This window comes from Pelobates fuscus, chromosome 3, assembly GCF_036172605.1.
Source record: "Pelobates fuscus isolate aPelFus1 chromosome 3, aPelFus1.pri, whole genome shotgun sequence".
In the NCBI taxonomy this organism is placed as follows: Eukaryota; Metazoa; Chordata; class Amphibia; order Anura; family Pelobatidae; genus Pelobates; species Pelobates fuscus.
In genome coordinates this window covers 45,615,679-45,759,857 of record NC_086319.1, presented here as the reverse complement: position 1 = coordinate 45,759,857, position 144,179 = coordinate 45,615,679, and the positions used below count along the sequence as shown (strand labels likewise).

Here is a 144,179-nt window from a genome sequence, read left to right as displayed (position 1 = left end):
TCCCTCCCCAGCGGCAGTGTGATTTGTTGGGAATTGGGAGCCCAGTCTCCATTCCCCAGCGGCAGGCTGAGTTACAGGGGGCAGAGGTAGTTGGTCCTACCCCCCAGCAGCAGAGTGATATGCCGGGAAGGCAGTGTGAAGTGCAGGGAGAGGAGAGCAGCGTCCTCCCTCCCCAGCGGAAGGCTGAGTTACAGGGGGCAGAGGTAGTTGGTCCTACCCCCCAGCAGCAGCGTGATTTTTTGGGAATAGAGAGCCCAGTCTCTATTCCCCAGCAGCAGGACACTGAATTGGGAGGAGAGACAGTCGGTCTCCCTCCACAAAGACTGAAAGTAGGCATGGGAGAGGAGATTGTTACCTCCTCTCCCCAGCGGCAGATCATCAATGGGCAGAGTGTTCTAATGGGAGAGGAGATTGTTACCACCTCTCCCCAGCGGCAGATCATCAATGGGCAGAGTGTTCTAATGGGAGAGGAGCTGGTTACCACCTCTCCCCAGCGGCAGCTTAATGTACCAGGGGGAGACTGTAAGCCCCACACCTGTGCAGATGGGACCGTGGTCTCTGCACTTCCAGCACAGGGGGTAGGGACGGTCGGTCCTGCCCCCCCACAACAGGGCTGTTTAGCCAAAGGGGAGACAGTCGGTCTCCAGCAACCAGGCTCCAACCAGACTACTCCTGTAGTAGTGCTGGCACCAGGGCAGAGTACCGCTGGTCTCTGCCCACTCAGCAACACACCAAAACAGCCTACCAGTCCCCCACACAGCCGGGGTGAGGCACCTGGACCTGGACAAGTTTTTCCATTACTCAGGTGTAGTAACCATTTATTGTGGGTGGGCTGTACTGCTGTTTCTGTTTTGTGGGTGGGCTGCTGGACTAACAAGGGCACTGACCGGCAAGAGGTCAGGTACCCTGTTAGTCTGTTTGGAAAAGGGGAGAAATGTGGCGAAACCAACCTCGCCACTGGGCCCTGGAGAAGCCTGTTTGCTAGCCTCCTACCTACTGACTATGGCCCCTGGGTTATTTGGGGCATATTGTACTGTATATTGCTGCTACTGGCCCTTTTAACAGCATCTATGGACATATTGGGACTTTTGGGACTACTGTCCCTTTAAGATTGTGAAGCATATTCAAGTGTACTGCCTGTAATATTATATATGTATTTATAGATGTGTTAAGTTTATCCTGGGTGATTTGTATGCAGCATTCTGATTGTTCGGTAGAATCACTCCATTCAGTATATTGAGTGAAACTACCGAACAACCAGACCACCCAGGAATGAGTGTGCCTCCAATTACCGTTTGCAACAATGTTGCAAACAGGTAATTGGCAATCAGTGCAGTGTGGTCTTTGTCCTCTGGGTGGCCGCCATTCGGGAAACAAACACGTGGCGGCGGCCATCTTAAACTACCGAACAGCGGTGTTTTGCCGTCGAGTGTCTGGAACTAAAATCGGACACTTGACTAGGCAAACACCGCTGAGACCTCCATACTTCCAGAAATTCGTATGGAAACTACCGAATGACCCGCCGTTCGGTAGAAAGAGCCCCATAAACAAGGGAATTCATTCAAACCCTCTCCAGGCTCTATAACACAGGCAATTCGCCTGTTTTCATTCCCTTGTTTGTGACCGACCGCAGGGCCAAAATGCATGGAACTGTTTTCGGATACTTTACCCATGCGGTCGGTCAAATCTTTGGAACCCCATATCTCACGAACCATTCATCCGAATTACTTGAATTTTGAATATGTTGTCCCCCTGAATAAGGGCTATCCAGCGATGCTGGATTTAAAGGTGTACCCCCGGGTTTTGGGGTACATCCAGAACTTGGCTGAAAAAGTGTACCGGATAATTGGGTTTAATGTTATCTGAGGGGAGGGGATGTGTGGGCTGAACCATGTATGTGATTGGTTATTTTATGCCTCCCCCTGGGTGTGGCCTGTATGTGGATTAGTGTAATAAAAGCCAGGCTGGATGAGCCAGTCCAGAGTTCCTGTTTTACCCTCAAAGTGATGTGTCGTCTCATTATTGGGGGAAGGATTTATTGTATGCTGTTCCAGTTGACTGCTAGGAGTACAAGCCTATTCGTATGGTTCCTATTCAATGGTCTACAGCATTCATACGCTTGGGAGAATTTAAAGGTTTCTCGGATTCGGTGATTATGGTGTCTGCCAGAGTGCTTGGAGTCCTCAGGAAGCACTAGGAGCATCCATTAACGGAGGTACCAAGTCGGGGTGCCAGGTGATCCGTTACACCTATAATAGAAATTAGAGATTTTTTTGCTTGTGCACATGGTATTTTTACATATGTATTATTATTATTATTATTATTACTACTGCTATTTATATAGTGCCAGCATAGTCTGTAGCGCTTTACAATATTATCAAAGGGTGAGATTTAACAATAAATGGGACAATTACAAAAACATACAGGAATGATAGGTTGAAGAGGGGCCTGCTCAAACGAGCTTACAGTCTATAGGAGGAGGGGCATAAAACACAACAGGACAGGAGGTAGCAATCAAACAAGGTAGAGTGAAGCAGAGCAGGAGGAGAGAATAGAGTGCTGCCCTTTAGAAGAGAGCAAGGGACAGGTGTGTGAGGTAGAGGCTACTCTGGGAGGCCATAAGTTTTCCTACAAAGATGGGTTTTGAGGCACTTTTTAAATGATTGAAGACTAGGGGAGAGCTTGATGGTCATAGGCAGGCTATTCCAACGGAAAGGTGCCACCCGCGAGAAGTCCTGCAAGCCTGAGTTGGCCCCACAGGTGCGAGCAGCGGACAGGAGAAGGTCATGGACAAAGAGTGGAGAGAACGAGAAGGGGCATACCTGCGGATCAGTGAAGATATATAGGAGGGGCTAGAATTGGTCAGTGCTTTATGGGTGTGGATTAGTACCTTGAATTGACTCCTATAGGATACAGGAAGCCAATGTAAGGACTGACAAAGGGGAGAGGTGTGAGAGGAGCGACAGGAGAGGAGAATCAGTCTAGCTGCAGCATTCATTACAGACTGTAGCGGGGCAATACGCTCTCGCATGGATTATTGTAACTCTCTATTAGAAGAGAGTTACAATAATCCATGCGAGAGATTACTAGAGCATGGACAAGCTCCTTAGTAGCATCTTGCTTAAGAAAGGGGCAGATGCGGGCTATGTTTTTACGGTGGAATCTAAAGGATTTGGTAACAAACTGGATGTGAGGCTCAAATGTGAGGCCAGAATCAAGTATAACTACAAGACAGCACGCTTTCAAGGATGGACTGATGTGGGTACCACTAACTTGAAGGGAGAGTGAAGGAGGAGGAAAGACAAGGAGTTCAGTTTTAGAGAGATTGAGTATCAAAAAGCGAGAGGACATCCAGTCAGAGATGGAAGAAAGGCAAGCAGTGACACGTTGCAGGACGGCAGGGGGAGAGGTATATCTGAGTGTCATCAGTGTACAGGTGGTATGGGAATCCAAATGATATAATAAGTTTGCCAAGAGAGACAGTATAAAGAGAAAATAGAAGGGGACCAAGTACAGAGGCTTGGGGGACTCCAACAGAAACAGGACGAAGGGAGGAGGTATCATTAGAAAAGGAGACACTGAATTAGCGTTAAGAGAGATAGGAGGAAAACCAAGTGAGGACAGGGCCACAGAGACCGACTGATTGAAGAGTTTGGAGAAGGAGAACATGATCAACAGTGTCAAGGACAGCAGAGAGGTCAAGAAGAATTAGTATGGAGTAGTTTAGGAAATATCCTGGTCATTCATATCTAGATATCAGATGTCAGGAAAACTACTGTGGATCTAGAATACCTACATAATGGGTAGTAATATGTATAGCATTCATTACAGACTGTAGCGGGGCAATACGCTCTCGCATGGATTATTGTAACTCTCTATTAGAAGAGAGTTACAATAATCCATGCGAGAGATTACTAGAGCATGGACAAGCTCCTTAGTAGCATCTTGCTTAAGAAAGGGGCAGATGCGGGCTATGTTTTTAAGGTGGAATCTAAAGGATTTGGTAACAAACTGGATGTGAGGCTCAAATGTGAGGCCAGAATCAAGTATAACTTCAAGACAGCACGCTTTCAAGGATGGACTGATGTGGGTACCACTAACTTGAAGGGAGAGTGAAGGAGGAGGAAAGACAAGGAGTTCAGTTTTAGAGAGATTGAGTATCAAAAAGCGAGAGGACATCCAGTCAGAGATGGAAGAAAGGCAAGCAGTGACACGTTGCAGGACGGCAGGGGGAGAGGTATATCTGAGTGTCATCAGTGTACAGGTGGTATGGGAATCCAAATGATATAATAAGTTTGCCAAGAGAGACAGTATAAAGAGAAAATAGAAGGGGACCAAGTACAGAGGCTTGGGGGACTCCAACAGAAACAGGACGAAGGGAGGAGGTATCATTAGAAAAGGAGACACTGAATTAGCGTTAAGAGAGATAGGAGGAAAACCAAGTGAGGACAGGGCCACAGAGACCGACTGATTGAAGAGTTTGGAGAAGGAGAACATGATCAACAGTGTCAAGGACAGCAGAGAGGTCAAGAAGAATTAGTATGGAGTAGTTTAGGAAATATCCTGGTCATTCATATCTAGATATCAGATGTCAGGAAAACTACTGTGGATCTAGAATACCTACATAATGGGTAGTAATATGTATATCCCTGCACAGCAATGCTAGACACATGTTTTCAAACATGTATGCAGATCATTTATTTCACAACATGGGACTTTAAGAACATTGCATCAATGTTACAATTTAGAAAGAGCACTTCATCAGGAGTATGCTACTGAAATAATAGTCAAACATCATAAGGTGGGAGATTGGAACCATGAATAATGTATTTTTCTGCCCAATGAGTTGGAAAAGAATAAATGTGTCACATCAGCTCCAACACATTCTGGATGTCATAAAAGACAAGGGTTCTTCAAGGGTGTTGCTTATCTGCTGTCTGACTTTTAGGAGCCAGTTGTTGCACACATGTGAATAGTGGACCTGGCAGTCTTGATCATATACGTGGGAAATTAAGGGTCTTTATGTCTTTAATTGTAAATGAAAATGAATAAATAATTAACACACGTCTGCCATTCCTGCAGAAATAATGGTTTGTATATTTTCCATCTGGTGCATCTATATCCAGATGTCTGTATAAACTGGTGCATCTGAACCCACCATCCCTTCAATTCCCAGCACAGCGCCTGTCCCGAGGGCCCATAGAGGGCCTTCCTTATAAAGCAGTATGTTACCCCTTTTTGCTCACAGCTACAGGTCCTCTATTTGGCACATTTCTTTTTAGATAACATTTTTTTTTATTCAGTATCTTTAGTATATAGACAATATAATTTATAGAGAAACATGAAGCATAAGACTTGTTAAATATGCCATATATATCATGATAGGTAGCAGCATCTCTAGCAGAGATGCCAGGTTCCCTTATCCATACAATATGCTACAGTGCACATGGCTTAACCCTGACTTTGCTGAGTGCAGCATAAAGCATATGCCCTTCAACTGTCATGTGTTGGGGGAGGTAGGGGGGTAGGAGTTTACTGTGCACTGTTAACATGTGTGCTATGTGGATTCAAGATTAACACAGTGCCCACTTTATTGCAACAATATACACAGTAACTGTAAAAATGGCCTTACTCACAAGCAACAACAAAAAAACAATAACAAAAATATATTAAATATAACAAAAATGGCGATGGCGCTGTATTATGGCATTTCTACTTAAATAGTTTAAGTTAAATTTTAAGTGATTTCTAAGTGCTGTGTGTTGCGGATCAGCACAATTGAGAAGAAAGTGCCAATTTAACATAAAAGGTGGTTGCTTAAAGGAGCACTCTAAGCAACATAACCACTAGAGCGTGCTACAGTAAGTAGTCAAAACATTTTCAAGCTGTCTGATGTTTTCCTAGGTGCTTGCTGTCCGGTCACCTCTTCAAATATATTTACATCAGAAGTGGTATCAACATTGGACATCTTTAGACAGAATTCACTGGCTATGACCATTCAGCTGACACTTTCAACCAGTAAAGTATAATGAAATATAGGAAAACTTGATATACATTTTAAACAATTTAACAACTGTGAAACAGCATTGGTGGATAAATAGCACCATAAGTACTGAAGCAGGCCCTACTTAGACTGCTACTTCTAGATTTAAATGTCATGTGTTTATGACCTCCTCTATAGCATAACATTTAGCACATCAGAGATAAATCATTTCTCATTCTGTTAAACTCTCAGATTTATTTATAATTTAATTTTCTCAAGCAACTGTTTGGATTGTGCACTACATACATGTATATCTACAAACCCTTTGAAGTACCTAAACATAACCAATTTAATGAAGAATCATTTACCATTAAGCCTGAGACCTCTTTAGGTAGATATTTCTGGTTGCCTAAGTGGTAGGTCCTAAACAGCTTGATCGACACAATGTTAATTTCTGTAACTATAAATATATATTACTATAATACTGTAATATTATTAAGCAATAGAATTCCAAGAACCTAATCAAAGTGTCAAAACATGTTTTTTCAATTGTCAAAATCAAAGTGCAGCATAAGTACATTAAACAAGTAAACTGTCATTGCATTTCATTTCAAAGACAAAGTCAATGATTTTTTTTCCAGGCTCTTGAATGCCAGGGGAATCTGACCTAAGCAGTCTTCTTGCCGGAGAGAGAAAGACTTAGGGCAGACAGTAGGCTAGAAACCAGTATTCATGATTACTTGCAATTCTTATTTTCCCTGAAGCTATGATGAAAACCTTCCTTTCTTGAGGCTCCAGGGAAGGTTAGTCTTCCAACAGTCTATAATGTAATTCAACTCACAAAACTGTCATGCTATGTGGCTATAACATGAGATGCAATTAAATTACTAAATGCATTGCACTGATTTGAGATATTTTGGGATACATTTCATTACATCCGCAAATAAATATGATGCCATTAAAGCTAAATAATAGAGGTTATACTATCAGAATATATCTTCCTTAGTCTCATTGTTCACTTTTTAGAAACCTTGTCATATATGCATTGTGCCATCATAATAAATATTTTAGTGAAAAGGTTTTCAACTATATATTCCTAGTGTTTTTTTTTTTTTTAATTCTTTATTTTATTTGTGCATGAAATGAACATCTGTGTCTGCACTGCCACAACAGCTGGTGCAAGCACATATATAAACATACAACAATACTGATATGGCATTGAGAAAACATTACACATTTTTTTTTCCCCTCAGATTAGGTAACATGTAGGAAAGTAAAGTGGAGCACACTAATAGCTAGGCATGGAGAGCAACCAGTGGTGGCTGACATTTTGCACATGTGCACAGATTAATAGCTTGTAAGTTGTGTCAGTAAACAATCAGTAAACAATCAGTAAACAAAAGTTGTGTCAGTAAACAATTGGTAGTAACCAGTTTAACTGCTTATATGCCTGATGTGCCTGATGTGTGTGGTAAGAGGTAATGCTGGTATAGTAAGCCCCTAAGCTTGAAGTGTTAGCATGCTGGATCTGAATAGTAAGCTGCTTGTGGCATGTCACCCTGGCTGACTAATATGCACGTTCTGGTACAGGCTATGGGAGTCCTCTGTGTGTGTCGGGCGTGATATCTCGCCGATATGGACTGACTTGCTGTTAGCTGATATCCAATAGTATCAGTGTGGCAGGGAACGATTGTCCACCAGGGTAGGGATCCGGGCAAAGTCCATTTGCCGGTTTCTTGTGGGCAAAGGCGCGTTGGACCAAGACGGCCAATTCTGGTCATCAGGAGGATAGGATCTGTCGCTCTAGGAAAGCTTGTTGCCGGTCGCCACATGGAACCCCTCTCTGGGGCTGCTGCGCCGCAGGACTTGTGTACGGTGGGTATGTGGTCGGACCCGCTGTGAGAATACTTTGCTTGGCGGCATAGTCGTAAGTCCCTGGCGGGAGTAGTCGCTGAGTGGTGTTCTGACCGTCTAGTGCCACGGCTGTCGACGGCTCGGCTGTGCCGCGGTTTGCTTGACTCGTTGATGGGACAGGTAAGGGTGGGTTGCTTTGTAGGGTGTTCAGAAGCCTCACTGAGTGCTGTGGGCTCTGTGGGAGAGCAGCCGTTCGCATCTACCCCGGCGCACATGGCGTCCGCCATCTTGTGTGCTGCGCCCGCTCCCCCAATCGGGTCGGTGGGGTCGTTGGGCCTGCTTTGCTTAGCCACTGAGTGAGGACCGGGATCACCCCCACCGGTCCATAGGGGGGCGGGAACAGGGCCGGATCCACCTGGTGTTCGGCCTCTGGCTGGGCGCTGTCAGGCAGGATAGCGGGGCAGCGGCCGTCCGCCCCACTCACCGCCGGCGAGGGCCCCAACTGGGACATCGAAGACCTCACCTCCAGGGGACTGAAACTCGTAGAGCCGGCCTCGCCCTGGATCCAGTGTGCCCTTAGCATTGAGGGCTAGTGCTGTCGGTCCACGGTTGGTTCGGGTTGCATGTTTTTGGGCTTTAGAAGTTGGTGAGTTTCAGGAGCTGCTCAAACTTGCGACCGCTCAGCTCGGCGGTCCGGCCCCGCCCCCCTCCTAGTGGGTTTTTAATGCTAGGCTGTTGGCATTGCAGTAAAGACAACTGGGATATCTCAACAGTCTTGCTAGTCTTAAGGCATTATGCCACTCAGATGACTCCCGAGATCCCCTTACTGATATATATATGTACACAGTTATGGGAAAAAGAAAGTACACCTTCTTTGAATTCTAAGGTTTTAAATATGAAGACATAATAACAATCATCTATTCCTTAGCAGGTCTTAAAATTAGGTAACTACGACCTCAATGAACAACAACACATGACTTATTGTGTCATAATTTATTTCACAAAAATAAAGTCAAAATGGAGAAGCCCTGCGTGAAAAACTAAGTACACCCCTACTACTTCAATAGGAGTTAAGAGACTAAGTAGCATCTGCTAATTAAATGCCCTAGATTAATTGAACATGAGCAAGTGTGACCACCTCTGTAAAAGTCAAAGTTTTAGCAGTTTGCTGGTCTGGAGCATTCAGGTGTGTGTTAACACAATGCCAATGAGGAAAGAAATCAGCAATAATCGTAGAGAATCAATTGTTGCTGCCCATCAAACTGTGAAGTGGTATTTTAAAGTCCACCATTTCTACAGCGAGAAAGATTATTCAAAAGTGGAAAACATTCAAGACAGTTGCCAACCTTCCCAGGAGTGGACGCCCCAGCAAATTCCCCCCCAGGTCAGAACGTGCAATGCTCTGAGCAATGTAAACTGTTAAAGTTCATGACAGTACAATTAGAAAAAGTTTGAACAAGTATGCTTTGTTTGGAAGGGTTGCCATGAGAAATCCTCTTCTCTAAAAAGAACATGGCAGCACGGCTTAGGTTTGCAAAGTTGCATTTGAACAAACATCTGGAACAATGTCGTTTGGATAGACGAGACCAAAGTGGAGATGTTTCACCATAATACATGGCGCCACATTAGAAGAAAACCAGCATATCAGCACAAACACTGTATACCAACTATCAAGCACAATGGTGGAAGGGTGATGATTTGGGCTTGTTTTGTAGCCACAGGACTTGGAAACCTTGCAGTCATTGAGTTGACCTTAAACTCCTTTTTATACCAAAGTTTTCTAGAGTCAAGTGTGAGGCCATCTGTCTGACAGCTTAAGCTTGACCTATATTGGGTCATGCAACAGGACCATGATTCCAAGTTCACTAGCAAATCTAAAACAGAATGGCTGAAAAAGAAAATCAAGGTGTTGCAATGGTCCAGTCTAAGTCCAGACCTAAACCCAACTGAAATTATGTCACGGGACCTTAACCCCTTAAGGACACATGACATGTCTGACATGTCATGATTCCCTTTTATTCCAAAAGTTTGGTCCTTAAGGGGTTAAAAGAGCTGTGTATAAACAAATGCCAGCAAACCTTAATCAACTAAAGCAACATTGTAAAGAAGAGTGGAGCACAATTCTTCCATAATGTTGTGAGAAAATGATGAAGTCATACAGAAAACATTTACCTCGGGTTATTGCTGCTAAATGTGGTTCTGCAAAGCTATTGAACCATAAGGTGTACGTTATTTTTGTTAAATAAATCATGACACGGTGTGATATGTCATGTGTTGTTCATCTGAGGTTGCATTTACCGAATTTTAAAACTTGCTAAGGAAAAGATGATTGTTATCATGTCCTGATTAGTGATGTCGCGAACATAAAATTTTCAGTTCGCAAACGCGAACTTCCGCAAATGTTCGCGAACCGCCATAGACTTCAATTTAAAACCCACAGGGACTCTTTCTGGCCACAATAGTGATGGAAAAGTTGTTTCAAGGGCACTAACACCTGGACTGTGGCATGCCGGAGGGGGATCCATGGCAAAACTCGCATGGAAAATTACACAGTTGATGCAGAGTCTGGTTTTAATCCATGAAGGGCATAAATCACCTAACATTCCTAAATCACAATGGATATGGATTGACACCTGACATATGACATATTGAGACCTTGACATATGGATTGACACCTGTCCTCAGAGACCCTGATACACACTGACACAGAGCAGAATAGGGACTGTTCCCCCTACATAGGGTCACTTGGCAGATATGTATTGACACCTGTCCTCAGAGACCATGATACACACTGACACAGAGCAGAATAGGGACTGTTCCCCCTACATAGGGTCACTTGGCAGATATGTATTGACACCTGTCCTCAGAGACCCTGATACACACTGACACAGAGCAGAATAGGGACTGTTCCCCCTACATAGGGTCACTTGGCAGATATGGATTGACACCTGTCCTCAGGGACCCTGATACACACTGACACAGAGCAGAATAGGGACTGTTCTCCCTACATAGGGTCACTTGGCAGATATAGATTGACACATGTCCTCAGAGACCCTGATACACACTGACACAGAGCAGAATAGGGACTGTTCCCCCTACATAGGGTCACTTGGCAGATATGGATTGACACCTGTCCTCAGGGACCCTGATACACACTGACACAGAGCAGAATAGGGACTGTTCCTCCTACATAGGGTCACTTGGCAGATATGGATTGACACCTGTCTTCAGAGACCCTGATACACACTGACACAGAGCAGGATAGGGAATATTCACTAAATGCCAAACATTGTTATACAGGGGAATATTCAGTAAATAAGGATAAGGGGGGAAGCTACTGTCCTCCCCCCGGCCCCCACCCCTGCGTGGTGGGTGGGGGCCATAAATCACAATGGGGGGACCTACTGTCCTCCCGCCCGCCCCCACCCACTCTCTGTGTTGCCTCTCTCTGCGTTATTATAAGGTGTGTTAAGTAGTACTATTCTTATCAGTTTAATCCCTGTTACGAGTAGAGGACTATTTCCTTGTTTCGCCAATCCCCTTCAAAGATGGAAAAAGCGGTATGAGTGGAAGAAACGAGGAAATGTGGTCAGGTGGTGGTGCCAGCCCCACCGAGGGCTTGTACCCAGGTATGCTAATAAACTGAAAAAAGAAAAAATCTTACAAGAAGGAAACCTAAAACTGGCATAGGAAAAGGTTAGAAAACTATAATAAAGTGATACCTACAAATCCTAGTGAGCATAGGTGTATAATAGAGGGAGAAAGGGAAAGCAGAGTAATGATTCCTAATACCGTGGTTAGTACCCTTTGTTAAATTAAATTGAGTAATGGACAAAAGTCTTTCTTGTATCATTTATAAATAACAAAGGGATACTATACTCATTCCCATATAGTGGCTAATTGTGTAATAATGGTAATACTATTACCTATTATATAATATTGCCAGGGGCAAGGACATTCCCTCTAAATAGATCGGTATAGGCAGAGAGTATGGAGACCGGAGTGATGCTGTCATAAAAAGTGTCAATAAGGTGATATAAAGTTAAATGTATCACAGACACACAGACACCCTTTCTCTTAGCTAGTTTCCAGAAATGCTGGATAGGTAGAAGGGCTATAAAGACTCAGGGAGGTCTAAGAAGAATCCTCTAAACTAGCCCTAATCTCCTTAAAAACCTTCAAGGGTGTTCTAAGCTAAAGCTCAATCTAAACGTTTAGATGACTGCCTGATTTCCCATCACAGATGCTGGCTAGGAATAACACTGTGCAAGACAAAGAGTGGGTCTAAGTGCCCATAGTGCAATAAAGTGTCCCTAGTGAAGTGAAAAAGAGAATAACGAGCTGGCGCCCAAGAGAATAACGAGCTGGCACCCTATCAGGGAACGTGTATATGGCATCGATTTTAGGAACCGGGAGATGGAAAAAGATGCTTGGTCGGTCCTCCTACTTCAAATTTGGGGCACTGCGCGTGCAATCTAATGTGCCACCAGATAGGAGTGGTGTGTTAAGTAGTACTATTCCTATCAGTTTAATCCCTGTTATGTGCCTTTTTGGGTTTGGTTTTTGAAGCCACAGTGCAGCACCAGAGGGCCGAAAAATTAGTCATGTACACATGCCTGAAAAATTAGGTATTGTAGCAGCGGGCAGAAAAATTGATGTTTGTTTCCCAGGCAGAAAGTGCCCTAAAACATTGCGGCTTGAACCCTAGTTGGTGGCGGATAAGTCACGCAAGTCAACCGGCATTCAGAGCAAAAATACAGCAGCATGTGGACCATTTTTAGCCCAAGGAAGCTCATCTCATCAGGCCTTTTTTAGTCGAATGTATCGCCCACTGTCAGTCCCTTCGGGATCCATCCCTCATTCATCTTAATAAAGGTGAGGTAATCTAGACTTTTTTGACCTAGGCGACTTCTCTTCTCAGTGACAATACCTCCTGCTGCACTGAAGGCCCTTTCTGACAGGACACTTGAAGCGGGGCAGGCCAGAAGTTCTATCGCAAATTGGGATAGCTCAGGCCACAGGTCAAGCTTGCACACCCAGTAGTGAAGGGGTTCATCGCTCCTCAGAGTGTCGATATCTGCAGTTAAGGTGAGGTAGTCTGCTACCTGTCGGTCGAGTCGTTCTCTGAGGGTGGATCCTGAAGGGCTGTGGCGATGTGTAGGACTTTAAAAGCTCCGCATGTCCTCCATCAACAACACGTCTGTAAAGCGTCCTGTCCTTGCCGGCGTGGTCATGGGAGGAGGAGGATTACTTTCACTTCTTCCCCTGTTAGATTCCCGCTGTGCTGTGACATCACCCTTATACGCTGTGTAAAACATACTTTTTAATTTATTTTGCAAATGCTGCATCCTTTCCGACTTGTTGTCATTTGGTAACATTTCAGCCACTTTCTGCTTATACTGGGGGTCTAGTAGCGTGGACACCCAGTACAGGTCGTTCTCCTTCAGCCTTTTTATAGGAGGGTCCCTCAAAAGGCACGACAGCATGAAAGACCCCATTTGCACAAGGTTGGATGCCGAGCTACTCATTTCCCGTTCCTCCTCCTCAGTGATCTCAATGAAGGTATGTTCTTCCCCCCAGCCACGTACAACACCACGGATACCAGATAGGTGACAATGAGCACCCTGGGATGCCTGTTGTGATTGGTCTTCCTCCTCCTCCTCAAAGTCACATTCCTCCTCTGACTCCTCTTCCTCACAATCCTCTTCCAGCGTTGCCGCAGGTCCAGCAAGCGATGCTGATAAGGCTGTTTCTGGTAGTGATGGTGACCACAACTCTTCCTCTTCCTCTTCACGCTCATCTACGGCCTGATCCAGCACTCTTCGCAGGGCACGCTCCAGGAAGAAAACAAATGGTATGATGTCGCTGATGGTGCCTTCGGTGCAACTGACTAGGTTTGTCACCTCCTCAAAAGGACGCATGAGCCTACAGGCATTGCGCATGAGCGTCCAGTAACGTGGCAAAAAAATTCCCAGCTCCTCAGAGGCTGTCCTAGCACCCCGGTCATACAAATATTCATTGACGGCTTTTTCTTGTTGGAGCAGGCGGTCGAACATTAGGAGTGTTTAATTCCAACGTGTCGGGCTGTCGCAAATCAAGCGCCTCACTGGCATGTTGTTTCGCCGCTGGATATCTGTAAAGTGCGCCATGGCCGTGTAGGAACGCCTGAAATGGCCACACACCTTCCTGGCCTGCTTCAGGACGTCCTGTAAGCCTGTGTACTTATGCACAAAGAGTTGTACGATCAGATTACACACATGTGCCATGCACGGCATATGTGTCAACTTGCCCAACTTCAATGCCGCCAACAAATGTGTTCCGTTGTCACAAACCACTTTGCCGATCTGCAGTTGCTGCGGAGTCAGCCACTTTTCCACCTGTGCGTTCAGGGCGGACAGGAGTGCTTGTCCGGTGTGACTCTCTGCTTTCAAGCAAGTCAAACCCAAGACAGCGTGACACTGCCGTATCCGGGATGTGGAATAGTACCTGGGGAGCTGGAGGGTGCCGTTGATGTGGAGCAAGACGCAGCAGCAGAAGAGGACTCAGCCGAGGAGGTTATGGAAGAGGATGGAGTAGGAGGAGTAGAGGAGGTGGCAGCAGGCCTGCCTGCAAGTCGTGTGGTGGTGTCACCAACTCCTCTGCAGAGCCACGCATTCCATGCTTGGCAGCCGTCAGCAGGTTTACCCAATGCGCAGTGTAGGTGATATACCTGCCCTGACCATGCTTTGCAGACCAGGTATCAGTGGTGGACCCTTGCCCCAACACTGTGTGCCAGACATGCCATTACTTCCTTTTGCACAATCGAGTACAGGTTGGGGATTGCCTTTTGTGAAAAGAAATTTTGTCCGGGTACCTTCCACTGCGGTGTCCCAATAGCTACAAATTTTTTGAATGCCTCAAACTCCACCAGCTTGTATGGTAAAAGCTGGTGGGCTAATAGTTCAAACAAGCCAGCTGTCAGACGCCGGGCAAGGGGGTGACTTTCTGACATCGGCTTCCTACGCTCAAACATGTCCTTGACAGACACCTGACTGTGGGCAGATGAGCGGGAACTGTTCAAGGCGAGAGACGGAGTGGCGGATGGTTGAGAGGGGGCAAGGAGGACAGCAGTGGTTGATGTGGCTGAAGATGCTGGACCAGGAGGAGGATGGCGGCTTTGAGTTTGTGTGCTGCTTGTACTCATGTGTTGATCCCATAGGCGTTTGTGATGTGAGATCATGTGCCTACGCAAAGCAGTTGTACCTAGGTGGGTGTTGGACTTCCCACGACTCAGTTTCTTTTGGCACAGGTTGCAAATGGCATCGCTGTTGTCAGAGGCAGACACACAAAAAATATTCCACACTGCTGAGCTCTGCAATGACTGCATTCTGGTGGTGGACACAGCATGCGTTGATTGGCGTGCTGTCGGGCTGACCCCGGGTGCCGATGCATGCTGTCTGACTGTGCCACTAGCTCCTTGCGATGACCTACCCCTGCTTCCAACTCGTCTCCTCCTCCTCTCTGTCTCCCCATCTGAACTTTCGCCCTGTTCTTCTTCTTGCCGAGCGGGCACCCACGTGACATCCATGGACGCATCGTCATCATCAACCGCTTCACTTGTATCTGACAACTCAGCAAAGGAAGCAGCAGCGGGTACAACATCATCATCATCACACCGTACGTCCATGTGTGTAATGCTGCCTGACTGAGACATATCCCTGTTATCTACATCCTCTGGCAATAATGGTTGTGCATCACTCATTTCTTCAAACGGATGTGTAAATAACTCCTCTGACAGATAAAGTGAAGCGGCTGTGGTGCTAGTGTTGGTGGTGGCGGCAGGCGGGTGAGGGGTATCTTGAGAGGTGCCCGAAGCTAAGCTGGAGGAGGATGGTGCGTCAAGGTTCCGAGCGGAAGCTGTAGAAGATTGGGTGTCCTGTGTTAGTCAGTCAACTACGTCCTCAGAACTTTTCAACTTCAGGGTACGTGGCCTCTGAAAACTGGGCATTATTCTAGGGCAAAAGGGAATCACAGCACCACGACCACGACGGCCCCTGCGGGGTGGCCTGCCTCTGCCTGTCATTTTTTTGGGATTAGTGGTACTATGCGTGCAAGCTACTGTGAGACCAGATATGAGTGGCACTGTGCACTGGCAGAGGTTGGCAGAGTACACGCTGTAGGCCTGACACACCCGCTTGCAGACAACTAACTGCTATTCAATCTATAACAGTGAAAAAAGTTTTTTTGTTTTTAAATGCACGCTATTGTGACACCAGATATGAGTGGCACTGTGCAGTGGCAGAGGTTGGCAGAGTACACGCTGTAGGCCTGACACACACGCTTGAAGACACCTAACTGCTATTCAATCTATAACAGAGTAAAAAAATGTTTGGGTTTTAAATGCACGCTATTGTGACACCAGATATGAGTGGCAATGTGCACTGGCAGAGGTTGGCAGAGTACACCCTGTAGGCCTGACACCCGCTTGAAGACAACTAACTGCTATTTAATCTATAACAGTGAAAAACGTTTTTGGGTTTGTAAATGCACGCTATTGTGACACCAGATATGAGTGGCACTGTGCACTGGCAGAGGTTGGCAGAGTACACGCTGTAGGCCTGACACACCCGCTTGAAGACAACAAACTGCTATTCAATCTATAACAGTGAAAAAAGTTTTTGGGTTTTTAAATGCACGCTATTGTGACACCAGATATGAGTGGCACTGTGCACTGGCAGAGGTTGGCAGAGTACACGCTGTAGGCCTGAGACCAGCTTGCAGACAACTAACTGCTATTCAATCTATAACAGTGAAAAAAGTTTTTGGGTTTTTAAATGCAATCTATTGCGACACCACATAAGAGTGGCACTGTGCACAGGCAGAGGTTGGCAGAGTACACGCTGTAGGCCTGACACACACTTGAAGGACACTGACCGCTATTATAATACAGTCAAAACTTTTTTTGTTTATAAATGCAAGCTATTGTGACACCAGATATGAGTGGCACTGTGCACTGGCAGAGGTTGGCAGAGTACACGCTGTAGGCCTGACACCCGCTTGAAGGACACTGACTGCTATTAGATTACAGTCAAAAACTTTTTTTTGTTTTTAAATGCAAGCTATTGTGACACCAGATATGAGTGGCACTGTGCACTGGCAGAGGTTGGCAGAGTACACGCTGTAGGCCTGACACACACTTATGAAGGACACTGACTGCTATTATATTACAGTCAAAAACGTTTTTTTTGTTTTTAAATGCAAGCTATTGTGACACCAGATATGAGTGGCACTGTGCACTAGCAGAGGTTGGCAGAGTACACCCTGTAGGCCTGACACCCGCTTGAAGACAACTAACTGCTATTTAATCTATAACAGTGAAAAACGTTTTTGGGTTTGTAAATGCACGCTATTGTGACACCAGATATGAGTGGCACTGTGCACTGGCAGAGGTTGGCAGAATACACGCTGTAGGCCTGACACACCCGCTTGAAGACAACAAACTGCTATTCAATCTATAACAGTGAAAAAAGTTTTTGGGTTTTTAAATGCACGCTATTGTGACACCAGATATGAGTGGCACTGTGCACTGGCAGAGGTTGGCAGAGTACACGCTGTAGGCCTGAGACCAGCTTGCAGACAACTAACTGCTATTCAATCTATAACAGTGAAAAAAGTTTTTGGGTTTTTAAATGCAATCTATTGCGACACCACATAAGAGTGGCACTGTGCACTGGCAGAGGTTGGCAGAGTACACGCTGTAGGCCTGACACACCCGCTTGAAGACAACAAACTGCTATTCAATCTATAACAGTGAAAAAAGTTTTTGGGTTTTTAAATGCACGCTATTGTGACACCAGATATGAGTGGCACTGTGCACTGGCAGAGGTTGGCAGAGTACACGCTGTAGGCCTGAGACCAGCTTGCAGACAACTAACTGCTATTCAATCTATAACAGTGAAAAAAGTTTTTGGGTTTTTAAATGCAATCTATTGCGACACCACATAAGAGTGGCACTGTGCACTGGCAGAGGTTGGCAGAGTACACGCTGTAGGCCTGACACACACTTGAAGGACACTGACCGCTATTATACTACAGTCAAAAACTTTTTTTGTTTATAAATGCAAGCTATTGTGACACCAGATATGAGTGGCACTGTGCACTGGCAGAGGTTGGCAGAGTACACGCTGTAGGCCTGACACCCGCTTGAAGGACACTGACTGCTATTAGATTACAGTCAAAAACTTTTTTTGTTTTTAAATGCAAGCTATTGTGACACCAGATATGAGTGGCACTGTGCACTGGCAGAGGTTGGCAGAGGACACGCTGTATGCCTGACACAAACTTATGAAGGACACTGACTGCTATTATATTACAGTCAAAAAGTTATTTTGTTTTTAAATGCAAGCTATTGTGACACCAGATATGAGTGGCACTGTGCACTGGCAGAGATTGGCTGAGTACACGCTGTAGGCCTGACACACACTTATGAAGGACACTGACTGCTATTATATTACAGTCAAAAAGTGTTTTTGTTTTTAAATGCAAGCTATTGTGACACCAGATATGAGTGGCACTGTGCACTGGCAGAGGTTGGCAGACTACACGCTGTAGGCCTGACACCCGCTTGAAGGACACTGACTGCTATTAGATTACAGTCAAAAACGTTTTTTTGTTTTTAAATGCAAGTATTGTGACACCAGATATGAGTGGCACTGTGCACTAGCAGAGGTTGGCAGAGTACACGCTGTAGGCCTGACACACACTTATGAAGGACACTGACTGCTATTATATTACAGTCAAAAACTTTTTTTGTTTTTAAATGCAAGCTATTGTGACACCAGATATGAGTGGCACTGTGCACTGGCAGAGGTTGGCAGAGTACACGCTGTAGGCCTGAGACCAGCTTGCAGACAACTAACTGCTATTCAATCTATAACAGTGAAAAAAGTTTTTGGGTTTTTAAATGCAATCTATTGCGACACCACATAAGAGTGGCACTGTGCACTGGCAGAGGTTGGCAGAGTACATGCTGTAGGCCTGACACACACTTGAAGGACACTGACCGCTATTATATTACAGTCAAAAACTTTTTTTGTTTATAAATGCAAGCTATTGTGACACCAGATATGAGTGGCACTGTGCACTGGCAGAGGTTGGCAGAGTACACGCTGTAGGCCTGACACCCGCTTGAAGGACACTGACTGCTATTAGATTACAGTCAAAAACTTTTTTTGTTTTTAAATGCAAGCTATTGTGACACCAGATATGAGTGGCACTGTGCACTGGCAGAGGTTGGCAGAGTACACGCTGTAGGCCTGACACACACTTATGAAGGACACTGACTGCTATTATATTACAGTCAAAAAGTTGTTTTGTTTTTAAATGCAAGCTATTGTGACACCAGATATGAGTGGCACTGTGCACTGGCAGAGATTGGCTGAGTACACGCTGTAGGCCTGACACACACTTATGAAGGACACTGACTGCTATTATATTACAGTCAAAAAGTGTTTTTGTTTTTAAATGCAAGCTATTGTGACACCAGATATGAGTGGCACTGTGCACTGGCAGAGGTTGGCAGAGTACACGCTGTAGGCCTGACACCCGCTTGAAGGACACTGACTGCTATTAGATTACAGTCAAAAACGTTTTTTTTGTTTTTAAATGCAAGTATTGTGACACCAGATATGAGTGGCACTGTGCACTAGCAGAGGTTGGCAGAGTACACGCTGTAGGCCTGACACACACTTATGAAGGACACTGACTGCTATTATATTACAGTCAAAAACTTTTTTTGTTTTTAAATGCAAGCTATTGTGATACCAGATATGAATGGCACCGTGCACTGGCAGAGGTTGGCAGAGTACACGCTGTAGGCCTGACACACACTTATGAAGGACACTGACTGCTATTATATTACAGTCAAAAAGTTGTTTTGTTTTTAAATGCAAGCTATTGTGATACCAGATATGAGTGGCACTGTGCACTGGCAGAGGTTGGCAGAGTACACGCTGTAGGCCTGACACCCGCTTGCAGACAACTAACTGCTATTCAATCTATAACAGTGAAAAAAGTTTTTGGGTTTTTAAATGCAATCTATTGCGACACTAGATAAGAGTGGCACTGTGCACTGGCAGAGGTTGGCAAAGTACATGCTGTAGGCCTGACACACACTTATGAAGAACACTGACTGCTATTATATTACAGTCAAAAAGTTTTTTTGTTTTTAAATGCAAGCTATTGTGACACCAGATATGAGTGGCACTGTGCACTGGCAGAGGTTGGCAGAGTACACGCTGTAGGCCTGACACCCGCTTGAAGGACACTGACTGCTATTAGATTACAGTCAAAAACGTTTTTTTTTTTTTTTAAATGCAAGCTATTGTGACACCAGATATGAGTGGCACTGTGCACTGGCAGAGGTTGGCAGAGTACACGCTGTAGGCCTGACACACACTTATGAAGGACACTGACTGCTATTATATTACAGTCAAAAACTTTTTTTGTTTTTAAATGCAAGCTATTGTGATACCAGATATGAGTGGCACTGTGCACTGGCAGAGGTTGGTAGAGTACACGCTGTAGGCCTGACACACACTTATGAAGGACACTGACTGCTATTATATTACAGTCAAAAACTTTTTTGTTTTTAAATGCAAGCTATTGTGACACCAGATATGAGTGGCACTGTGCACTGGCAGAGGTTGGCAGAGTACACGATGTAGGCCTGACACCCGCTTGAAGGACACGGACTGCTATTAGATTACAGTCAAAAACTTTTTTGTTTTTAAATGCAAGCTATTGTGACACCAGATATGAGTGGCACTGTGCACTGGCAGAGGTTGGCAGAGTACACGCTGTAGGCCTGACACCCGCTTGAAGGACACTGACTGCTATTAGATTACAGTCAAAAACGTTTTTTGTTTTTTTTAAATGCAAGCTATTGTGACACCAGATATGAGTGGCACTGTGCACTAGCAGAGGTTGGCAGAGTACACGCTGTAGGCCTGACACACCCGCTTGAAGACAACTAACTGCTATTCAATCTATAACAGTGAAAAAACTTTTTTTGTTTTTAAATGCAAGCTATTGTGACACCAGATATGAGTGGCACTGTGCACTGGCAGAGGTTGGCAGAGTACACGCTGTAGGCCTGACACACAGACGCTTGCAGACAACTAACTGCTATTCAATCTATTACAGTGAAAAAAAAATGTTTTTAAATGCAAGCTATTGTGACACCAGATATGAGTGGTGGCACTGGGCAAGTGGGCACAGTATCCACTGTGAGCCTGACACAGAAGCTGGCAGGCAGGCAACTGCAATTAGATTACACAGGAAAAAAAGCAGACTGATGTTCTAGCCCTAAAAAGGGCAATTTGGGGTGCTGTCCTTACAGCAGAGATCAGATGAGTCCTTCAGGACTGTAGTGGACACTGAATACTCTAGCCTAGCTATCAATTTCCCTATCAAATCAGCAGCAGCTACACTGTCCCTCCTCTCACTAAGAATGCAGCTTCACAATGAATGTAAAATGGATGCTGTACAGGAGGTGGGAGGGTCTGGAAGGGAGGGTCTGCTTTGGCTGATTGGCTGGAATGTGTCTGCTGACTTTGAGGCACAGGGTCAAAGTTTACTCAATGATGACGAATAGGGGGCGGATCGAACCGCGCATATGTTCGCCCGCCGAGGCGAACGCGAACACGCTATGTTTGCCGGGAACTATTCGCCTGCGAACCGTTCGGTACATTACTAGTCCTGATATGTAAAACCATAGAACTCAAAGAGGGTGTACTTTCTTTTTCCCATGACTGTATATACTGTGGCATAATAACTCAAGACTAGCTGTCCAATATATTGCACCCACAATGCAATACTCTGTTGGCTTATGGAATCAAAGTATGAGACTGATGTATTTTTATTTATGCTTTCCTTATGTTATAGTCACAGTGGATGGAGACACAGGCTGTACAATATATAGCACATTCTGACCCTTTGGATACAGAAACCTAGTTGTCTGTTCCACATTTTAGTCGTTATAGTAGCTGCTTTACGGTAAAAGGTGTATTCTCATATTTCTAATGATTTTCGTTCCGAGGCTTCTTTGATAAACACTCTAACTAAAAGAAAAGAAGCATAGAACATCCCAGACGCTTCAGACTACTTATACAATTATTTTTTTTATGACAGCATTCATTTTTTATTGAGGTCACTATGACAGCTTTAATGAGTGGCATTATAGCTTGTCAGCAAAAATACATGTTTTCACAATTTCCATTTAACCTGCAACTCAATCTCATCTCATATCAGGCATGTCTGCTTTGTCTTATCTTTTGGGGCTTTTTTTTTTCATTTTTTTTTACTACGGTTATTCATTGGGTTTTATTCAAGATATTTCAAAGATGTGATAAAAGCATAAAAAGAAGCATTTAGAAGCATTTAGAGCAGGAGCATATTATATAATGTTTAGAAGGAACACCAGACTTTATTGCTTTACATCTGAAGAATGTTTCATAGCCTCCGTGGTTACATAAGGCATGAGTCACATTTACACAGTGTCTGTGGGTTTTCTCTTTTTTTCTGAGCATATTTTTAGCCATAACCATATGTTTAATTCCTTACATGAATTTAAATATGCTACCAAATAAAATACTTGTTTTCACATCTATTTTTAAAACTGACTTCCAACTTTGCTTTTCCAAAGACAGTCAGACAAGCAGGCAAGCAAGTCATTGGCCTTTATCAATAATAACATTCGACCGTGGTTATCAATTAATGATCTCATTAGAAATGTACATTATTTATAAAAAGTTTTAGTTGTAGTAGCATACCAGTATCAGCATTCGCTGGAAGTCATAATGTTTTCTACTAGCTGAAGATAAAGATAAATGAAACTGAATTGCACAGAATTTCAGCCAAACAGCAATATCACCAAATGTGACCATATGTATCCCAAAATAATTATAGGATAATTCCCGAGCTACATTCCATTAAATCAGCAAGCCCAGAGTCTGCCTACGAAAGAACAATTATATTTTAACTGCTGAATAAACGTTTAGTGTAAAGCCATTAAAAAAGTGTACATGAACCTGTTATCCACACGTCGAACATATATACACTGTGATGACAAGATCAGCAGAAAGTGTGTATATTAGCAGGGTTATTCAGTAAAGTGAGAATTCAAAGTGAATTCAAAGTGAATTTCAAATTTAAGGCCAGAGTATCTAAACTGAGAGCACAAGTTGACTTCGAGAATTTCTGCAGTTCAGCCGGTTTGACCTTAAATTTTAAAGTCACCTTGACTTCACCTTGAATTCTTACTTTCGTGAGTAACCCTGTAGAAGTCTTCCCTGAAGTTTACTTTCTCCACACATATCATGGATTCCTGGAGTGGATAGAGAGCCTGAGCATGCATTCACCCTGTCCCTCAATAATATGACTGGCACCCCAACATTTATTTTTTGCAGCTGCTCTGGACCCATACCTTCATACCAACATTGAGAGGTATGAAATCGGGACAAGTGTTAGTAAACTGTATGGAGTCATGCCACCTGTGTCATTGGCAATGTCTATAATGTTTGTACTCACCTGGAAGGGGATAGGACTACCAAAAGAAGGGGCATTTTATTAAGAAACAGGCATCTTCCAATATATAGAGATGGGGTAGGGCAGCGCCAGTGGAAAAGTAAAATAACGTAAAATAGTTCAAAAGAGTTTCACTAGAGCAACAATACTTGATGGGATATAGATGAGTAGTTGTTTCAGTAGGGGTGCGTCCTAGTGTCTCAGGGTATTCACATATGTGAAAGACAGAGATACAGGAACAATGAGTAGTGTGATACGTTTAAAATCCAAAGGGGGTAAAATAGTAGTAGAAGGTAGAAAACTCACATTTAATAGAGCTATGGCCAGCTCTGGTGTGAAGAGTGTACAACGGTATAATCCTCGCTGCTGGGATGTGTAAAGAAAATGCGTCTATCAGGGCCGTCTAGTCATCAAAAGCTCCAGGGGAAATAAAGAGAGGCGACAATAGTGCTCTCAATTTGATAATAGTAAGTAAAAGTAATTCGAATAATAGTTACAGGTATAGAGCAGAAAATACTGCTTTTTAATAAAGCGTTGGTGGTATGATCCCCACCTGGGATTTCTTCTATTGAAGGATTTGAGGGGTCTCCTTCGTTTGGGTTGCTGACTATCTACATATTGTTTGTTAATTAGCTGATTTCCTTTTGTTTTCTGTATATCTTCCAATATATGCTTTTTAAGATACATTCCACTGCATTTGGCATTATAGTCAAATAGTCTATACTGTATTATCACAGAGAAAAAATACATGAAATAATACAGTCAATTATATTTCAAGTACCTCTAAAACAGGTATAAAGCAGTTCATAATACAGATATAAAGAGGTAGATAGTACATGCTGTGATGTAGGGGCATTAATATTTTTGCTGCTAAAAGCTGTCAATATACATACTGTTCTATTTTCTACATTTGCACAGATGTTTGAAGGAAACTCCTTACATTTGGTTGACATCTAAAAATAGGAAAAAGATACAGTAATTCAACATGGCATATAGTATAAATTAGTTTGCTTCCCGAGAGGCTAATGGTGTGTTGAAAGCCCCACTGACAGAAAATGGGGTAACAGATGATATAAGTGACTCACACAATTTGGCATGGGTTAATATTAGAACATAGGCCAACTGCTCATGAGCCGGGGTGAAAACATCAAGATGTTTTTTGAAAGCAACATTAGAGACGGTATTTCTTACACATGACTGTGTTGCCAAATCTAGTAAGACTGGTAAAAGCAGTTTTACAGAAACACGTGTTTTCCAGATAAAACTAAATGACAAATATTAATTTTATATATATATATATATATATATATATATATATATATATATATATATATATATCAGAAGTAAAATATTATATTTGAACTGATTAAACTGAATAACTTTGAACCTCACAATTATCCAGTCAACAGACTGCATGAATCAGAATGTAGTATAGAATTGATAAAATAAATGAAAAAATAGATTGCAGCTATGTACTCTGTATATCTGGGTCAGTCACAAATCATTGATTCGAAAATAATTAGAAGAAAAATGGAGAAGAAAAAATAAAATGTTAACAACTGAGTGAAGTACATTTTAACCCATTAAAGACCAATGGTGGTCTATGGTTGTATAGCAAAGTCAATCTTTAAGGACCCTACAATGCCATAACTTAGTACTGGCTTTATGGAAGGTTAATAGTAAATACATAGGACATTCTATACTTATATAGGAACTTTTGAGGATGAGATTGTTTTGGTGTTAGAGATTGGCGCTTTAGAGGTTAAATGGAAAATCTACTATTAGATGGACACTCCAGACCCCTAAAGCACTTCAGTTTGCATTAAGAGAATTTGTCACTTTTATGAACTAATTTTAGGAACACCCCCTGGCAGTCAAGCTGACAGCCAGGAAGGCTTCCTGACTCACTCTGCTTGAGCAATCTTTCAAGCGGAAGTAGGGAAGCGTTTGTCAGGGCATTTCCAATCAGTCTTGCCTTTCCAATTTGTTAGTTAAATGCATATATCCTGAGCACCATTAATTTTCCCTGTGTTCCCAACAAATGGTCTATGCAGACTTGTTATATCATGGAACCTTCGCTTAACATCGTATCTATTGTCTATCTTACTATAGTGAGATTTACATTATTATTCTAAATTGCTGATATAAATGTGTTTTAAACATTCTTCTTTTAAAATTTCCTTTGACCTCAGGTTTACCTATCTATCTGCTTAAATCCTAACTATCCTGTATTGTAGGTATTGTATTCAGCATTTTCCTACTTAGATCATTGTCCTCCAGACTCCTCTTTTAAATCTACAGCTAATGTTTTAAATGTGACAGCAAATATCTACTCAAAATAATGGACACACTGTCTGCGAAGTCGCTCCATTCAAGTTCAGTTCTTCAAGCACTTAGACTTCCACTTGACCTGTTTCTACCATAAAATAAGTACTACCCACTGTGATATCCACCAAGATATTACCGCCAAGGATTCCCTTCTCAAGCTGTGTAAAATGTATTATGATGATAATGTTGACCTTGCATGACGTCAAATCAAGTAGTCAAGTACTCAAGAGATGTCTTCTAGAAGAATATGTGCTGCAACTATTTTTCCATTCCTCAGACACGTGCAAGAAACATCCATTATCCAGATGAAATACGTAGGCTAGCTGGAAGTGTGGATTGAAGGATAAACCAAAGGATGTAACTAAAGATTGGAATATAAAATAAATGATAATGCAAAGAATAATGTGCAGTGGCCAGTGGAAAGCAGAGTGATGACGTGTGGGTAATCATTTAATACCCATGAGACAATATAATTAATTATATTTAACTAAGAAATTACAGAAAAAAACCAAAAAGTTATTTAATAGGTCTTTAATTTACTTGAAATTTAGATGAAGACTTAAGCACACCATAGTATTTGCCAGTACCAAAGTTGTTAACAGTTTAATGACTTTGCATTGGTAAAATGTCTTACATTCATATAGAAAAAAAAAAAAATGCAATGTAAAGAAGGGGAAATTCTGTGCAACGCACTGAATTGAACCTCCTAATAATATAGAATATATATTTTTAAATTAGATTATTATTATTATTATGTTATTATTTGTATAGCGCCAACAAATTCCGCAGCACTTGGGGTAGATGAACAAACATGTAGTTGTAACCAGACAAGTTGGACACACAGGAACAGAGAGGTTGAGGGCCCTGCTCAATGAGCTTACATGCTAGAGGGAGTGGGGTAAAATGACACAAAAAGGTAAGGATAGTATTAGACTAATGACAGTTGCAAGAGAGGAATCAGTCGGGAACTATTAACAGTTTAATTAATAACATTTATGAAGAAGTTTAATGATTTTTGAAAGAGTGGAGACTGGGTGAGCATCTAACGGAGGAGGGAAGTGAGTTCCACAGGAACGGTGCAGCCCTTGAGAAGTCTTGAAGGCGGGCATGAGAGGTGGGAGTACGGACAGAAGATAGACGTAAGTCTTCAGCACAGCGTAAGGTACTAGAAGGGACATACTTGTGTATTAGTGAGGATAGATAGGTAAGAGCAGCACTATGTAGAGATAAAAAAAAAAAACAAGAACCAGAATTTTAAATTGAGCCATATATATTACAGGAAGCCAATGTAGGGACTGACAGAAGGGTGAGGGCAGGTGAGAGGGAGGTGAGGGCAGACAGGAAGATGAGCCTCGCCGCATTCCAAATGGACTGTAACGGCGCAAGTTGGGAGCACGTAAGACCACTGAGAAGTGGATTACAGTGGTCAAGGCGAGAAAGGACAGTGGAATGGACCAGCACCTTAGTCGCATCTGGCGTTAAGTAAGGTCAGATGCACGCAAAGTTTTTGAAATGGAAACGACAGGATTTGGCGACAGACTTCTTCTATTATCATCTTGGACAAGCATTAATACAGTGTTTCTTTAGCATCATGATAATTGAAGGTGTTCACAATTAAGTGCCTCTGGTAGCTGTCAGAATGATTGCCAGTAGAGGCATCGTCAGTGAAAAATTAAAACACTCAAATGGCAAAGCTTACATTTGGCAGGGTGCAGTGGCAGGTCTATGCACCAAAACTACTACATTACGATATAGTGGTTTTCATGTTTATAGTGTCACTTTAATAACATACAGAGGTTATCGAACAGATTTACTTTACTGAACAAGAGCTGTACCAAGGTGACACGTTCCATCACATATGCATCTATATATAAAACAAACAAGGATATTTAATGATCACAATACATTTTTTTATTTTAAATTGTAAGTTGGTTTTGCAACAATTGTTAAACAGAAGCATGCTGTAAAGATCAGAAATCCTAAAATATAGGAATCAGATACCATTGCACAAATTAAAATACTATTATTTGCAGGAACAAACTTTTTTCAAATGAGAAATGTTAGCGTTATAAAGGTTATATAATTTGCGAAATTAAAGTATAACAAGATTACTTTCATGACATTTCAGTTTCTCTGTCAATATCATATGAAATGTATTACAAAGCAAAAATGACCATTGCCAATGTTGGGGAATATTAGATTAACAATAGTTGGTAGCTCTCTGTTTCTGTCAGGAAACATCTTTTGGGTAACTTGTAAAATATTCATTTAGCAGACCTTTCATGATTGCAAATGTTTTAGCTATCAATACTATCGTGAGTATAAATACAATTCAAACATTCTGCATGTTTATATTTAAAAAGACCTTAATTAAAATATCTATATATAATGAAATACAAAAGACAACAGAATAAAGTTTGCTGTATAACCCATCAAAACACATAAAGAAACAAAAACAACTGAAATACTAACCCAATAACCACTATTTGGCAGTCATCAACACAGCAAGTAATAAAAAATGCATTGTTTTACATTACAAAAAATTTGACAAATCTGGATTAAGTATAAAAATGCATCTATATTCCCCAAGAATTTCTTAAAATATTAACAAAATCTTCATCACTCAAAATTCCAAGACTTAAACCTTCATAGTAGTCTTCAAATTCACAGTACATAACGTCATTAAGATCCCTGCAAGCTTCTATCATGGTTTCCAAAAAAGCGGATTTTATATCGTCCTCCGATGAAATGCCTAGAAAGGGAAAAAGGAACTTTGGACATTGCACGATACAATTTGCAGAACACTTCATTTTCATTTCTCCTGGGTCAGGAAATAGGCTGCTAGGCATCCAAAGCATATGCAAATCTCTACCAATTAACTGTAATTAGTAATGAGTTTATGCAAAATAGAAACATGGGGAGAAACGGTAAAAATCTGGCCTCCATGTTACCCCAGAGAATCGGCGTGACAAAAAAATATATTTGTGTATAGATTGACATGCTTGCTAATGAACATTCACAGGGCTGTTTTGAAGGTACAATAAAGCAGAAATACTTTACGTATAATTCACTGCTAACATGCTGGTATTTTCATTAAAGGTCATGGCAACATATGCGCAATATATCAACAAGTGTTGGTTGAAATGTAAAGAAGAATTATGTTTTATTCTCACTAGAATACACGTGTAATAGAACAAAACACTGGCTCTAATAGAACAGTGCTTGTTTAAACAAAATGTCATTTAATTTCTACTAATGATTGAGGTGTACATTATGTTTCACAAGTACAGATGTGCAATGCTCCCTAAGGACTTGGCTTTGTTTACTTTGCTATATATCATGTAAATTATGCATTAGCTTTTTTTTAAAGGGGAACTGTAAGTTCTCTGGAAGTCACACCATTGAGCAGAACATAGAAAATTGTGTAGAACTTGTTTTACCCATCATTACTGATAAACACCACACTTGAAGTGTTTGGATTATTTTCTTTTCTATTGGAACCTTCTTCAGTTATCTTTTAGATGTATGTGAAAGATTTAACAACTGACATCACAATCCAGCTCAGTTAGTGACTAACAGGTGCGAAGGAAAGAGCTGATTAGATTAACAGGGAGCCGAGATGGAGAAAGCTCAGTTCCAGGGTAGAGGTATATACAGATATGTGAATTTCTATATTTAATTAGATTTTTTCAGACCTCACAAATATCTATTTGTTATTTTAGAGGATAGGACATAATGTTAAATAGTCTCTGTTGCAGTCTCTGGTCAGTATTTGTGTCTCATCAACCCGAGTGAATGTTCGCATAAAAGAAAGGACACTCACTGTGCTCCAGTTATCTACACAAATGAACAGTCAAGCTGTGATTGGCTCTAATCTTACTACTCAGTAATCAGCAGGAAAGCCATTATACATCCAAAAGGCAAAACCTGCCTTGCCCTCTTTAAAATGTATGTTCATCAACCATGTCTCCATTCTGCGTGTCGGGGTAACTGTGCAATTGAACTATTGAGGAGGAGAGCATTTTGGATCTATATATCCGAAGACAAGTCTTAATAGAGAAAAAAATCCTGCACTGTTTTCTGGATGAAAAAGAATATTGACGTGATACAGTTATCGTGGTGTTTTCTGAATTCCCAGAATAGACTTTATCAGTTATTTACTCATGTGAGAATTCAAAGTGAATTGTAAATTTAAGATCACAGTAGCCGAATTGAAAGCATGACTTAGAGTATTAAGAGAAATAACCCTGTGTGTTTGTTAATATTGCTGCATGCTTTTTATTTAATGTTATTTTAGTATAAAACATAATTATGTTTTTTCCTTTGTGCTGCCACGATGTATGTAGAACAGATTAGATGGTTATTACATATCTCCCCTTGGGGTAGCACTGTTCTGACAGGTTTTGATTTCACCTCCTTTCAGCTAATGTATTTTTATATTATTTTGTACTTTTTGGTAGCCAGCAGATTACAGACTATGGAGGCAATGTTTGATCTGTTATGTTTCATATGTATGATGCCCACTAGTATCCCACATTACATAATTTGCATTCTCTGTTCTGCCATGGAGAAATATGTTACATTTGTATCTTATTGTCCAGAGCTATAGTTTCAATTTTGATGTGAGTACATCTGGATTGTATGAGCTACAAAGTATTTTCAGGCTTATTTAATTTATTTCTCAAATGGACACTATAGTCACCAGAACAACTACATAATCTGTCTCTTTGGCAATCTCGCCCAATCCAATGCTTTCCTATGGGTGGCTTTTGATGATGTCAGCCAAGCAGGCAGATCAGGGGCAGAGCCAGCAGCAGCAGACTGGAGTAAAGGTTCTAGACATATTGTAAATATATGAGGTGCTTCTGGAGCAGCCAGGAGTATTTTGGTACCAGTTTACTTTCAGGCATTAATGGCATACTGGACTAAAATTGCTACAGAAACACTCTAAGCACCAAAACCAGTACATGACAATGTAGTGATTTTGGTGCATATATGCAATTCCTTTCTAAGAAACAGAAATGTTTTAATTTGTCAAATAACACTGTCATTCTGACAGCCACTAGAGGAACTTCCCACTCAGCATCTTTGATTTTCACAGGTCTTCACGTTTAGTGTCTTCTCACAGTATGATGACAAGGTGTGAGCGTTTGTGGCTTGAGCGCATCATTTGCCATGCATGCGGTATAGGTCCACAATGCCTTTCTAAGAGATCTTTCTAAACAGAGATCATCAACCCTGATGATCTTACAACAGGCAGATCAGTCTGCTGCAAGAAGACTAAATTCAAACTATCACAGACACAATCTAACATTAAAAAAAATATATGTTTATTTTTGACATTAGTTATATTTGGCTGGAAAAAAAAGCTTTAGGGTTTCTTTGTTACAAAAAAAATAGAAATCTACTTCAGGGAATCTGAAAAACAACTTTGATTCATATTTCAAAGGCTAACATGACATACAGATGATAATCAACTAGTTACCATATGGATCCGTTTTTTTTGAAAGCCCTGTCTTTAATAATAATATAATGCTGGTGATTTAACTTAACTGATTCATACATGCATACACAGTTTACACATAGATATTTATATTATTATTTAGTTAGAAAATGACCTACTGTAAAAATGAAACAAAAATAGTTATAAAAATGACATAAATCAATATCTATGTTCATTTTACTAACCTGCCAATACTTGTGGGTGTTTCTTAGAACAGTAGAATTTTCTCAGTTCTACCATAGACACAATGCCAGACTTATTGGGATCTAGTTTCATAAAAGCCTATTAATGGGAGACAGACATATATCTATGAAAACCACAGTACAGTGACAACATATTTTCAGGAGAAATACCGCATATTCGGAAGTACTACACAGACTATAATACTCCCACTTGCACATAATTTGTTGCCAGTAACTATGTTCTTGTGTTAAACACAGTTATTTGTATTGATGTACTCTCCACTGTAATTACACTCTAAATTGCTAAAAATGTACAATAAATAATAAATTGATCTGGTCTTGATCTTATAATGCACGTGAATTTTCCATACAATTAAATGAAGTAATATAACATCTCCAAAATACAATAGTAGTGTTAAAGGTAAAAAAACACAAACCCATATTAACTGTAAGATAGGAGCACTAATTTAAACAAGGGGTTACACTTACCCCAAATGTAGTCAAAAACTCAATAGATGTATATACAAGTAAAAAAAGAGAGAAATAGCCATATAGTGGGAGAAAATGACGTGACGGAGCATTCCGTCACATCACTTCCAGTTTTCGAAAAGGAGAGGTTTATGCCCTATACTAAGAAGGCGATGCAGGAATTGGAAGGGGTCGCGGCTAGGGACGTCACGTCACTTCCGCACCGATAATGAACTAATAAGTAAAAACAGATGGACTCATTAACCTCCCCTGAATTATGGGGCTGGCGATTGGAAGATAAGAAAGTGAACGGACCAATGAGGAGAAGACCGGGAGTATTTAAAACCAGCTGAGAGAAGCAGGAAATATACACTGATTGAAATAGCCCAGTGATCTGGGTGAAACTAGTCTCGGATTGAAGAGCCTTGTTATGGACAATTCTTTACTGTATGATTTAATGAATTACTTTTGATTTATATATACTTATATACTTTTATATGTGTAATAAATTATTTTTTAGTCCTATTCTGGCTCCATCAAGTACCTGCTTCTCAAATCATATCCCAGTCTTCTTTGTACCAAATCTTAAGTTCTCCTTTAATTACTTGAAACTGTAAAATGCATGCCAACTGATTACTATGTTTTTTATTCATTTATACGTTGCCAAAATAAAGTAAGAATTTAAATCAAGATCAACGACAAGTAAATTCTAGATAAGAATAAACTAATGGCCGCAACCCCCGGTTTGTTACATGCTGACTTCTTGAGAAATAACAGCCAGTTTTTGAAGACTACACCAATTTTATAATTTTTTGAATTTCTCTAAATGTGGAATTTTAGCTGAGCTATTTTTACGCATGCTGAACTGTAGTCTAAATTACTATTCCTTTAATTCTCCACATAGCTCTTGAAAGCTAAATTGTTGTAAAACGTTCACTGAAAACAGATTCAGAAGCATGCTAGTTAAGGAATTTTATATAAACACATTTACTTTTCTATATAGAAAAAAAGGGTGCGCTGTGCCTTTAAGACAAAAAATTGTGCAATATCTCTTTAAAAACCAATGTAAAATATTTGTGCTATAGTAATTCACAATATTAGTATTGTGGGTGTGGTATTAACTTAATACACACGTGAACATACACAAAAGTGCAAATGTGCTGATATCTCTGATATCACAGTGCTTAAGTGCAACACAAAATTGAAAAAAATTGAAGTGGATACAATACCAAGCTGTATGTACCCTCGATCGGGTTGCTTCAAATTATTTGTGCATATGTATGAAAATAAAAAGAAAAGTACATAGCGTAATACAGTAAGGCAAATATAGCATATGGAGACAATCTCTCTATGGGTACACTCACAAGTGGGGAGCAGATAAGCCTGCTCCAACTGTATCCGCTTTGTATATGAAAGATACACAGGACGGCAGCAGCTTGAAAACGAAAAATAACTTTAATATTTAATATTTAATAAAAGTAACATTTACTTTTCTAACAAACGATTTTCTGTATTCATTCATCTCTCCAACCACTGTTCGAATAAATAGCATGTAATCCATTTTTTCCTCATTTGCTTCATCAAACATATGCCAAAATGATTCAAACACCTAAAAACAAACAAAACGTGTATTAGGGGCTTATAGGTATCCTAACATTAGCATGTATATAGAGTTATTTTCTCACATTAACAAAACCGTTGCAGAGATAATAGTCATCTCTCAGTAAGAAGTGAAGAAATATTTTGATTATTCAAAACCAAAAGGTAAAAACAAGAAAATGTACATGTTCGTTTTTCTGCTAATTGTGCCACAGCATTAGTGAAAAAAAGGATTGATTTTAATTTGTTGTCATTTTTTTTTAAATCTATTCCCAACAGAACAAAGCAATACATATTTTTGCAAGGACCAAATTGACAATAACATCTTAAATTAGAGACTTACATTTTCAGACACGTCTAAGTGAAAGGTTTTGAGAGCCTGCTTGATTTCTGTTTTACTTAAAAATCCACAATCTTTCTTGTCAAGTTGTCGAAAGTATTTTCCCAAACCAGTCATGGTCCGAACACCTCTATTTTTCAGTTTCTCTTTCATCACATCTATAAAAAAATTAGTTCACGTGCATATACAGTTTACACTAATGCTTACAATGTGTTAATGCAGTAAGAACAGCACAAATATATAAACAAGCAATTTAAATGTTTATTTAGCAAATCGATATATAAAAGTACAATTTTTTATTAGTTATATTAGCTTAGGTACACTGAAGTATAATATAACACGTATATATTATACAAAACAGCATATACATTTTGAAAATAGCTTGTGCATTTATTTGATAATTCACCAGAGATCTTTTTATCCCCATTACACACTCATAGTGATATCATTTGTGCCATTGTTTAATGTAATACATGGGAAACAATGCACCATTCACCACAAAACATTCCACGACTCCTAATCCCAGGCAAACTGGGAACCTAGTGCAGTGTTAATTTTGTCGACCAACAATTTTAGTAAACTTTTGCAATTTAGTTGACTAAAACAAGACTAAAACTAAAACAATTCAGATGACTAAAAAACGACTAAAACTAGACCAAAACTAAAACAATTCAGATGACTAAAAAACGACTAAAACTAAAATGGCTTTTTAGTCAAATGACTATGACTAAAACTACATTGAAATTTTCCGCCAAAATTAGAATTGACCTAGTGCAAATCAGCCACCATCTTAATTCTGCTTTATCTGCTGCTGTAACATCAAAGGCCACTTCATAACTACTACCCTACCACTTACACTTCCTGTAACATCAGCCCTAACATAAAGAGCAATCCTAGCACTAACCCCAACCTCAACATTACCTTCAAACCTAACACACTAAACCTAGCCTTAACATTACCTTTAACCCTAACACACTAACCCCAACCTCAACATTACCTTCAGCCCTAACACACTAACCCTAGCCTTAACATTACCTTCTACCCTAACACACTAACCCTAGCCTTAACATTTCTTTCAACCCTAACACACTAACCCTAGCCTTTACATTACCTTCAGCTCTAACACACTAACCCTAGCCTTAACGTTACCTTCAATCCTAACCAGGGCCGGATTAACATAGGGGCTGATGGAGCTGCAGCTCCAGGCCCAGGCCCATGGGATAGGCCCATTTAAAAAAAAAAAAAAAAAAAATTTTTTTTTACATTTTTTCTTTTTCACACAATGCTCTTAGGTCACTGTGTATGGAGAGAGGCAGGGATAGGAAGTAACAGCATATCCCTCCCTGCCTTTCTCTACTACTCACTGATCCGCGGGGGAGCAGCTACACAGCACATAGAGTCCACACAGCAGCTCTACAGCTCAAGTAAGTGAGGGATGGGGGAGAGGCAGCATGGAGACATGGGGACACTGAGACACTAGGAGACACAGACACTAGGGGATACTGGGAGACCTGGGGACACTGAGACACTTGGGGACACTGGAAAACACGGGGGACACTGGGAGAAATGGGGACACTGAGACACATGGGGACACTGAGACATAGGGACATTGGGAGACACTAAGACATTGGGACACGGAGACACTAGGGACACAGTGTCCCCTAGTCTCTCAGTGTCCCCTAGTCTCCCAGTGTCCCCTAGTCTCCCAGTGTCTCAGTGTCCCCATGGCTCCCAGTTTCCCCATCTCTCCCAGTGTCCCTAGTGACTCAGTGTCTCCATGTCTCCATGTGTCCCCAAGTGTCTTAGTGCCCCATGTCTCCCAGTGTCTCAGTGTCCCCGGGTCTCTCAGTGACATGGGGACACAGTGAGACATGGGGACACTGGTAGAAATGGGAACACTGAGACACTGGGCAACTAGGGGACTAGGCGACATGGGGAAACTGACACTGTGATACATAGGGACACTGAGAGACTGGTTGACTTGCGAGACTGAGACACTGGAAGACAGGGAGACCCCACTGGGAGCAGTCCATCTATACAGCAGAATCAAACTGTGAGTAGTTTGTTGGTGATTTTACAGAATTGTCTCTTATGTCACTCCTTGTGATTTACATCATGTGATGTCACGCATAACTAATTCATTATACAAATGTATAAGACTGGTATTTTTTTCCAAGATAGGTGGCAACCCTAACTACTCTTCACATACTCTTGCTTAAAGGAACACTATAGGGTCAGGAACACAATCATGTATTTCTAACCTTATTATGTTAAAACCACTATTTAGCCCCCCTGGCCCCCTCTTGCCTCCCTAAATATAGTAAAATCTTACTTGTATTCAAGTCTGCAGCTGCTGGCTCTGTCCCTGTCTGCCTCTGAACTGACTCTGTCTGCTGACATCGATAAAACGTGGTGGTCTGAGCAAATTACAATGCTTCCCATAGGATTGTCTGAGACTGTCCACTAGGGAGATCAGGGGCAGAGCCAGCACAAGTCAAACATAGCCCTGGCCAATCAGCATCTCATCATGAAGATAAATTGATTTGATGCACCTCTATGAGGAAAGTTCTGCATGCAGAGAGTGGAGACACTGAATGGCAGTGCTGCACACTAGGCAGTACTGCCCCAGGAGGCATCTCTAGCAGCCATCTAAGGAGTGGATATCAGAGTTATTTTCTCTGAAAAGACAGTGTTTACTGCAAAAAGCCTGGATGGAATGATTCTACTTACCAGAACAAATACAATAAGCTGTAGTTGTTCTGGTGACTATAGTGTCCCTTTAAATTTGGAAGCTTAAGAGGGATGCATGGGAACAAAACCTGTGTGGACTGGCTGACAGTAAAATTAGTTTAGATAATGCAGACTTTGGTCTCTCTAACGCTGTGGCATGTCCCCTTTCTTCTACACTCACTACATACACATTTTCTCTGTCTCAGACTGTATACCAGGAGCTTCTGCCTGCTAGTAAGATGATAAGGAGACAAGTGGACATGTGAGGGCTAGGGGACAGTCCTTAGAAAGCGTGGAGTAGGCGCATCATTTGATGCATTTATGCCAAGCTCAGGGTGCTGCCTGCATAGTATGCCCTTAGTTGGACAGCCTGCATGATTGGCAGGCAGCCTTACATGCATTCATGCCAGACTGGCCTTCCAATTCTTTGGACAGACATGCCCCCTTTTTGGGCATGTTCACCCCTTTTGGCAGGTCTGGTCGGTGATTCGCGCCAGTGGCACACTCTTTCACCCCGCCCATTGACTTCCTGCTTCACTGGACACTGCTGTTAGGGGTTATAGATTTACTTGAAAGATGAAAGCATAAATTAGAGAGAGATTAGCATAGGGTATGTGTTTTCGTAGATGCATCACCATCTCCATCAGATACATGATGCTTGGGAGGTATGATTGTTTGTGTTTTTGGTCGATAAGATTCTGTAAATAGGCCCATCATAATTGTCAGCACCAGGCTCACTGGACTCTTAATCTGGCCCTGATCCTAACACACTAACCCTAGCCTTAACATTACCTTCAATCCTAACACACTAACCCTAACCTTAACATTACCTTCAACCCTAACACACTAACCCTGGCCTTAACATTACCTTCAACCCTAACACAATAACCCTAACCTTAACATTACATTCAGCCCTAACACACTAACCCTAGCCTTAACATTACCTTCAATCCTAACACACTAACCCTAGCCTTAACATTACCTTCAACCCTAACACACTAACCCAAGCCTTAACATTACCTTCAACCCTAACACACTAACCCTGGCCTTCAACCCTAACATACTAACCCTGGCCATAACATTACCTTCAACCCTAATACACTAACCCCAACCTCAACACTACCTTCAACCCTAACACACTAACCCTAACCTTAACATTACCTTCAACCCTAACACACTAACCCTGGCCATAACATTACCTTCAACCCTAACACACTAACCCCAGCCTTAACATTACCTTCAACCCTAACACACTAACCCCAGCCTTAACATTACCTTCAACCCTAACACACTAACCCCAACCTCAACATTACCTTCAACCCTAACACACTAACCCTAGCCTTAACATTACCTTCTACCCTAACACACTAACCCTAGCCTTAACATTACCTTCAACCCTAACACAATAACCCTAACCTTAACATTACATTCAGCCCTAACACACTAACCCTAGCCTTAACATTACCTTCAATCCTAACACACTAACCCTAGCCTTAACATTACCTTCAACCCTAACACACTAACCCAAGCCTTAACATTACCTTCAACCCTAACACACTAACCCTGGCCTTCAACCCTAACACACTAACCCTGGCCATAACATTACCTTCAACCCTAATACACTAACCCCAACCTCAACACTACCTTCAACCCTAACACACTAACCCTAACCTTAACATTACCTTCAACCCTAACACACTAACCCTGGCCTTAACATTACCTTCAACCCTAACACACTAACCCCAACCTCAACATTACCTTCAACCCTAACACACTAACCCTAGCCTTAACATTACCTTCTATCCTAACACACTAACCCTAGCCTTAACATTACCTTCAACCCTAACACACTAACCCTAGCCTTAACATTATCTTCAACCCTAACACACTAACCCTAGCCTTAACATTACCTTCAACCCTAACACACAAACCCCAACCTCAACATTACCTTTAACCCTAACACACTAACCCCAACCTCAACACTACCTTCAACCCTAACACACTAACCCTAGCCTTAACATTACCGTCAACCCTAACACACTAACCCTAGCCTTAACATCACCTTCAACCCTAACACACTAACCCTAGCCTTAACATTACCTTCAACCCTAACACACTAACCCCAACCTCAACATTACCTTCAACCCTAACACACTAACCCTAGCCTTAACATTACCTTCAACCCTAACACACTAACCCTAACCTTAACATTACCTTCAACCCTAACACACTAACCCTAACCTTAACATTACCTTCAACCCTAACACACTAACCCCAACCTCAACATTACCTTCAACCCTAACACACTAACCCTAGCCTTAACATTACCTTCAGCCCTAACATACTAACCCTAGCCTTAACATTACCTTCAACCCTAACACACTACCCTAGCCTTAACATTACCTTCAGCCCTAACATAGTAACCCTAGCCTTAAAATTACCTTCAACCCTAACACACTAGCCCTAGCATTAAAATTACTTTCAACCCTAACACAATAACCCTAATCTAAAATGATCCTGTTATAAATCAGTCCTGTGGTTTATTATGATGTTTCCAGAACATCTCTATGGCATTAAGTTCCCTCAATTCAAATGTTATTGTACTCTCTGTCGGTTTGACAGTCACCATGCAGAACGAGATTCCTAGTCTAACGGCAGCACTAGGATATACATGTCCCATTCTTCTTACAGTTAGTAGGGGTTATGGTACTGGATGGTAGCTGCTGTCATTTAACTTAATTCTCTCTTGACCTGAATTCATGTGAGCAGCTGCAAATAGAAAAGTATAAATTGACTTAATCTGAATAAAACCTACACATGGGTGGTACTGTTGTATTCATGAGACATTACTGAACACAAGTATGACTGTTTTAGAGCAGTAGAACATATCAGGACAATGATACCATCAGTTAAAGTGATGGGATTTTTTGGAAAAATGCAAAAAACAAATATGAACAGTAACTTTGGCCAGTTTTTGTGGCTACTAAAATAAACTGGACATACCCAATTCGAATACCCTGGGTTTTCTGCTTTTGCAAATGATATGCTATGATAGGGGTAATTTCCTTTCCTGGGCTGCTATACAGTCTCAAAGGCACAATAGGCCGTGCAAACCAATGTGTAAAAAACGAAAACACCTGTACATATGCGGTTCTGTTGTACTCGTGAGACACCAATGAGAGTATTATAGAACAGTAAAACATATAAGGATGGTGAATATTATCAGTGAAAGTACTGTTTTTATTTAGAAAATGTAAAACTCAAATATGAATAATAACTTGGCCAGTGACTAAGTGACTACTAGGAAAGACTGGACATATCCCATTTTAATTCCCCTGGGGTGTCTGCGTTTGAACAAGGTATGCTATGATGGGAGTCATTTTCATTCTTGGGCTGCCAAAATGTCTCAAAGACCCAAAAAATACATTTGTCACATTAGATTGTAAGCTCACCTGCCATGTAAAGGCAAACCTCATAGGTGAGCCCTACAGTAGGCGAGCTTACAATCTAATGGCCATTGGAGTGATAATAAAAACACTCCAGTTATTTAATGATGCATAGAGATTTGGAATAGTGCGCAAGTAACTATTTTCTTTGGGGTGTTTTTGTATGTATTTGGGCTGATTTGTACTATGGTCATTACTGCCACCCACGATTAGTGGGAGTCTGAACGCTAGATAGATAGATAGATAGATAGATGCGTGTATATGTGTGTGGATACACAGATAGACAGACAGACATACATTTGTCAGCGTTGATTTTCTAAGATTAAAATTTAAAGTATAGTTTGTTTTTCCCTATAAGGGCACCATAAACTTCTAATGCATTGTTAGCTAATATGTAACTATGTAAATTAATTCCTTTACTGCAAAATTAAACTTTAAAGTAAGCATGTGGGAGAGGGTTATTCACTTTTCACATACAGTCTGTGTATGCCCAGGACTACAAGGAAAGTGAGGATTACTTCGCACACAGGCAAAGACACGTTATTGCGTTAATTATAGTAAAATTATTACACATGAACAATACAATTTTCTTTGGTAATGCATACTTAGCATGAGCATGACTTCCGCTTATTCCTAAAATGCTTGCAGCAAAGTAACTTGCCTTGTATTGCTGAAAGGATTCCGCTGTCATCATTCCAATGAGCACCAAAGTAAGCTTTGTCTTCTTCACAAATAAACCTATGTTAGGAACATTCATAGAATATTATTAGTATGGCAAACATGCAAACACCTGGCAATGAAAACAAAATGTGCTAAAATCCAGGATCATTGTAATGAATAAAAAACCCAAGAACGAAGTTAAAACAAACTGTATTGCACAAACTGTTAAAACACACTTCAGAGACAGAAAATGGTATTCGAAGCAGCAAGCCTACCTTATCCATTCAGATTAAAAGCATTTGCCGGGTGGTTTCAGAACCACTAATATTGATGCTGTGAAAGTTCGTTTTCTGGGTCAATACGCTATCATTTTTCTGTATAGCAAGGAATACAGTATTTCTCAGTATGGGTATAGATAACTACCTATTATGTATCCTTCTAAAACAGAACTGATATATTTTGTATATTGTGTTAATATTTATTTAATATTTGGGGCCCTTAATACCAAAGGGGGGAGGACCTAGCCATTCGCGGTAGGCCGGGGCACTAATTATAATATTTGGATCGGAGGGGACCTAGTGTCCCCCCCCCCCCAGCACCCACCCATTGCCAGCAAGTGGAGGCTCTAAATAATTAAACAATAGGGCAAGCTGGCTTTAGTAAATACGAGAAATGCCAGTCAGAATTCTGTAATGTTCACCGAATTTTGTAAATCAGGACAAAATCCACCATTTAGTTAATAACCCTGATAGATCCATAGAGAAGAAAGGAAATCATTTGCTTCATGTTTCTTAAATGTATGAGTTTTGTACTACTGCATTGTAGTAAAGTTGTGTAACATTGCAGAACTTTTTCTTTTCCAGGGGATACAGTATAAAGGACCAAGGCATCCTGTAATTGCAAAATCAAGACTCCAAAACATTAGTCGATATGCTTAGTTGATCAATTAGGCCAATGTCAATCTAAGCTCACTGTAGATCATACACTGAAAATTCATCAGCAATTCCGAAATAAACGGTCAGCAGCAAATAGTCATAAACAACCTCTTAAGATAAATAAGAGGGTTTTCTTTTTGTTTTTTTTTTTGTTTTTAACATTGTTAATTTATTTTAAAGGTAGAAAGCAAGTGAGAAAATTAATCTACTAAAATAAATTCTGCAGCCCTTTCCTTTACAGTAAAATAAAACTTTTGCATGTTTTAAACTGTCTAACTTTTGGTCATGGACACTTACAAGAAAGCTACTAAAATGCACAAATAATTTAATGGTTTAGCCACCTTCTCGTCTGTGCTGTTCCACATTCCCTATGTATACATGCACAGCTGAGACCTGCTGTGGGTACACATTTTAAATATATGTGTAGTCTGCTGTTCTCTGCACCTTTATGCTAATATTGAATGTACCAGCAGCAGATATGGATGTTAGGGCTCTAAGGCACACCAGTGGCAAAGATCCTAAGAGGCAGATATGAAGTACTAGGCTAAGATACTAATCTTCAAAGAGCAATACTTCATGTTGGATTCACAATAATAAACTACAAAGCAGTCAAAAACAAAACAAAAAAAACACAGACTAAAAAGAGATCCTGCAAGGAACAGACGAGATAAAAAGGATAGAACTCTGAACCCAAAAGTATGTAACAGCATCGGCAAAAAGAATTTACATCAGAGCCATGAGAAGGCAAACAAATGTTTTATATAATCTGAGTAACAAAAATAACGAAAGAGCATTTTCAATCATTAAAGAATTATTATTACTATAAGCAATTTTCCTTTAATTCTTAGAATTTCTTATGAGTGAGCAACATATTCCTGTACATTTTGCATATTTTATATATAGGAAATTGCTCTAATATTGTAATGAATCATTATCATGTTTTATTGATGAGCTAATTGTCTTTAAGTGTGCTACAATTTCTTAGTCACTAATTTCATTTTTATTTAATGCACGATGTGAAGAGAGCTAAATACACATTAATTTTTTGATCAGTCTAGGCATGATGTTATTTTTAGGCAAGATAATAAAAATGCAAAAACTATATGGCCAGCTACGTGTTAAGCACCAATCTGTTAGTTACTATTGATATTAATACGTTGTAAAGAATACCTTAAGGAGTTCATAGCATCTTCATCGATGGATGTAACCCGTATGGTGACTAGTGGACTTTGCTTTAAACTCTCTGCAAGACTTTGGTGTTCCTTTGTCAAAAATGTAAGGTTTGCTCCCTGCAAAATATATTAAGTATTAAATACTATAAAAGAAAAAATATACTACTAGCAATTTGTTGCAATAACATAATGATACAAAAACATAGGAAATGTATATACTAATTACAGAATTAATGCTTTCTATTACTTCTTGCTGACCTATGATGGTTGTAGAAAAGTAATAAAAAGAGGGGTTAGTGTACACATTAAGGAAAAATAGCGTGAAATAAGGCATGGAGCCATGTAGACTAGGAGAATATCTGATAGAACAAGGATTTGCATTACATAAGAAGTGCTCGACCCTAGGGGTGCAAAGAGTTTTCAGGTAAATGTCACTGAAAACATGGAGGTAGTGCAGAGGTGGGTTGTAACTGATATTGCGAGAATATAAAATATAATAATGTAAAAAAAATGAGTAATGATATAGCGGTAAATAAGAGATAATAAGGAGAGATAGTTTAGAATAAGGAATAATGCCAAGACAGCCAACCTGTGGGGTAGCATTTAGGGCAGCACCTTTGACTAAAGAACTATGGAAGAATTCTGATTGAGGGAGGAAGTTCTATTTTGGAAAGCCTGTGTTTCAAATCATTGGGTGGAGAGATTGCTAAACAAGTAAATTGTAGGTTTATTAGCACCAAGGTGGTATCAGATAAACTTGCATAGGAGAGAAGGAAGGACTGGGGAAAATAGCATAGAGAAATGTGGAGGGCTGGGGAAAATGGCATAGGAAGCCAAGAGGAAATGGGTGAATGATATGAAATGAAGAGGGAGACTGACATAAGAGGAAATGAATGGGGTCAATGGTAACAGCGGAGGCGAGGCACAAATAGGAGCAGGAAATATGAAAAACACAATGAAATGGCAAAGAGGAAACTAATACAGACAACCATTTACACAAGGAAGGATAGAAATGCAGTAGCAATGCAAGAATGAAGGAGGTATAGTTAATATTGGCAACAAGAGTAAAAGAGAAAGTGCTTAGTATTACATAATGGAAAGAAAAAGGAAAAACTATTTTAAATACTCACAGAACAGAGAAAATGAATTTTGTCGCCCATAGAGTCCGTTTTCTCTGAACAATAAGAGAACAGAGACAGATGAAAATAAGGAAAGAATAGCAGAGAAAGTGGTAAGGATTGGAAGACTAGCATAAGGGAAGGTTAAGTAGTATAGCACAGACCACCAATAAGGTTAAGTAGTATAGTACAGGCCACCAATAAGGTTAAGTAGTATAGTACAGACCACCAATAAGGTTAAGTAGTATAGTACAGGCCACCAATAAAGTTAAGTAGTATAGCACAGACCACTAATAAGGTTAAGTAGTATAGCACAGACCACTAATAAGGTTAAGCAGTATAGCACAGACCACCAATAAGGTTAAGTAGTATAGTACAGACCACCAATAAAGTTAAGTAGTATAGTACAGACCACCAATAAAGTTAAGTAGTATAGTACAGACATCCAATAAGGTTAAGTAGTATAGTACAGACCACCAATAAGTATTAAGTAGTATAGTACAGACCACCAATAAGTATTAAGTAGTATAGTACAGACCACCAATAAGGTTAAGTAGTATAGCACAGACCACCAATAAGGTTAAGTAGTATAGCACAGACCACCAATAAGTATTAAGTAGTATAGTACAGACCACCAATAAGGTTAAGTAGTATAGTACAGACCACCAATAAGTATTAAGTAGTATAGTACAGACCACCAATAAGTATTAAGTAGTATAGTACAGACCACCAATAAGGTTAAGTAGTATAGCACAGACCACCAATAAGGTTAAGTAGTATAGCACAGACCACCAATAAGTATTAAGTAGTATAGTACAGACCACCAATAAGGTTAAGTAGTATAGCACAGACCACCAATAAGTATTAAGTAGTATAGTACAGACCACCAGAAAGGCTTTGAAAGGCATGCATGGACAAGCACAGAAAAGCAGAACCATGTGAGAGCAAATGCCTCTGGGCCTCCAGCATGGAAGGGTCTGAAAGGAGGATATGGCCAGCAGCCTCACACAATTTGTCTATGGATTAAAATAGCAGGAGGTCATTGGGATATCTGTTGGAAGAGTACTGCAGGAGTGAGGCAGTATTCAGGAATAGTGTGCAGCTTTGAGCATGGGCTGGTTTATTTCAATCATAATGTTCTCTGGGTCTGACCTAGCCAAGTGGTATATTTCCCAGTGACAAGGCTGTCAAATGATGAGGTTTTTACAAATATCTAAAGTCTCAAATAAATCAGTGCTTGTGACATTCAAAAAACACTTCAGCGTTCAATGGTGGCAATGGAAACATAATCTCTTTGGCATGTAGAGATCTCTGTGAACATTCAGGTATGTCACAGGTCATACTTATGCAGGGGTATATGATGTCACACTTTGCAACTCTAAAAGTGCTTATACATCAAATCTATGTACTGCATGCGCCACATGACTAGTACCTTTGACACTGAGATTTCTCTTGTGGAAATCTCTTTTTGTGCACAAACAAAAGGTAATTGCAGGATTAATGTAAAGCAAATTAAATGGTTTGAAATGTATCCAATGAACATGTAGTCCGGGTAGTAAACAGTAATGGGAAAAAGAATGTACACTCTCTTCTATGGTTTTACATATCAGGACATAATAACAATCACCTGTTCCCTAGCAGGTCTTAAAAGTAGGTAAATACAACCTCAGATGAACAACACATGACATATTACACGGTGTTATGATTTATTTAAAAAAATAAAAATAAAGCCAAAATGGAGCCATGTGTGAAGTCATGTGTGAAAAACGTAGTACACCTTAAGATTCAATAGCATGTAGAACCACCTTTAGTAGCAATGACTTGAGGTAATTGTTTTCTGAATTACTTTATCAGTCTCTTACATCATTGTGGAGGAATATTGGCCCATTCTTCTTTACAACGTTGCTTCAGTTCATCGAGGTGTTTATGCACAGCTCTCTTAAGGTCCCGCCACAGCCTGGTCTGGACTTTGACTGGGCCATTGCAACAACTTGATTTTTTTACTTTTTTTTTGTTGTGCTTGGGATCATTGTCCTGTTGCATGCCCCAGTTGTGGCCAAACCTTAGCTGTTGGACAGGTAGCCTCACATTTGACTCTAGAATGCATTGGTATACATATGAGTTAATGGTTGACTCAATGACTGCAAGGTTCTCTAGTCATGTGACTGCAAAACAAGAGCAAGTTATCACCCCATCACCACTGTCCTTGACAGCTGGTATGAGGTATTTATGCTGATATGGAGTTTGTTTTTTGCCAAACGTGGTGCTGTGCATTATGGCCAAACATCTCCACTTTGGTCTCGTCTGTCCAAAGGACATTGTTCCAGGAGTAATGTGGTTTGTTTAGATCCAACTTTGCAAACCTAAGCCATGCTGCCATGTTCTTTTTAGAGAGAAGAGGCTTTCTCATGGCAACCATTCCAAACAAACCCTACTTGTTAAGTTTTTTTTCTAATTGTTCTGTCATGAACTTTAACATTTAAAATGCTAACTTAGGCCCGTAGAGTATGAGATGTAACTGTGTTTTGCAATTTCTCTAAACTTGGGGTAAATTTGCTGTGACATCCACTCTTGGGAAGACTGGAAAATGTCCTGAATGTTTTCCACTTTTGAATAATCGTTCTCACTGTAAAATGACGGACTTCAAATAGTTTAGAAATGGCCTTCTAACCTTGCCAGTTTGACGGGCAGCAGCAATTTCTTATCCAAGATCATTGCTGATGTCTTTCCTCCTTAGCATTGCATTAACACACACCTGAATGCTCCAGACCAGCAAACTGCTAAATCTTTGGCTTTTATAGAGGTGGTCACATAGAGGTGGTGATGATCAACTAATCAAGGGAATTTGATTACAGCACCTGTCTGAGACTTAACCACTTGATTCCTATGGAAGCAATAAGGGTATACTTTGTTTTTCCACACATGACTTCTCCATTTTGGCTTTATTTTTGTTAAGTAAATCATGACACGGTGTAATATGTCATGTGTTATTGTATTTACATAATTTTAAGACTGGCTAAGGAACATATTATTGCTATTATATCCTGACATGATAACCATAGAATTCAAAAGAGGGTGTACTTTCTTTTTCACATGACTAGTCTGCCAGTACAAGGTAAAACTGCAGTGCTCAAACAAAATGCTGCTTCTCCTATATCTTGGAAAATAAATTAAAAACGATAATCCTCAGACAGCTCTCTCTTCTCCAAACAGTACTGACTGCAGCTAATTGGGTTTGATCATCTTTGTGGCTAGAAATGATATGGCCAACCTGTGCCATCAAGCTATTTTTTACTACAGCTCTTAAAAGTATCTGCTATCCTCACATTTGCTGAGAAATATAGAAACTGAAGTCCAACAGAAGCTAGAGATAAGGGTGAAGACCTCTGTCTATACTTCTTAGTCAATGGAAAGCAAAGTGGGCACTCCAGGCACTCACACAATATGAATACATTTTAACTCTTTGCCCACAAAATTGCCTGTATTTTATATATTATTTTTTTTTATAAATGAATGAATAAATGAATGAAAAAAAAAGGGACCAAATAAGTAACTGCATTATTAAAGGATCACAAACATGTATTCCTGACCCTATAGTGTAAACACCACCATCTAGCCCCGTTGGGCCCCTCATGCCTCCATAAATATAGCAAAATCTTACTGTATTCAAGCCAGAAGCTTTAACTCTTCATGCTGTTAGACTCAGAAAAACAAGCAGTCTGCAGACATCATCAGAAGTGGTAGCCTGAGACAATCACAGTGCTTCTCCATAGGATTGGCTGAGACTGACAAAGAGGCAAATCAGGGGCAGAGCCAGCATGATTCAAACACAGCCCTGGCCAATCAGCATCTCCTCATAGAGATGAATTGAATCAATGAATCTCTATGAGGAAAGTTCAGTGTCTGCATGCAGAGGGTGGATACACTGAATGTTTGGATGCCTTCTAGGCAGCCATGTCCCAGGAAGGATCTCTAACAGCCATCTGAGGAGTGGCCAGTGACGTTATCACTAGGCTGTAGTATAAACACTGCATTTTCACTGAAAAGACAGTGTTTACAGCAAAAAGCTTGAAGGTAATGCTTCTACACACCAGAACAAATTCAATAAGCGGCAGTTGTTCTGGTGACTATAGTGTCCCTTTAAATAAATACTCGAGTTTCAGCATTCTGCATAGTAACCCTGCCTACTTTGTCCCTCCCATCTTCTCCATAATGATATATTTCCTTACTGCTGGTGAGGTCCAAGCTCGTATTCTGTCCCTTCCCATCTGCAGTGTTTCTTCGATAATGCAGTTGATCAGTTGGAATGTTTCTATGGGTTGTAGTACATTTTTCATAACTAATAAGATGATATCTGAGCTACATCTTCCAAAGCCATCTGCTTTGCCCATAAAGCTCACACTTTGAACAGTCCCATAAAATAAGTAATAGAGCGGCCTGACTGGCTGGAATTGCAAACCTGCAATTTGGCTTTGGAATTTATTGCAGTTGCAGCAAATTCGAACGTGAGTTTAATTTGTATCTTTAATTATTTTGAGTGAGTTGTTTTTGCAGATACTGTTTATATGCATTGTCTATACAATGCATTACATTTTTTTTGGTCTGAAATAAAATTAATTAGAAACAAACAGCGGGAAACAAGTCCTATTTTCGATATTTACATAACTCTGGATGGACTGTGGTTGTCTAGAAAAATTGAATGGTTTTCTAAAATAAGCAAAGCTGTACTTTATATGATGGTAAATAAGATATTTTCCTCCAGAGACCATGACATTTATCATAATAAGTCTAGACATAACGCAGTGTCTGAAACATTGAATTAGCCCCTATAAAGACCGTCAGGTAATAACACACTAAAGCATCCCTTGAGAAAAAGATTCTTCAAAACGTTTGGCATGTTTCCTGCAATGCCTGCCTTTTTAGCTTGTCTGGCTGCGTTGACAGGAATGTAACATTTATAACTTCTTTATTAAACTTTTCTATTGATTACATATATGCTAATGACAGCCCTCCTGGCAACTGATCGTACAATATATTTGCAAATATCATAATCAGTATATTTACCTTTATGATGAATTATATTTGCAAAATGCTAGCCCAATACTTTATTTGTGTCTGATTTGCACCATATCTATTATCTTTGATAGATAGATTGTAGAGCTATATAGATATATATTTAGATCTGACAGGTTTCAAAATATCCAAGATTAAACCCAAAACACTATTTGAGGATCCCTCCCTAAAGTCCCACCTCTGTCGAGTTCCTCATGTCATGCCTTGACCCCTGATTCAATCTCAATTGGCCCTTGCTTAGACTCACTTGTTTCCCTTACCCTTACATCCCATGATCCCCAAAGCAATATGTCTGTAAGTGGTTTATATTTACTTTTATTTATTAAAGGCAGCTAAAAAGAAAGGTCATGTATAAATAAATAACCTTCATGCTTGGTCAATAGCTAATGCAACTTCTACATGGAAAGCCATCAATCTTCTCCTACTGTGTCTTACTTCAAGTTCCCAAATTGTTTGCATCTTAACACCCATATATCTCTTCCATGCTACAGTAATGGTATGTGACAGTATAATCGAGTAACTGTTCAGGATTGTAAACAGGGGAGTAACAGAAGTCATTGTGTGTATTCAGCTATCAAACTGAAAATAGAAAGCACGTTTCATCAAGAAGAAAGATCACAACCATGTATATTTTTGCTTTGTTTCATGGCTTTTATCAAGTGAGTGTTTCAGCAATGGTGAATGCAAGTATATACATTGAAGGAAAACACATGTTCCATCATATCCACTGGGATTGATTGACATAAATGTAAAGTATCTGTGAAAGTATCAACACGTCCAAGGGGTAAGTAATATGGGAAAGAGAGTATACCCCATGGGACATGGGGGTCAGGGCCAGCGTTATCATAAGGCAGTACAGGTTGCCGCCTTAGAGCGCACTGGCCCTGGTGGTGAAAGATACAGTTGACTGGCAGGAGGGGAGCACACAGCACAGCGCTCCCTGTCAGCCAGTTATTCCTTGTAGCATGGCCGAGCCTCAGACTGCGTTCGATGAGCTTGTTTCCCTTTACCCGGTTTAACAGGAAGTGCACGCCGGGAGAACTGCTTCCTGTCAGACCAGGGAGAGTGACACAAGCTCCTTTACCGTAGTCTATGGCTTGGCCATGCCACAAAATGGAGATAAGCTGGAACTGGGGGAGAGACCTCAAAGTGGGAGGTGGAGGTGAGATGACAAATAGATGGAAAAAGGAAACAAAGAATGGCTTGGGGGACGGGAGAGACATCCAGAGGGGGCTGGAACATACACAAAAAGACAGATTCAAGAGGGGAGATTACGGGACACACACATCATTTTTTTGAGGAAACGTGGGGGAGCATGCAAAGTGCATATTTTCCTGTTTAGCCAAAATGCCCTGCACCAGCCCTGAGGGGAACTCCGAGTGAAGAGGGTCAGTAACATGGGGAAAGGGTGGATGGGCAATTTTCATAGGTCAAGTGAGACAAGGGAGCCAGAGACATGGAGAGGGGAGTGAACACTGGAGACCAAAACTGAAATTCTGGTCTTTCCTCCCTCCAGTGTTGTTACTCCTGTGTCTGTCTCCCTCCAAGTCAACGGTGCTACCATCAGCTCCACCATGCAGGCTCGCTGCCTAGGTGTTCTCTTTGACTCCGACCTCTCCTTCAAGCCTCATGTTCAATCTATCGCCAAATCCTGTAATTTCCATCTCAAAAACATTGCGCGCATCCGCCCTTACTTAACACCAGATGCGACTAAGGTGTTGGTCCATTCCACTGTCCTTTCTCGCCTTGACTACTGTAATCCGTTTCTCAGTGGCCTTACGTGCTCCCAACTTGCGCCGTTACAGTCCATAATGAATGTGGCGGCTAGGCTCATCTTCCTGTCCGCCCGCACCTCCCATGCCTCACCCTTCTGTCAGTCCCTACATTGGATTCCTATAAAATATAGAGCTCAATTTAAAATTCTGGTTCTTGCTTTCAAATCTCTACATAATGCTGCTCCCACCTATCTATCCTCCCTTATACACAAGTATGTCCCGTCTAGGCTCTTACGATCTTCTGAAGACTATCTTCTGTCCGTACTCCCACCTCTGATGCTCGCCTTAAAGATTTCTCAAGGTCTGCACCGTTCCTGTGGAACTCGCTTCCCTCCTCTGTTAGATGCTCACCCAGTCTCCACTCGTTCAAAAAATCGTTAAAAACCCACTTCTTCATAAAAGCGTATCAATTAAACTGTTAATAGCTCCCAACCGATTCCTCTTCTGCAACTGTCACTAGTCTAATACTATCCTTACCTTTTTGGGTCATTTTACCCCACTCCCTCTAGCATGTAAGCTCATTGAGCAGGGCCCTCAACCCCTCTGTTCCTGTGTGTCCAACTTGTCTGGATACAACTACATGTCTGTTCATCCACCCATTGTAAAGCGCTGCAGAATTTGACGGCGCTCTATAAATATCATAATAATAATAATAATAGAGGAGGGGGGGTTCTAACCAACTGAGCATACAACTGATGTCATATGGCTGCACTGGAATAAGAAGTGTACCTCTCATTTTTCTTGAGAATAACCACTTGTTGTCTCCCCATATTGGGTGATAGTACAGGTGGCTGCAACGATGCACACAGAATATGTTTAGGCATACTTTCATACTATATAAGAGGGTATCTAAGTTGGATCAGTGCAACATATCAAGTTGTTGTGTGAGACAGAAAAACAAATCTTTCTCTAAGATTCCTCAAAGGCTGGCATTAAACTGTGCCCAATTCCCAGTAACTTATATGGCTCAATATGGACTGGCACAGACAGGGCTACTTTCAACATAATTCTTACTAAGTGTCTGAGATGGATATATATTAGAGAAACTATTTGTTATGCATGACGATTTAGTAGATATAGTTATCATATATTCACGGTTAAATACAAAAGTAAAGTTCACCAGCTGTGGCAAAATAGGTGTACTTACTACCTTTGTTCCAGCAATCCAAAACATTTTAATATTAGCCACCTCACAGATCATGATAACTCAATATATTCTAAGAACCTGTGTAGTAAAACAAAACTACATTGTTCTGCTTTGATTTTATTCTTTCCCTGTAGATTTACTTTTTCTTTCTTTCACCCGTTAAACAAGCATATATCAAAACTAATAATTATGCATGATTCAACTAAAATATGAAACCGAAGACTAACCCTTAAACTATGTTCTACGATTTCTATCTGCAAATGAATAGATCATTGAAACCTCCAACAACATGTCTTCACAAAATGGCCCTAGCTTAATAGAAAGAAAAATCATCATGACGTGCCCAATCTATTTATGGTCAATCAAGACATTATCACCCAAAATTAATTTGTCATCTCATGGACATACAGCATTATTTATGTTATTTTATTTAATGGACGGAGCATAAAGGCATGACAACACTCTGGATTCATATAAATTACTATTATTGATGTAGTAATAAACCATAATCCTCTGCATCCAACATCCAAACAGCATCCTTTTTCAAAGATCAGACACCGCTTGCTATTTTATTATGTATGACTGCATGTGGAGATAAAGGAATTACTCTGAGTTTAGCATTTCTAACAATGTTGGTGCCCTGCAGATATGAAATATAAATGGAGAAAGTAAACACTGTACTGGTAGTGAAATGTGTCCAGAATGTAATAAGCCTCATCATTTTCCTCATAGCTTTTATCATAATACATCAACAACTTTATTTATTTTTATATTCATGTTTAATATATTTTTTTCTCTTCAATGAAAAAGACTATTTTCAAAACAGTCCAGGTTTGATAGCGATCTATAAGTGCTTATTAGGAAACATATCAAAAAGTTTTCCGGTTGTGTTTCGCTAATTAGTGGCTTATCGAATAACTGTTATCCTACAGTGAAGAGAGATTCTTTTTTCAAGTAGTTAGCAATGGCGAATGAATAGTTAGAGGAATTAAAAAAACTTTAAGAGTAAAAAATTGTACTGGCACATAAGGACTTACAAAAGCAATAAATAACCAATTAGAAACTTTATTCAAAATGGTATGGCCTACTCATATAAATGTGAATTTCACATATAGGATAGAGCGCCTCATTACAAGGTTGAGGAGGAAGAACAGACCAACGCAAATTTCAGTATTCCTGTTTATGTCCTAAAGGTAATACGTATTAGTTACAAAAACAGCAAATTACAATACACTGACACCACCACCAGTCTACTCTCATTGTAGTAGACATGGATAAGAGAGCATTGTTCTTAATAAGGTTTCATGGTTTAAGTTAATGTTTAAATGTGTTGTTTATTAAAAAAAGTCAACGATATTTCATGTTGTATGTTTTTGTTCTCTTTTATGATATGATTTGAGATTTGACTAATCCATCACTTAAGAATCAAGGCACCATCTACTATTTCCACCAAAGTTTCTTGCAGTGCTCACACATTGAATGTAAATACGTATTGAATTTGCAATGTAGGCATCGTTCAATACACCTGTTAATTTGCATAACAACATTCACACAGATATTTAGTTTAGTTTCGTTATCAAACACATTATAATTTTTCAGACTGGTTTACCTATGTTGTGCACATTTCACAGGTTATGAAAAACTGACCTTTTTACTTTCTCCATTAAAATCATGCTAGTGGTCAAGATAACATTTTGCATCCATCTCTTACAGCTCTCCACATGTTTTAGCCATTTGACAGCAGAAGAACTAATAAAAGAAGAACTAATAAATAAAGGGCTCTGGTACAAGATTTTTATTTCTTTTTTTGTCCCCTGACGCTCCAGGCAAGTAACCTTTAATTAAAAAATATCCCCACTTGCCACTGCCAAATAACCAACTCGATAATTCACCCTCACATTTCCCCAATTTAGGCTGCCACATTTCCCTTACAATTATCTCCCTGCCCAAATTTTTTTTTTTGCCACATTTCCCTGCCTATGAACCCTCTCTGTTCCTAAATTAGATTTGAACATCTGCCTGCCAACTAACCATCTACCTCAGATTGGCACATTCTCCTGCCAATTAACACAATCCCTCCCTCAAATAGGTAGTCACATTCCTCCACCAAGTAATTTATATCTCCTCTTCAAATACATCCTGTTTGGGGGAGATTCTCATTCTCCTTGTTATCCACACACTGCAGGGTGCTTTAGAAGCTCTATCCTGGCTCCTAAAGTACACTCTAAGCAGTTCTGGCACACTCCATACATTTCACAGACACATCACCTTTTTTACATTTTGCAGACAAATTAGATTAATTTGATAAATTAAAGTATTATGGTAGCAAACAGCCCATCCCACCCTTCCCAAGTAGGTGTCAAACCTCAGTCCTCTTCTACTTCTTCTGACAGACATGCCGACTCACTCAGACACCACAAGGGAGAGCCTTTCCTGTGTTACAGTCCCCAGGCTACACCCAGAGCAGGCAGTTGCTACTCCATCATCCACAAGGAAGGCATCATGTATTCTGGAGTAAGAAGTGGTGGGGCTAGATGTAAGCAGCAACTGACACAGTTTTGCTTCCCAAATGGTGAGAAACCAGGGTGTTTTCAACTCAGCTCACCACTGCTCGGGCCCCCACTGCTTTCCTTCCACGGTTGGGTGGCCAAGAGGAGTATTTTCCTAATCATATGTCAGTCAGTAATTCATTGACATGCTGAGCATTGACAGCTGAAGGGACGTGAAAAGTTTTTATGTTTTGTTTTTCTAAATCAACCCATATGGTAACAATTTTAGTAGGAAAATGTATAGATGCAATGTTATGCTCTTTAACATGTGATGATTGTACCATGGCACATACCATGACCAGCCACAAAATTAAAACCGCTGACAGGTTAAGTGAATACCAATTATTATATCGTACAATGGCACCTGTCAAGGGGTGGCGTATATAAGACAGCAACTGAACAGTCAGTTCTTGAATTTAATGTATTGGAAGCACAAAAATAAGCAAGTGAAAAGATCTGAGTGACTTTGATAAGGACCAAAAAGTGATGGCTAGACGACTGAGTGAGAGCAACTCCAAAGCAACAAGTTCTGTGGAGGGTTCTCGGTACACAGTGGTTAGTACCTACCAAAAGTGGTGAAAAGAAGAACAACCAGTGAACTGGCATCAGGGTCACAGGTGTCCTTGGCTCATTGATGCACATGGGGAGTGAAGGCTAGCCTAGTTTGTCAGATTACACAGAAGTGCTACTGTAGCTCAGATTGCTAAAAAAACGTAATGCTGGCCACGATAGAAAGGCGTCACAACACATAGTGTATCGCAGAGTGCCCATGATGACCCTTGTCCACCACCGAAAGCGTGTTCTCAATGGGTATGGGAGCATCAAAATTGGACCATGGAGCAATGGAAGAAGGTTGCCTGCTCTGAAGAATCCCATTTTTTTCGATCAGGTGGATGGCTGGGTGCATGTTTATTGTTTACCTGGGGAAGAGGTGGCAGCAGATTACACAATGGGATGAAGGCCGGCCTGCAGAGGCAGTGTTATGAACCGGGTAGTGCTCTGCTTGGAAACTTTGAGTCCTGGCATTCAAGTGGCATTCCTGTCATTATTTTACATGTACCACTTACCTAGAGATTGTTGAATAGTTTAACAAGAAACAACAAGGTGTTGCCTTGGACTCCAAATAAAAAAAAAATCCAATCCGTGGATCCCCAATCCTTGTGGAATACGTGCAATTGATGCATCAGAGCTGAGGGGGATATTAGGCAGGTGGTTTTAATGTTGTGGATTATCAGTGTACACTTTATGAATGCTTGTGAATGTGTAAGGAGAAGACAAAAATGATCCTACCTTTAATCCATCCTGTGCTTCTCTGACATAGTGTTCTTTTTGTCAGAGAAGCTGTAATTAGAATAATTTAATATGCTCACTGGATGAATGGTACCAGCTCAAGCACAAACAGTGCATTCAGTTTCCATTCAAGCATTAATTTATATTGGGAAAGCTCTGAACATGAACAAGCAGAAGCTCTCTTTGACACAACCTGCTTGAAACACACTTCAGAAGAGGTAGATCAAAGACTTGGAAATCCTAGGTAACAAAGATATTTTAATATGCATACACTGCATAAAATGTAACCCTCTTGGAATCGGTCCTTATAGTGGGACTAGGCGTGGATGAAATTCATCTGATTTTTTTCCTATTTCTTTGTTTCACTGTAATTTCCCATTTTCTCAACTAATGCACCCATATACATTATATATTGTTCTCACCTAATACATACACTATCTATATACAGGCTCACACACACACATGCAATACGTATAACCATACACACTCAATGCAATAAAAGATCCCCTTAAAACTTTCAGCCAGGCAGTTGCAAAAGCTTCTATTTCAGTATTCACTCTCTATCCTTTTGATGTCAGTACTCCTCTCTCTTAAGAAGTAACGCTTTCCTATCATCCATATCAGCCCCCTTTTCTCCTAGTCCTCTTCCTCACCTTAGCTCTTATTTCCACATCAGTCTTCTATGGACTCTCTGCTTATTATTAGTACTGTCATGTTTACATGTGGGTTCTCACCTCAAATTTGCTTCAGCACAGCTGAAAATGCATTAAATATAACTATAAGTAAAGGTATAACTGATTATAATGCAATGGGGCATTTAAGGAACACTATAGTGTTAAGAAAACAAAACCGTATATCTGACACTATAGTGCCCCCAAACTTTACCACTGCCACGATGAAAGTGTTAAAAAAAAATCCTTTCTTTACTTACTTTATTCAAGTGCCTTTTCAGCGTCCTCCAACATCATCACGAGGGAGCACCTAATGCGCATGCGAGGTGAGATGCGACTAATAATTGCCCCTCGGCCTGTCCTTCTTTCAGGGCTTTTCATCTTGTTTCAGGCAGGTATCAACCCCTCTGCCTGTCCTCCTCTTTCCAAGCAGATACCGATCCCTCTGCCTGTCCTCCTCATTCCAGGCAGATACCTATCCCCTTGCCTGTCCTCCTCCTTCCAGGCAGGCACCGATCCCTTTGCCTGTCCTCCTCCTTCCAGGCAGGTACAATCCCTTTGCCTGTTTCCTCCTTCCAGGCAGGATTCGACCCCTCTGCCTGTCCTCTTCTTTCCAAGCGGATACCGATCTCTCTGCCTGTCCTCCTCCTTCCAGGCAGGCACCGACCCTTTGTCTGTCCTCCTCCTTCCAGGCAGGCACCGACCCTTTGTCTGTCCTCCTCCTTCCAGGCAGGTACCGATCCCTCTGCCTGTCCTCCTCCTTCCAGGCAGGTACAATCCCTTTGCCTGTTTCCTCCTCCCAGGCAGGATTCAACCCCTCTGCCTGTCCTCTTCTTTCCAAGCAGATACCAATCTCTCTGCCTGTCCTCCTCCTTCCAGGCAGGTACCGATCCCTCGGCCTGTCCTTCTCCTTCCAGGTGTGCACAGATCCCTCTGCCTGTCCTTCTCCTTCCAGGCATGCACAGATCCCTCTGCCTTTCCTCCTCCTTCCAGTCACATACCTGACCCTCCCCCTGTCCTCCTCCATCCACGAAGGTATCGATCGCGCTGCCTCTTCTTATTTCAGGTCGGTATTAACCTCTCTACCTGACCTCCATCTTCCAGGCAGGTATCAACCCACCTGTCTGACTTCCTTCTTTCAGTCCTGCCCCTCTTCCTGTCCTCCTTTTTCCAAGCAGGTATCTGCCCATCTTCCTGCCCACTGCATGTCCTCCTTCTTCCAGATCGATCACTGTGCCCCTTCTTTTTTCAGGCAGGCATCAACTACTCTGTACTGTCCTTCTTCCAGTCAGGTATTTATGCACCTGCCAGTGCTGCCTTTACAAAGGCACTTCTGGCTACAGGTCTAGCTCTTTGCTTAGAGGTTGCTGTTACCAGGAATACAAGTGCAGCCAGAAAGCAGGCGCTAAAGCTCTGTGTCTTATTCGGGCCTTTCAGGGATTTTAGTAGCACTGTTCCTAATGGTTAATCTTTAGTTTACACACTCAAAATAAAGCAATAACATGTGCAAAAATATGCAAATGTGCAATAAAGTAAACACATGGGCAACAATGTAATCATAAAAGTGAAGTCTGGAGAACATATACCATAAGAATTCAAAACACTCTGTTTTGTCACTACAGTATATGCAAAATATATTCAAACATTGGTGATTGTGAACGTTGAACAGATGGCACTATGACCCACAATGTTCCAGTGGATGATTGTGGTTCCATTACATTGTTTAAACAATAGATGGTGCTGTGCCATCATGTCCCTGTGGATGGATAATTGTGGTTCCAAACAAAAAGGAATTTGGGGCACACCCAGAACATGCATGTCTCAGCCATGGTGCTGCCATAAAGACCAAAAAGTTATACAAAATACAGAATGAGGAACAGTGCACACACTCACACACAAATACAGTTTTATATTTTACAAGGCTACTTAAAACTACCTATCTTAGCAAACAAATATAGAGAGATTCACTTCCACCATATGGCCATATTGTGTTAAGCCCACCGCTACTTAACAGTACCCCAATATTGGTGGATCCTACACTAATTTCAACATGGGAGATACACATGCTTAAACTGCCTCCAGAGACTCTCCTCAAACTGATTCTTTGCCATTCAAAATTGAGGCTGTGCCACCCTTATCCTGTGGATAATTGTGGTTCCGTCACAATAGGATCAAACATAAAACCCACCAAGTCTTGTCTAGTCCACCATTACACTGTCACTGTTTTAGTTATTGACCAATCTGACATCTGACATTTATATCAGGCCACAAGAAAAGATTTTAAAGGGACACTCCTCTGCCCAAAATCAAAATAAATAAAAATTACTGTTTAGTAGATATACCCCAAATTAAAACTACATGCATTTAATTATGCATTGTTTCAATTGAGTTATATTTAAAAACAGCTTGCACAAACTGCAGATCTCTTGTCTGCTGCCTTTGCAAGCCCTCCTCTTCTAACCCCGCCCAGACTTTGACTGTTCAATCACAGACTTCCCAAAGCAGCTCAATGAGAAGTCGTTGCAAGGCAGGTGTGCTAGGCAATTGCTGCCGCTTGAGTTCAGTGCAAATAAGCTAACCAAACCAGGAAGTAACAAGACTTGTTGTCTGCTTGGAAAGCCAGGGGGTGTAACCAGTATTTTTGATATAAGTGTCAACTTCTTTTGAAGTCTGCACTATTTCCAAAGTGAAAGAGAGGACACACTCTTCACACACAAAGCTTTTCAGCAAGCTAAACTGCTTTAGGGGTCCGGAGTGTTCCTTTAAATCACTAACTACTATAGTTTCTGAACATATTAAATACCTCAGAGGAGGTTTTATTACACTAAGACCATGTCTTGATACAAATCAAGTCTGTTCAATGATGGAAGGATTTCACTTATTAGGCTAATATCATTTAGAAAAAATGTATTTAAAATTTAAACAAATCAACATTATCAATCTGTACCAATTTCATGCTACTGAAATAATTCCGCCCACTGTGTTCTGAAAGCAAATGGTAAAGGATGAATTATTCTATGTACAAATTATGCATAAAACATTATTTCAATTCACAGGAGTATCTCAGATATCTTGATGTTTTCTTATATTTGGCAGAAACAGGCTCGCTCTAATGCCCATGTCTACTTCTTCTGACAAAAAAAAATCAAGTTCATAGTTAGAAAAAAAAAGCTTACCTAGTTAACTACAGTGTTTTACACCACATAACATTTAGAATATATCTATATCACAAATAATATACCATAGTATTTTACATATATACAAGATGCTACAGTTTGTAGAAATTTGTACATTTTGAGGAAAATAAATAGCAAAGTCAATCATTTTTGTTTTATAAAGTAAATAGTTTGTAATATTAACAGACACAGTTGGTTTTAAGGGAACCTTGGGGGCTGAAGCTCTAGTTGTGGGATTCCTTAGCCCCATCTCTTTACAGGTAGTGCAGTAGGTTGGAGGGTATTAGTGTTTTTTTTTGTTTTGTTTTTTTATATTTTAGATTTTTACATCAGACATGCGTCTCAAAGCCGGTCTAAAAAGAAATATTGTCATCACAGTGCACCGTATAGCTACAGGCTGAAGGGGTGTCCCCCCCAGATGACTGTCACAAGCGAGTGTTGGAGAATACAACTTTCCTGCACTCCCCTCTATTACTTGAGTAATCTAGCATGATTGTGTTGAATAACTGTCTGGGCAGCATGTGCATATTTCTGCCTGTGTTTTCATTGAGGTTCTGGAGAACATAAGCAGCACACCATTTATGGATAAGTAGGAAGAGACATCGACAAACAGAGGTTTGCCATGACATTTCCACACCTCCGTTACTGTACGTCTTACCAGTTTTACCTTGTGCTTAAGTCCTAGCAGTTTATGAAACTTAGCAACAAACCAGTTAGAGTTCTTTGTTTTTAACCATTTTTATTAAACACTTGGTAAAAACATAGAATAACATTATCCCTAAACCAAGGATCAATAACTTCTGCCATTCGGTACTTATCTAGGTATGTTTAAAACATTAATTTAAAGTTTAATGTTAAATTAATTAACAATAATGTGAACAAAATGAAAGATTTTAATAATAAAAAGTGTTTTTAAGCAGTAAATTATACCATCATTAAAAGTATACTATCATTAAATAGCGGATTTTTAAAGAAACACTATAGGATCAGGAACACAAACATGTATTCCTGACCATATAGTGTTAAAACCATAATCTAGCCCCCCGCCCCTTCTTGCCTTCCTAAATATAGTAAAATCGTACTTGTTTTCAAGTCTGCTGCTGCTGCCTCTGCCCCTGATCTGCCTGCTTTGCTGACATGATCAGAAGTGATTAGGTGAGCCAGTCACAATGTTTTCCCATGGGATTGGCCGAGACTGTCAAGGAGGAAGATCAGGGGCAGAGCCAGCACAAGTCAGACACAGCCCTGGCCAATCAGCATCTCCTCATAGAGATGAATTGAATCAATGCATCTTTATGAGGAAAGTTCCGTGTCTGCATGCAGAGGGTGGAGACACTGAATGGTAATGCTGCATAGTGTGCAGAATTGCCCCAGGAAGCACCTTTAGTAGTCATCTGAGGAGTAGCCAGTGGAGGTATCACTAGGTTGTAATGTAAACACTGCATTTTCTCTGAAAAGTCAGTGTTTACTGAAAAAAAAACCCTGAAGGTAATGATTCTACTCACCAGAACAAATTCAATAAGCTGTAGTTGTTCTGGTGACTATAGTGTCCCTTTAAATGTTTGAATGAGTTAGAGTGACTTATAGTTAGATGCTATGACACTCCCCAAAGGTAAGGAGGCACACTGCTCTAATAATGTAAATAATAAGGACAATAAATAATTGACATGAACAGAACTGTCGAAAATGTAACATGAATGTCAAATTTAAGGTCAATATAGTTGAATTGTAAAAACAAATTCTCCAAGTCAGCTATGTTTCCATTTCACCTATTTTGGCCTTAAATTTGAAATTCACTCTGAATTCCTAATAGCTTATCAATAACCATGACAGAGTAGTCATGCCCAAAAACTTAGAATATCTTAAAGTGAGCTACCTGTTGGGAGATTTTTTTCCCACTTATCATAACTTTTAATGTCATCAACCTACTTAGCAAAACAATTTGTAATATGTACTTACAACATAAAAATCATGAAGTTGATAAAGTTTTCCTTTCTTCACCCCAGATTCATGACTATATATTCCCTTCTGTATGAATGGTAATGCATTTGTCCTTTAAGAATAAAAGAAGAAAAAATACAGAAATAATACTTATTGAAAGCTATTTTCCATATAGTTGTACAAATGCAATAGCCTTTGAAAAGCAGAAAACAGAAGCTGGGAAAATGTGTGAGAGACTAAACAAAAAAATATTGCCACAAGTTGTATTCTGGAAAGAGCACATCTTGTTTATAGAGTGTAGGAAACAAGAATACAAGGATGCTGGAGACAAAATAAAGACTTAGTTGGTAATTCAAACCCCATCTGTGCTTAGGGCAGTTGGGGCTTCGCTATTAATACCTGTATTTATCTTACCTCCACTCTTCTCTCCAGCAGTGGTGCTCTGATTTTCTCCAGAGTACATGACTATTACTTTAATGTATTTATTTTAATAAACTTTGTTGTAATAAAGCTTTTTACATGTTTATAGTGCACCTATTGATCAATCGAGGTTCTATCTCCAATTGACACAATGGCATTAAAAACAGTCTTAATATAATTACCAATATGGAAACCACACTCTTCTGGATCCCAGGGTGCTACTGGGCCTGAGGTTGGCCAATCCTCACAAATTGATTTGCAAAAATGTAATGATGGTCCAGGCACTCAAGTTCAATCCAGTGGGCAGATTTATTGGAGCAAAATCGAAACGTTGTTTTGGCCCACAACAGGGTCTTTGTCAAAAGCCCTGTTGTGGGCTGAAACATTATTTCGATTTAGCTCCAATAAATCTGCCCACTGGATTGAATTTGAGTTCTTGGACCATCATTACTTTTTTGTAAATTACAGTCTTGCCTGGAATCCCGAGATCAGGTGTGAGATATTAGAGATTTTGTATTCAGGAAAGCGGTTGGTTCTCTTTATTTCCACATGCATGGTGTAAGGTCTAATTTTTTTAAAACATTTTTAATCCATTCCAGTTTTTAGTGGCTGGAAAATAATGTATTTATGTGATGCTGCAGAATGGTAGGTGAACTGGCTTTAGAAGAAGATAGTTAAAACTAATACCCAAATTCCTGTTGTGTGATCACTATTAATGCCTTTGTAAAAACCTTTGTTATACGTCAGCTTTAGGGAAGTGTAGATTAGCAACCAGGAGAGCTAATATAACAATGAAACTCTTACTTTTGATAGTCTTGCTGCATCTTCTTTAGGAACCTTATCCCAGACTTTGCACTCATTTTTAAATGGGAACAGGAACCAATATTTTCTTGATACCAAGTATCTTTTTTAGGTTTCTTCATTTTTTCATAGCTAACCTCCTTAGACAACCTCTTTCAGGAGTGTGTTTTGAGACAGTTTCAAACAAGACTATATAAAGCTTCTTTAGTTTTGGTTTGTTTGTTTGTTTTGTCATTTGAAATCCTTGTGAAACATTTTCTGAATTCAACAATTCCACCATCTCATCTACAAGGGTTGCGTGGGAAACGTAGTCTTCCTGCATTAAGCACCAGGACCCTTCAGTGGCACCCACCAAATGGAATAGGAAGATGTTTCTTCCTTTAATTAAATTTTAAGTAACGTAAACGTGCCAGTCTTGTACATTTAAGAAAGCAAATCCCCTTCTTGCAAGAGACATAGCTCATCGTTTTGTCTTGGGTACAGGATATTAAAGACTGAAGCTATGGCAGAGGCATTTTCAGTTAATGAGAGATAGGGGGATAAACTATTTAGGTGTGCTGCCCTAGGGACATAATGGAAATGTGGAGCAAATTTGATGGAGCACACAAATATCCTACAATGATAATTAAGTTATCAACATTGAAAATGAGTAGGTTATGTAAATAGCTTGCTGTACATTTTAAAGGACCACTCTAGGCACCCAGACCACTTCAGCTTAATGAAGTGGTATGGGTGTCAGGTCCAGCTAGGGTTAACTAATTTTTTTATAAACATAGCAGTTTCAGAGAAACTGCTATGTTTATCAATTAGTTAAGCCTTCCCCCTATGTCCTCTAGTGGCTGTCTCATTGACAGCCGCTAGAGGCGCTTGCGTGCATCTCACTGTGATTTTCACAGTGAGAGCACGCCAGCGTCCATAGGAAAGCATTATGAATGCTTTCCTATGTGACCGGCTGAATGCGCGCGCAGCTCTTGCCGCGCGTGCGCATTCAGCCGACGGGGAGGAGAAGAGGAGGATCGGAGGAGGAGAGCAGGAGGAGATCTCTCCGCCCAGCGCTGGAAAAAGGTAAGATTTAACCCCTTTCCCCTTTCCAGAGCCAGGCGGGAGGGGGTCCCTGAGGGTGGGGGCACCCTCAGGGTACTCTAGTGCCAGGAAAACGAGTATGCTTTCCTGGCACTAGAGTGGTCCTTTAACTTTAGCAATAATTGCAATAAAACCTGCTGTTAGAGAGGGATGGTTGTAACATAAATGTGCTATTAATTGTTTACTCTGCTATATTCTACAGGACTGCTCTTAAAACCATATGCATGTGCATCAATGGATTGACAAACCACATATTCCTCTGGCACTTCTCAGTGCTACATATAGAGAGCCACAGAATGATGTAATTGATGGCAATATCCAGGTAAATGTTCACATTAGTTTTCTTATGTTTTATACATTTCAGTTGCTGGAGCCATATACATAAAATATATATGCAGTTCTATCATTCAGATGGAACGGAACATACTTCGGAATTATTTCTGGAAGAGAACAGCACATTGCCAGGAAAAGGCTGCGTGACCGGAATGGTATAGGATAATAAACTGGTATGGTCTGCTTTCTCCTCATTTCATGTACATTTACAATTACATAGAAAGTGTGTGGGGGAAGGAGGTACACATTTAATTAATCATTGTGGATAATGTTTCAACTAGCTTGATTACTTTGGCCTGAAATGTTTTGTTCCCCTGTTATTTCTCCACAACTTCTGGTTTATTGAATCAGTCCCAAGGAGGTTTGGAATATCACATAGTGTGATGTTTATGCAACATTGTCATGCTGGCCGTTGTGTTTTGAACTTTCTAATATAGTCAATACGTAAGCCATACCTGAATATTTTCTAAATGACCTCACACTGAGATGCTGCATATTCAAGATCACAAACCATAAAGGGTTACTCCAGCCATCATAATCAGTACATACCACTGTAGTGATTACAAAGGAAGGAGTACCTTGGGACTGTTCCCCAGTAGTAATGGAGTAAACTGTTTTACAAGAGTTTGCCCTCTTACCAGAGGCGGCTCTAGACTTTATGAGGCCTTAGGCGAAACGCAAACATGAGGCCCCACTAACAAAAAAAAGTGTCACATTTACACATTGATGCACTGTCTACCTGTGTATGTGCCTGAGAGTGTGTCTGACAAAGAGTATCCTTGTGTGTGTGAAAGTATGTCTCTGAACATGTTTGCCTTTTTGTCTGAGACCCTATGTGTATGGGGTAGCTGCTTGAAGTGTGTTGTGTGTATGGGGGGGGGGGGAGAGGCGGGTGATGGTGAGAGGGGGTGATGGTGAGAGGGGGGTTGATGGTGAGAGGGAGAGGGGGAGGTGATGGTGAGAGGGAGGGGGGGTGATGGTGAGAGGGGGGGGTGATGGTGAGAAGGAGGGGGGGTGATGGTGAGAGGGAGAGGGGGGGTGATGGTGAGAGGGAGGGGGTGATGGTGAGAGGGAGAGGGGGTGATGGGGGTGATGGTGAGAGGGAGAGGGGGGGTGATGGTGAGAGGGAGAGGGGGGGTGATGGTGAGAGGGAGAGGGGGGTGATGGTGAGAGGGAGAGGGGGGGTGATGGTGAGAGGGAGAGGGGGTTGATGGTGAGAGGGAGAGGGGGTTGATGGTGAGAGGGAGAGGTGGTTGATGGTGAGAGGGAGAGGGGGTTGATGGTGAGAGGGAGAGGGGGTTGATGGTGAGAGGGAGCGGGGGGTTGATGGTGAGAGGGAGCGAGGGGTTGATGGTGAGAGGGAGCGGGGGGTTGATGGTGAGAGGGAGGGTAATGGTAATGTGAGAGTGAGAGGGGGGGTAATGTGAGAGTGAGAGGGGGGATAATGTGAGAGTGAGAGGGGGGATAATGTGAGAGTGAGAGGGGGATAATGTGAGAGGGGGGTGAGGCTGAGGGTGGTGAGGGGGTGATGCTGAGGGTGGTGGTGGGGGGTGATGCTGAGGGTGGTGGTGGGGGGTGATGCTGAGGGTGGTGGTGGGGGGTGATGCTGAGGGTGGTGGGGTGGTGATGCTGAGGGTGGTGGGGGTGGTGAGGCTGAGGGGGGCTGGGGGTGAGACTGAGGGGGGCTGGGGGTGAGACTGAGGGGGGTGATGCTGAGGGTGGTGGTGAGGGTGGTGGGGGCTAGGGGTGGTGAAGCTGAGGGTGATGATGCTGAGGGGGGGTGGGGGGCGAGGCTGGGGGGGGCTGGGGGTGAGGCTGGGGGGGCTGGGGGTGAGACTGAGGGGGGTGATGCTGAGGGTGGTGGTGAGGGTGGTTGGGGCTAGGGGTGGTGAGGCTGAGGGCGGTGGGGGTGATGGTGATGGTGGTGGGGGGTGAGGCTGAGGGTGGTGGGGGCTAGGGGTAGTGAGGCTGAGGGTGGTGGGGGGTGATGGTGAGGGGGGTGATGCTGAAGGTGGTGGGGGTGAGGCTGAGTGGGGTTATGCTGAGGGTGGTGGGGGCTAGGGGTGGTGGGGGTGATGGTGGGGGTGATGGTGAGGGTGGTGGTGGGGGTGATGGTGAGGGTGGTGGGGGCTAGGGGTAGTGAGGCTGAGGGTGGTGGGAGGTGAGGCTGAGGGTGGTGGGGGGTGAGGCTGAGGGGGGCTGGGGGTGAGACTGAGGGGGGGATGCTGAGGGTGGTGGGGGTAGTGGTGAGGGGAGTGATGCTGAAGGTGGTGCGGGTGAGGCTGAGTGGGGTGATGCTTAGGGTGGTGAGGGTGGTGGGGGCTAGGGGTGGTGGGGGGTGATGGTGAGGGTGGTGGTGAGGCTGGGGGTGGTGGGGGTGATGGTGAGGGTGGTGGGGGGGTGAGGCTGAGGGTGGTGGGAGGTGAGGCTGAGGGTGGTGGGGGGTAAGGCTGAGGGGGGCTGGGGGTGAGACTGAGGGGGGTGATGCTGAGGGTGGTGGGGGTAGTGGTGAGGGTGGTGGGGGCTAGGGGTGGTGGGGGGTGATGGTGAGGGTGGTGGGGGCTAGGGGTGGTGAGGCTGAGGGTGGTGGGGGGTGAGGCTGGGGGGGCTGGGGGTGAGGCTGAGGGTGGTGGGGGTAGTGGTGAGGGTGGTGGGGGCTAGGGGTGGTGGGGGTGATGGCGAGGGTGGTGGGGGCTAGGGGTGGTGAGGCTGAAGCTGAGGGGGGCTGGGGGTGAGACTGAGGGGGGTGATGCTGAGGGTGGTGGGGGTGGTGGTGGGGGGTGATGGTGAGGGTGGTGGGGGCTAGGGGTGGTGAGGCTGAGGGTGGTGGGGGTGATGGTGGTGGGGGGTGGTGAGGCTGAGGGTGGTGGTGGGGGGATGGTGAGGCTGGGGGTAAGGCTGAGTGTGGTGATGGTTACTGGGGGGTGAGGCTGAGTGTGTTGGGGGGTGATGGGGAGGGAGAGCCTACCTTGATTTCCCTGGTGGTCCAGTGGGCTCCCTGGTGGTCCGGTGGCCACTGCTCCCGGTCTGCAGCTCTGCAGAGCTGCAGACCGAGTAGTCTCGCGAGATTTCAGAGCATTGCCGTGGTAACCCGCCACCATCGCAGACACTGCGGAGCTGCAGACCAGTGTCTGCGATGGTGGCTGGGCAGCCAGGAGGGGCCTCGCACCCGGCGGCATACCGGGCAAGCCGCCGGGCCCCCTCCTGGTGTCAGGTCATCGGTCAGTGACCGAGGACCTGACACACTCTGCCAACAGGCAGTTTAGGCGGCCGCGAGGCCCCCGCCAGCGCGAGGCCTTAGGCGGCCGCCTAAACCGCCTAATTAGAGAGCCGCCTCTGCCTCTTACCTGGTACTAGCGACGGTCCCACGATGGCTGTAGAATTGCTCTTAGCCTATGAATGACATCCTGTGAATAGAGTATGGTGCCTGGAGTCTATATGTGTTTGGAAATGCTACATATATAGACTCCAGGCACCATGACCACTTTAAATCACTGAAGAGGTAAAGGTGCTTGGAGTAATTCTTTAGCTTTTATTGCTAAATCAAATTATGTATTGTAAGTAAATTACACTATATAGCGGTAGTTTGACCATACATCTAGGTTAAGCGCCCCCCCCCTATGTTATTTGCGGATGCTATTAATGCCTTAAAGGACCACTCAACATATATAGTACTGAAGTAGTTTATCTGTCTGGAAGCTGTTATATTTGTGACAGTTTATAAAAGTGTTGATTTAAATAGAAATCCGCACCTTTATAATTGGTGGCAGAAAAACCTCTATGGCTGTCAATCAGAAATCCAGCTAGGGTTTCTACCAAGTTTTCGACCGCTTTGCACTCAGCTACAGTGTGTCTGCCTTTCCTCCTTCCCAATGAGCTGTATTACAGCTCACTGAGGAGCAAAGAAAAGCCACGCTGACGTGCACTTGCTTGCGGCTCTCGAAAAGAAACCTCAGATTGAAGTATTCCGACTCACCAGTGGAATCCTGACCGGGTACAACCCTTTGTTCCACGCAGAGCGGAACAGAACCGAGTTGAGGCTACAGCAACATGAGGCAACCAAGTCCCGATAAGGACTCTTTGTTAACCCATTGTTCTCTTTATTTCGTTATGCATTATTATGTTTTTTTTTCCGTTTTTTCTTTTATTGTTAGCTACCACATATAATGCTACCAACTGGAAGAGACACTACACCCCTACCTCCACCGACTGACAGGCATTTCAGCCATGTTCCACCCTCTCCCCCCCGTGCCTGACAGGAGAACGACATAGAACAAGCGACTACACCTGACAAAGCCAGGCGTAACACACACTGCGGGATAGAACAGGACAGGACCCTACTCTGTAGGGAACCTACCCCCTGAACACCACTCACAATAAGGTACGGCCCGCATAGATCCACGCATATACTCTGAACCGATTAGGGACCCACCGCCACGACTGACCTCAGACTAAATAAAGGCTTTACCTGGCCAAGGAACCCAAACGAGATGATGAGTTCCCATCACAGTACCGGGCACATACCCCTAGCCATGAGATACCACGTACTAGGCCGCGACAAAAATATAAAAAGTGCGAGAATTAACAGGCCACACAAATGTCAATGAATATTGTTGTACTACTCTCTGGCACAAGCTGTTGTGGCTGTGCACTACTGTATGTTTCTCTATGCACGGTCAAAATAAAGAATTTAAATAAAAAAAAAAAAGAAAATTAAGACTAAAATGGAATATATTGAATTGCTTGTGAAAATATGTAAGTCAGGGTCTTACTCATGGCACTTAGCTTTTGAATCTGTAAAATATTAAAAGCGATGTTATGACAAAAAAAAGACCATATTAGTCTGCCACTGCACTGTGTTCTGTAAAGGCATATATTATCACCGTGGCCAATACCATATAATACCACAGCACAGCTCCAGGTAAAAATTTTATACAATATATGTAATTATAGAACATAACACACTGGTCAGGATACAAGAAAATACAGTGGTGAGTGTTTACCAAGCCAGAATCTAAATAATGAAAACTTTGATCTTACTATTCTTTCTAAAAAAGAAACAATCTTGTTTTGCACTGTTTTATCTACATACGGTAATAACTACACAAAAACAACTGAAAACTAATTGTGCCACGTGTTCGGCCTGGCGGCAGATATAAAGCAGTAAAACTGAATTTTTTTTTAAAGAGTTATTGTTTGTGATTTTTTACAGTTTTTTTTTATGTCCCTTCACAAACAGTTTTTTGTATTTTTCTATTTATTGAGCACTTATGTTACATGCTTACTCACACATGTTGGTGTATATTGACATAACTGTAATGAATGAATGAATGTAAAAGAATGCCTTGACTTACCTATTTTTTCCAAACTGACGATATTCATAAATTGTTATCGACTTATCATGTGCAAAGAAAAACCCAATAAGTTCTCTACAGGCATCACGTCCATTTCTGGAAAAGGGAAAGATTTTTTTTAAATGACATTATACGTACTACATACTTTATATATTAGGTAAAATACATGCACACATTTCCCCAAGGTTGTCATGTGTGAATCTTTAATGGTATTAATGATTCACACCATTCTCTCCTCATGCCTTTCTTCATTATATCACTAATCCAGGGCTCGTCCAACACATTTTGCTACAAAGGGCCACAAACAAAATGCTGCCCACAACCCAGTGTCCATGCCAAACGCCACAGCGCATAACCATACACAACTAAAACGTACATAACCATCACTCACTAATATGTAGCCAACAAAACACAGACACACCTACTTAGCAACATACATATGTAGGCGCACACACACAGATACCCACTCATTCACACAGGCACACACACAATCACAGATACTTTCATATCTTGAGGGTTCTGCATCTGAATCTGCTGCCTCTTTAATGTTTGAAGCATACTACCCAACATTCCAAATGAACAGAAAGGGGCACTTTAATATTAGTGGTGTGATTGGGGGTGGGCTATTCTGAGAAATTTGTGGTGACTAACTAAAAACAATTTATGTAACTAAAATGTGATTTAAAACAAGAACAATGTATATTATTCACCCAGACTGATTTCTAAACACTTATATTATCGTTTTATATTACTGTGAGTATTATTTGCTGTGGAGCTCTGTTATACACTCAGACACAGCAAGTATATAGAGCTTCTAGAAAAAAGGGACAGGGGATAGAAAAGAGCAATGGATGTATTTGGGCCCAAAATAGGAACTGTCCCTCCAAAATAGGGATACTTGGGAGGTATGCTGAAGTGCTTCCCCATAAAAGTTCAGCCTGAGTCCAATGGACCCAACCAGATCCCTTATTGGATAACACATAAACACCAAATTGTAATGAACTGAAAACCAAATTGCAAAATGTACACTCAAATAGGTTAGCTGTGTGGAACTATGGTTGACTTTGAATGTTTTTCCAAATCATATAAATTTCGCAATTTTGCAATTCGATTTTCAGTACACTACAATTTATTGTTTTATAAATAAACCCATAAGGTACTGGTAATTCATTTTCAAATGTATTTAAATTAATCATGGGTAAAGAGGGGTTTAAGGATTTCATAATATATTCTTAGTTTAACGTAATTACATGGACAAACTGGTAGCGGGGATCTGGGCAACAATTCATCTCAGCAACTGAAATGATTTAGGAATAACCCAATAGTTTTTTTATTGGGTTATATCTCAATTGTTATATAATGTCATTGAAAGGTGATAGAAAAAAAATCTATTCTGTCCTTGATGCAGTGACTCACATGTAAGCAATATAGATTTACATCAACCTTGTACCTAAAGGCAACATTAAACCAACATAAAATGCATTAATGCAGCCTGTACCGCAGTAACAATCGTTGTAAACTATAAAACATATGCATATACACATTTAATGAAGGAATCTAAATCACATATTTCAAAACAGTCTGTATTGCTGGTTAAACTGAGATTATATTGTATAACTGAAACTATTCTGTGATGCTGAAAAACCATGTATGATGGCAGTATATAACGGTAACTCACAGGATATTAAGGATCAATACAATTCTTTTGCCAACATGACCTTCCAGTCTCTAAAGTCCTTTACTCCAGAATGCATCATTTAACTTATTTGCCATTGTTAATGTTATACATTTTAGAACAGGATCCTTAAAGGAGAACCGTCAGCAGTTTTTTTTTTAGGATAGGAATCCTTGCAGCACATAATAAAAATATGTGATATTTTTTATTGAAAATTAAATATATGTAAAAATACCTGAAAAGATGACCCCTACTTTCACAGAACACTACATTCCTCTGCCATATTCATAAACCTTTAGTCAGACTGAGATAGAATCTGACTGTTAGGCTCCTGCTTCACTCCCTGCACAGAGCGATGATGTCATCAGCCATTGCCCTGTGTGGTCTTCCCCACACAGATGTTCAATTGGATTAAGATCTGGGGAATTTGGATGCCAAGGTATCACCTTGAACTATTTGTTATGTTCCTCACACCATTCCTGAACAATTCATGCAGTGTGGCAGGATGTTATATCCTGTTAATATAGGCCAATGTCAACAAGGAGCAGCATTGCCAAGAAGGGGTGTATGTGGTTTTAAACAATCTCTAGGTAGGTGGCATGTGTCAAAGTAAAATCCACATGAATGTCATAAGGTTTCCCATCAAAACATTGTCCAGGGCATGCCTTCTTCCCACACCAGCCATCCACCTGATCGAAATTAAAATGTGATTCATTAAACCAGGCAACCTTCTTCCACTGCTCTATTGTCCAGTTCTGAAACTCATGTTCCCACTGAAGGCACTTTTGGCAGTGGACAGGGGTCATCATGGGCACTCTTGACTAGTCTGCGGCTATGCAGCTCCATATGCAGAAAACTGTAATGCACTGTGAGCACTGACACCTTTCTATCATGGCCAGCATTCAGTTTTCCTGCAATTTGGGCCTCCTCTGTGTGATCAGACCAGCCATACTAGGTCTTCGCATCAATCAGCCTTGGGCACCCATGATCCTCATGCCAGTTTACTGGTTGTCCACTGCTTACCGGAAACCCCCTACAAGACTTGCTGTTTTGGAGATGCTCTGACCCAGTGGCATAGCCATCACCATGTGAACCTTATCAAAGTCACTCAGATATTTTCACTTGCCCATTTTCCTGCTTCCAACACATGATATTCATGAACTGACAGTTCATTTGTTGGCGAATATATCCCACTCCTTGACAGGTGACATTGTAACGATATAATCATTGCTATTCCTTTCACCTGTCAGTGGTTTTAATGTTGTGGCTGATGTTATTTTGCCTGTGATGCATATATTGTGAATGTATGTGTCTTTTGAGTGGGTGACACATTTGTGGATGTGTGTGTGTATTTTCCAGTGTAAATGTGAATTTGTTTAGTGCCAGTATGGGTGAATGCAGGTTTTTCTTGTGTGGGTAATGTCAGTGTGTATATTTACATGCAGTAGTGTAGTACAAGAGAGAGAGAGAGAGTGAGTGTGTGTGTGTGCTACATCTTTATAGACCAGATATATCGGTATACTTGTTAGTAATGTTCGTGTGTGAATGTTATTTTGGCAATGTGACAAAAACTGTGACAAACATTTCACAATGGTTTACCTACATCATGTATCTTCCTGTACCTTGTAATATAACACATTGTGCATAGTTATTACCTGTTTTCTCTTTTTAATATTCTTTAAAAAATTTAGGAATACTGCAAGTTATTAAATCTACAGTCGAAACCAACATAACCAACCCACTGAAGGTCTTCATCTGTTACTCCTAGCAATGTAACTGAGGAAAAAAGCAAGTCTGCAATGCCCCTGAGCTAATCGTATGAATCACTGAGATATGCTAAGGAATTAGTTGTTCCAAATCCTTTTAAGAGGAGTGAGGATGAAATTTGTAGGCGTCTTGTTTAAAAATAAATCACACCTAACCAAAGTCTGCAAAAGATTCTTAAGATCAAATGAGCTTTTTATTGGGTTATATTTCAATCATTTGATAATGTCACAGAAAGGTCATTGAGAAGCAGTTTTTGCCCTTGATGCTGTGACTCACGTGTAAACAGTATAGATTTACATCTTGCTTCTGTATGAAGAACCTTGGCAAGGAGACACCAGGGTATCATGCATCAGCACTGACTACAGCACTATATAATAAACTATGGGAAATCTGTATACTAGATCATGGAAACATAACAGTCAACATCAATCATCTATAATATTAAAACTGTTGTTGTTAAATACTAATAGATTGTCTATTGCCAAGGGATATACATACTAGCCTATTCCACGTTTAACTTCCTCTCCTGCCTGTCCGTTTAGTTAATATGCCTCTTCCGCTTCATTCCCAGTTCATTTATCACCCCTATGTCCCCCAATTAATGCCCCCTGCCAGTGACCCACATTCCCACATTTGATGTAAGGAATACAGACCCCCACCATGCATCTATAGCTTTCCTCACCCATATTCCTACAGCCAGACTTTTCAGAGAAAATGCAGTGTTTACATTACAGCCTAGTGATAATTTCACTGGCCACTCCTCAGATGGCTGTTAGAGATCCTTCCTAGGTCATGGCTGCCTAAAATGCATCCAAACGTTTAGTGTCTCCTCCCTCTGCATGCAGACACTAAACTTTCCTCATAGAGATTCATTGATTCAATCCATCTCTATGAGGAGATGCTGAATGGCCAGGGCTGTGTTTGAATTGTGCTGGCTCTGCCCCTGATCTGCCTCTTTGTCAGTCTCAGCCAATCCTATGGGGAAGCATTGTGATTGGATCAGGCTACCACTTATGCTGATGTCAGCAGGCAGTGGGCAGGTCTAAAAGAAACAGGGACAAAGTAAGCAGCTGCAGACTTGAATACAAGTAAGATTTTACTATATTTAGGGAGGCATGAGGGGACCAGGGTGGCTAGATGGTGGGTTTTTTATACATGTTTGTGTTCCTGACACTATAGTGCTCCTTTAAAAAAAAACTCACCTTATTTCCAGCGCCACGCGGGTGTGCCGGTGCTGGCCCCACCCCGCCCCGCATTTTAATCAATGCATCTCTATGATGAAAATTCAGCGTTCCCATGCAGAGCATGGAGGTGCTGAACAGCAGAGCTGCTTATTGTACAGTGGCCATCTGAGGAGTGGCCAATTGGAGGTGTCCCAAGAGGCAATGTAAACACTGCATTTTCTCTGAAAAGACAGTGTTTGCATGAAAATGCCTGAAGGCAATGATTAAACTCACCTGAACAACTACATTAAGCTGTAAGTTGTCCCTTTAAGGAGCAGAAAGGGTCTGCAAGGAGCACAAAGGTAAATTAGGAGAAGGAGCAGAAAGTAAAAGAAATGAGATGGACTGGTCTGCAAGGAGCAGAAATAATCAGTAGGAGCACAATGGTAAAGTAGGAGAAGGGACAGCAAGTAGCAGAAAGGGGCAGCAAGGAGCACAACGGGACAGAAGGAGCATAAAGGTAAAGGAGCAGAAAGAATCAGAAGGAGCACAAAGGTAAAGTAGGAGAAAAAGCAGAAAGGAGCAGAAAGGGTCAGCAACGAGCTGGAATATGCAGAAGGAGCACAGAGGTAAAGTAGAAGGAGCAGAAGGGAACAGAAATGAGCAGGAAGGGACAGCAATGAGCAGGAAGGGTCAGCAAGGAGCAGGAAGGGACAGAAGGAGCAGGAAGGGACAGCAAGGAGCAAAAAGGGACAGAAGGTGCACAAAGATAAAAAGAGCAGAAAGAATCAGAAGTAGCACACAGGTAAAGTAGGAGAAGGCGCAGAAAGAGTCAGCAGGGAGTTGGAAGGGGCAGAAGGAGCACAAGGGTACACTAGGAGAAGGAGCAGAAAGGAACAGAAAGGAGCAGGAATGGTCTGCAAGTAACAGGAAGGGTGAGCAAGGAGCAGGAAGGGTCATAAGGAGCAAAAGGGATCAGGAAGAGAAAGGAGCAGAAAGGCGCAAAAGAAGCTGAAGAAAGGAGCAGAAGGAGCCAAGGAGAAGACAGTGTCAGAATAAAAAGAAGACTATGCCAAATGAAGGAGAAGAAAAGAAGATTGGAGCAGGAAGGACAAGTGAAGTGATCCCTCCACTTAATTCTGGACACCACATCACAAGGCTTTGGTACCTGGGCCTAGCAGGAAAACTTTGGACCTTCTCATCTCCCCAGGTAAAAAAATATCAGTGTTAATGTGTTCACTTTTATTTACTGAGTGTCAGGAAGCTCAGAGTGCCGCTGGTAGGGGTGCCGCAGATTGGTCAGCTGGCACTCTAAGCCAATCACTAAATCCCCATTCATAAAAAAGTAAAACATTTTTATGAACTGGGAACTAGCGATTGGCTTAGAGCATCAGCTGACCACTCTAGCCAATCTGTGGCACCCATGCCTGACGTCAATCTGCACTTCCTGATACTCTGTGCCCAGGGGCCTCCTGGCATCATAGTATTTTCATTTAGATTAAGTTGTTATGGTAACCAGAATGTTCCTTCAATTTGATTAAAGGAACACTATAGTTCATTTAAGCAAATTAAAGGAACATTCTGGTTACATGTATTCCTGAGACCATAGTTGTGAAAACCATATTTACGTATCCTGTCCCACCCCAATGGGTGTCCTGGTTTTTTATTTCCAAAATCTGGTCACCCTGACTTTATGTGATAATGACTAGGCCCCTCCCCTTCATGATACTGCCAAAAAGGGGCCAAGCATGGATGTCATTACTATTAACCCCCCCCCCCTGTCTGCCCCCCGTAGAGATTCCTGCAAATGCCCATGCTTACAGACACAATCTGAAAACCTTACAAATGTGTTCTTGCAGAGATTAAAATCCTAGCCAGCTCAATCATCTGAGATTTATTTACAAAACAGTGAATGGTAACAAATTAAAAAACTGAATAGCAAAATAAAGGCCAATATAGCTGGACTGGAAAAATCTCCAACTCAGCTATAGTTACAGCTCGGTTTGCATTAGACCTTTTATTCAATACACCCTTATGTGTCCCTGCTCCCTCTTGTTTGCGATATTGTGATCTCTTAGCTATAATTTCTCAATTAGATTTTAAAGCTAATTCCAAGTGCAAACTTGGCCAAACAAAAATATCAAACTTGGCTGCAACTTTCTAGAAGTAAAACCAGCAATTTTTTAGATTTTGATTATTTTCCTTTAATTCCAGGATACAATTTATCATGCCTTCTTGTGTCTATTCTTTGACTATAACCCTTCAAGTGATATTTCATCATTTGCTTAACCTTCATGGAAGGAGAGGCTGATTAACTGTAGTGCCGTTTGGCTTTTCGTTGTATTGACGCCATTTCTTGATGTATAATTACCTGCATATAATTCGGGCATCAAAGCGCATCTTGTTTGACAGCATGTTTTCTGTAAAGGATGAGCTTGTTTTAATCCTGTTAAAATAAAAAAGTACATTTCACATTACGAAATTATTCAAACAGACATAGAAAACGGAGTGAAAATATTTGTTTCAATCAGGTCATGTTCAAGAAATTTCAACTGGGCACATAATTTCCGGTCACTGGGTAAACCAATGTATTATTCAATGTAATTGTGTCAATAAAGCCTATTTGAATCAGTTTAGATGTCCTAAATTATGTCTTGCTGGTTTAAAATAAAAACAATAACTTGGAAAAGGTTTTGGCAACCTTTGCCAGGCAAGAAAAAATGTTGACTACATCTTCCATGCTGCCTTAAGAGCTTTCAGTTCACAACATCTAGCATGGCAGAGGTGATCTATGGCAAACTCAGATTATGTGCCATAAAACATTATGGAATTATGGTTTTGGTTGAAAAGTCATGGGGTTACAAAGCCTAGATGTTTTAAAGCAGTAGGGCTAACCATATCCTCCTTTAGGTCAATTATTAAGATTTAAAGGAACACAACAATTAGATATGCATGCCTCCCAACAATCCTAATTTTGTCGGGACATTTTAGGGTCCTGTTTCATTTTTTGAGACAACAGGGAATTGTTCACAAAAAGTGTAGCATGCTGAAACAGTTCTCTGTGCATGGTCCTCCATAAGTGGGCTGGCATGCTATTACAGATTGCGTCACTGGCCTGCCCTCTCCCACCTGTGTACCGCTTCTTAGTACGCCAATGTTGGGTGGTATGGATATATGTTTATTTTTATAATACTATGTTCTAACCCCCAATATCTGCTTGACAGCTGGGAGGTGTTACCAAGCAGATTTATAAGAGGCAATTTCTCTTGAAATTATTATAATAATATAATCAAAAACAGACATAAGGTTAACACCTAAAGCACTAAAAAAAAATGGAACATCGTAGATTAAGGATTTTATTCCATAAACTCCAGTGCTACTCAATCAGAGTTCTTAGCATTGAAGCGTTTTGCCTGAAACTGCTGACATATGACAAAAAATTATAAATATCATCCATAAAGTGGCACAGGCATTTAAAAGACTTTTCTCTCAATCTGCCACTGACGTCACAATAGTGACTTTCATTACATAGAGTGGACTTCTAATCCCTATATTTAGAAATTAGATACCACAGAGTAGCTGGATTCTCTAAAGTGCTAAAGTGGCCATTAAATTAGATTGTGTTAATTGTGTTACCTGGATAATTGATCGAATAGAAAAAACACATGTAATTTGTCATGTGAGGCACTTTTTACCATTTGAGTCAGTCATTATCTGAATAACAAAATGATTTCCACTCTATGTAGTCACTCAACTGAATATCGCTATGTAGTAAAAATCAATTACTTGGTCTCATGTAAGGTTCTCTTTCGGAAGCGTACAGGTGCAGATGACAAGTCTTGTTGAGGATTAACAAAAACGGATGGACTTTTATTTTGTTCCGGGTCACTAATAACAGCCCTAAAATATAGAAAACATAACATAATTAAATATATGTACATTGTTAATTATAAATGCCTATAATAAATATTATTATTATTAATATTAAACAGCATACAATTTAAATTTATATTTATTGCTCTGAAATTAAAACTCAGTTTAACTTAAGGGAACAATGTGATGGCAGAAGATGAAGTCTGGGAGTAACACTTTAAGGAATACTCTAAGAACCATAACCTCTACAGCTCTTAGTAATGGTTATTGTGCCAGAAGTGCCTTGGCACCTACCCATTGTAAGTAGTCAAACCATTTTAGAATGGTTTGATTTCTTACCCGGGTTCCATGCGCGCCACTCCTGGCTTCCACAACTGAATTCACTTTGAATGTCCGACAATTCTCACTTGAATAAAAAAATAAAAAGACAAAAAAAAAAAAAAGCAAAGAGAGGAAAAATTGACCAGAAAGGGCAAACAAAAAGAGAAAGAAAAAAACAGAAAGAGAATGAAAGAGGGCGAGGGGAAGAAGTCTGTAGAGATTTTTTTGTAGAGTACAATTCTGCACAACATATGTAGGTTCTGTTTAACATCACTGTCTTAAAGCAGCTCTGTCACCCTATACTTACCTTAAATAAAAAAAAAGTATGGACTACCTTGCCTTATGTATTTTTCCTCCGCTTGACAAAAGGTGTCAAGTTTTGTCACTTCTCCCAGCCATCACTAGTGTATCTGACTGATATTAGCAATTACACATGAAACATTAAACGTATATATTTAACCACAGGAATGTACTATACCTAGAAAGGTGGTCTATCATGACTTGCTCTACGACCGTTTGCTTCTTTCTTTCAGCAGCAAGGTCTTCCTGAATAAATAACATCACATGAAGGCTCAATTGAATAAGGTGTGTGAACTCATAAACATTAATTATCTTTCACTTAATAACAATGGCACGATATAGAGATACAGTTTATAGACAGTCTGATATTTTAAAGAAGATTTTTGTTTGTGATATTTCTGAATAATATGCGCACAAAGCTATGCATACCCTGGGGCCAGAATATCACCAGCACATCCAATTAAAATATACATTTCTTCCCCAAAATAAAAAAAGATAAGAAAATCTTTCAATGATTAAAGACTGGTCATTGCCTAGAAATCTGTCGACAGATTCTCCTACTAGAGGCAAATGTTTAATGTTTTTAACCCCTTAAGGACACATGACATGTGTGACATGTCATGATTCCCTTTTATTCCAGAAGTTTGGTCCTTAAGGGGTTAATGTCAAAATGCAGATATAGCAATATTTTTCCTAGGTGTAATGCTCACACAAAATTAATATGCCGCAAAACAATGCAAAGTGCATATTTATTCAATACTATGGCCACAGTTAATACTTTTGGATAAGCTTTTCAAATGATTTCTGCCTATCAATCATCTCAGCACTCATGGTACGGGATATCTGTTCCCCCTTCTATAATTTTAGGCAGTGCTCTTGACATCATTTGGAAATGCAGGTACTAGAGAGAGACTTCACATTATTATCATCTTCCTGTCCGCCACGCACCTCCCACGTCTCCCCCTTTTGTCAGTCCCTACAGTTTCTATCAAACTTACTTCCCTGTTCTGTTAGACTCTCATCCAGTCTCCATTACTTCCCCCCAAAAAATGTAAAACTCACTTCTTCATAAATCATATCAATTAGACTGTTAATAACTTTCCCTCCCTGCACCTTGGTAACCCACCTTCATTTCCTGCAATTGTCATTCAAAAATAAATAAATAAAATAAGCCTTGATTGAAAATTATTCTAGCAACCTACTTTTTTCTGTGTATGAAAAATAGCTGACCCTTAACCCCTTGTGTCACTTTACCCCACTCCCTCAAGAATGTAAGCTAGTTTGAGCAGGACCCTCAATATTGTATGTTCCTGTGCATCCCATGCGTCTTGTTACAAATACTTGTCTGCAATTCCACCCATACAGCGCTGCAAAAATTGTTGGTGCTTTAGTAATAGTAATAATAATAATCTCGGCATATCCAATATCAGTGCTACTTTGAAGGCTTTATGCCAGTTTGTTTTTAATATGCTTGTGTTGTACATTTACACTACTTTCTAATAACGTGAATCAGATCAGTAAATCTCACAAATATTTAAAAAGAAAAACTGGCATGATACCACTAGCATCTAGCATTGAAACATCGCCTGCTATTCTCTATGGGAGAAATTAAAACTTTAGTTAGTCAAGAATAATAACAATTCGTAAGATTTTGCAGTATGGAAACAGTCGGTGTTCACTAACGTTAGTGACACACATTTAAGGTAGCAGCTTGTCAGTGCCACTCAGTGACAACATTTGTAACAATTCTCAAATGTTTTAGCTAGCCTCTCACCCTTTCTCTCTTTTAAATCTTTGGTGATTGTGATTCGTCTCTGCAGATACTAATGTCAAAATGTCATTTTTGCTGCATATGATTTTCTTTCTTTCTTTCATTTTTTTTTTTTTTAAATTGGTTATCTTTTGTTAAATTTAAAGGGAGACTCCACTGCCCAAATGAAAAAATAAAATAGATCACTATTTAGTAGGTATACCATAATGAAAACATTCATGCATTTAATTATGATTTTTTTCATTGAGGTATTACAAAAACAGTTTGCAAAAGATACAAATCTCTAGCTGTAGCCTTTGCAAGCCGCCCCTTCTTTACCAGCCCAGACTTTCTGTGGATGTCCAATTAAAGGACCACTATAGGCACCCAGACCACTTCAGCTCAATGAAGTGGTCTGGGTGCCAGGTCCATTTAGGGTTAACCCTGCAGCTGAAAACATAGCAGTTTACAATAGGGTTAATCCAGCCTCTAGTGGCTGTCTCACTGATTTTCACAGTGAGAAGACGCCAGTGTCCATAGGAAAGCATTGAGAAATGCTTCCTATGGACTGACTGAATGCGCGCGCAGATGCCGCGCATGTGCATTCGTCGGAAGAGGGAGGAGAGTCCCCAGCGCCGAGCTCCCTCGGCGCTGGAGAAAGGTAAGTGTTTAACCCCTTCCTCCCCCTAGAGCCCGACGGGAGGGGGGCCATGAGGGTGGGGGGGACCTATTAACACTATAGTGCCAGGAAAACAAGTTTGTTTTCCTGGCACTATAGTGGTCCTTTAAGCAAGCTAAAGTACTCTAGGTGTTTTGTGTGTTCCTTTGATATAGACCTGCCTCATATAATAATCTGATCGACACATATTGTATATTGCTAAGATTATCTAGGCAGCATTAGGCACATCTAATCAGAATGTTAACTAGCTTTGTAATGCAACTATAAAAAGAATGCTTCTTACAATAACTCAACAAGGATACAAAAAAATGTTTGACATTTATTAGCCATATTAAGGATTATGCATAGCTCATATGGAAAACATCAGTTTAATAAGGTTAACAACTGTGACACATTGAAAGACCTTTTATGTACTGATGATTTGACTAAAATAATTAACAAGTTAACATCAATTTTAAAGTCAATTTGTCTATAAAAACCATGTTTGCATGTTTGTTCAAACAGGTAATGCTTCAATTAATCGAGAAAAACCTGAAGATAAATGTACCAGTGGTGAGAGATGGTAAATAAACAGTCTACCTTCAAAAATATACATATATTTATTTTTAAGCTGGATTTGTTCCTTACTAGTTATAGATTCAAGTCCACCTTTGTTACCGAAGAAGATTAAACGTACATGTAATCCAGTGCAAGGACAGTCTCCTCGCTGCAGCCTATCCACCCACGATGAGATCCTTCACAGAGAAGCATTATGGACCGATGGTGCGTGCATGGTAATTGTCAATCTCCACCAAACCAATGCTTCTCATAGACAAGCATTTATTTCAATGACTCTCTATCAGAAGCATTAGGCGTATTAGGCATCACTATGTTGAGAGTGAGGATGCTAAAAATGAAAGGTCTTAAGCAGGAAGTATCTCTAGTAGATGTCAATCTGATAGCCACTATAGGCGTGTTTTTTTTTTTTTTTCAAATGTAAACATTTCAAAAAAGTTCCAAATAATGAATACTAGCATTAGGCTAGCAACCAATTCTTAGAAAGGAAAAATCAGTCTCAGTTACCCATTTTTCCAGTGTAATATGCAATATAGTGTTATTATAATGATAAGATACATTTATTAGATTCTTCCCAATGTAAAAGTGATCTCCAAAAATGCAGTTACACTGCAAAAACTATTTATTTATAAACTATTTAACTATTTATTAAAGGGTTGATAAATATATGTCAGTTCCAACCACTAACGACTCACTCAAGTGGCAAAGGGCACGAAATTGTCTGTAGTAATGCAGAGGTTAAGAACCATTGCCTCATGTCAAATAGTCTTAATGTAGTTCAATAACACAAAGAAAGTCTATATTCTGTGTTAGCCCGTCTACACTTAAAGAAACAGTTATTAAAAGGATTTGAAGGTACCCGGCTATAGTAAACCATTTTCAATCCATTATTGAGATAACTCAATAAAATAAAGGAAAAAAAAAAGGTATCCTAGTGTGATGTAATTCCAGTAAAATACAAGTTTAGCAGGCTAAGATTGCCACAAGGCATATGTATGTATATGTGTTTGTAGTATCAGTTAGTTAATTACACGTAGCTAAGATACTGTTATCACTGTACTGACCAGGTGCAGGAATGTAAGAACTGGAATTACGCGTCCCTCTCCTTTGTATCAGATGAGCCACGTGGTTAGACCGGATGGATGAGTTTAGACTCTATTTATTAAATAGGTTAAGGGTATGTGTGGGTGTAGTTAATTGTGGGAGGAGCTACAGTGCTATATAAGGAATGTACTCTATGTATTCAGTACTCAGACTTTGCTGTATTTTGGTGACGCTAGTCCCTCTGAGTCCCGATCGGTGATCCAATAAAGAATCTCTTCCTTCCTGAAGAAACCTGTGTCCATCTCTCTGTGCTTGGCTTCCGTCAGTTTCTCCGGTATCATTTGGTGCATTGGCCGGGAAGCTCATCGTTCAACGGTAGCTGAGAGGCAGAGGCGTGAGACGGTCTATCTTTGCCCACGTTCTCTACGGCTGCACCCCTGAACTTCTGCGTGGACCTCCCTTCGTCTCGGCGCCACTGGTCTGTTGTCCAGGAGATCATCGGCCTCTACGTGAGAAGTGCTGGGGTGTCCCCGTCGATGAGTGTGAACTCAGGTTCAGGAACGAGGAGGTAAGACAACTGCTGTTTTAGACGGCAGGACCCACTAGGGGTATACCGATTGTGCGGTAGGCCCAAAGGGGTTTTGAATCTGTGTATCTGCCCCCTCTGTCGGAGGGAAGGAGCGAAGGCGCACCGCTCGATCGAACGCTCTTTAGTCAGACCGTTTGATTTGGTTAGTCAGGCGGGGTCCTGGTGTAAATAGCCCTAGCCGGACACCGGTGTCTTGTCTAGACTAGCGTTCTAGGGTGTATATTACGTTCGCTAGGTCGGAGGGACCGGGAGACTAAGCGGCGCCTGTGTAAATTCGGTTCGCTAGTTCTCATCCTATCTGGGCTAAGTGGGAAGGCGTGTAAATTTGGAACCCACTAGACTTTTGATAGTGCGACTAAGAGGCGCCTGTGTAAATTCGGTTCTCTAGCTCGCTATATATGTGGTGATTGGGCAGTGTGGCTAACCAAAACGGGTGTATATAGTTTTAGGTAGTCCATTCAAGGTACTGGCCAATAGTTTAGTTGGGAATTGTAAATGTGTTAACGATTGTTTTAGTAAAGTGTATATCTTGTTAGATAGCGCGAGCTCAGCCGTCTAGCGAGAGTGTTAATAGTGTGTTGCTGTATTATAGTGCACGGTACCATAACCCTGTATATTTACTGACATTGTATAATAAGTACTAATCATTGTCGTCCATTGCATGTTTAACACCATAACCACTAATAATTGTATTGTGACCTTAACTTGTGCTTTGACCTATGCTAACCGTACTGTAACCGCTATTTGTAAAAGACGATGTTACTGGGGTGTGTTATAGACGGGTAATTCGTATATAGAGAATTATAGCGTGGGTGACTGTATAGTTACGCCAAAGGGCATAATATTGATTATATAGTGACTGGTGTAACAGCTGTGTGTGTACGGGAATTCCCTGAGTGTTTATTGTTATTGTGTACGTTTCACTTGGTAACCGTACCACGTGGTGCTGTTGCCAGAGGAAACGGGTGTGACTGTTGAATAGTACGCGTGTATAGTATTCGTTGTCGACGACGTTCCATTGTTAAGTATGGGTGCGTCGCAGTCAACGATTCCGGATCCCTTAGGATGTATGGTTAAGAATTTTAAAAAGGGATTCAAAGTTTGTGATTTTGGGGTAAAGATGTCTCCTGTACGTTTGGTCACTTTGTGTACTAGGGAGTGGCCTACTTTGGTTGCGGCATGGCCGCCACGTGGCAGTTTGGATCCAACTCTGGTACAGCGCTTACACGTGGCTGTATCGGGTAGGCCTGAACTTTACGGCCAGTTTCCTTATATTGACTGTTGGAGACAGGCCGTAAATGACTCGCCAAAATGGCTCCAGACATGCCACGAGGAGCAGTGTCGCCTCATGGTAGCTAGGACTTGCTCGTCCACTAGGACTGGTGTTAGGCCCATTTTGGACACGCCCCCTGAGTCCGAGATCCCTTTGCCGCCCCCTTACTTTCCGTTAAGAAGAAGTGACGCAAACGCAGGAAGTCCTGCACCCCTCCCCTCATTACCCTCATCCACTTCCGCTTCCTCCTCCAGTACAGGATCCACCCCCCCTCGTACTAAATCTCCCCTTCCGGAACCAGAATCCACCCCCATTAGAAACGAATATCCTGATTTGGCGCCACTTCAGACTTCCGGTCAAGCTTCATCTAGCTCGGCTCGAAGTGTTTTATTTACGACCTTTTCCCAAAACCGACCTCCCACATCCCCATACCCTATCTCTCCCCGACCGGAACCCATGACTGACGCCTCTCTACGTAGCCCCATCCAAACCCGACAGTTGACTGGTGCCCAACAATTAAAGCACTATCAGATGCCTCTTCGTCTGAATCCCGGGTCAGCTTATATCGATGCCGCAGGTCAAATGGCACACGCTGACCCAGTCTTCGTATATGTCCCATTTACCACAACCGATCTTTTAAACTGGAAGACCCATAATTCCTCGTATACTGAGAAACCACAAGCTATGACTGATCTGTTCACCTCAATAGTACAGACGCATAATCCGACATGGGCTGATTGCCAGCAGTTACTAATGACTTTATTTAACAATGAGGAAAGGACAAGAATAAATCAAGCAGCCATTAAAGCATTAGAGGATAGAGCCCGTGCTTTGAACCAAGCCAATCCAGCAGCATGGGCCGCGACACACTATCCCAACACCGATCCCGATTGGAACGTAAATGGTGCTGATATGGTTCAACTCAGAGCCTATAGAGACGCTATAATTGCTGGCATGAAAGCCGGAGGAAAGAAAGCCATTAACATGTCGAAGACAGTTGAGGTGATCCAGAAAAGCGATGAAGCGCCCAGTGTCTTTTATGACCGATTATTGGAGGCATACCGCTTGTATACCCCCTTTAATCCGGAAGACGCAGACAATTCCCGAATGGTTAACTCCGCCTTTGTCAGCCAAGCATACGGAGATATTAAGCGCAAGCTACAAAAGTTAGAAGGGTTTGCAGGTATGTCCATCACCCAACTAATGGAGGTAGCAAATAAGGTCTATATGAACAGGGATACAGAAAGTAAGAAAGAGGAAGAGCGCAAGATGCGTAAAAAGGTTGATATGCTAGCGGTAGCGATCGCAGGCGTAGATAAACGGGGCCCAGATAGAGGCAATAATAGATGGAGTAGGGAGCCTTTGAGTAGGGATCAATGCGCGTATTGCAAGGAAGAAGGGCATTGGAGGAACGAATGTCCGCAAAGAGAGCAGTACGAGAGAGACCAACCCAGGGCAGGCTACGGAAACTTTAGAGGTAGAGCGAGAGGTAGAGGAGGCCCCGGAGGGAGTAATGGTTATAGAGGGAGTAATGGGAACAGAGGAAGTGTTAGGGAAGACAGGTATATTCCAGCAGCGCAAAGGTCCCGCGATAGAGAAGGTAGGGACTTTGTAGGATTGGCTGACACTGTCATGGAGGACTATTGATACCGACCGGGCTCCATCCCCCTTGGTCGAGCGGAGCCTATGGTCGATGTATCAATAGGGGGGAAAAGGAGTGCGTTCATGATCGACACTGGTGCTGAACATTCAGTGGTGACTAATCTAGTTGCTCCTCCATCTGGAAGGACTATTACTGTGATAGGAGCAACTGGAAGAAGTGCTGAAAAACCGGTTCTTAAAAGTCGACTCTGTACATTGGGAGGCCACGTAGTAAAACACCAATTCCTTTATATGCCTGAATGTCCAGTCCAATTGCTGGGACGTGATATGCTATCAAAATTACAAGCGCAGATTACGTTCCTACCAAATGGAACAACATCCTTAAAGTTTAATGGACCTTCAGGTATTATGACTTTATCCGTACCAAAGGAAGAAGAGTGGCGACTTTATACAGTGTTGACTAGCCAAAACCCTAGGAGTGATGAGACATTGTTTAACATACCAGGAGTTTGGGCAGAGAACAACCCACCAGGACTGGCCCGCAATATTCCACCAATAAAAATTGAACTGAAACATGGGGTTTATCCAGTGAGCCTAAGACAATATCACATTCCGCAGAAGGCTAAGAAGAACATCCAATCCTATCTGGATAAGTTCATACGGTATGGTATCCTAAAATTCTGTACTTCCCCCTGGAACACCCCATTGCTGCCTGTTCAAAAGCCCGGTACAGATGAGTATCGACCTGTACAGGACTTAAGAGCAGTCAATGATGCGGTTGTTAGCATACATCCAGTTGTACCCAATCCATATAACCTGCTTGCTTTAATTCCGGGCGGGGCTACTTACTTCACAGTCTTAGATCTCAAAGATGCCTTATTTTGCCTCCGAATTGCCGCAGAAAGCCAATGTATTTTCGCTTTCCAATGGGAGAACGCTGTAACGGGCTCAAAACGCCAAATGACTTGGACAAGACTGCCCCAAGGGTTTAAAAATTCACCTACCCTATTTGGTTCAGCTCTAAGTCAAGATCTACTGGATTTCGAGTCTATCCCAGGAGAATGTGTATTGTTACAATATGTAGATGACTTGTTGATAGCAGCAGTTACAAAAGAAAAATGTCAGCAAGCAACGCACGATCTACTACATATTCTCTGGAAGGCAGGATACAAGGTGTCCAGGAAGAAGGCTCAGTTGTGTTTGCCAACTGTCAAGTATCTGGGATTCCATATCTCTGAAGGTCAAAGGATTATGGGGCCAGAGAGAAAAGAAGCTGTCTGCCAAATACCAATACCCAAGAATAGAAGACAAGTGCGAGAATTCTTGGGGGCAGCAGGCTTCTGTAGGATATGGATTCCCAGCTATGCGATACTGGCAAAACCTCTGTACGCAGCCATCAAAGGTACAGAGCACGACCCCTTCTTATGGACCCAAGAACAGCAAACGGCATTTGAAGATGTGAAGAAGGCTTTGATGAGTGCCCCAGCATTAGGTCTACCTGATCACACACGACCATTCTACTTATATGTACACGAGCAAAGAAGAATGGCTGTGGGAGTATTGACACAGTACTTGGGATCATGGCAAAGACCTGTTGCCTACATGTCTAAGCAACTGGATGCAGTGGCCAGCGGACTTCCACCTTGTCTAAGAGCCGTAGCTGCAGCCGCCCTGCTAGTAGCTGAAGCCGATAAACTCACTCTGGGTCAAGAACTTTATGTACGAGTCCCACATGCAGTACAGACGTTGTTGGATTACAAAGGAAATCATTGGTTTAGTAACAGCCGTATGACCAAGTATCAAGCAATGTTGTGTGAAAACCCAAGAGTGCATTTAGAGACTGTAAACACCTTAAATCCAGCTACCCTTTTGCCACAACCTACTGAAAGTCAACATGATTGTTTGGAAGTAATGGATGAAGTATTTTCAAGTAGACCAGATCTTCGTGATTTTCCCATCCAGAACCCCGATGTTCAATATTACACCGACGGCAGTAGTTATGTGAAAGAAGGGATCCGCTATGCAGGATATGCAGTGACAACAATAGACAAGGTGATAGAAGCTCGGCCACTGGCGAAAGGAACATCAGCACAAAAGGCAGAATTAATAGCACTAACACGAGCGTTACAATTGGCTGAAGGTTTAAGAGTGAATATCTATACGGACTCTAAGTATGCGTTTTTAACCACTCATGCCCACGGAGCTTTGTATAAAGAAAGAGGACTACTGAATTCAGAAGGCAAAGAAATCAAGTACGCAGCTGAAATCCTACAACTATTGGAAGCAGTGTGGGAGCCGAAAGAAGTCGGTATCATACATTGTCGAGCGCATCTGAGAGGAGATGGTGATGTAACCAAGGGAAATCGGATGGCAGATAGTGCAGCTAAGCGTGCTGCTGAATCAGGAAGACAGGAGTATGTGGGGCATATAGCTGCTCTTATACCAACTCCACTGTCCCAATGGACTCCAGTTTATACAGCTCAAGAAGAGGAGTGGTTAAAGACTGAACCGGGAAAGTATTTGGAGAACAAGTGGTATCAGCTAGAAGATGGAAGAATAGTCATACCAGCATCACTAGCGGTAGAAATTGTCCAAAATTATCACAACGGGACACATTCTGGGAGAGACAGTACTGAAGAATCTCTCAGGAAACATTTCTACATACCAAGATTGTCCAACTTGACTCAGGCCATTGTACGCAGATGTGTAACGTGTGCTAAGAATAATGCAAGACAAGGACCAGTAAAGCCACCAGGAGTCCAGTTTATGGGGGGACTCCCCATGTCCGATCTACAAATAGACTTTACAGTAATGCCTAAATCGGGTGGACATCGTTACCTGTTGGTAATTGTGTGCACCTATTCAGGCTGGGTAGAAGCATGTCCTACTCGTACAGAGAAAGCAGGAGAAGTTGTAAGATTCCTGCTACGAGAAATAATACCCCGATATGGACTACCCTGTTCTATAGGATCGGACAATGGTCCAGCTTTTGTTCATCAGTGCCTACAACAACTGACTCATATGCTTGGTATAAAGTGGAGGCTTCATACTGCATATAGACCCCAGAGTTCTGGTAAGGTAGAGAGAATGAATAGAACTATAAAGAACCAGTTGGCTAAAATGTGTCAGGAAACCCAACTTAAGTGGAACGTTCTCTTACCCATAGCTTTATTGCGAATCCGCAGTACCCCTACCAGAAGGATGGGCCTCTCTCCTTTTGAAATCATGTATGGGCGACCACCTCCCGTACTTGGTAACTTAAGGGGGGACTTGAGTCAGTTGGGAGAAGGAATTACCCGGCAGCAGGTTGTAGAGTTGGGTAAGACTATGGAGGAGGTACAGAAATGGGTACAAGATAGATTACCTGTGAATATTTATCCCCCTGTTCATAGTTATCATCCAGGAGACCAAGTGTGGATTAAAGAGTGGAATAATGTACCGTTAGGGCCCAAGTGGAGAGGTCCTTATGTTGTTCTTTTGTCTACCCCTACAGCGATAAAAGTAGCCGAAGTAACTCCGTGGATACATCACTCCAGGGTTAAACCAGCAGCAGTCGATTCTTGGCAAATTACAGCAGATCCAGAGAATCCCTGCAAGATCCGGTTGAAACGCACTACTCAGTCGGAGTAACGAGGAATTATTGTGGATTACAAATTTTATTGTTACAGGTGTGAGTGAGAAGGCCATAATAAAGCCTGTCCGCTTACCAACACATAGTGTATAAGCCAGGAAAGTCTCGAAGGGACACCTGTGAAGACGAGCAGAACTCCATTCCCTGCAGCCCTCACATCCTGGAAGCTGAGGTTCCATCGCACGGACGAAGACTGAGGATGACGGCGAAAGATGTGCTTTTGATTGTGTTTATTTACATGTGTTTTTATATTCAGGAAGGTAGAGGTACCGACACTCCTAGCTGTGAGGTATGCATTAAGACTACGAGAACAGGTAACCATATTTCCCAAACCCTAATTTGGCATTCACAATACGAATGTAAAGGAGAGGTATCAAGATGTAGATACCTAAATATAGACTATAGTGTGTGCCATTTAGGAGTAGGAGAACCTAAGTGCTTCAGTCCAGAGTATCAACCTCGTACAATTTGGTTGACTCTCAGGAATGGAGATCCTCAGGGGACCCTAATTAATAAGACGGTGTTAGAATCCGTACATTCTTCGGGTGTTCTGCTATTTGATGCATGTAAGGCGATATCAAGTGGTAGAAAACCGTGGAATGTATGTGGGGATCTTAGATGGGAGAGGACGTATGGGTCTAATGATAAATATATTTGTCCCAGTAGTAAAAATAAATATGTGAGTCCTAGATGCCCAAATAAAGACTATAACTTTTGTCCATATTGGTCTTGTGTGGGGTGGGCGACTTGGGGACAGACAGTAGATAAAGACATGATAGTGACTAAGTTGCCGACTAGCCCTTATTGTAAGTCTATGGAATGCAACCCAGTCCATATACTTATTAATAACCCCGACAAGTTCCTAGATAAGTATGGAAATTTATTTGGGTTTCAGATATACGGGACGGGTTTAGATCCTGGGACATTATTGTTTATAGGAATAGAGACTGATACGGTATCCTCCCAGACTCATCAAGTATACCATTCCTTTTATGAAGAGATGAGTATAGATAATAAGATCCCCCATAACGCTAAAAACCTGTTCATTGACCTAGCTGAAAGTATTGCCGGTAGTCTTAATGTTACCAACTGCTATGTGTGTGGAGGTACTAACATGGGAGACCAATGGCCTTGGGAAGCAAAGGAGGTAATGTCCGGTTCTGAGGCAGTTGACCAACTAATATCTACACAAGCCGATTATCATTTGAGTGTTAGAGGTAAATCTGAGTGGAGATTAAAGACCTCCATCATAGGTTATGTTTGCATAGCAAGGAAAGGAATAATGTATAATACTTCTGTAGGAGAATTAACTTGTCTAGGGCAAAAAGCTTATGATGATGATACTAAAAATACAACTTGGTGGTCGGCTTCAAATGTCTCAGAACCATCTAACCCGTTTGCTAGATATGCCAGTTTAAAGGATGTGTGGTTTGATTTATCCATCACATCTACCTGGAGAGCCCCAGCAAATTTGTACTGGATCTGTGGTAAGAAAGCCTATTCGGAGTTGCCACAGGACTGGGAAGGGGCATGTGTGTTGGGTATGCTCAAACCATCCTTCTTCTTGTTACCGATTGAAACAGGTGAGACTTTAGGTGTTAAAGTGTATGATGTGAATCATAGGAAGAAAAGGGGACCCTTAGAGATAGGCACCTGGGAAGATAATGAATGGCCTCCCCAGCGTATCATAGATTATTATGGGCCAGCCACGTGGGCAGAAGATGGTACCTTTGGTTATAGAACCCCAATTTATATGCTCAACCGTATTATAAGATTACAGGCGGTGGTTGAGATTATTACTAATGAGACCTCACAAGCACTCAATCTTCTAGCGAAGCATAATACCAGGATGAGGACAGCAGTGTACCAAAATAGATTAGCCTTGGATTACCTTTTGGCAGTAGAGGGAGGTGTATGTGGGAAGTTTAACCTGAGCAATTGCTGTCTTCAAATAGATGACGAAGGGCAAGCAATAGCTGAGCTTACTAGCCATATGGTTAAACTAGTGCATGTGCCTACTCAGGTATGGAAAGGGTACAATCCAAGTAGTTGGTTTGGTAACTGGTATGAGTGGTTTGGAGGGCTTAAGGCAGTGGTAGGTGGAGTCCTACTGATTTTACTGTTGTGTCTACTCCTACCGTGTCTTATACCCTTAGTAGTTAGGTCTGTGCAAAGCCTGATAGGAAGTATAGCAGAGAGGAAGGCTGCTGCACAGATAATGGCGATATATAAGTATAAGGCTCTAGATCAAGGAGAACCAATGCAGGAAGATGAGTGTTAAAAGATTCACATCATAAGATAAGTCTGGTCTGGTTCATGGTAACCTGAGGTATATGCAAACCAAGGTTAAGTGATGCCTCAAGTAATTGTGAAATATCAGAGGCATCAAAGGGGGGAATGTGATGTAATTCCAGTAAAATACAAGTTTAGCAGGCTAAGATTGCCACAAGGCATATGTATGTATATGTGTTTGTAGTATCAGTTAGTTAATTACACGTAGCTAAGATACTGTTATCACTGTACTGACCAGGTGCAGGAATGTAAGAACTGGAATTACGCGTCCCTCTCCTTTGTATCAGATGAGCCACGTGGTTAGACCGGATGGATGAGTTTAGACTCTATTTATTAAATAGGTTAAGGGTATGTGTGGGTGTAGTTAATTGTGGGAGGAGCTACAGTGCTATATAAGGAATGTACTCTATGTATTCAGTACTCAGACTTTGCTGTATTTTGGTGACGCTAGTCCCTCTGAGTCCCGATCGGTGATCCAATAAAGAATCTCTTCCTTCCTGAAGAAACCTGTGTCCATCTCTCTGTGCTTGGCTTCCGTCAGTTTCTCCGGTATCACTAGGAGAGCTGCTCGCAACATAATATATTCAAATAGCATCGGCTACTGGCCTGGCACGTCATTTTAAAGGAATGCTTTTTCTGGCATGCACTTAAGCAACAGTAATTCAGTTAAGAAGGAGGGCAAGAATTTTAATGTTATCAACTAGTAGTAAATATTATGGCATTGCATTCAAAGTGGTGTTAACCCATTATGGACATTAGGACGAGCCATTACGCACTAACTATATTGGGCTTTACTGCTTTTAGTGCGTAATGACACATCTGAGCAGGGTTAAATGCCTGCTCACACCAGGATATCCAGGTATCAATAGAAACTTGGTGCTCCCCTCTGTTAGCTGGGGTCATTTTTAGAGGCCTCGGACTTTTTGATGAGCCACATGCAGTGCTGGAAGTTGACACAACATGTAGCTCATTCTATAGGCATTTAAATACGTCTAGCTATAACTTGGTGTGAGCAGTGTTAAATCCCTTCTCACACCAGGAGACTCAGGTATCAATGGATACCTAGGGCTTCATTTTGTCAGCTGGGGCAATTTTTGGTGGCCCCATACTTTTTGATGAGCTGAAAGCAGTGCTGAAATACAGCACTGCATACAGCCATTTAACTCCATGGAGAACACAGCAAATGAGTGATCAAGCTCAGCTGCTGTGATTCTCTTACTGGATCTGGTGATTGGGAGACCCCAGAGTCTGAACAGACCCTGGAGGGTCTCCCTCAATGCCCCAATGTCATTTTGATCAGTACTGGGCTCTGTCAGTTGTCCACCACCAATCTCAATGAATTAGGCATATTATATACAATTAAAAAGATAGATAGCTCTCATACTGAAAATAGTCAGTAGATGGCAGCAACATGCCACCCTGTTTCAGCTTAGATTTGTCTTTGCTAATATCAGTATTGATATTAGCAGATGGAAACCTTTGGGATTAGGATTAATTAGGGGACTAAGATTATAGATTAAGAGTAGGTTTAGAATAAATATTGGATTTAGAATTAGGTTTGTATTTAAAATGGTTATCCAAAATAGTGTTTCGCTTCAAAGTGACTGTAATAATAAATCCACAAGTGCTTTCTAGTGCATCCAACATAACATAACATGCTTAATAGAGTACAATGATGTCTTACATAAGTGGAAGATACAGTGATTCTTAAAACCTTAAAAGTGTTTAAAACTTCACAAAAGTGCTAAAATATTGTGCAAATGAACACTTAGCAGAAGTTAGTTTTCATGGGAGTTGCAGTGACCTCAAAGACAAAAAATAAGATAGCACGATAATATGCAGTATGCAATATATCAAAATAAGGTGTTATGGTATATCAAAGAACGTTTCCAAAGTTTTCAATCACGTGTACTAGAGTTTCTATTTTGGCTCTATTGTCACATTTCAGAGTGTTATCTACCTCGGAGATAAGAAATGTAAAGGAGCAATATATAGTGTAGTATTTCAATAAACACTATAATATTAACCCCTTAAGGACCAAACTTCTAGAATAAAAGGGAATCATGACATGTCACACACGTCATGTGTCCTTAAGGGGTTAAAAGGAAATAATAGAACCCCTCACATGTACAGGAGCCAAAAATTCCGTCTCTCTTCAAGCGCTGTGGGTCTCTGAATAAGGGGTACGCCTCCCTAAGAATTCTGGGGGATTTACTCAAAATCGAGTCTGGGCACTCCCAGTATAGGTGAAGAAACCAGCTTCTAGACAGGGTGCGCCAGATAATGAATATATTTATTTAGCATATGAATATTGGGATTAGATTCAGATTAGGGTTCAGATTAGAATATGGATTAGGGCCAGCAAGAATATCTCTCTGCTGAAATCCACATCAGCAGAGGAAATCTTTCTAACACTATTTATAGGGTTTGGATTGAGATTAGGATTGAAGTTATAATGAGGATTAATTAAGGCATGGGTTAGGGCTAAAGTTAGGTTTATTATTAGATTTAGGGTAAAATTTGGGATTAGGATTTGTTTCACAATTAAGATTTGGCAGATTTAGACTGGATTAAGATTAAAATTGTTACTTTAAAGAGGTATACAAATGGGGTATCGTTGTACTCAGGAGATGTTACTAAGTATAGTTAAGATCATTTTATTACAGTAGGACACATGAAATAAAAAATAAAAAAATACAATGCGTATGTAAAAACTGAAAATAAAAATTAATACCAAAAACTTTGAAAAAAAAATAAAAAAATGGCACCTTAAAAAAGCTAAAATTATATCATGTGATAGTCCCCTAGGTGTCCACTTTTGCAAATGGCATGCATTTATGGAGTAATTTAAATATATTTGAGCCACTAAAATGCCTCAAAATGCACCATAAACCTATCTTCAATTTGCCATAAAAAAAAAATGTAAAGCTGCAGTTAGTAGGTTATACATTCAGCTCTATATTTTCACAAAGAACTTGACCAGGTTATAACAAGGGGGTACTCAGGAGGTATAGTTGAGCACAATTTAGCGATTTATATTACAGTAGCACATATCAAGTTTACAAACTATACCACTAAATTGCAATGTGCATGTAAGGAAAAATATAAAATAATACCATAAACTTTGGTGCTAAAATGGCTTTATAATAATGCTCAAAATATACCACATGACATACCCCGGATGTCTACTTTCAAAGATGGTATGCATATGTGAGGTAATTTTAATTGTCAAACTGCTACAATGCCCCAAAATGTGGAATAGGCCAATCAAATTCATCTATCAAAACTCTAACTGTAAAAATTGAAATAGTCAGGTCTCTTATATGGCACTGTAACTTCACAGGATAGTGCCAAAGGCATACATTAGGGGTATTGTTTTATTCAGAAAAGTTTATTGAGCATAATTTGGGGAGTTTGATCACAGTGGCAAATACCAGCCTTGAAAAATGCATTTTAAAAAATGCAAACAAATATATAGTTTTACCACAAACTTTGACATAAACTGGTGAAACAAATGGTAACATGTTAAAGCACAATATACACCATATGAGATACCTTGAAGAATCCAATTTTACAAACAGTATGCCTTTGTGGGTAATTTGAACAATCAAACTGCACTAACACCCCCAAAACAAGCCATAAACCCATCAAATTTGTCTCTTAAATTTGAACTGTAAAAACTGAAATGGTCGAGTCTCTTATAGGACGTAGTAGCTTCCCAGGATAGTGACAAATACATACATTGGGGTATTGTTGCGCTTAGAAGATGTAACCTAACACATTATGGGGTTTTACACATTAAATACGCATTAAAAAATTGCTATATTTGTTAAAAATCTGGAAAAACAGAAAAACACCTTAGGTTTACTCCAATATTTAGCAGAGATTGGCAGTTAAAAGGCTACATAATAAGTATCAAATACCCTTAGGTAAATATCCCGTGGTGTCTACTATATATAAATATATACTTTTGTGTGGCAATTTGCTTTAAATTCACTTTAGTGAATAACCCTTTTAGTGTTCGTACTCTTACAGCATAACAATTGACTCAATAAATGTAATGTGATGTGCAAGGTATCTGGGGCCCCAAATGAACAGTTCCTTTATTACAGTATACTCTTCCAATAATACTATGCTTCTAAGATTAAGTATAGACAACTTACAGCATCCAGTTTCCTCAAGCTGTGCTGTGCGGTGTATGGTTTGCTTGTGTAGCATTGCTGGAGTTGAGCTTTTTCATCCAGAGGTGTTCTCTCAGCAAAACCTTCCTCACTTTTATGGTCCTTTTTCTGAACCTTTTTTTGAACATTAAAGGACATTAAAACATTGTAGCACACAGAATCGGAATATATATAAAATGTCATGAAATGTCCATTTGTAAAAATGGAGCAATCACTAGAAACATCTAATTGGTTTCCATGGTGACTGCCCCACTTTTAAAACGTTGTTCTACAAATTATTTTTATAAATAACTAGCAGAGCATGGAAAAAATAATCTGTTTTAAAGCATGTTTTTTCCCCATTTATCAATGTTTCTCGATAAGCAGAAACAGTACAATTATATGCAAAACTCCAGCTTGGTCATACAAATAAGATATATCCTGTGGGTGTGAAATGACAGTCTGATGAAAAAAATATATATATATCCAACTGCTGTGAACAATAGAATGATAATTTAGGACATTTGTCTCTGCAATGACAAATGCTTTCTTTTGGAAATTATATATTTATAGGAAGATCAAAAGGTCATGTGTCATTATCAACTATAATTATAATGTCATTGCTGTCCAAACAATAAAGGGATTTTATTGCACTCAACATGCCGCATCTGAAGCAGCTTGTTTACATTAGATCATAAAACTTGGAAAATGTTTGCAAATGTATTATTAGCACATCAAGACTGAGAATGTACGACAAAATAATAGGTGAGTCCATTATGATTATTTTTTGGAAGAAATGGGACAATCCTCAAATTGTTTCAATAGGTGCCCCAGGATCTTTTACACAAGCAATGGCAAATGTCTTTAATACTGGTAATTTAGCCATGATTAATGCAGGTATGGCAAATAGTAGATCTCCAGCTGTTAAAAGAACTACAGCTTCCACGATGCCTTGCCATATATAACCCCTTAAGGACACATGACGTGTGTGACACGTCATGATTCCCTTTTATTCCAGAAGTCTGGTCCTTAAGGGGTTAAAGCGGCACTGTCATGCCGAATCCCGTTTTTTTTTTAACCCCCCTCCCGCCTCCACTACATCCAATTGACCCCCTAGTCACCCCCAAATGCCCCTAAGCCCCCCAGATTACCTATTTTTAAATCTGTATTTTCTGCCCTGATCTTTATTCAGGGCGCCGCCATCTTTGTGTGGGTAGGTGAAGTCCCTGTGGGACACGTCATCTGCCCACACTAGACAGACTGTGAGATTCCCGCACATGCCCAGTGAAACACCTGGACATGCGAACGGGAATTTCATCTATTCATTCATTCATCAGACAGACGAATGAATGAATAGAAAAAATCAGATGAACAAACTAACACTGTGTATCAGTGTTCGTTTGTTCGTTCAGTTTATTACAAGGAGGGAGCTACCGGCGTGCAGCTCCCTCCTTGTAATATGTAAAGACAGAAGCGGTGGGGAGCTGTGCTCCCCACCACTTCATAAGCCCCCCAGATCCCCCCTCACTCTATTGGGGTCAATATGACCCCCATAATAGCACAAGGGAGATTAAAATCTCCCCAATGCCCCTACTCGCTATACCGCGAGTAGGGGCATTTCCACTAAACAGTGAGCAGCCTGTGGACAGTGAGCAGACTGTCCTCCCCCCTGGCCCCCCTGGCCCCCACCCCTGCGCGGTGGGTGGGGGCCCTAATAAAACAATAAGGGGGGGGACCTACTGTCCTCCCCCCCCGGCCCCCACCCCTGCGCGGTGGGTGGGGGCCCTAATAAAATAATAAGGGGGGGGCCTACTGTCCTCCCCCCTGGCCCCCACCCCTGCGCGGTGGGTGGGGGCCCTAATAAAATAATAAGGGGGGGGGGACCTACTGTCCTCCCCCCTGGCCCCCACCCCTGAGCGGTGGGTGGGGGCCCTAAATAAAGATAGGGGGGGGGACCTACTGTCCTCCCCCCCTGGCCCCCACCCCTGCGCGGTGGGTGGGGGCCCTAATAAAACAATAGGGGGGGGGACCTACTGTCCTCCCCCCCTGGCCCCCACCCCTGAGCGGTGGGTGGGGGCCCTAAATGACCCCCCCCCATCAAGGTGACTAGGGGTCCCAAGCCCCTAGTCACCCCCCCCACCCCAAAACATTCTAACCCCTACCTACCCCCCTCACCCTAAAAATAGTGAGGGGGGAATAAAATAACTAACCTGTAAAAAAAAATTAAACTTACCATTTGACGTCTTCTTTTTTCTAAATTCTTCTTTCTTCAGCCCCCAAAAAGGCCAAATAAAAATCCATCATACCCGTCGCACTTTAAAAAAAAAAAAAAAAAAAAAACGAGCGCAAAAATTTTTTTATCCATGTTCACCCATGGAGGGCACGCCGCGTACTGAGCTCCGCAGGGCGGGTCAAGGCTTATAAAGCCTTGCCCTGCCCTGCAATTAGGCTTAGAACACACTGATTGGTTGGTTTAAGCCAATCAGAGTGCTCTGTGTCATTTTACACAGAGTGTGAAAATTCAAAAGAACTTTCCCACGCTGTGTAAAATGACAGATCACTGTGATTGGATGGTTTTCAAGCCATCCAATCACAGTGCTCTGTGTCATTTTACAAGCTTGGGAAAGTTCTTTGGAATTTTCCCACGCTTGTAAAATGACACAGAGCACTGTGATTGGATGGCTTGAAATCCATCCAATCACAGTGCTCTGTGTCATTTTACAAGCGTGGGAAAGTTCTTTGGAATTTTCCCACGCTTGTAAAATGACACAGAGCACTGTGATTGGATGGCTTGAAAACCATCCAATCACAGTGATCTGTCATTTTACACAGCGTGGGAAAGTTCTTTTGAATTTTCCCACGCTGTGTAAAATGACACAGAGCACTCTGATTGGCTTAAACCAACCAATCAGTGTGTTCTAAGCCTAATTGCAGGGCGGGGCAAGGCTATATAAGCCTTGACCCGCCCTGCGGAGCTCAGTACGCAGCGTGCCCTCCATGGTTGAACATGGATTAATTTTTTTTGCGCTCGTTTTTTTTTTTTTTTTTTTAAAGTGCGACGGGTATGATGGATTTTTGTTTGGCTTTTTTGGGGGCTGAAGAAAGAAGAATTTAGAAAAAAGAAGACGTCAAATGGTACTTTTATTTTTATTTTTTACAGGTTAGTTATTTTATTCCCCCCTCACTATTTTTAGGGGGAGGGGGGTAGGTAGGGGATAGAATGTTTTGGGTGGGGGGGGGTGACTAGGGGCTTGGGACCCCTAGTCACCTTGATGGGGGGGGGTCATTTAGGGCCCCCACCCACCGCGCAGGGGTGGGGGCCAGGGGGGGAGGACAGTAGGTCCCCCCCCTTATTATTTTATTAGGGCCCCCACCCACAGCGCAGGGGTGGGGGCCAGGGGGGGAGGACAGTAGGTCCCCCCCTTATTATTTTATTAGGGCCCCCACCCACCGCGCAGGGGTGGGGGCCAGGGGGGAGGACAGTAGGTCCCCCCCATATTATTTTATTAGGGCCTCCACCCACCGCGCAGGGGTGGGGGCCAGGGGGGGAGGACAGTAGGTCCCCCCCCTTATTATTTTATTAGGGCCCCCACCCACAGCGCAGGGGTGGGGGCCAGGGGGGGAGGACAGTAGGTCCCCCCCTTATTATTTTATTAGGGCCCCCACCCACTGCGCAGGGGTGGGGGCCAGGGGGGGAGGACAGTAGGTCCCCCCCCTTATTATTTTATTAGGGCCCCCACCCACCGCGCAGGGGTGGGGGCCAGGGGGGGAGGACAGTAGGTCCCCCCCCTTATTATTTTATTAGGGGCCCCTCCCACCACGCAGGGGTGGGGGCCGAGGGGAGGACAGTAGGTGTCCCCCCCCTTTATTGTTTTATTAGGGCCCCCACCCACCGCGCAGGGGTGGGGGCCAGGGGGGGAGGACAGTAGGTCCCCCCCCTTATTATTTTATTAGGGCCCCCACCCACCGCGCAGGGGTGGGGGCCAGGGGGGGAGGACAGTAGGTCCCCCCCCCTTATTATTTTATTAGGGCCCCCTCCCACCACGCAGGGGTGGGGGCCGGGGGGAGGACAGTAGGTGTCCCCCCCCTTTATTGTTTTATTAGGGCCCCCACCCACCGCGCAGGGGTGGGGGCCATGGGGGAGGACAGTAGGTCCCCCCCATCTTTAACCCCCGCGCGGGGGGGGGGGGGGTTATTAGGTGTTTTTTTGTTTGTTTTTTTACAGTGTTTGTTTGTTTTTTTACAGTGAGCAGCCACAGCCACAGGCTGCTCACTGCTTACTAGACATGTCCCTACTCGCGGTATAGCGAGTAGGGGCATATTATTTACTAATACTAAGTAATCTTTACTTAGTATTAGTACATTTGGCTGAAAGACCAATTCAGGTCTTTCAGCCTTTTAGTAGATAGCTCCCTGATACCGTGGGAATTAGGGAGTTATCTACTAAGCGGCTGCAAGATGCAGCCACAGCAATGAATAGAATCGGAGTTTCATTCATTAGAATGAAATTCTGATACGAACAAAGTACCGAATTGCATCCTAACACCAATGGAGAAACTCTTCTCATTCTGTTAGGATGCAATTCGGCAGTTTTGCCGGCGTTCTGTCTAAGTGACAGGACTTTCGGCAATACTGACAGAAAGTATTGTGGGAACAGGGAGGAAAGCTAGGGATCATGGGAAAATTGCTCTGACCAGCGGAAATGAAGCACACTTTGCTCCTCCGCTGGTCAGAGCTGGTCAAGCGGAGGAATCCTCCATAAGGCAAAGAGTCCCTACTTTGTCTTATAATTTTAACGAAAACTAAAGAAGAATGGAAGAAAAGAAGAACAGATCCCGAGAGAGGGGGAGAAGAGGAAGAGATTGAGGAAAGGTAAGTTTGGCATGACAGTGCCGCTTTAAGAGACACAGTAAGCAACAAATCCACTACAGCTCAGTGTAATAGTTATGTTGCCAATAGTGACATCTCCTGCTTCTTTGTGAAATGGTTTAGTAACAGTTTGTTAAAAACAGTACTCACTCTGGGACCCAGAGACCACTCCCTCTTTTGCCACTTTTAAAAGGCAGAATTTACTCTTCCAAATTATCATAGTAAATAACAAATTGGCCTGTGGATTTGCGTTGAAGATAGGATTTGAGAGCTAATCCATAATTGATGTAACATACCTCTTATAGTACAGTAAAAACATATGGGAACTTCCCATACTGAAGAAGACTGCAGATGGGAGTCGAAACGCGTTTTTTTTTTTAGATTGTTAACACTGGATGGGACTCTTTTTATGTAGTATTAATTTACGTTTGGTCTCTTATTTTATTGTATATTTTGTGCAATAAAGTTTTTTGTAAACATTTCAACTCCTTAGTCCTGCATTGGATACTACACCTGAATCCAGTGGCGTACATACCAGGGTCGCAGGGGTCGCGGCTGCGACCGGGTCCGGCCCACCAGGGGGCCCGGCCGCCCCTGCGACCCGGTATGTACCCACAGGGCCAGCCTCTTCTGCTGGGGGGCCCAGGAGCCGGCCACCTCCGTGCCCCCCGAGGCTGGCCCTGCTGTCACCCGGCTGGCGGGCGCGCAAGGGAGCACTGTCCCCTGAGTGCTCCCTCTTCAGCTCTCTCGCGCACCGCACTGAAACCGGAGCCGGAAGATGACGTCATCTTCCAGCTCCGGTATCAGTACGCGACGTGCGAGGGAGCTGAAGAGGGAGCACCCAGGGGACAGTGCTCCCTCGCGCGCCCGCCAGCCGGGTGACAGCAGGGCCAGCAACACCACTGGACCCCAAGGAATCCCCCCAGCTCTCCCACAGGTAAGGAGGCTGGGGGGATTAAATTTAAAAAAAAACAGAAAAAACGTGTGTGTGTGTTTAGTGAGTGTGTTAGTGAGTGTGTGTGAGTGTGTGTTAGTGAGTGTGTTAGTGTTAGCGAGTGTGTTAGTGAGTGTGTGTGTGTTAGTGTTAGTGAGTGTGTTAGTGAGAGTGGTAGTGAGTGAGTGTGTTAGTGAGAGTGTTAGTGAGTGTGTTAATGTGAGTGTGTTAGTGAGTGTGTTAGTGTTAGTGAGTGTGTTAGTGTTAGTGAGTGTGTTAGTGAGAGTGTGAGTGAGTGTGTTAATGTGAGTGTGTTAGTGTTAGTGAGTGTGTTAGTGAGTGTGTTAGTGTTAGTGAGTGTGTTAATGTGAGTGTGTTAGTGAGTGTGTGAGTGTTAGTGAGTGAGTGAGTGTGTGTGTTAGTGAGTGTGTTAATGTGAGTGTGTAAGTGTTAGTGAGTGTGTTAGTGTTAGTGAGTGTGTTAGTGTTAGTTTGTGTTAGTGTGTGTGTGTTAGTGAGAGAGTGTGTTAGTGAGTGTGTTAGTGTTAGTGTGAGTGTGTTAGTGTGAGTGTGTTAGTGTGAGTGTGTTAGTGTGTTAGTGTGTGTGTTAGTGTGAGTGATTGTGTTAGTGAGTGTGTTAGTGTGAGTGATTGTGTTAGTGATTGTGTTAGTGAGTGTGTTAGTGAGTGTGTTAGTGTTAGTGAGTGTGTTAGTGTGTGTTAGTGTTAGTTTGTGTGTGTGTTAGTGAGTGAGTGTGAGTGAGTGTGTGTTAGTGAGTGTGTGTTAGTGAGTGTGTGTTAGTGTGAGTGATTGTGTTAGTGAGTGTGTTAGTTTTAGAGTGTGTTAGTGTTAGTGTGTGTGTCTGTTACTGAGTATGTTTGTGTGCGTCTGTCACTGAGTGTGTGTCTGTCAGTAAATGTGTGCGTCTGTTCATGAGAGTGTGTGTGTGTGTGTGTCTAAAGCACTTACCTTTCTCCAGCGCCGGGCTCCCTTGGCGCTGGGGATCTCTCCGTCCCGATCCTCCTCTCAGCTCCGAATGCACATGCGTGGCAAGAGCCACGCGCGCATTCAAACCGCCCATATAGAAAGCATTACTCAATGCTTTCCTATGGACGTTCAGCGTCTTCTCACTGTGATTTTCACAGTGAGAATCGCAGAAAATCCTCTAGTGGCTGTCAATGAGACAGCCACTAGAGATGGATTAACCCTCAGTGAAACATAGCAGTTTCTCTGAAACTGCTATGTTTTCAGCTGCAGGGTTAAAACTAGAGAGACCTGGCACCCAGACCACTTCATTGAGCTGATTTGATCTGGGTGTCTGTAGTGGTCCTTTAACCCCTTAAGGACCAAACTTCTAGAATAAAAGGGAATCATGACATGTCACACATGTCATGTGTCCTTAAGGGGCGACCAGGTGCCCGCCCGCCATGTGTTGCGGCCCCAGCCCGCGCAGAGTAAGCGCGGGGGGGGGGGGGCCACAGATCAGTTTTTGCACCGGGGCCCCATGGGTTGTGTGTACGCCACTGCCTGAATCGGTTATTATTCGCAGCCTGTATAGCCACTTTGGAGCTCATATTATAGAACCTGGGATGGCTCTAAATATGTGTATTTGTTGTTTTATCTCTCTTATATTGTGTATACACATCATGATACCAACATGTAGCTAGATTTTGTGTGTTTACTAGCGTGTAACACTTGTTTTTATTGTAATTATTTGATTTTATGGTGAAAGGGGATACATCTTGTGTTACACCTTTTATATCCTCCTGTATACAAGAAACACCAATACACCTCCTGTTTCTTTTTGTCCGAGTACAGAGAATTAATTTGGCAGTGATAAATTGATGTTTGAGGCAGAGACTAAGATAATGTGAAAACACACAAAACACAGGTAAAATAGAGATACAAAACAGAAATAGGCAGATACGGGAAATATTTAGGGAGACCCATAATAAGGAGAAAGACAAGCAGACACATAGATGGGAAGAAACATAAAGAATCAGAGATAAGATGGTGAAAAGAAAACGGAAATATTTATATATATATATATATATATCAGTATACATATTTACCCCAAAACTCATATAGTGATCAGAGATTCAAGCCCTCCATAACATGTGAGATTCAAACTCCTTATCTAAATAGAATTCTTTGACCGTGTTCTAAATTACACTGGATTCAGGAATTGAACAGTTACAGCAAAAGATGAATTAGGTATTTCAGAATACCTCCTGTCTATTGATATGATGTCTGGCAGATCTCTGTGTTTCTGGTTTATTCCTTTCTGCAGATCTCATTGTGTTCTGCTTATAATTCTGCTTCATCTCCTCCTCATACTGCTGGTACTTTAATTTGAATTTGTCAGATGGGGGTGGAAGATTCTCAGGAATAGTTTTCATAACACCTAAACGTAGCTGGAAAATAAAATTATATATATATATATTTTTTTCTTTGAAGCAGGTTATATATCAGAACTAGTACTATAAAACATACATTACTTAACTCTTGACAAGAAAGGGTTAAGAACATGCTTGTAGGCGGAAAATTTTAATATTATTTTGGACTGGAATTTTCGTTTACTTACCTCAGCTCTGACTGGATTAGGTTTTTGCACTGCCTGAACAAGAAAAACGGAATAAACTGGTCAGATCAGAACCGTCTGGAATTCGGTAAATGTAAGTTAAAAGAGCACTGTGAGCACCATCACCAACAGAACCCTCTGTAATGGTTATGGAGCCAGGAGTCCCTTGGTGCCATCCCATTTTGAAATGGCTTGACATTTATATGGTAGTAATACAATTTGCTAAGGACCTCTTGTCGAAATAAACAGATATTCACAAAAACATTTTTTTGCAAGTTTTAACCGATCACTGCTATCTCGGCATTGTAGGATACAGCGTTTGTTAAATAGTTATTTTGCATCATTCTGGATAGGCCTCAGTGTGAAACTTGCACAATGTATTATTTGTATTAGATTAAGGAACACTATAGGGTCAGGAACACAAATGTGTGCAGCACTGACCCAGGAATCACATCTAGTGGCCGTATGAGAAGTGGCCACTAGAGGTGTTCCTAGGATGTAATGTAAAGACTATCTTTTCTCTGAAAAGGCAGTGTTTACAGAAAAAAAGCATGCAGTGACATTAAGCTGTAGTTGTTCTGGTGACTATGGTGTCCCTTTAAATAATAATTTAAACTTTAAACTTGATCACTCTAGAACATGATTCTCTTTTACAAAAAAAAAAAAAAACAGTTTCATGCTATGAGGGTTGCCACTTGGCTAGTATTTTACTGGCACAGTTGGTACCTGAGGCTGTCTCTGTATTGCAAAAATACCAGCCAGTATTTCAAAAATTCCAGCCGGTATTGCAAAAATACCAGTAATGCAAAGGCCAGTGTTATTCTCTGACTAGTTTATGGGACAGTGGTGGCCAGAATATCCATCTCCATTATACATAGCAGGTACACACATTACTATATACACACACAATGACAAATACGGGCCCCCCACACACACACACACTCACAATATACACACACTCTCAGACACACACTGATATACAAAGTTAGGCAAAGTATACACAAAATTACACATTGTTTTACACACACACCCAGCCACAGTATACACACCCTCAATTAGTAAACACACAATGACACTATTACACTCATACCAGGGCCAGATTAAGAGCCAATTGGGCCTGGTGCTGACAATTATGATGAATCTAATTACAGAATCTTATTAACAGAAAACACTAAAACAGTTATACCTACCAAATGTCATGTATCTGGCGGAGGTGGTCCTGGAGGGAAACTCACGGGATATAGCTATAAGAAAACACATACCCTATGCAAATCTCCCACTTTCATCTTTGATGTAAATCCATACCCCCTAACAGCAGTGTCCGGTGAAGCAGGATATAGGTGGGCAGGGTAAAAGGGTGGGCCACTGACTCATCATATAACCAGAACCGCCCAAAGGGGCGAACATGCCAAAAAAGGAGCAGGTTTGCCCAAAGAACTGGAAGGCCAGCCTGGTGTGAATGCTTGTCAGGCTACTTACCAATCATGCAGGCTGGCAAGACAGCACCCTGAGCTTGGCATAAATGCATCTAATGATGAGCTTGCTCCAGGCTTTCTAAGGAATGTCCCATAGCACTACCATTGTCCACTCCTTTTCTTATAGTTTCTTACTGTTATACACTCTGGTAGTGAGTATAGATGAAAGGGAACATGCCACAGTTTTAGAGAGATTGAAGCAGCAAGAGCATCTGCATAGTGCGCAGTCAGCTTTACCTTATCTAAATTTCATGCATGCGCTCTAACCCTGCTAGAGGAGTGGGAAAGGAGGAAGGGAGAGAGGGACGAGGAATGGCGGGGAGAAAAAATATTAAATAGGGAAGAGAGGTAAACTCTGGATTTGCACTGTTTCAAGCTGAAACACCGCACATTCAGACTCCTATCACCATGACCACTTCAAAAAGCAGAAGCGATAATGGTAATTGGAGTAACCCCTTAATGTACCGTAAGTAGAAGATATAACTACTTTCTATACTAAACTGAGAAAACCTAAAAAATATATCAATATAGAAATAAATATAGAAATATTAAAATATTTTTCACAATATTGAATCATTTGAAAAATGTATAAAAAAAATATAAAATCGAGGACCAAGTCTAGTTATTGAGTCAAGTAATGTTTCTTTAATAACACTGGTGAGATTTTCAAGCATCAAGCATTGAAAGTGGAGTTAAAAGTGGAAAACTCACAAAGCAAACCAACTGAATCAGCAGAAACATTTAGTTTGTAGTTTAGCAGACCATTCATCTCCTTTGGAGCATTTACCTGTGGTTTCTGGAAATGCTGTGCATAGGGAGTATGGAGGGGTGACCCCCAGCTAACAGTTGAAGATGAATCTGGAGGGCCGAGCCTAGGGTATCCTTTACTTAGAGGATTGTAGGTTTCCTGAAACGAACATTGAAGATAATTAATGTAATGTAACACTGATGAATTCTAAAGCAACAAACATAAAACTCAGTCAGATAGGGATTATAAACCTGGATATCTTTGCAAATGTAATGATATAAATATACCTTACACAATTTTCTTTTTATTTATATATTTCCTAGCAAACATGTAGGGTATAATATAACTAAAAACAACGTAATCCATGCTCTATAACAGTTACTATGTGTTGGTACCTGTAACAGTCTACGAGCCACAGAAGTAGGAAGTTGTTAGCGACCAGGAGTCCACACAAAGAGATACTCGAAGTACCTAAACAACATTTTGGTGTATAAATCATGCCCCTGCAGTCTCACTGCATAGTTCTCTGCCGTTTAGGAGTTAAATCCCTTTTGTTTCTGTTTATGCAGCCCTAACCACACCTCCCTTGGTAGTGTTTGATAAAGTCTACATGAAAGAATGGTTTAATTTCCAAACAAACCTTAAAGCACAGTGTGTTTACTTTACAAGTTCTTATCTCCTGATCCATTCTGCTCTGTTAATTGAACTTTAATCACACATGTGAGGCTCCTGCAGACTCTTAAAAAAGCAGGAGATAAGAAATTCTAAAATAAACACACTGTGCAATAAAGGAAGTTTAAAAGCTAGATATCTTTTTACAGGAAGTGTGTATGGAGGCTGTGTAAGGGCAGCATAAACAAATGTATTTACCTCCTAAATGGCAGATAACTGCTTTGGTGCTTAGAGTGTCCTTATAAATAGAGGTCCAGACCATGATTTCAACCCCAATGAGTCCAATCAATCCACAAATCATCAAATGCTGACCTTAATCATAATTAGGTTCAATATATGAAGATGTTATTGTTTTTGTGCACCTTTTGATAAAAACATTTCCAGGTAATATTGCACAGTATTACCTGCATTCTGTATACATTGGGACTACGAAACACAGAGTATAAGTTTATAATAAAATATATACATAAAATACTGTTGGTACCTCGTCATCTGAATCTCCGAGCTTCCCAAGGTCAAGGTAGGGCACTCTGCAAAGTAAACATTGTTCTCATGACAATTTAATTTAAAAAGAAATAAAAACAAATACTGAAAGACAGTTTACTGTGAAGAATAGCATAACTTGTTCTTGGCAAATATGTGATTCAATCATCTAAGTTTTTAAAACAATTAACTGTTTCCATTTGTTTTATTTTTATTTTAAAACCCATTGAAAACATAAGTATACACATATAAAAACAATAGTGAATATTTTTAGTATTTGGGGAATACAACAGATCATCAAGCCCAATGTTAAAACAGTAACTAGTAGAGATGTTGTTTGCTTTATCCTTGCCTGCCTTTCTCCAAGTCCGCTATTGATCCATGTGCTGAGCCAGGCCTGCCTCAAACTATAAAACTGTTTAACCTTTACCTGTCCAAAACACCCTAAATAGTCTGTGATCCAGCCTGTATGGCTACATCATTGCCTTCTCTCACATTGCAAACTTCAGTGTTCCAAGTGCAGTAATCTCAAGTGTGCCAAGCATCTCGAGTCAAGTTATCGATTTTGTGATTATTCTCATCTAGTTAGTTGGCAGCATTCCAGTCAAGTTCAGCATTGTTGTATTGTCAAACAGGAACTATTTTAAGTTTACAGCTATGGCACAGCAGAGCTGGCAGTCAAGAAAATAACTAGTGTACCACTCTTAGGCTAATAAGATATATTAAAACGCCTGTTGGTTGGGTAAAGAAAAGAGAAAGCAGTGAGAGAGGGGGAGAGAGAGAGAGAGAGAGGAAGGGAACTGAAAAGAATGAATACAAATAACAATAATGTTCCAGAATCCCACATTTATTCCAAATGTGTAAAAGTGTCTTGAAATTGTAAAGGTGTTACCCTATGCAAGTAATTAATGGGGCTGTTCCCTTCCAATGCTTTAGAGTGCCCTGTAATAGCTGGGAAGGGAGTAAAAACCTTGGCTGCATTTTAAGTAGTGTGGGAGGAGAGGTGATTATAGGGGTTTCAGGAAGCTGGGGGGGGTGCAGTGTTCATCTGCAAAACGATTTTAGTAGAACTCTACAGATAAGTTACTATATTTATTAAAACATTAATCTCATGAGAAATCGTGCCCATTTTTTCCTGCATCAATAACAAAGGTCCGATTCTGTATTTTTATTAATTATTTTTTTCAACCGAGCAACAAAACTATTTAACGAGAAAGAACAAACTGGTAGAAATGGAAGGGCCTAAAATGGCTAACATTGGTACTGCTGGTGTTTATGAATTATTTTCCTTTAATGCTCAGCTAGTCTTAATGCTAACTGAGCATCATGGGAAATCTAGTTCAGACACATAACTGGCTTACAGCATGCATGGTGCATGGATTAACTACTAAAGGAGTCTTGTTTTCAGCCACAGAAATGTTTAATATGGTTTCAAGCACTGAAACAGCTTTCTTCTTTATTAGTACAGACCTACACAGTAACACTGTTTCAGAGTTGCACAGATGACGATGTTCTGTTTTCTGTCACTAGACTGTGGGATATTACTGCATTGGCAGATGATGAGTATTTTATTGTTTGCCATACACCGTGTTACAATAAAACAGAGACAAACAAAAATTGACTTCAGACACCAAAGAACCATGCTGTCACACATTGCAGGCGTTCAGTCGGAAAAAATATTTTTAGTGGCGTAATTTTGACATGAAAAAGAAAGATTTACAGTTTAATAAACATTGGTATTTTTAATATTATGATATAAAGCACTTACTCATCTGGCCGTGGTTCAGCAGATCGTGACTGCTGTCGCCATCCCTGAAGTGTAAAAATAAAAGAAAAAAACACACAAAAACTCAATAATAATATAAAAGCCCCAAATCATAATGACTTAGAAAGCAACTTATAGGTATTGTATAATAGCATTATAAATGAGAACAGTGCTTTGTGTTCCCACTGTTACATAATAATAATATTTTGGTAGAATGCTGCGCTGAGTGGATGTCATAGACAAATGTAGTAGTCAGCAAAGTAGACAGTAGTTGTAGCAGAACTATAAAACTATAGATTCAGTTACAATTCCTCCGTTTCACACCTCCTAACTGTCCACAATAAAGACAACCTTATCCTGCCCCCCCCCCCCCCCCTCCCAAAGATAAAAATAAATCAAATGGCGGTAGGGTCTCCTTTTGTACATTTTGTGTTAAATATCATGTCACTAAAAATAAATATGGTATTCAAAAATAGTTTAATACATACTTAAATCATTATGGAAATTGTTAGTAGGTCCAATAATCTCTAACAAGACACGATGTTCATAATTAAAGGGACAGTCCAGGTTGGAGATATCTATGTCTTTTTATTAGGATATCATATAGGCAATACATTGAAACATGCCCATATAAGATTTTGTGTTTGCTGCTTTTCTTTACCCTGCAGTGCGCTGTAATGGCTATGGTGCCAGGAGTGCTGGGTATCCCTCAATTCTAAGTAGTCAATGGCTTGACGTCTTTCTGGGGTCTGCAAGGCACTGCTCTTACCCTCCACTTTCTTAGCCAAGGAGCCGTACGTTTTTCCGTAGGAACTTAGATTCTGTTAGCTCTCCTGAACTAAGCATGGCTAGCTCATTAGCGGATAGTATCACATGACCACTTTCAGGCTATGAGCTAAGCTCTGCTTTGTGGAGCTTAGCTCAGACAGAGCGCTTCGGCCTCTGAGATATTGGAGGGACCACAGTAAAATAATCAAACCATTTTAAAAACAGTTTTGACTACTTACAGGGGGATGTTCCAAAGGACTCCTGGCACCATAACCACTACAGCTCACTTGGAGCATTCTTTTAATCTGTGTAATAAGCTATATCCTTTGAATGTTTCTGTTTATCTTCTTTACGTGCAGTGCTTGCTCTGGCTTTGTCTGGCCTGTAGTAGATTATGATGTCATTTAAAGTTTTAATATAAATTTAAAGAAAATGGAGTGTAGTCTGTGGTGTGAGCATCAGGTTAGCTATAAATGAAGGCGGGGCAACAGCATTCCGCATCAGAAACAACAACTAAAGTGCGTAGAGGGATGCGGTTAGGTTAACAGAAGTTAAAAGATGATTTTCAATGTTTTATCAAACGGTATAAATTCCAGATAAATGACAGTTCTCCTCTAATGAAGTTATTTGTGCAAAGTAATTAAATCTGGAAATGCTTCATTCTGTTTTTATGAAAGAATGGAGCCATGACACTGCCCTGTAAAAGTGTTTCTATAGCCATTTAGGATAGCAGCGATAGAGATGATGACATCACATACGGTTGCATTATTTGGGGGAGATCAAGATAAAAAAAAAAAGCTTAGCAACATAACATTTTATTGAAAAGTAAAGTTAATTCAAAATCAATAGTTAAAAAAAATTAATATAATCTACAAAGTGTACAAAATGTGTGGATGCATATTGTTCCTTTGATTCTGATTCATAATCAATTAATTAATAATCAATTTAAATTTCCTATTCATTTATCATTTTCTATCAAACCATTTTGGAGCTCTTTGATGAAATCTGCTGACACATAAATTCTGTCCCCTCTGCAGACACTCAGGTAATGCAGAAGATTCACTTGCACTGTATTTGTGGAAAGCCTTCCAACCATGGACAGCAATGAAAGATTTGGAGCTGGGAGCCTAATACCTCCCTGGATAGCACTGTTTTTTGTCAAGCCATTCCAAAATGGCTTGACAAAAATGTGGAGAATGCATGCACAGACTCGTTGCATCAACACTAAAATTCGCAATAGTGGTTATTGTACTAAGAGTGCACCAGCACTGGATTAAGAGCCCATTGGGCCTGGTGCTGGCAAATATGATGGGTAAAATTACAGAATCTCATTGACAGAAAACACTAAAATAGCCATAAGAGTAATAATGTTTTTGATGGAGGAAACTCACAGGATGCATTTATAAGAAACATATACCCTATGTCAGTGGTAGGCAACCTTCAGCACTCCAGATGTTGTGGACTACATCACCCATGACGTTTTGCTAGCATTATGACTGTAAGAGCATTATGAGAAATGTATTCCACAACATGTGGAGTGGCGAAGGGCATATGCTAATTTCCTGCTTTCATTTCTCAACAAAATTCATAGACCCCCAAAATTGGCATTCTGTGAAGCGGGATGCCAGTGGGCAGGGAAAAGGGAGGTGGGCCAGTAATGTGAATCACGTCACTGGCACTGCCCGAGGGGGCAGCCCCTCCCGGAAAGTGGGCAGGTCTGCTCTATAAATTGGAAGTTCAGCCTACCGTGAATGTATACACAGCGCTGTTTCAGCACCCTAAACTTGGCATGAACATGTCTAACAGTTCCCTGGTTTCCCTCAGCACTCACTTGTCCACTCCTCGCCTTCCCTACTTGTTAGCAAGAGGCTCCTGGTATGCAGCCTGGGACAGAGAATAAGGTGAATGTAATGAGTGTAGAATTAAGAGGTCATGCCATAGTGAATGTAAAACAGAATGTATTAATGTATTTGTTTCTTCTCAATTGTTACATCAAAGACTTTCCTTCAAAGAAAAAGAGAAGAAAATCCCAACAGTACCCCATCGGGCAATAATGATCAATTCCAGGGTACAATGTAACATCTATACAATTGTTATTCATTTTTGAAATACAAAAAGTAAACACAAACACACATACACCAAACAAAATGTAATGCATTTGTTTCTTTTACATCAATAGGCCTATTCAACAGGCATGGTCCTGGAGCTTGAGCTCCATTAGCCCCTATGTTAATAAGGCTCTAAAGAGTTTAACTGCCTAATTAACTGTACATATAAAATCTGCAAAACCACACAAACCTATTTTAGTATTTAAGAAAAATAATTGTATTTTATTGACTCTTAGGAAGTAGTATAACAAAGTAATAAAATACATAAATACATTTCACATGAATGTAGGCAGTACACTAGTCAGGGTTCAAAATTTCAAATCCTACGCTACTAGACAGATCTAAAAGTTATTTGCCACTGCAAGCCTGGAGGGTCCATGGCCCACTAATCAGGGTGGTATATTTACTTGTAAGTGCTAGTGGAGCATGCAGATTTTGAGCCCTGCATAAGATACAAACATTACGTAGGAGGGTCATGATTCAACAACAGAGCAACAAATTCCATCTATACGTACTAGCAAGTGTATAGATTGGGAGAAATACCAATTTAAAAATAGGCATTTCTAACACCTGTCAATCTATTCTTTGGCATAGACTCCATGCTGTAAAATTGATTGAGAAAGGACAGCAATATAGACCACCAACATCTGCTATCCATGCATAGAAACCACAGTGCAAGTGCTGTAGTTGTTTTGGTAACTGCCAAGCCAGCAATCCCAGCGTCACTCCATTCAGACGTAGGCATGCTGGCAATGAAGTCAGAGTCATGGAGCATCTTCAAGCAGGGCAAACCAGAAACGACTACGGGAGGAGCAAGGGAGGACCGGAGGTGGGACAATATGGCACGGAAGCGGAGGGTAGAGTAACTGTGTGAAAGGCTTGGTTTAAATTATTAACAATGTTTAAAAAAAAAATGACTTGGCATTCTAATGTTTTTCTCTTACTCCTTGGTTTAGTGTACATATTGCAGTGACATCTACTAAATACCTGTACATTTATTCCAGCTTTCACAAATTAGGTTAATTAGATAAAAAGGTTCTTCTGTAGAAAGCAAAGTAAAGGGAATTGTTTCCTGGCCATAAAAATTGTATATTCTTGCATGTATGGAAGGCTCAAAATCATAAAACTTTTAATATATAATGTAACAGTAAAAAAGACATAATTTTAGCTCAATATATAAAAGTTGTAAACAACAGATTTATTACTAAATACTTATAGTTAAAACAAGTATTTATATATATATATATATATATATACACATATACATATATATATATATATATATATATATACATACATACACACACACAATGCTTGTGCCACACAACACAGATCCACCAGTGAAAAGGAACAGACACAGAAGGGATAAAAAATGATAAAAAATAATAAAATTACCCTTTGCTTCCTTCAATGTAGATAAACATAAGATTCCTCTAAATCTTCTTAAAATATATATACACAAGAATGTCTACAACAAGAAAAGACTAGAATAGTGTAATAAAGTCAAGTGAGTACTTAGAGGGTATTCAATGTTGCACTCACAGAAAAATTAATGGTAAAAGGCCTTAAGCTCATTTAAATATGGTATTTCTTCTCATGATGAATACAGACGGATAATTGTGCCCCTGAGGAAGTCCATGCATATGGAAGAAACGCGTAGGGCTTAATACTGTATAATATATCAATTGATTCTATATTTTATATTTAATTTTTTGTTTTTTATTAAAGGACCATTATAGTCCCAGGAAAACAAACTCGTTTTCCTGGCACTATAGTGCCCTGAGGGTGCCCACACCCTCAGGGTCCCACTCCCGTGGCGCTGAAGGGGGAGGAAGGGGTAAATCCCTTACCTCTTTTCCAGCGCCAGGCTCCCTCAGGCGCTGGGACTCTCCTCCCTCTTCTTCCGTCATCGGCTGAATGCGAATGCGCGCAAGAGCCACGCGTGCATTCAGCCAGTCTCATAGGAAAGCATTCCCAATGCTTTCCTATGGACGCTGGCGTCTTCTCACTGTGAAAATCACAGTGAGAAGCGCCTCTAGCGGCTGTCAATGAGACAGCCACTAGAGGCTGGATTAACCCATATGTAAACATAGCAGTTTCTCTGAAACTGCTATGTTTACAGCAGAAAGGGTTAACCCTAGATGGACCAGGCACCCAGACCACTTCATTAAGCTGAAGTGGTCTGGGTGCCTATAGTGGTCCTTTAAGTATTTTTAAGTACTTGTATAGATCGCCTGTTTTATTTGTATGCTGTTGTTCCTGACCTTCTGACCTTGTCCTGGAGGACCTTGTCCTGGAGGAGGATTCAGTGGTTATGGTGATATGCCTATTCTTTTATCTAGCTTGTAAGTAGATTCAATAAATTGTTAATTTTCGATATAAGAAGATCTACTCTATGTGTCCATTCTTCTCTCTCCCTATGTATACTTTTGACTTGGAGTAAGAAAAAGAGAGAAGAAATACCATGTTTGAAGGAGCTTAAGGCCTTTTACCATTCATTTTTCTGTGAGTTCCACATTGAATAGCCTCTAAATACTCTCTTGACTTTAGTACACTATTCTAGTCTTTTCTTGTTGTAGATATTCTTGTGTATATTTATTAATAACAAGACTGTTATTAATAACAGACAAAATACACTATTAGTGTGTATTTGAAAACAACAGTTACAATATTACTATAGATAGGGTTTATTTGATCTAAATCTGTCACCTCAGAAATAATGGCACATATTTAGATGTGTTTATTTTTTAACAGGCAAATGTATCCTTTGCAAAATTGTCACTGAAACAAATTAACATTCAACACAAATCAATTAATTCCCATAATGAGCGCACAGGCATAAAGGCATCATAAAAAAGATGATGGATAATTCATCCATTCGTGGGTGGGTCCAAAACACCAACAACAATTTTGTATTTATTTTTTTAAATATACAACCTTCCAAAAGCTTTTTTATTTTGGCCCATAAAAAAATATTTAGGAAAATAGGAGTGGAGTAGTGAGTTCTCATGCCTACATTGTTTATGGTGGACTTTGGAAGGCATGATGAACTCAAAACTCATTGTGGTCATGTCCCATACTCCACAGTGCTAGCCTCCGACAATTATTACAAAGTAAAATGACAAACTCTCACATTTTATATATAAATGAAAAACTTTGGGACAGCTAAGGGATGAATTGACTTAAATCTGAATCTCAAAGCATGTGATGCTTTACCTTAGTAGCAGGATTACTAGATGATTGCTGTGTTTGACCTCTTGGAGTCGCAGCTATTCCTTTTATTTGTAAATTCATAATAGAATTTTCTAAAAATAAATAGATAAATAAATACAAATGTTTATTTTAAGTGAAAAGCAACATTTTTAGAAAGATTTGTGGGTTGGTCATTTAGAAGACTCAACTCTAATTAAAAGCAACTGATCCCGGAACTGTTGTAAAACTGACGTGCACAATTCATTCATGTGACAAATGCACAAAGTCTTGTAGGTCTTAATAAAAGTCTGACACTATCAACCTACCTTGGCCAAAACATTTAAAAAAACATTACTTTTCTAGTATTCTTTCCCTTTAACTAAACTGTAAAAATGTCTGCAGAATTGGTTATAATAGTGATGGTTTCTATAACATAAGGAGTATGTAAGTATAAATACAGTTGATACAGTATTACCAGAGAATCTGTTCAAGTGTGATTTATCAAATTCAAAGTCAATAGACTTCATTTTTATTAAATGCAGCAAGGAGGCATGTTATATGCATGTAAAAACAATTGTGAACACAGCACTGAAGATTCATCTATGAAATATATCCAGTGAGGTTCTGTGGCATGATATCTTCAACATTAGTAAATTACTGCATGGATAAAAAATGACTACAGTACAGTGTACACACTGGCTTGGTATTGGTGGTGACAAGGTAGTGGTACACTTTATGCCGAAATAGTTATATTGGAAAATCTCTCTAACAAAGTACTATTTTCCACCTATTTTAACCAAAAAAACAAAAACAAAACAAAAAACAACAAAGTGCATCATTGAAAACTTGTGTTTACATCACACATCATCATAGTCCACACCTGAACAATGCATGCAACATTTAAAATCTCCGGACGATTTGGTCAGGAATTAAACCTATAATTTAGACAGGTTCCATTACATTTGACTTGCCTGTTGTTTTACATATAGGGAAAGGTGCAACTATTATTTTTTTTTAAAAAAAGTTCTATGTTATTCGATAGTGGTCTCCAACACTATGTAGCATTCATCCGTGACATAAACTGTCCCTTATTTAGTCAAAGTACAAACTTGAATAAAAAAAATACATCTACTATACTGTTCAACAGTGTATGGGGTGTGGCAAGGTGAGGGACTGTTCTATGAAATTTTAGGTGACAATTTATGTAACAAAATGTAATTCAGTACCAGAACAATGTATCTTTTTATACACAGACTGAGTTCACTCAGACAAACAAACCAATAACAGAAAGTTCCTACAAAATAGGGACATTTGGATAGAAGAGAGGGGCAGAGAGATTTGGATCCCAATATGAGGACTGTCCCTCCTGAGCAGGGACGCTTGGGAGGTATTTATTTAATAGTAGATTTTGTAATCCTAATTAAAAGTTTTACTCGCCAGCTTCCACACATTAAAGGCAGCCCTCCCCCTGATAGTGTACACTCTTTCCATATGCTGTGTACAATAAATGACAAGGCCATGAGCCTCAGCAAACGAAGGCTGGCTGGGGACGTTCAGCAATAGGGGAAGAATGGGCGATAATGTTTAGTAACTCACTCGATAAGGTGATCCAAGACGCAGGTGGGTAGTGGAGAATACTAGTTACCAGTTATCCATAAAGGTTGCGGTGATAGTTACCATGGAAACCCAACCTGCGACGGGTGGGAGTGTTTGCATTCCACGCTGAAACGCACAATCCCGCGATCTGATTGGTTGGAAATTCTGTGAGTCCATCACTGTGCGACGATGTTTTTTTGGTTGGGTTTTTTTTTTTTAAAGGCTTTTTTTGTCTATTTCTGCCGTGAGCTTGTAATGAGATAATTGCTTTGTGCTTTTACTAAGTCACCTGGGACTTTTCTGTGGTTTATTTATTTTTCTAATATCAAACAAGTTTCCTATGTCAATATTGTCAGTAATGATCCACAAAGGCATCAAGACAAGGAGATAATAAATCTCCAGTCTCTTCTAGGATGGGTTAATGTTTCCAGTTAATCACTATTTAAAAAAAAAAAAAAAAAAGCAGAGACTTGTAGGGATCTGATACCCAAATTGCTCAATTTAAACAACACCAGCTGATTGGGAAAGAATTCCCCAGCTCAGCTAGAGCCATAGCTTGGCTAATGTAGCCTAAATATTGCAATCATGCCTTTTTCAATTCACAACAATTAGTTTTCATGTGAACAATCCCTACAGCTAATAGTGGGCAGCCATTTTCCTGGAGACCAGGGTTTTTAACTGCAGCCTGTGGAACTGGCTCCAAGAAATAGCTTACAGCAACGGAGACACTTTCAGTGACGTCACTGGAGCCGCAGCCAATCAACGCCCAGGTAAGTGTGAAGCTTCTCCCTGAGCTTGGCTGTAGGTGCCAGTTGTAAGAAGAGGTCGCGCCTGGTCGCCAGCAGCATGGCGCTCTCCTTCTCCCAGCAGATGATGCTGTCAGTGTCCCTGGCACTGTGTGCTTGTGTCCTGTTACCCCGGTTATTTGGAGGAAAGGGAGACGGGAATATGAAGCCTGACCCCAGGAAGATGGTCCCTGTCAACTCTCGCCCACCCAGAGGTAGCTGTGCACTGGGGGGATATTATTTATCTGGAATAGACAAGAGGGGGGGCTGCACTCTGGGGACCTGCATGTTCAATCTTTTGAAACACAGACCTGCCTTAATTATTATAATGTTTTCCTGGACATATTACTTTTACATGTTGTTGGAAATCACATGAAAAAAACTGTCTTACATTTTACAGGGCTACCTAAAATCACCTATCTTGGAAACCAAATATGGGGATTTATTTCCTCCAGCCTATATTTTGTATACATTGTATCTGTATTTTGCATACATTGTATCTGTATGTTGTATTAGAGCAGCACTACTGTTGAGAAATGTGTGTTCCCAGTTCCCCTTTTTTTAAAAAAGGTGCTGCCTGACAGTAAGTAGCATTAAAATGCTACGGCTAGGATGTCACCTCATTAATTACTGCATCTGAATGCTACATGCTATCTTGGGGGGGGGGGGGGGGGGGGAGAAGGGATGCAGTCCAGGAAAACTTTGTCAGCTTTAACTGTTTGACTTGCACGAGGTTTAGTTTATGTAATTCCAACTGATCCGTAAAGTCACATCATTTTATTTATTTTTTTCTTCTACAAATGATTTGATCCGTTTTTGCAAAAATGTGATATTTGATTTTGTTTGTGTAGGTAAGATGAGTTGTTGTCACTTTAAATAATTTAATAAGTAAAAAAGGGAAGGATACACATGTGATTACTGTTTACTAAATTCAAATAAATGTTCCAGATTTTCTATTTAGTACTGAGAATCAGGGACTTGAAACCTTTTTGGTAGGTTTAGTTTTGTGAGTGCTGTGTTCATGTCTTTTTTTTTTTTTTTTCATTTTATTTTTTCAAAGAAATTTTATATATTTACAGTAGTGTATAAGGATTTTAGATTTCATTCATTTTACACATATTTATTTTATTTCTAATATTTTAAATGTTTGTGTGAGCTCTTAATAGACCAACATAGTGAAGTGCATGTCCTGATAAAACATATTTATTCTTTTTAAATCCTGTTCATCATGGTGGTTACAAGTGTGTATGTTGTACATGACTACTTTTTTATGACCAACTGGTAATTCAAACTGAACTCTTTTGAAAATAAAGTTTTGGCATTTGTTGATTTTCCAGGGCTGTTTGAGCATGAGAATCTAGTTTACAATCCAATAATGTTTTTTACCATATGGGTGGACAAGCAACCAGAGTTTTATTTACTGTACTAGCTAGAGTATTACTTATAAAACATCATGTTTAACAGTTAAAACATGTGACAATTCTTACCTTACTTGGATAAAGTGACACCTGAGCTAATTGCTTCAGGCAGGTAACCTGTTCTATGGAAAATGCTGAAATACATGTAATACATGCTTGAGGAGGTTTACATTCTTTCAAAGGTATAGTGAGTTTAACGCCAATGCACCCCTGGCAGCATAAGGGGAGTCATTGGGCGTTTCGTCTGGTTAATGTCAGTTCTGTACATATTTATGTGCACAGAGTTGCATTCATTGGTTGAGAGCAGTTAGCTGATGCTTTTCAGCCAATGAATGGATGGCGGGATTAGCATCCGGCTTTTGGAGATCTGGAGAAGCTAGATGCACATCTGTCTATAGAGGACACTTCGTGCTCAGCAGAGATCCAGGTAATTGGGCACACCGGTTTGCCCCATTACTGGGATACAGAGCCAGGATGCACCTGGCATCATAACCATTATAGTGGGCTATAGTGATTATGATGCTTGAAGGAGCCATTTAAAGAAGTTCTTTCACTTCCAGGGATCTTTATGTTTTATAAAGACCTCAAAATGTAACATGTCTTGTTTTATTGCAGCAGCTGTTGGGAAGCTATAAAAGATGAGTACTTACCTGGAACTCTCCATTATGGGTGTCCCACCATCTTTATTTCAGAGTCTGTCTTTAGATCCTGTCACTTAATCCATCAAAACCCCACATCTGTTGTATTCTTGTACTTGTGTTCCTGCAGAATACTCCATAGAGTTTCTTGAAGTTGATGGTGGAAGCTCTGCCTTTTTTGTCAATCTCCGCGTTGCCTTCAAACATATATTATGATATCTTTTGATTGCATTAACATTTTTAATGACATTCCAACAGAGCTTCATTACAATGTTATCTTCTGAAATACTCAAAAGTGAAACAGCCACTTTGTAATTTGAGGAGTCTTATGTTTTTGCAGACTAGCATAGACTAATCTATATTACAATAAATTAAAGGTATTCTACAGGCATCAAAGCTGTTTTAGTGTATCTCACTGTTCAATTCACTGACATTTAGGAGATAGGTTCACTTTGTTTCTGTTTATGCAGCCCTAGCTACACCTCCCCTGGCTGTGACATATGGCCTGCATAAAAAAAGGTTTCATTTTCAGATGTTGCTTACTTTAGAAGTTTTCATCTGCTCATTGAACGTTAAAGGAACACTATATTGTCATGAATACAAACGTGTATTCCTGACACTATAGTTGTAATAACACTATTTACCCCCGCTCGTCTGCCTTTAAAAGGTGAGTTTACTCAACATAATTCCAATGCCGTGCCGGTCTCCCTGCAGCTGGCCCCGTTCTGCCTCCTTGGCTGAGAGCATCACTTTTGATGATCTCATCCAATCAAATGCTTTCCTATAGGAAAGCATTGAAGGGAACCGCAAAAACACCATGCTGCACCAATCAGCATCTTCTCATAGAGATGCATTGGATCAGTGCATCTCTGCCTTACCCATTCAACAATATTGGAATCCAAACTCAAAGATTGTAGTTTATTGATAAGCCTTCTATGTACAACAGTGTCAAAAGCCTTACTGAAATCTAGGTAAGCAATGTCTACTGCACCACCCTGATCTATAATTTTAGTTACCCAATCAAAAAAATCAATAAGATTAGTTTGGCATGATCTCCCTGAAGTAAACCCATGTTGTCTCTGATCTTGAAATCCATGTGTTTTTAGATGTTCAACAATCCTATCCTTTAACATGGTTTCCATCACTTTCCCCACTACTGAAGTAAGGCTTACTGGCCTATAGTTGCCCGACTCCTCCCTATTACCTTTCGTGTGAATGGGCACAACATTCGCTAACTTCCAATCTTCTGGGACTACTCCTGTTATCAATGATTGGTTAAATAAATCTGTTAATGGTTTTGCTAGTACACCACTAAGCTCTTTTAATAGCTTTGGGTGTATTCCATCAGGTCCCATTGACTTATTTGTCTTTACTTTTGACAGTTGAAATAGAACCTCTTCCTCTGTAAACTCACGTGTAATAAATGACTCATTTATCCTTTTTCCTAACTGAGGTCCCTTTACTTCATTTTCATCTGTAAATACCGAACAAAAATATTCAATGAGGCAGTCAGCTAGACCTTTATCCTCATCTACATACCTTCCTTCTTTTGTTTTTAATCTAACTAATCCTTGTTTTACTTTTCTTTTCTCATTTATGTATCTAAAAAAAGTTTTGTCCCCCTTTTTTACTGACTGTGCTATTTTCTCTTCTGTGTATTTTCTGTGTATTTTCTCTTCTCTTATAACTTGCTTAGCCTCTTTCTGTCTAATCTTATAGGTCATTCTGTCTTCCTCACTCTGGTTTTTTTTATAATTACTAAATGCTAACTTTTAGTTTTTTACTATTTTGGCCACATCTGCGGAGTACCACAGTGGTTTCTTGAATTTTTTGCTTTTACTGACAAGCCTAATGCAATTTTCTGTTGCCTTCAGTAGTGCAACTTTTAAATAATCCCATTTCTTTTGGACTCCATTTAAATTTCTCCAGTCTTATAATGACTCCTTTACACACATTCTAATTTTAGAAAAGTCTGTTTTTCTAAAGTCTAAAACTTTAGTTTTTGTGTGGTGTGACTCAGTCACTGTTCTTATATTAAACCACACTGACTGATGATCACTGGATCCTAAACTTTCACCTACAGTAATATCTGATACCAAATCTCCATTTGTTAACACTAAATCTAGTATGGCCTCTTTACGAGTTGGCTCCTCAACGACTTGTTTTAGAGACAATCCCAGTAGGGAGTTTAGAATATGTGTGCTCCTGGCACAAGTAGCTATTTTTGTTTTCCAATTCACATCAGGAAGATTAAAGTCACCCATGATGATAACTTCCCCCTTCATTGTCATTTTAGCTATTTCTTCAACTAGTAGATTATCTAACTCTTCAATTTGTCCTGGGGGCCTATAAATCACACCTACACGAGTTACTGTGTGATTACCAAATTCTAACATAACCCAAACGGACTCTATGCTCGCCTCACTAACCTTTATTAGGCTCATAAAACCTTTATTGGCAACTGACATTTAATGTGGATAAGTGCAAGATAATGCATCTTGGACGTAAAAACCCAAGGGCAGAGTACAGAATATTTGATAGAGTCCTAACCTCAACATCTGAGGAAAGGGATTTAGGGGTGATTATTTCTGATGACCTAAAGGTAGGCAGACAATGTAATAGAGCAGCAGGAAATGCTAGCAGAATGCTTGGTTGTATAGGGAGAGGTATTAGCAGTAGAAAGAGGGAAGTGCTCATGCCATTGTACAGAACACTGGTGAGACCTCACTTGGAGTACTGTACACAGTACTGGAGACCCTATCTTCAGAAGGATATTGATACCTTAGAGAGAGTTCAAAGAAGGGCTACTAAACTGGTTCATGGATTGCAGGATAAAACTTACCAGGAAAGGTTAAAGGATCTTAACATGTATAGCTTGGAGGAAAGACGAGACGGGGGGATATGATAGAAACATTTAAATACATAAAGGGAATCAACACAGTAAAGGAGGAGACTATATTTAAAAGAAGAAACTACCACAACAAGAGAACATAGTCTTAAATTAGAGGGACAAAGGTTTAAAAATAATATCAGGAAGTATTACTTTACTGAGAGGGTAGTGGATGCATGGAATAGCCTTCCAGCTGAAGTGGTAGAGGTTAACACAGTAAAGGAGTTTAAGAATGCGTGGGATAGGCATAAGGCTATCCTCACTATAAGATAAGGCCAGAGACTAATGAAAGTATTTAGAAAATTGGGCAGACTAGATGGGCCGAATGGTTCTTATCTGCCGTCACATTCTATGTTTCTGAACATCAGTGAATTCCTGAACTAAATTAACACACCAATACCATTTGCTGGGATCAAGGATTAATGAATTGTCAATTGCTAAAAAGTGATATTTCCTGTTTAATTACATTTATTGTGTTAGTTGGAAGGTTCTTTGCATGGGAGTTCAAGTTGCACATCATACACCCACACCTGTTACACATCATGTAATGCAGTGAGTTATGCAGGGTGTGTTGAGTTTTTTTTTTTTTTTTAATTTATTTTTGTGTTTTCCATAATGCATTAAAAATGGTAAAACCAACCCTGAAGTGGCCTTTTAAGATGAGTTCCGTAGGTGACACATGCAACTTTATGATAAGTGTCTTGCCACACTTAGGCCAAAAAATTATCTTAACGTTAATAATCTTTAAATCCGCAAGGCTGGAGACATTTTACCAATACGATGTTGGGCCAAATGATTTTTAGCTGAAAATTCTATAGTCTATGTACTGTTTTGTCTTGCTGTGTGGTAGCTAATTCTGCATTATTGTTTTTATATTTCAACATTTTTCCCCTTCCCGTGTCTTGAAGCTGCCAGAATTTTAGGGAATTTTTGATCCCTTCTAACTGATGAAATCTGTCAATAGGGCCTAGAAGAATGTTCACATTTAGATGAGCATAATGGAATTTAATATTAACAGGACGTTTTACCCCAAACAGTCGATATTATTATTATTATTATTATTATTATTATTATTACTTTTAGAGGCTTCATTTATCCGTTGAAGGCTTTTATTTGTTGTGTGACATTGCAGCCATCTGATATGTGAACGGAGTAATGGACATGGGCATACATTGAGTTAAATGGAAAGGGAGATAAACCTTTTAAGAAGCTCTGTGCTTATTTCCATGAATAAATGCACTTTGGGTGCAGATTGTGTAACAAGAGAAGACTTCTGGTAAATGGATGTTAGTGTGAGATTGTGGCTAATTGAATTTTCACTCTCACATTATTACATTTGCCAAAGGGAGATCAAAAGGAGAAAATGGGCTTCTCCGTCATCGTATTCAATGCACAATAGCTTACGTTGTTTCCTTACTCCTGTAGTTTCTTCAACTTGGTACACTGTCAGCTATTTTTCTTCTCAAACCAACCTCTTTGACTTTAGTGTTTTGATTGACAGATATGAAACTTGTGTTCACACAGAGAATTTGAGAGATGTAATCCTGGTACTTCCATTCATAATTCATTTAGGTTCTCAGAAAATATATTATTTTAATGCCATCTGCAAATATTTGTAAATATCATTCATGGGGCTGGGCTCAAGATTACAAAGAATAACAAAGACGACCAACAGACATTGAGCAGATACTGAAATGTTGATCTAACCACATTCCTTCCATTACAGGAGGCCCTGGAGCACATTTTATGGTAGGTAATGACTGACTGTAAAACACTGTAAAAGTGCAGGGAGAGATTTGGGGGATGGGGGGGGGGCGGGTATTTTTGCTAAAAAAAATAAATTGAAAAAATTGTATTTATATCTTTAGGTATTTCCCTGATTGTGCTCTTTATTAATCGCTTACGTGCACAATTATCTTTAGCTTTTTTTCCCCCCATTGTCCCATTTAGAAATGCATGATCAAGGCCATATGCAAATAGAAAGACCAGATACGAAGTCGTACCCGGACATTAAACATTTAAAACATGCAATGGAGAAGGAAATGAAGGCTGAGAAGATGAACAGTAGCGGAAGAAGCTTTGCATTCACCCTAATGCCACTGTATACCATAGGGGTAGCAGTCTTTGCAGCTTACAAATTCACAAAAGTAAGTATTAATAATTACTAATATGATAGTCTAACACTCTTGCTGTTTGTATATTTAATTAGATCAATTGGCCCCTATTTACTATGAATTGGTTGTGCAAAAATGTTCAAAAACACCTACCTAGTAGCAGAATGCCAAAGGATGGGCATTTACAGGTTTTGTTTTTCTTTTCTAACAGAAAATAAAATATAAAAATATTTTGTTATTAATAAAGTGAGCTTTATAGCAACCTGAATAATCAACCTGAGATCTGTATGTTTTAAAGAACTGTCTAAGTACCAAATTCAATCCGTGTTAATGAAATTGTTTCAGATTAGAATAGATTCAGATGTTGTATATATTTTACGTCCAATCATCTGTCTTGATGATTTAATCTAAAAAGGATTGGACTGTGCTGGTTCAATGTCAAGACATGGAAACATTTAAAGGACCACTATAGTGCCAGGAAAACAAACTCCTGGGGACTCTCCTCCTCCTTCGGTCGTCCTCGGCTGAATGCGCATGCGCAGCAAGAGCCGCACGCACATTCAGCCAGTCCATAGGAAAGCATTCTCAATGATTTCCTATGGACGCTGGCGTTTTCTCATTGTGAAAATCACAGTGAGAAGTGCCTCTAGCGGCTGTCAATGAGACAGCTACTAGAGGCTGGATTAACCCATATGTAAACATAGCAGTTTCTCTGAAACTGCTATGTTTACAGCAGGCAGGGTTAATCCTAGATGGACCTGGCACCAAGACCACTTCAATAAGCTGAAGTGGTCTGGGTGCCTATAGTGGTCCTTTAACATATTTAATCCCTTAAACGGACACTATAGTCACCACAACAGCTTTAGCTTAATGAAGCAGTTTTGGTGTATAAACCATGCCCCTGGAGTTTCACTGCTCAATTCTCTGCCATTTAGGAGTAAAATCACTTTGTTTCTGTTTGTGCAGCCCTAGCCACACCTCCCCTGGCTGTGACTGACACAGCCTGCATGACAACAGAATGGATTAATTTTCAATCAGACATATCTTACTTTGAGATTTTTACCTCCTGTTCTGTAAATTGAACTTAAATCATACGCGGGATATGGCAAGCTATTAATAGAGCAGGAAATAAGAAATTATAAACATTAGATTACTTTTTACGGGAAGTGTTAAGGAAAGCTGTGTAAGTTAAATGCAGGGAGCGGTGAATATGACTGCATAAACAAAGTTATTTAACTCTTAAATGGTAGAGAATTAAAGGACCACTATAGTGGTTTTCCTGGCAATAAAGGGTCCTTGGGTCTCCCTCACCCTCTGGGTTCCCATCCCACCGGGCTCTAAGGTGAGGAAGTGGTTAAATTCCTACCTTTTTCCAGCGCCGGGCTCCCTCGGCACTGGGGAATCTCCTCCTTCTGCTTTCATCGTCTGAATGCGCATGCGCAGCAAGAGCCACGCTCATTCAGCCATTCTCAATGTTTTCATATGGACGCTGGCGTCTTCACACTGTGAAAATCACAGTGAGAAGCACGGAAGCGCCTCTAGCGGCTGTCAATGAGACAGCCACTAGAGGCTGGATTAACCCATAGGTAAACATAGCAGTTTCTCTGAAACTGCTATGTTTACAGAAGGATGGTTAATCCTAGATGGACCTGGCACCCAGACCACTTAATTAAGCTGAAGTGGTCTGGGTGCCTATAGTGGTCCTTTAAGCAGTGAGACTGCAGGGACATGATCTATACACCAAAACTGCTTCATTACTATTAAAGAATTGCATATTAATGTATGCTTTTAGTGTGCATACTGCTACATTCCTTTATAATCAGATCGTTTCACCACCTACAATGGTGAGCACTATGGCACTCCTGGCACCATAGCCACTATAGTGTGTTTCCATCAATGTGTATATGCAACCTGCAGAAAAACAATTCAACATACCGCAAAGAATTCCTCATTTAGAGACTGTTCCTGCTAAGCACGTCTTGGTGAATCCAGCAACGGATTTAAAAAAACAAACCAACAAAAAACTAATCGAATGAATACAGTGTGCAATTTGTAGAGCAGCTTTAATTACTTCTAGGCTGCACCAAATGATGAATACAGTGTGCAATTTGTAGAGCAGCTTTAATTACTTCTAGGCTGCACCAAATGATGAAAGCAGCCTTTTAGTTAAATGGTGACCGGTTTGATTGTGCAAAAGGAATAAAATAATAGCACTGGCATCATTCTAGACATGATTCTAGAAGTCCATTAAATGCTAAATTTGGGTACAAGAGACACTAGTGAAAGAACCACAGCATTTGACACACTCTGTACCTAACAAACTGCTCTCAATCCTGTCTCGCCATGTTGTGTTCCCATAACTCATCTTCTTTTGTTGTTCTGAAGATTCTTTTCTTAATTGTCTGGGGAGAAGGTATTTTATGCTGTGGGACATAAGGAACCAGTAATTAAGTTCCTTGTTTCACACACCTTTTTTTTTTTTCTTTGATTCCTAATGCTTAAGTTTAGGTAGGCAGGAAGTTTGTATTCATATAGATGTATAGTTTAGCATTAGGCAGCATCTCCATCTCCTGTCAGCACCACTCATGTAACTATAACCATTTGGACAGGCAATGGAATACCTATCTTTCTCCCATTATGTCTCTGGGCAAGAGGCAGGATTTATTGCTGCAGTTATAAACAACTGTATACAACAAAAGGGAGGCTCTATTCACCATAACCCATGCAAAAGTCATAATTTAACTTATTTTTTTATGTTTTGTAGATCAAGACCAAAGAGAAGAATCAATCACAAAGTGAAAAAGAAGCCGATAAAAAGTCAAAGGAAACAGGTAGAATTTTTGTTGTTGCTACACTTTTCAGCATAAACAAACCCTCCAGATTGCGTTTTACTCTTCTTCTTATTATTATTATTATTATTTATTTTAATTCGGAAACTATGCATATTGGAAGAGAGCACTTTTTGCTGCCTATTAAACCTAAGGAAGAGACTTGTGTCAGTGAATTTGGTTAGCCCTGTCTCCAAGGCTTCCTCTCACTCCTGGTTGCTGTGAGTAAGAAGAAGACGACTTGGACAGCTCTGGCATGAATAAAATCTGTGTGTCTTAGATAAATGCATAATTTACACATTGTGCTGTATAAAATGACAGTAAATGCATTGATTAGGAGTTGTACTTATCTGGATACTGGGTATACGTCATGCAAGACGGCCACTAGAAACAGCCGTCCAATGTTACTCCCTGTAAGGATCAGTGCATGACACAATCACTACAGATGCTCACATGTATTTTTGCCAATAATGCATGTAGTTTTAATGGTGTCAAGGTTGTGCGTAAAAGCACAATAAAATAACTTTTTGTCCATATATAAACTTGCTAAATATCTGGTACCTTGCAACTCAGAGAGCTTATTAAATCCTACTCTAAGGGGTTACAACCAGAATTGGAATCCCTTATAGCAACCAATCCCTGCATGGGTACTTTTCTACATTCTTCCAAAAATCCACAAAGCAGGTAACCCCTGGATATTACAGGTATGGGAACACTTACAAAACAGATCTCAGGACTGGTTGAAAATACTTTAAAACCTCTTGTCACCAACAGCTTTATAAAAGACACCACTGACTTCCTTAACAAACTCAACCAACTCGCCAACTTTCCTGCTAACACCAAGGACATGGAATCTCAGTAAAGCAACGCTCCACATAAAGATGGTATATTGCTTTTTTTTCTCTTGAGCACTGACCATTAAAAAATATAGCCCACAAATCATCGCAAAACTAGCGGAATTCACCGTCATTATTTTAGTTTCAGCAGCAAGGTCTATCTACCAACCACGGGTTCTACAATGGTGCCCTGGTATGCCACCTGTAACAACAAGACCTACTGCATCAAAGTGCTCAAAATGAATTTCAGAAATACCCAGGACAGAAAAAACTTTTAAACCCAGAATATTCCAATGTTTCAATAGCATAAAGAGAGACCTAAATGTTGATTTGAGTTTTCAGTCCCACTAACAAAGTTGTACATGACCACCTCTCCTACCACATACCCTTCTATCATAAATGCCCATACCTTAAGATGCATTGTAATTCCAGAGTATATTATATCTGCATGTATGGTAATCTGTGTGTTTATTTATCTTGCCTCTGCTTATCTGTATGTAGTTGTGTATTTTCTAAGTGTCTGTTTTTATTTACTCATTTATTTAGTTTTTTTCCTCTCCTCTTTCTAGTAACATCTTCTGCACTGTTTTGTATTTTTTTGTTTTTATTTTTCTTTTGTTTAACTCAATGATCTAACACAGAATATTTACAATTTTCTGGAAGAATATTCTTTTTCTTGTCAAAAGCATGTCATTCAAAATTTCTGTAGTCCAATAAAAATGAACTAATGTCATCTGGTATTTGCAGTCCAGTACTACAAAATGTTGAGTGAATATTGCACCTTAGATCTCAGTGTTGAACACAAGTCAAATATTGATTTGTATAAATCTTCCTTCATCTTCTGTTGGTTATAACTTTCTCCCTAGACTTTCATTCCAAAAGTGTTTGTTTGCAAATATGTCTAGTCTGCTTTTCTTTGTAAATCCTTGTGTACTAGAGTTAAGACTCTATATGTACAATATTTAACTATAGCATGTCTGTGGATATAATTATTTGAAATATTTCAGAAACCCAGCTCGTACAACTAGAACAGCACCTGTCGCAGACTGAACAAATGCTGAATTCTTTATTGACACAGCTGGACCCGCTTTCTAACTGGTAAGTACTTCTTGCCATTTTAAAATGGTATGATCATTGTTACAAATCCAGTGTTTTGCTACCCTTACTTTATTTATTATTCAATAAAAAAAAAAATCTTAATTCAAACAAGAATACCATCTGCCATCTATCCATCTGTACTTTGGCTTATCAGACGTTTCATTAAAATGCTCTACTTTCTTTATTTCCTTCACAACCTTCCCTACATCTAGTTGCACGGTATACGTTTTCAAGTAAAACCTAGATGTTGTGTTAGGGTTGTATATCAGAGATCATCAAAAGGCTGTGGAATTTGGCAGCCAAAGGGATTGGTCTCTGATTTATTTATATGTGTGTATATATATATATATATATATATATATATTTTTTTTTTTTTTTAAGTCTGGCAACATTATCACCATATCAACATAAAATAATCTGACACTTTTTTTAGTAGTATTTCCAGGAATTCTAGCTCCCCATATTTGCCAAATGCCTCTGTATTTGGAGGATATTCTCACGGGTTAGTCAGTAAACTTTAACAGGGCTATTTATAAAAATTAGAATTGCTGGCCATTCAAAGATAATTAAAATTTAAAGCCAACTATAAATGACCTGAACTATAAGCACAACTGACTTGGAGAATTTCTCCAGTTCAGCTACTTTGGCCTGATATTTAAAATCCACGTTGAATTCCCCACAATTCTTACTTTAGTAACTAAACCTACAAGCGATTTATTGTGGATCCATATGATTCTTAAAATGTGCGTTTTGGCAGCTTATCTCCATATGGCTGTCTTAATTGTTACCTAAATATTCTACTGACATTTTGGCCTAATACAGTATATGTATATTGGGGATGAACTGTAGAAGAGACAATGCATAGTTTAGTGCTTTTTAGAAATGACATGTAGAAACACAATCCTTGCAGAACATAATCACAGTTGTCCGCATGTATTTCTGTTTTCCTTTTAATATACACATATAACTATTTATAAGAGATGAAACCAATTCATGGTTTTGTGATATTTTATTCTAGCGTTAACACATTGGCTAGCGGTCAAAGAGATGACATCATGAATCAGCTCCAGTCTATCAGACAGTTAATGAAGAAGAGTGGAATGGACAGAACTTCTCTCGGTAACACATGTACAACATTATATTGTTCCTATCAAACCTTCACCTACATGTTATGTTTTTGGCTATGCTTTTCACATGATTTTTTTTAATGTATACTGCATATGCCCATTGTGAAATGTCAAACTATTTCAGAACAGTTTGTCTGCTTACCTAGGATCCGCTGGGGCAGCTCCGACCTCTATTACAGCTCAGCAGTTGCTTCCTGTTGTAACTGGGCTGTAGAAGAGGCAGAGAGCAGCAAACTGTGGACCCTGGGTAATAAGTCAATCTGTTCTAAAATGGCTTGACTCCTTATAATGGGGGCAATGAGCTCATTATAATGGGGGGAGCTGAAGTGGTTATGGTGCTTGGAGATTATTTTAACAATCTAGTTCTGCTAACTTACTTTATTTTAATTTGTTTTGTAATCCTAAACAAACAGAACCAGTGGGTTAGCTAAGTGGAAGTTAAGAGTTTTTTTTGTTGTTTTGTTTTTTTTTATCTGCTAATTGGGCCTCTAATTTGCAATTCCCATCTTGATTCAACACAATTCGCGTTTACTGAATAAGCCCTCTCAAGACAACAAATAAGAATAAAGTCCAATAATTATGACCTGTAAAGGATAAGGGATTGGACAGAGTTTTGGAGATCTTCAAAAAAGACAAATACATTATAGCAAAGAAAATTAAAGCATGTTTACTCAGTCTACTCTAATGCTATAATACACATCAGGAGAGATAGAAAGACCTAAATATGTATAGCTGTGTGCGAATGAAGGATTGATGTGCCATGATTGAAAGAACATTCTTAATGTGGTATTGTCTTTAGAGAAGGGTAGCTAGACATACCTCTAAATATCCCTCACTCGGCTGCATAGTAACATAAAAAAATATATATTTTTTCCTTCATACAGAAATCATCATAAATGCTTGTTAAATAGTTAACTTCTTTTCATTCTTTCATAGATAACAAAACCTGCGAAGATGCAATTGAAGAACTTATCCTTTCATTTAATGAGCAGGAAAAAGACTTGTATGAAAGAGTTGATGAAGAGGAGGAAGAGGAGGAAAATGATGAACAATCTCTAGAGCCCGAAGGGACAAGTTTAATGCAATATGACATTTCAGAGCCATCAAATCTAAACACAGCTGTGGATTCTTCGGAACTCGAAGGCCATCGTGAATTTGATATTATGCCAGGCCAGGAATCTAGTGTCTTAAGGAAGCGCAATAAAAAAGAATGAGTCCTTCACAAAAAAACATGCCTTGCATTCTGCATGAATCTCCTGAACTAGCCTTATGTTAACATATTTCATTACATGTGATGGTTGCTAAGTTATTGGTGTAGAGAACTTTCTAAATAATTCATTCATCTGACACTAATGAATATTTTTAAGATGAGTTTCAGGTTTATTCGTTAACCCAAAGACTGTCAGCAGATGAAAAGAGAATTGCAAACTGTGGGGGAAAAAGTCCTTTCCATCTTGGCATTGTGGTGCAAATCCTGTAATTTCTGAGGTTAGGTCTTGTAAACCCAGTTCACCTACAATTAGCACTGCCTAGCCTGATTTAGCATTTTTCTGAATCTCTTTATTAGGGTGTTTTAAAGCACACACCGATTTTAATCACAAAGTAGATTATATTGGTTTATTGGGTAATATAAAGCAGATCTGTTAAGCTTCTCCCCCCCCCTCACCATCCCCTGACAAATTTATTTTTAAGAATTTCAAGATATAATCTTTATGAAATGGTCATGTTGACTGTGTTGGAATCTCACTGAACTTCTAATGCAGTAAAAATATGACAAACTAGGGACTATTTTGTCGTATGGATTTTTCCTATTTGTGACAAAAAGGTGAAGCAACCTCTGCCATTTTTTAACAATTATCTCAGCCATCACTCTTGATGGTAGTGTGGAAAGAGGTGGCATTGTCTATGGAGCCTCTAACATGATCCTCCATACACCTCAATGTACTCTTGCGCATGTGCGAGAGTTCATCAATGATGTGGGCTTCTGGCATATGAAGTGCCAGGATCATCCATGTCTAAGATGGACTTGGCAACAGCCGTGAGTGACCGCTTCAGGTAAAACCCATCTTCCCCTACATCTCTGGGCCACCGGACACAAGCCACTGGGGGTCTTTGCAGAAAATAAATAGACCCAAGAAGGTGACAGACACTTGAAAATGCAAACATTTAAGCAGCATTTTTTTTCCTGCTGCTAAAGCAAAAAGAGGCATTCAACCTTTCACTGCCTTCAGTTTCATGTAAATTAATATAACAAAAGAAAGCCTAACTGGGGCAAAATGTTCCATAGTTTAGGCATTATTTCTATGCAATGTTTTAGTTATTCCCACTTTAGGGATGCTATTATTAAAGACATATTTATATTAAGCACAGTTGGTGGAACAAATTATTTTTGTCAGAATATTTCAAAAGCTTGTGGTTTTTTTTTTTTTTTTATATTCTCATTTGTTTGACTACATGTTGAATCAGAAATGAATACGCAAAACTGTCAATGTACTTGAATATAATGTCATGCTTTGATATATTGCTTTTGCCAAAAAAAAAGGTGGTAAGAAAACTAAAAAAAAAGTGTTTTCTTACGCAATCATTAAAATTAACAATCTCACAACTCAAATCATAGTTTTGCATGTGTTAATGGATATAATCTGACAATCTCTGCCAATCAAATGCTTTTCCATAGGACAGCATTGGATTGGCCGAGATTGTCAATACTGATAATCTCAGCCAAGGAAGCAGATCGGGGGCGGAGGACCTGGGCAGCGATGGAAAAAGACAAGTGGTTTTTTTTTACCTTTTTAATGGAAACAAGGGAAACAGTATTGTCCAGACTACACATTTGTGTTCTCTGAAAAGGCAATGCTACATGAAAATGCCTGCAGAGAGTGACTATAGACACCAGAAAAACTACATTAAAGGGACACTATAGTCACCAGAACTACAGCTTGTTGAATTTGTTCTTGTGAGTAGAATCATTACCTTCAGGCTTTTTGCTGTAAACAAAGAGGAAAAAAGCCATTTTTACATTACAGCCTAGTGATAACTTCATTGGCCCCTCCTCAGATGGCTGTTAGAGATCCTTCCTGGGTCATGGCTGCCTAAAATGCATCCAAACATTCAGTATCTCCTCCCTCTGCATGAAGACACTGAACTTTCCTGATAGAGATTCATATATTTAATTCATCGCTATGAGGAGATGCTGATTGGCCAGGGCTGTGTTTGAATCATGCTGGCTCTGCCCCTGATCTGCCTCTTTGTCAGTCTCAGCCAATCTTATGGGGAAACATTGTGATTGGACCAGGCTACCACTTCTAATGATGTCACAAGACGGCTGTTTTTTTTATTTAGGAAAACAGCATGCAGAGTTACAGCTTCTGGCTTGAATACAGTAAGATTTTGCTATATTTATGGAGGCATGAGGGGCCCAGGGGGGCTAGATGGTGGTGTTAACACTATAGGATCAGGAATATATGTTTGTGTTCCTGACCCTATAGTGATCCTTTAAGCTGTAGTTGTTCTTTTGATTATAGTGTCCCTTTAACAAATAAAAAAGTAATGGGAGTAGAACTATATAATGCTTAGTGAAATATCTGAACTTAAATATTCATCCATTGTAGTACCATACTAGATGATGTTAATCCATGTCTGAAAATAGAGACACAATCTTAACAAGTTTCAAATAGTGTAAGATAAGTGAGAGGCAAAAATGTACTGGTTTACTATTGCACATCAGTGATTGACAAAGCGTGTAATTTTGGGAAGGTTTATCAGTGAGTATTCTGGTTTAGCTATCCAGTGTCAAAATAAATAGGAGTAACGTTTTAAAATGCAATGTTTGTGAAATAAGTACTATCCAAATGTTAGTAAATAACTGATCTTGATAAAGTTTCAATTGAAAGGTCCCGTAGGTATTCAGCTCACTGCTGGAAAATTCAAATTGAACAGAGCTGCGGGCCTGGTGAAGCTGTCATTGCATTTAGCATTGGACCTGTTTCTAAAAAGGTGAGCCCTTCCAAATTTAACCGTCAATTACAGATGGCTTAAAGTAATCTTCCTATACAATAACAAAATGTCTACTCTTATTAGTATCTGGAAAAAACAACTAGCAACAAATCCAGTGGCCAGTTGATATGGGAATAATTAAACTTTATTCTAATTGCATTTAACAAAAAGGAACAGGGAACTGATTTCCTGCACATAATCCTCCATACATTGGTTTGAGATGGTTTTGGGTCTGTTTCATCTTGAAAACCTTGTAGCAGCTTTTCATAGCATTAAAAGCTAGGATCAAGCTTGTAGTCTGTTTGAAATATTAAATTAAACACAGCACATACATATTGGAATAGAAAGGATGTAACAAACAAGTAAAATGTGCAGCTTATTTGTTTGTTTGTTTTCCCCATATGTAAAGGATCAATACTTACTGATGGGTAGTCGCATCCACACCACTGCTGGATAGGAACCTACTAACAAGATACCACAATAAAAAACAACTTCTGTTACGGATCACCTAGCCCCCCCAACTGGGTCCCTCCATTGAAGAATGCTCCTAGCGCTTCCTGAGGACTCCAAGCAGACACCTCCAGGCACTAGACGCTACTCAGTCCTGGGAACTCTGGAACCGAATTGGGAATTAGCTCTAGTCCTTACAAGGACTCTCCCTGGTGAATCTCCTGTAAACTGGAACAGCAGACACAGGAGCAAATCTTCCCTCCAATAACAGGACAACACACAGTTTTGGAGTGTAAACAGGATCAGACAGATCTGGGGTTTTATTGCTTCTTTTATACATATTTCTCCACAGGGCCATCTTTAACGCGGGGCAAACGGGGCAGCTGCCCCGGGCCCAGTTGCTCCTGGGAGGCCCAGAGCAGCGATTTGCGCAGCCCCTATGGACCGGGCGGTGCGGCTCCCGCACACTGAGGAGGCTCCCCGGGTGGCCCATGCACTAAGGGCCACCCGGGGAGCATGTGTCAGCAGGGGCCCGGTGTGGCGCTTAAACAGCGCAACTGGGCCCCTTCCTGTTCTGCAGCTGGCTGGGAGGAAGTGACGTCACTTCCTCCCACCGGAGATAATAGCCGTGCGGGAGGAGGAAGGCAGGGAGGAAGGGAGTTCCAGAGGAGAACTCCCATCTGCCTCAGCCTGCCACTGGACCAGGGAAACCACCCTCCAGGAAAAGGTAAGAACCTGGAGGGTGGCTAAATGTATGTCAGTAGGTTTGTATGTCTGTGTGTCAGTATGTCTGCCAGGATATATTTGTGTGTCAGTATGTATCTGTGAATGTTTTAATGTCTGTGTGTGTGTGTGTGTGTCAGCATGTCAGTATGTGTGTGTGTGTGTGTGTGTCAGTAGGCCTGTGTGTGTCAGTATGTATCAGAATGTTAGAATGTCAGAATGTTTTAATGTCTCTCTGTGTGTATCTGCCAGTACGTCTGTCTGTGTGTATGTCAGTATGCCTGTGTCAGTGTGTGTCAGTATGCCTGTGTGTGTGTGTCAATGCGTCTGTCAGTGTATGTGTCTGTGTGTGTCAGTATATCTGTTAGTGTATGTGTCTGTCTGTGTATGTATGTATGTATGTCTGTGTGTGTGTCAGTATGTCTGCCAGTATATATTTGTGTGTCAGTGACTGTGTGTGTCAGTATGTATCTGTGAATGTTTTAATGTCTGTCTGTGTGTGTATGTGCCAGTACGTCTGTCAGTGTGATTGCAGGTTGGGCGTAATTGGGGGGTGAGGCTGTGGGAGGGGCAGGGCCCAGGGGGCCCAAGAAAATGCATTGCCCAGGGTCCTAATCATATTATAGACGGCCCTGTTTCTCCACAAGGTTACCACCCACATGGTCTTATGGAACAGCCAATCAAACACATGATAATACAGTCAGACACTCCCAATTAGGACACACAAACCCTCCCCTCTACACAGTTTCATACAATATTCCTAACTCCTAAAATATACATGCAATCTCCATAAATTGAACCAGCATAAGCAGTATACAAACATATGTCAAAAATCATACAAATTGGTCCAGTGGTTCACAAGTTAGGTGGAAGTCCTATTTGACCGACTGCAAACATGGCTTTCCTGCCCAAAACAGTTCCACAGATTTAGGCTGTGCAGCTGGTCTATCTTCTCCTCTATCCTGGAGATAATTGGCTTAAGTGGGTGTTGTGACTTAATTATCTCCAGGTACAGAAAATATCTCCATTTACAACAACAGTAAAAATACATAATTCATATTATACTGAACAGAACCCCCACATTCAACCTATCCCCAGATAGTTTGGATCTGAGCGCTTATCATATCCAAACAGCGCTCAGATCCCATGCACAGAATAAAATCGCTATGGGGTTAAAGTTTAGCAAGGGCTAATGAGAGATTGAAGAGGGACAAAGCAGTCAGTTTAAACTGGTCTGGCAGTGTCCCTGGGACAACGCCCTGCTGGAGGAACAATAGACAGGAAAAAGGGGAGGGGAAGAGGCACATTTTGGAATTAAAGGGGCAGAAAAAGTGTGTTACAATCCAATATGCCCAATTACAGTTTTTAAAAGGCACAATCTCCCAGGAGCCATAGTCAGAAGGCAAGAGACTGGCAAACAGGCCCCTCCAAGAACCAGTGGCGAGGTCACTTTCGCCACAACTTCCAATCTGGATCCAAATGCCTTATTTGCCAGGGATGTAGCTAGCACCTCACTGACTGTTTTTTTTTTTTTTTTTTTATGGGTATAGCATATTCTACTAAAAGATGTGACAACTTTTTTGGTTCTTTAAGATCACTCCTTTCCTAAGCAGAAAGGAAGAGCATTTCCTATACAGAAAATGAGTGGAGAATAACCAGAGATTGTGTTAATCTAAAGCTAATATAGAGCAGTTCAGTAAGTGGTGCTTTACAAGCTGAAAGGCAACTGCAAGTCCTTTTCAAACTTCAACTAACAAAATACTAAAATCAAGCTTTCTTGAGGCTCATAAACATCTTTTACAATACCCTTATTTCTTCATTTAACCCCTTAAGGACCAAACTTCTGGAATAAAAGGGAATCATGACATGTCACACATGTGATGTGTCCTTACAGGCTCTACCACTTTTTATTCCATAGATATAATCTTTATGAAATAATCATTTATGCTTTAGTAGAAATGTCAACACAATCCAAAGATACCATAAAGACTACTTTGTCTTTGGGTAAAACTAAGGTTGACAAAAGCAGAGCAGAACGCCACTGCTAATGTAAGCCAAATCACAACAACTGTTGCATGTGATGGATTCAGGCAATGTCTAACACATCTTGAGATTACTTAGTTACATAGCTGAAAAGAGAATGTGTCCATCAAGCTCAGCCTTTCTCACATTATTATTTTTATTATTTATATAGCGCCAGAAAATTCCGTAGCGCTGTACAATAGGTGGACTAACAGACACGTAATTTATAACCATACAAATGGACGCAGAGGAACAGAGGGCCCTGCTCAGGAAACAAAGCAGTGAGGAACACTGTACAGATGATGCTTAAGTGATTTGTGCCTTATTGGCACTTCACCAGAGACCACTGACCTAGTAAGATAACAGCTTTAATAAAGCAAAGAACCTAAAAACAGTTGTCAACTAATTATTGTGAAAAGTGTCATAGCTAAAGTATAAATGTTCGTTTAATTAAACCTGCAATCTTAATTGGGCAGTTGTCTCTGATGAAATACCACTAAGGCTGGAGAAACCGGATATCAGTTTTAATATTGGAACCCATTCATTGCTTGAGTTTAAATGATTACACTTCTATGGCACCAGGGCAGAATAACTACTACAGTAGGCGGCAGTGGTTATGGTGCTTGGAGTATTCCTTTAAGAGTCAGCTGCTACAGGAAGTATCTCCAAGATCAAAGTGGGCAGGTCTGGTATGTAGTAAATTAAAAAAATATATAAAATCTGAACCTGTTCTAACTTGCAAGATTGGTTCCATTCCTGTAGGGTCAACTCAACTATTACCTATATATTAGATAAAAATGAGCAATAACATCTCTTTAGCAGCAGCCTTCTGTTCTGCATCTCATGCAATGGCTAGAAATCGTCATTCACCCATGACTAGTAAGACAATTTATCTGACATGCTTTATATTGGAAGGCTAGCTCATTGGTTTAAAGCATTCGCTGCATCCAACTCTGTCTAAAGTAGTGAAAATGGGGTTCGGAGTCAAACCAATCTAAAACCAATAGTCATTTTGACTATTTGCAATGAGGGGCGCTAGAGTACTCCTGGCAGCATAACCAGTAGAGCACATTGTGCAAAGGGGCACCGCAGGCACCTAAACAGCTGATACATGGTAAAGCTCATGAAAACATATGGTACATGGCTGAAAGGTATGTGGACATCTCTTCAAACTATTGGATTTGACTATTTCAATCCTTCCAAAAGCAGAATTATTTATAAAATCAAGCACAGAGCCCTGCAATCTTAATGGAAAAACACTGCTAGAAAATGGCTTGTGTCCTTTAACCCCTTAAGGACACATGACGTGTGTGACATGTCATAATTCCCTTTTATTCCAGAAGTTTGGTCCTTAAGGGGTTAAAGTGTGGAACTTTCCTGATTACATTTCTTTTCTATGAGATTTGTCCCAGAAACAGTTATTGTTATTAGTGTGGAGACATCTAGAACAAATAGCTGAGTTGTTAAATTTTATTAAAAAATAGAAATGTTTAATCCCTCCCCTCAATGAGAAAGAACCATCTGTTCTATGTTGGAACACTCAATGCAACGACCCAAACTACAGTCAGGTCCATAAATATTGGGACATCGACACCATTCTAATCTTTTTGGCTCTATACACCAACACAATGGGTTTGAAATGAAACAAACAAGATGTGCTTTAACTGAAGACTTTCAGCTTTAATTTGAGGGTATTTACATCCAAATCACGTTAACGGTGTAGGAATTACAACAGTTTGTATATGTGCCTCCCACTTTTTAAGGGTCCAAAAGTAATGGGACAGATTAACAGTCATAAATCAAACTTTCACTTTTTAATACATGGTTGCAAATCCTTTGCAGTCAATTACAGCCTGAAGTCTGGAACGCATAGACATCACCAGAGGCTGGGTTTCATCCCTGGTGATGCTCTGCCAGGCCTCTACTGCAACTGTCCTCAGTTCCTGCTTGTTCTTGGGGCATTTTCCCTTCAGTTTTGTCTTCATCGAGTGAAATGCATGCTCAGTCGGATTCAGGTCAGGTGATTGACTTGGCCATTGCATAACATTCCACTTCTTTCCCTTAAAAAACTCTTTGGTTGCTTTTGCAGTATGCTTCGGGTCATTGTCCATCTGCACTGTGAAGCACCGTCCAATGAGTTCTGAAGCATTTGGCTGAATATGAGCAGATAATATTGCCCGAAACACTTCAGAATTCATCCTGCTGCTTTTGTCAGCAGTCACATCATCAATAAATACAAGAGAACCAGTTCCATTGGCAACCATACATGCCCACGCCATGACACTACCACCACCATGCTTCACTGATGAGGTGGTATGCTTTGGATCATGAGCAGTTCCTTTACTTCTCCATACTCTTCTCATCCCATCACTCTGGTACAAGTTGATCTTGGTCTCATCTGTCCATAGGATGTTGTTCCAGAACTGTGAAGGCTTTTTTAGATGTTGTTTGGCAATCTCTAGTCTGGCCTTCCGGTTTAAGAGGCTCACCAATGGTTTACATCTTGTGGTGAACCCTCTGTATTCACTCTGGTGAAGTCTTCTCTTAATTGTTGACTTTGACACACATACACCTACCTCCTGGAGAGTGTTCTTGATCTGGCCAACTGTTGTGAAATAATTCTTCGGTCATCGACCAGTTGTTTTCTGTGGTCTTCCGGGTCTTTTGGTGTTGCTGAGCTCACCGGTGCGTTCTTTCTTTTTAAGGATATTCCAAACAGTTGATTTGGCCACACCTAATGTTTTTGCTATCTCTCTGATGGGTTTGTTGTTTTTTCAGCCTAATGATGGCTTGCTTCACTGATAGTGCCAGCTCTTTGGATCTCATATTGAGAGTTGACAGCAACAGATTCCAAATGCAAATAGCACACTTGAAATGAACTCTGGACCTTTTATCTGCTCCTTGTAAATGGGATAATGAGGGAATAACACACCTGGCCATGGAACAGCTGAGCAGCCAATTGTCCCATTACTTTTGGTCCCTTGAAAAGTGGGAGGCACATATACAAACTGTTGTAATTCCTACACCGTTCACCTGATTTGGATGTAAATACCCTCACATTAAAGATGAAAGTCTGCAGTTAAAGCACATCTTGTTCATTTCATTTCAAATCCATTGTGGTGGTGTATAGAGCCAAAAAGATTAGAATTGTGTTGATGTCCCAATATTTATGGACCTGACTGTATATGAATGCAACATCTTCATTATCATATCATCATGAAATGAATTTCCATGGCCAATTAGCTAGGAAGTTTTGTTCTGGGCTGGCTAATGGCACTGCCAGATGTGGAGTTACACCCCAGAAGCAAAGTGCATTTTATCTCTATGTGCAACACTCCAAGCACCATTACAACTTCAAATTACTAAAGTGGTTATGGTGCCTACAGTAACCCTTGAAGGATTCTGTTATATCCAAACTTTGTGGCAACTGGGTAAAACTTTTACCAACCCTCAACCAAATCAGAGAATCCTTAATTTATAAACCTTCCTATACCTGCTACACACAGCAAATTCCCAACAGCACTAGTTGCTGCCAGTTTTCTGGTAAGAATTTTCACTTACGAAATTATATTTAAAAAGCACAAGGTTATACTATCCCTCATGATCACTCAAGCTGCAAGTGCACAAATTTAAGCAGCACATTGATGTTTCTATATAGAAGCACTGCACGTGACACAAACACACAGATGCACCTATTTTTAACTCATTTGACAAAAGATCAGAGATTGGGAAAGAGCAACCTCACCAAGCACAAACGCACAAGTCCCAGCTCACCAGAAACATCTTTATTGCCCACTCAGATGACAAAAGTCAGTCACTTCTCCAGTTATCCAACATGTTTCATCCAGCATGGAATCAAAGTGTTTGGAGAGACTGTAGTCTTTCTAAATACGATGCAGGAAAGGCTGGGAGAATGAAGCATGCAGAAAGGACTGAATCGTTCTACTATGGCTATTGCCACCCAGTCGCCTATCGGTGCAGGATATCGGCTTGGAACCCAAAAGCAGCAAATCAAATATTTAACTGGGTGGCATTTCAACATCGTGCATGGTAGAAGGGTACTATTTTACGAGTTAGGGCTCTCTGGGACACCTTATATGTGGCGTTTACAGATGCTTAAAAGTATGTTTTTGTGGATATTCTGTTAAGGCTGTTGTCTGGAGTTAAGATTTGCAGTACTTGGTCTAGTTGTTCCCCAGGCACAGAGTCACCTGGGTGGGATCTACATTGTTCTAGTTAACGACCGCCTGCCAGGGTCTGTGTATAAATATGTGCATTGGAACCTAATAAAGTATTCCTGTTTTCACCCTTCATCAAGTTTCGACTGGACTAATGTTTGGGTGGGCTGCTACACATCACTGAACACTCTGCGGGAAAAGGAGAGAGGCTTTGGCAGAGCTACTCTGGTTAAGTATTGGAGTTCTGCCACACTACTCATTCGGGGCACCAACATGGATGACAGCATTATGATAAGCTAAATTGGGATTAAGCAGCAGTCGTGAACCTGAGCTCTCTCTTGGCAAGTATGTTTAGAAACTTAATGGGACTTTCTGAAAAATCTGATAAATGTGTAATTCCTAAATCTTGAACATCAGCTGTTCTAAAGCAATGCAAGTTTTCTTAACACTTTTGAGGAACGATAGCTCGGTTATTTACCGCATTCAGAGAAATGCCAAACATTTTACAGAAATTTTATTTAAAAAAAAAAAAAAAAAAAAAAGGAAACAAAACCAACAATCAAACTTATTACAGCGTAATGTAATTACAAGGAAAATTATTGCATGAGCATGAACGACTGTAGGAATATGACGTGTCAATGAAGGAACACTGTGATATATATTCAATAAACTGTAAAGTATGAATCATTCACAAGGAAACTGCACATTTTACTCCAACATAGCCAAACTGGAAAAAAAAAAAATCTCCAGCTCAGCTAAAATGTAGCATTTCTAATCTTTATTTTTTTTTGTCAATAAACCCCATGGGATTGATTTTGAGACAACGTTATTTCTGACCACTTGTACTAAAGAATTCACTTGTTTTCTGGGGTTTACAAAAGGCATTTGAAATAAATAGTTGGGTAATAAAGGATATGGCCTGTATAAAATGAAGAGTGGGTCAGGCATTTCTCACTGCACAACTTCTTACAAGGAATGAATAGAATCTTCACAAAAAGGAAATGCCAAATATCTCCGATGTTGAAGCCTCATGATTCAAACAAGTTTATGAAGAGTGTAAAGCCATGTTATTTCTTCTTTTTCTTCCCAGCTATGGCCAGTTTCTGCTTTACCTCCTCTTCTGGAAGAGCACCGAGCTTCTTGTCCTTTGCCTTCTTTACTTTCTCCTTAATGGCATTCACATCAATTTTGTTAGATGTAGAAGCTGTAAACATAGAAGGATCAAGAAAGGTGTAAACACGCTCCATTTTCTTAGGTCACTAATTTTTAACGAACAACAAAATGTAAATAAAGCATTATTTGCGTTTATATACAGAAAGTACCTGAATAGGGAAAACTACAAATATGATCTGCTGCAGCCACCGTGAAAGAGGTGAATAATATCTTTAGGCACAGTATTTAGCGGTCTAAATTCTTCTCAACCTATATTCCACTTGCATTTAACCCACTTTTTAAATGCATTTAAGTGAACCAGTAGACAAACTGTGGAGAAAAGGAGAGGCGATGTAAAACCTCTTTATCTACTTCTTCAGCTGCTACATATCAAGCTCACATGTCACATCCAGGGGTCTTCACGAAATATGCAAGGGCGCTAAGTGACAGCGCACATGTGGATGATAACTATATAGCTCTTTCACTGAGAGTTATGTGAAATCTGCAAATATTGCACAAGTCACTGTGCAAGATCTCTTCCTGATATTCTCACATATACTCTAAA

At 40.6% G+C, this 144,179-nt stretch overlaps 3 protein-coding genes across 3 annotated transcripts in view; 1 reads left to right on the top strand and 2 right to left on the bottom strand.

Annotated features, from left to right (window-relative positions):
* Window positions 1-27,764: 27,764 nt before the first annotated feature.
* CAPS2 (calcyphosine 2) lies at window positions 27,765-117,424 on the bottom strand. The gene is made up of 19 exons (XM_063446994.1): window positions 117,360-117,424; window positions 115,788-115,876; window positions 109,699-109,742; window positions 107,932-107,977; window positions 106,815-106,934; window positions 104,556-104,588; window positions 104,200-104,385; window positions 96,173-96,304; window positions 78,773-78,840; window positions 77,887-78,000; window positions 76,472-76,546; window positions 69,496-69,591; window positions 61,523-61,616; window positions 42,763-42,881; window positions 40,659-40,735; window positions 33,825-33,979; window positions 33,372-33,491; window positions 31,418-31,514; window positions 27,765-28,481 (listed from the first exon to the last, which is right to left on the bottom strand). The coding sequence occupies exons 2-19, from the start codon at window positions 115,863-115,865 to the stop codon at window positions 28,306-28,308; spliced, it is 1,830 nt and encodes a 609-aa protein (XP_063303064.1). The 5' UTR covers window positions 115,866-115,876; window positions 117,360-117,424; the 3' UTR covers window positions 27,765-28,305.
* Window positions 117,425-118,116: 692 nt separating this feature from the next.
* On the top strand, window positions 118,117-132,747 carry CCDC107 (coiled-coil domain containing 107). The gene is made up of 7 exons (XM_063446993.1): window positions 118,117-118,359; window positions 125,041-125,237; window positions 127,969-128,035; window positions 129,876-129,966; window positions 130,985-131,085; window positions 132,030-132,471; window positions 132,511-132,747. Exons 1-6 carry the CDS (start codon window positions 118,206-118,208, stop codon window positions 132,305-132,307), a joined length of 888 nt encoding a protein of 295 aa, XP_063303063.1. The 5' UTR covers window positions 118,117-118,205; the 3' UTR covers window positions 132,308-132,471; window positions 132,511-132,747.
* A 10,254-nt stretch (window positions 132,748-143,001) lies between these two features.
* Window positions 143,002-144,179, bottom strand: part of KRR1 (KRR1 small subunit processome component homolog) — an 11,871-nt gene continuing 10,693 nt past the window's right edge. The window contains exon 10 of the mRNA XM_063445124.1: window positions 143,002-143,666. Coding sequence (XP_063301194.1) covers window positions 143,530-143,666 — 137 coding nt within the window. The 3' untranslated portion in view covers window positions 143,002-143,529. The remainder of the gene's footprint in view (window positions 143,667-144,179) is intronic.

Coding starts and splice junctions, on each gene's coding strand:
- CAPS2 (XM_063446994.1), bottom strand. CDS start 115,865: ATGAATTTACAAATAAAAGGAATAGCTGCGACTCCAAGAGGTCAAACA. Junction 104,589..106,814: donor AGCATTTCCAGAAACCACAG/GTAAATGCTCCA, acceptor TTTCTTGTTCAG/GCAGTGCAAAAACCTAATCC. Junction 40,736..42,762: donor GATGCTATGAACTCCTTAAG/GTATTCTTTACA, acceptor TTCCTAACATAG/GTTTATTTGTGAAGAAGACA.
- CCDC107 (XM_063446993.1), top strand. CDS start 118,206: ATGGCGCTCTCCTTCTCCCAGCAGATGATGCTGTCAGTGTCCCTGGCA. Junction 125,238..127,968: donor CAGCTTACAAATTCACAAAA/GTAAGTATTAAT, acceptor TATGTTTTGTAG/ATCAAGACCAAAGAGAAGAA. Junction 129,967..130,984: donor CTGGACCCGCTTTCTAACTG/GTAAGTACTTCT, acceptor ATTTTATTCTAG/CGTTAACACATTGGCTAGCG.